Source organism: Amphiura filiformis, chromosome 14, assembly GCF_039555335.1.
Source record: "Amphiura filiformis chromosome 14, Afil_fr2py, whole genome shotgun sequence".
In the NCBI taxonomy this organism is placed as follows: domain Eukaryota; kingdom Metazoa; phylum Echinodermata; class Ophiuroidea; order Amphilepidida; family Amphiuridae; genus Amphiura; species Amphiura filiformis.
The window spans coordinates 29,393,267-29,506,220 of NC_092641.1; the positions used below are offsets into that span (position 1 = coordinate 29,393,267).

The following is a 112,954-nucleotide window of genomic DNA, read 5'->3' on the forward strand; positions in this document are numbered from 1 at the left end:
ACATTTAGATACAAGGTTATTTTGATAATCCATCCACATATAAAAACTTTTAAATACGCGAACGAACGCAATTGCATAATATATGGACGTAGTACATAAGTATGCGTTACAATGATCGCGCAATTTGACGTTGCGCGCTAGTGTGATTGGTCGCTCGAGGTATTTCCTTGATCGGCTGGTCGATTTTTACATGGAAAATAAAAGATAAAGTTAAATTTGTATTTTGTTCTCGAATTTAAAGCAAGAAAATGTGACCCGGTGATTTTGCATGACCTCGGAATATCCTTCGGGGTTTCAGAATATGTCTTGGTTCAAAGGCAATGCTTAGATTTTTCACAATACCCTCAAAACAACTGATGCACAGTCAATAAAGCCATATTCGATTCGAAGTCAGCAAATTGCCCACCCTGTTCAACTTTGTGATTATATTGTAAACGTTTCCGTTGATAAATATTTTTTCCGTCGGCAAATACAAATTCGGAATCCCCCTCCCCCCAAGTGGTCAATGACATGAGGATTTGGTCACGCTTGCTGGTCTTGGTATGTCGTCCCCATGGGTCAAGTGTGTATTGATAAATATAGTCGAAGCATATTCACACTCTATGCATTCTCAAGTCAGGTTAAAAACCATACCAATGTAATTCCTGGTATAAGAAAAAGTATATTGACCTATCTGACCTATTTAAAGTTCTTGGTTATAGGCAAACCCAATTCCTTCGGGAATAAAACTCAACAACAAATCAGATTAAAAAAATAATTGGGTAAGGGTAAACTTGTTAAGGTTTACCGAAAAGCTTACCGATAAAAACATTAATTTCGTAAATCGCAGTTTAAAAAATAACGGTTACAATGTGTCATGATCCTGGAGTGCACTTCAAAATTACATAAAGCGCTTCTACGCCTAAATAGTTAAGTCAAAAACTTCAATTTGGTGACCACTCTCTGGCTTGTAAGGTTTGACGATTGATTCGACTTCTATGGACCATTTAGAAAAAAAAATAGCCCCCATGTCCCTCGCGAAAATCCCGGCATTTTTCGCCTTAACCCCAGATAAGAGACGTAAACTCGGATATGGCGACCATCTTGGATTTCTGGGTGAAAATGATGCCGTAATGTCAAACTAATGTCAGAATCGGAATCCTTGAACTCGACATATCCGAAAAAGTGTCCTTGTGCATGATTATAGGTGCTCTGGTTCAAAACTTAAATTTTCAAAATGGTGGCGGCGACCATTTTGGATTTTGGCCTCTAGCGAAAAATGCCGGGATTTTCGCGAGGGACATGGGGGCTATTTTTTTTCTTGAATGGTCCATGATAGAAGTCGAATCAATCGTCAAACCTTACTAGCCAGAGAGTGGTCACCAAATTGAAGTTTTTGACTTAACTAAAACATAGATCTAAAAATGGCTATAATTCGCCATTTGCACAGATCCAACATCTTGTTACCAAAACAAGCTCCTGCAAACGCATGCACAAACAGCGCATGTTTGTTTCTTGCGCTTTTCTAGCAACGCGCAAGAAAGCTTTTGCAAAGCATGCATTCGAGAGCCGTACTTATACACGCACTTTCGGATATAACCTCGTTTTGAGATGAACGTGCGATTGAGGAATAGGCCATCAAGAACTTGCAGTATTTCTTTTATTTTCAGCGTACAACAATAACAGCAAAGCCAAACTGAAGAGCATTAAGGGAGACATCTGTGAACTTGGACAATTGAGCGAAGCATGCCGGGATGCGACCGCCATCATACACAGTGCGGCCTTCATTGATGTGTCGTCATTGCAAGATGAAAAGAAGTTGCATATGGTGAATGTAATAGGTATCCATGAATTACATCGTGTTTCTTCCTTCAAGTCTTTCCTTCCCTTCTTTCCTTTTTTCCCTTTCTTTCTTCATTTCTTCATTTTTTTTTCTTTTTATTTAATTGATTAGGTGACTGATTGATAGTTTTTCCCTTCTAAGGCCCCGTATCCATAGGCTGTTCCCTTGTGGCACGTGCCCTTCTTCCGTGTTCACTTGTTCCCATGTGACCTGCCACACAGAAGTGGCCGTATAGCGGCCACTAAGCAAAACAAAGGTTCGTTGTCTGTGTGTCAGGTCACATGGGAACAAGTGAACACGGAACAAGGCACACGCCACAAGGAACAGTCAATGGATACTGGGGCCTATATTCAGGTATTGTTATTTTGTTATTTACAGGAACAGACAACGTCATTCTAAGCTGCTTTGATAACAACATTGAGCGTCTCGTCTTCACCAGTACTGTTGATGCATATTTACCACCGACACCATTCCCCACTGCTAATGTTACAGAACTCGAAGCACAAACACCTTCCAACTTCCTAATGGGATCTTACGGAGCAACTAAAAACAAAGCTGAATGGTTGGTGATGCAACATAATAGATCACCGCTGCAAAACGGCAACCTTCTTCGCACATGCGCACTGCGTATAGGGTGCATGTACGGCGAAGGTGATGAAATAACCCGAAACCTAATGGAGCTTCCTGCTAAGAGTAAGAAGAACTACCCAATAGGTCATGATGATCATGTAATACAGAAGATATACGCTGGTAATGCTGCATGGGCTCATGTTTTGGCGGTGCATAAGTTGAAGGATTCTTCTGTTTTCTCGCCGGCTGGTAAAAGCATGTTCATAGAGGATGACACTCCATTGAAATCACTATCCGCACATTTTCAGCCTTATGTAGATGGACTTGGTGCAGTCAATAGTTTCCGTATTTCCTTTCGCTTGATCTACGCAGTGGCGGCTATGATGGACTTTCTCTCCTGGCTACTGCAACCGATCTACAGCATCAGATCTAACATCACCAGGTCGTCTATCCTGTTCTGCAAGAACAACTATACCATGAGATCGATACTAGCCCGTCGATGTCTAGGTTACAAACCACTGTATACATATGATGAGGGCATTGCGAGGAGCATAGTTTATCTCAAGGCTGCTTTGAATGTCCAATAAATCTGAGAATAAAAAAAACGTAAAGTCCAAAATGCCACTGTTTTGGATTACCAGTTATTTTGAAAGAAAGATAATAATACTAAATAATTAAAATAGCAAAGTAACGATTGTTTCTTTAAAGGATGTCTCCGGTAATCACAACATTATGCCCTTTATGTCAGAATATTGCATTATTATCAAGCACGAATCATGTGGTTTTATTTTAAACAAACTCATATTGACCATAAAAGGGAATTAAAACAGCCGTCTCTCAACACGTGATATTCAAAATTCCCGGGCGCCGAAATTGTCTAGTGCAATGACGTCCCAGTAATGCAATGAAGGCTGACGACAATTGAGCACAATAACCATTACGTCATTACACTTAGACAATTTCGGCGAAGGAATTCTGAATATCGCGTGTTGAGAGCCGCCTGTTTTATTCATTTATAGCCTCCTTTATAGACTTCAGACCCACACAAGCACACATTTGGGATACGTGAGTACAATGGTACCACTTTACACATGACTGCCCTTACACATGACTGTAGTGTGGTCACTTATTGATACTCGCCTGTTGTGTAGAGCGTTAATATGATGCCGGATCAGTGACCAATTCAATAGCGGAACCCCTTTGTTCGAAACAATGGTACCACTTTTATGAATAGCCTGTCGCAACTTCTAATCGGCATCAAACGAACAAAACATATAATCTATTGCGACTCTTTTTCTATTAAAAGCTCTTTGGGTAAAACAAGCTAAAACAATTTTTTGCACTGGTACGTTCACGCGGTACCTCTGCATTGAACCATATCAAGCTGATCACTCGCACCTGTAAGATTAGTATATTTGAAAGGAGCGGTATTGTATTCAATCTATGATTGCAGACATGCACAGGTGATGAGTACAACCTACTTGTAGTGCAGCGCGATACATTCAAAAATTGTTTTACCCCATTGCTATGGTAGTCAAGTCAAGGCAGTCAAGCTAGCTCAATCGTTAAGGCGCTCGACTATGATGCGAGAGGTTGCGGGTTCGAACCCTGGCGGTGGCTAGTATGCTCTGGTGAAAAATTGAGTTAGCTTGAAATTCCCCTAGACAAGGAACTTACTGATAATTGTCGGGTATAACTTATAACCCTTACGAATTATTAATATGGTAAATATAAATATGACGTGTTTAATATGTAGACCTGTGCGCTCCAAAGAATATATGCGATCGATCAAAGTACACTGGTGTGGCAGTTTAAGGCCCATTCAGTGATTCACTCATCCGGACGATCGTAAAAAATATCAACATTCAGATTTTGGTACCTTTGTCATTGTCAGATGTACTGCCATAGCCGACTAGTATTTTAAGACAAAATAAGGCATTTGGACATGAATCTGCAATTTATATACTGACAGTATATAAGGAGCTGTACAATAATTATGAGCCCTGATGGAAGGGTAAAATGGGGGAAGATTTGGCAAGCGGGGGGGGCAATATTTGGCACACATTCATGGGGCGCTTTGTAAATAAAAGGCTTAGGAAAACAGTATAGAAACGCTATGCACATTTTTCTCCCCATTGCGCTCGCAACAAGTATCTAGACCATTTAAGGTTTGCAAATTGGGACCCGAAAAATTTGCCATGTGCAAGGGGAGGGGGCAAAGTTGTTTTGGCAGTCGGAGAGGGGTTGGAGCAAGTGATTTTTGGCGGCCCGAGGGTTGGGTTTAGAAATTTTACCACCGGCTCATAATTATTGCACAGCCCCTAAATTAGCTACATGTATTTTAATGGGGCTTCAACTTCATCAAGACTGCTGCTTTCTTCATTGCCACATTTTTCATTTCAAAAATATCAAAATGACAATTTGAATGATTTATCCTTCACTTTTAAGCAATTTATAAACAATTATTTTTTATACTTGCACTGGGATCACTGAATGGGCCTTTAATGTTGCATTTCTCACTAAAAGGTCACAGAGAGTTCCCTCAAGTTTCGTTCCAGAAAATAAACCTACTGGAGTAAACATTTACACATCACACAACAAACGAGCATAGTGAAAAACTACTGGAGAAAACATCACACATTTTTTAAATACTTTTTTTAAATCTGGAGGTTGAAAGGGAATCATAAATATTCTTGACTATGAAGAAATATGATTTTTTTTTGTGCGTCGGAGAGACCCACTATAAATTTCCATTAAATTTTGCAGCAAAAAAAGGTTTGTTTTTTCCATTTGAAGATATGGATTATAAAAATAAAAAAATATCATATTATTCATTTAGCTATTCATCATAGGCGGAGGCACCATAGTTAACGTTAGCTTCGGGAGGGCGAGTTGGCGCAGCGGTAGTTCCCTCGCTTTGCACCACTGATGTCCCGGGTTCAAGCCCCGGCGCGGCCCAAGGACTCATGTGCACTTGGTTTATCCCGATTCCATGCTCGCTCTCGCAGGTTTTCTCCGGGATCTCCGGTTTCCTCCTGTATCGCAAAAATCGGTGATTAGTTGTTTGGTTATTAAAAACTTCCTTCACCCAATGGAATTTGGGGAGCTGCACAGATAATTGGTGGATGTTACAATCTAAATGCGGATAGGTGTGCGCCGTTCGGCAGCAACCTAGTTGATGCGATCTGATTGTGATGATATACTGTTGCAGCAAAATTACAGCGCTTTGAGTCCTTTAAGATCTGGAGAAAGGCGCTTTATAAATCCAAAAATTTATTTATTTATTCGGATTTTAATTATTTTCTTTATTTTAAACCCAACTTACCCAGGTGAAAAATAAATAAAATAATTAAATATCCAAAGCTAACGCTAAATAGGGCGCCTTTGCTTAATGAGCATCTTATTTTTTATTTTCTTTAATACTTGTTTAATACAGTTGGATCGTTACATATATTTATAAATGGTATTAATATATATGACGTAATGCAACAGCAGCTGGCCTTTGATGAATGCGTGTCATACATTGATTTTTATCACGAATAACATTTTTTCGCTAGTATTTCTGTCGTATAACTATACGCAGTAAATAATGATATTGTTTTTGCCCTTTTAGCTTATTAGCGATTATACTAAGGTTTTTTTTAAAAGAAAGTTGGGGATATATAGATAATGTTTTTTTTGACGAGCAAATGCCAAATTGTAAAAAAATATAAAACGGTGCGTGCATAGATTTTTTTCATTTGAATTGCAACAACATTAATTTTTTTGGCTAAATAGTCATGAACCGTCATTTATTACCGGGTATAGTTTAATATTTCTATTTATTGATTTCAATGTTGACTATGATGAATTTACTAATTTTCCCACTCGCTCTAAAGGGGTACTCAAGAAGTCATAACCATGATAAGAGACACATAATCATATAGTCATGGTAGCTAGTATAGTCTAAGCAATTTAACAATTTTTGTTAATGTGTAATGTGGTTTGGTAATAAGCTTCTCAGTTAGAGCAGTGAATTATTGCAAAACCTTCCTCTTCACTGTCTTTCAACTAAACTATATAGTAATCGAATCCTTAATATTTAAACATATAGAAATAAACAAAAAATCCTTTAAAAAAGGAATATGGCGCCCAATTGGAGCTTTGATGTCATGTGCTGAAATCTGGGGGGCACTCCTACTTTGGAGGTGACGCGTATGTAGGGCTGTTAAGACCCCCATTTTCACCATCGCTGTCACCCAAATACCCCATATTTTTCCTTTAGATCTGTCACCCAGAGACCTAGACCCATATATTTTAATCTGAACAGCAACGAGCCTCGTCTATCACTGATTTTGATAATTCTTTTGAATTCTCGCTATTCGCAATAAAGGGCGCCGCCAGCAGATTTTGCGATGATATCATGGGAAAAATCGTGATGTATCATGGGAAAAGGTTGACATAAAGGTGTCCGCGCGAATCGAATATTACCATGCTAATGTACATTTGAAATGGAACAATTAACTATCGATTTTGTAATACCGTTATATTGACAAACTAAAAGGTATTGTCACGTGTTCGAATCGTAATAGCATGGTAATATTCGTATTGCGCGGACTTATATGTCGATTTCCCATGATACATCACGATTTTCCCATGATACATCACGATTACATCGCAAACCGTTGGCGGCGCCCTTATTGCGAATAGCGAGAATTAACAAAGCCAATTGATGCCATGAACTAGAAATTCAATTTTCGAGGCTACTTTAGGCTCTCACACAAGACCCATTAAAAAAACTCAGATTCTCACTCAATGCACCTCCTTATTTAGTTCCGAACGGTCGCTCTCTCACCCAATGACTCTATATTGATACACAATGCTTCGAATGTCGTTCAAAATTAACAACACAGCAGTGTTTTAACCCTAAAACTACTGAGCCATTTAAAGAGGGGGGGTTGCATTTGCTACCGATGTATAGCAATGGGACTTCTCTCACCAGTGATACCAAAATAAATACAAACATTCCCCACATAAATTCATTTTGTGAGGGCGCCAATGCAAATTTGGGAAATTCCGGCTACTATACGAAAGTATAGGCAAAATTGATTTTCAGCTAAAAATTCTACAAAAAATGGTGGGCCGCACCCGTCGTTTTTGACGGTCGGTCTTACGCCGGGTAAGTGCTGGGATAAAAAAAATTATCATTAAAATAAAAGGATGGATCTACTATTAGCTTAGGTCGTTTGGGCGTAAATGCGTGCGGTTTTTTGGAATAAAAAATATTAGGAGGGTGGTAACCCCCCCGCCTTCGTAGTTATAGGATTAAAGAAAACAACCCGAATTCTAGCTATTCACAATAAGGCTAGCTTCAGACTCCGTATTGTACGTACAATATTGTATGCAACATATCTACGTTGTTTAATCTATTGCCATTCTATTTCCAGTAATGTTAAAGTTCTAACGAATGTTTGATGACGTAAAATCGATAATATATTTCTACTAGATATTACATGTAACATATTATCGATTTTTCGTCATCAAACATTCGTTAGAACTTAAACATTACTGAAAATAGAATGGCAATAGATTAAATAACGTAGATATGTTGCATACAATATTGTATGTACAATACTCGGAGTCTGTGGAGCGCTTAAGGGCGCCGTGTAAAGGTGTTACACGCGAATCGATTTGCAATAATACTAAATAATGTGATTTGAAATGTGCACAATTCATTTTTACTCTATCGATTTGCGTGTAATACCGTTATATTGAAAAACTAAAAATATTGTCACGTGTTCCTATGTAATAGCATGGTAATATTCGTATTGCGCGGACTTGGATGTCGACCTTTTTCCATGATACGTCACAATTACATCGCAAACCGCTGGCGGCGCCCTTATTGTGAATAGCGAGAATTAAAACTTGCGTAATTGCTGTAAACTGCAACTTTAAAATCTTGTATTTTTCTTTAAAAACACCTTTGTTGTTAATATTGAACGACATTTGATAAAGGGGTCTAAAAATGCGTGTAAATAAGCTATCCTTTTCTTCGGTACGATTAATAGTTCTGAAGCTATAGGCGTATAATTTATAACAGCTGCGTAATTTTTTGCGAAGACTTTATTTTTGGCCGTTCTGACGAGTCAGTCATACTCTTTCGTCCCAACCAATAGGCTACATGGTAACGCAATACCTTTATCTCGCCTTGCACCACTGAGCTCCCGGGTTCAAGCCCCGGCCGGGCCCAAGGACTGTATGTGCATTTGGTTTATCCCGATCAGGGATCGATATAATGGGATAGGCATCGTAGTATTACGTAACACACCGAAAGATGTAGTTTAACTCTAGACAATAGGCGTCATATTGCAGGAGGGTTAGAGTTCATAGAGGAAACGTTAAAGGTTAGTAGATTTAGGTCACCCAGGCACATCACTAATGTGTTTCACGAGTTGTAATACCGACAGGTAAAAACATTGATTTTGTAAAATTCTCCCGATTTTTTAAAATTACTAAATAAGGTTAGTACTTCAAACCATTCTTTGATGAATCTATGTAATATGACGGTAATTTTTGAAACATCTAAGAATCAATCTTAAACATCTTCATGATATTCATTTTTTTGCGCATGGTCAAAGCATGCTCTTGCGCTATCCACATACTATCCGGTGGAAACTTCAAAGCAACGATCATGCGTTAATATTTACAAAATGGCGAATGATGTAGTTTAAGTCGAACAATAGCGTGACCGGCGTGACGTAGTTTTTGGCATTGTTCCTATATGCACTTTCACCCTCCTGTGCCGATTCCATGCTCGCTCTCGCAGGTTTTCCCCGGGATCTCCGGTTTCCTCCTGCTTTCAAAAAATCGGTGATTAGTTGTTTGGTTATCAAAAACTTCCTTCACCCAATGGAATTTGGGGAGCTGCACAGATGATTGGTGGATGTTACAATCTACATGATCTAAGTGCGGATAGGTCTGCGCCAGGTTCGGCTGCAATTGGCCTAGATGATGCGATCTGATTGTGATGATTCACCATGGCAGCTAAATTAGAGCGCTTTGAATCCTTCAAGATCTACCTGGAAAAAGGCGCTATATAAATCCGAAATTTATTTTATTTATTATTATTTATTATTTATCTGTAATTTCTTGCATATTTAAAAATTTGATTATATTTAGCGAGAGAAAGGAAAACAACAACAACGGGAACATTATCCTTGAGGTTAGTAAGCGATCTATTTATTGATTAAATATCAAATTAAACAATGGTTTTACAAAATGTATAGGCCTATTCCCATACTAAAAAAAGTTAATAGAAGCGTCATTAATGATATTCTTTACTGTACTTACTCAGGCTACATAAAAAAGTAATCATAAATGCCGATGATTTAATGGGAAAGCATGTTCTCAAATGGTTTCTCATCAACAATTAATGAAAACTCCGATTCAAAAACATCACTTATCATTTGCACTCATGACCAGGTTTTCTAAAAAATATCATTTGTATCATTTTAATAAAATACTTTGCATTTTAAGTAGTCAAGTGACTTTGGTGTCCTTTAAAAACTTAATATTTGAATCCATGGGATTTTAAGGTGGTTATTCTTTCTATATATAATTACAAATGCCGGGATGGGTTTATATCCATTTTAACAAAATATTATAACGTTAAAACACCTTTTAATATGATTTTTCGACCCTATTGGGATTTAATATCGTGCAACGAAAATACATAATAACGCGGTTCTCAATTAGACTAACACCATCAACCGTCTACAGTGCGCACGAGCATGCTGTCAATCCAGATGGTTGACGAATGAGGGCAGCAGACTAGTTCTCAATTCGGTTGATCATGCCAGTTGGGGCCGGTGTTAAATTCCAAAGTATATAAATCGTTTACATTATTATGCCAAAAATCTGGTTTCAGAGAAAATCTATATAATATATATAAACACATCAGGAATGGCTTTTAGTTTTCTTTGAAATTAAAATAAATCTCGAAGTGTCCGTTTCTATTATATTGAAAATGTTAAAAGTTTCTGTAACTATAATTATTAACTCTATCATACTATAGTTTTATTTAAATATCTGATTTATTAGTTCTTATTAGTTTTCGTTAAAGGCCAGTGGAAGTTGGTTATAATGGTTAAAAATGTCGAATTGATTAGACACTTTTCATTATTCATCTGAGTCGTGTATAAAACGTGTATATCATATTAGCAACCTCCATGCCCCGACGCGAGTATTTTTTTTCGTACATCATATTTGTTAATTTCGATTTTTTCCGTTTTTCATAATTAAACACGGAATAAAGCGAAACTCACTGAAAAAAAAAATCTGAAAAATCAACTGATTTTCATGCGTTACAAATATGAAGTACAGAAAAAAATACGTCGGGACGCGAGTATTTTTTTCGCACATCATATTTGTTCATTTCGATTTTTTCTTTGTTTCATAATTAAACACGGAATAAAGCGAAACTCACTGAAAAAAAAAATCTGAAAAATCAACTGATTTTCATGCGTTACAAATATGAAGTACAGAAAAAAATACCGCGGTCCGGTCCGACATGCAGTATTGTGGCTAACCGCGATTATACGCAAACAAAAATTATATTGTTAGGTCTAATTATATATCTTTCCCCATTGATCTGAAACTATGTCAAAATCATCAGAACGATATGAGTGGTATCGTGAACTGATTTTTGCTTCAAGATTTTGAGAAAGATATAATTTAAACGCGTGCTGATGGGAATGTATAAATTATTCCCATTGACCTAATATGAAACACATTGCCCGTATTAGTTATAATAATAATAATAATATTTCTAAATAATAAATCATCTATACCATTCATATTTGGGGGGAGTCTTCCAATACTGTATTTTAGAACTAGCCGATAATTTCCGTTTTCCTGTATAGAGGCGTACCGGGTTCGAGAAAGGGTCACGTGTGGATTTTAGTTAAATATCCTAAGTTAATGTTACCAAAGAAAATTTCCTTTTCATGACATAATCTATGTATCATCTACTAGTACCCATGTGAATGTCAAATTATAAAATTGTTGGTCGAAGCAGCCAAAAACTTTCATTATCTGAATCAATATATTATTAAAAATAACACTTTGATGTTTTGCAAAAGTTCATTCTGCAAATCATATACTTTGAAAACTTGCTTAATTTATTGTTGTTAATGAGTTATGTACATTTTACAAAAGTGTTGTTACTCAAGAACCACAGAACCTACAAAAGTATATCTGTGGTATTTGAATTTTTCTACACGCTCGCTATGAATTGAGCAATCAATTTTTGCTAAAGCTCACTACCATTCGCAAGATGCTGTGAACTATTTTTTTTCTGCTCCTTCGACCAACAATACATCGTATTACGTATACCCTTAATTAACAATATACACGAGGCTAATTGCATTACCACTGTGCATTTGGCGGAGCATTTGAGTAGGCCCAGTCACAGCATGTCAAGTATTTTATTCCTCTGAATAAATGATAAGTAGTTCAGTTTTATTTTCGAGAGTTTTAAACTGAGCAATATTTAGTTTTGCTTTTGTGTAACAAGTTCAAACATTAAAAACAATCAGAGAAAAATAATAAATAGCCCAATCAAGAAATATAATGTAAAAACACCAAGTGTGCATGTGGTTCCAATTAAGTTGTGTGATATTCTGATGGTTAGTCACTCTTGAAACCCCCGTCGAATAACGCGCAAACACTTTTAAGAATATGAAGTTGAAACTTAACAGAAATTTACAAGAATGATGAATAAATGATATTTGAACAAATTGCATTGTTTTGCTGTACCATCGCAAAATGTGGTTCATTTTCTACATTCAACCGCTTTTGGGGACACTAGGTATGATTTAAAAATGGTAACATATATGTAATTATTTTTCTCTTCCCAGTAAGGCCCGACGCTGGCCGCCTACGTCACTGCCTGACAGATGTACTGATTCCATGCAGATGTATTAGTACTATTACCCCATCACCACCGGTTTTGGTATGGTCCATTTCACTATATTTCCATCTCAGGCATAGCGGGCGCCATTTCAGCATCAACTGTAAGGGCAACTATTTCGGCACTAATAACGAAGTTTTCATTCGCACGATAATGCTTCCAGGTTGTCCCGATCATGGTCAAACGAAGAACGCCGCCAGCTTCACGAACAGCTTCCCTTGGTGCTGGTTTGATCATATACAAGGTATCCTTCCCGCCTTTAGGTCTACGAAGGTCTCCAGCAACACGTCTCAAGACTTCAGCCTCGCATCCCTTTAGCTAGAGAGATGATAGATGGGTAGAAAGGGAGAGAGAAATTAAAAAAAAAATACTTATATTGTGGACACAAATGAAGCAATTGATTGTGGCACAGGTGGAAATGTACGGCTGGGACTCCGAAAACATTAAACCAATATGGGATGAAAAGGTAGCATATCCAGGCTCTGCGTTGTGTGATCAGTGATTTTTGCCAAATAACATCCAACTATAATGATAGACAAAGATAAAAAGACTAGTTTGCGTCTGACGTCATATGTCAATCAAACTCCGAGCACTGTTTGTTTATAAGTGTCGTGATGATATGAATTGCTGAACATGGCGGTAAAACCGGGCGCCTTATTGTTAATTTTGCACCTTTTAACATACAAACCATCTCAAAAGTTAGGTCTTAATAGTAGGAAACTTTTTTTGGCGAAGGCACCATGTCCATAATGCCTAGAAAAGTTGCTTTTTGCCTTGTAAGAGTACGTATTTTACGCCATTCACTGCTATTCCTTTTTTCCGATTCGGCACCAGCCAGATGAATCGACCTTCCTTATACGCGCTATTAGCCAATCAAGGATCGCAGAGAATTTGATTGACAGTGACGTCAGACGCAAACTAGTCTTCTTATCTTTGTCTTTCATTATATAATAATCCATCCACGTCCACATCCAATTGAATTAATTGTGTATATCTAAACAGTGGTTGACGTTACCATTCTGTTTTAATTTGAAAAACAATTTTGCCTTGATTGCTATAATCGAGCTCGCAAAATAGTCTAAAGCACTTCATGTAGTAACACTGTATATATACTAAAGCCCAAAAGTTTCTGTTTTACAAAATGTCAAATTCCACTTTTCTCCGCTTTGTAAAATTGTGATAATAAAATTTTCACAAAAAAATCCTTACGCCTACAATATGCTTACCTTACTGCTAGTGCTTACGGTAGTCATCCTTCTTAGTCTATGCAATGTCACCATTGAATTTCAACATTAATAATTGTTTAGTAAGAGATCTCTTCTTAATTTCACCTTTTAAAGCATTTTTCAGTTCATTTTTTTCTCTTTTTTTAAGAAAACTGCTTTTTCACGTTTCTTACCGAATTCCGCGGAGGACTTCTGGCTTTAGTATATACTTTCAGTCATCATGGAAAAAGTTCAAATTATGTTAAAATCAATATGTCAACCAGAAACATCTAATCAAAGTAAGTTTTTTTTCTTTTTTCTGGTTGAAATGATACAATTTAACATAATTTAATTTCACTTACACTCTAAATAAAAAATAGCAAAGGTTTCTTAATGTTGAGTAAAAAGGGAACAAAGCAAAAAAAAGGGTATTATTTAATCAATATTGAGTGTTATTCGCGTATTTTGTTGATCTGTTCCCTTCCTTTTTACTTAACATTGAGTAATTTTGATTTAGAATGTAGGCATGGTTTATGCATTAAGCAAATGTGGCCGTACACTACGAATGAGCCGTAAAGTTGGCACATTGTATTCTGAGTTACAGTGTAAAATGTGCATGAAGGTCGTATTCTTGGGTACCTCAATTTGGTGCGACATGATTATCATTAGATACATGAGATAGTGCGAGTCAAACACCGTTTAAAGCAATCAATAATCCTATCGCTGAAGAGGATAATTTAGTCTTCTACCTATTTCTATAGAATCCATAAATAGCTCTAGTCTTTGTTTGCTTTGGCTAAATCTTGTTCAAGTGGTGGGTTACATAGCATTGTATTTTGACTAGGTATGTATAACCAACAATTAACAATTAGAGGGCATTCCTGAACCTCGTTAACTTGGGGATGATTTGAAATGACCGCCAATTATTATGACGGCTTGATATTTATTACAAGCAATGTGGAAAAAGAGACAGATGAAGGAGCAGAGTTCAACAAACCCATAACCCCGCTTCTGGATATCATTATTTTAAAGCTTATGATATATATTTTTCTAAACACTAAATAAAACAAAATTGACCGGGGCGACTTTACGGCTGATTCGTAGTGTACGGCCACAAATTCCCAACAATAAGTTTGAATAGAGTGTAATACTGTGTGCTTACTTCAAAACTGTGGACCTGTCTACGGAAGAGAAGATTGATCCTCCATGTTAGAGTAGTCTCGTTGATGGGTACCTCCAGATCAGCAATGAATCCACCATACCAGCTTTTACGGATTACCATCTGAATAGGTACACCATCACCTGGTGCTGGGGGACGATCTGGTCCTATATTAAAACATGGTATGAAGAGACTCGGTTTAGAACTTCAGGAACAAAACGGTTTGCCTCAGGACCCCGCACGCACAGCTTTTTAAAAATGAGATTAAGCGCGTAGCTTAATCCCAAGACAAACTACTCAGATTTTGATAAGTTGGGTCCTTTTTGACAAGAAAAACTACTCAAAATTGATAAATTGGGTCACTTTTGACAAGAATCTAGTTTAGTCATTTAAATTATAGTTAAATGACAAGACAATCCTATCAGATTTGATGAGTTTCTTGTCATTTTGATTCATTTTGGAAAAAACAAATCTGTTATAACCCCATCTAAATAGTTTTCCTTGTCAAATATGTGAGGTTGCTATTTAGAAATAAGAGAACGTGTCCCAGTGAATTTTGTACTGGATTGCAGACTGTAATATTTTGTAGCATTCAGGTCTCTTAGTGTTAAAATAATAAATCGTATTGGTTTACATTTAGTTGGGATTATAGTCAGCATGCAGATAGCGCATCATATAAATCACCAAATGAAATTTTAATTGTGTATAGATGCCAACCTATTTCAAACTCCTTCAAATTCGTTGATGTTTAATGAAAATAAAAGAGATGTAAAGTTTATTAAGGTTATACAAAGAAACGTATAGAAAACGTATAAAAGACGTATAAAGTTGTTATCTAAAACAGAGTTTTCTCAGTAATCAAATATCGCAGCAAGTGAAATGTTGATACATTGGATGTAGCTTAACATTTTTCTTGTGTTTATACAAATTTTTAGAATAAATTTGAACATCTTACGTTTAAAGCCGTTTTACGCACCATGTTCACAAGATCACAAACGCGTTCCATGACGTTTTTTCAAATGTGCGCCCCGTATAAAACCACGCCGAGTGATTGTTTTCTTCTTTTTTGTATTGTACTACAAATCGATTAAAGAAATAATGTTGCCATGGGGAAGAACCAAATACAGTACCGATTAAATTTAAAAAGCCCGTTTTTGGGGAACATTTTCGAGAATCTTGTCTGAGAAAAAACTGTGTTGTGAAATTATCGATATCTTGATTACGGGGTTAGTATTGCAAAAAACGAGGTTTTTCCTCCATCAGTTCGTTCAAAAATTCAGCGCCGACATGCGTGTTTATTCTAAGAGCCATTGTGCGGACGCGATTGTAATCAAGTAATTGCATCAAATAGTTATATATCCGCTTCGAGAACAAGCAATTGCGTATACTGATGTATGGCCTAGTGGATAGAGCGTTGGACTGGGAATCTGTTATGAACCATTTTTGTGGGTTCGAGTCCCCGTGTGGCTGAATTTTCTTTTCTTTTTTCTCTCTTTTCTCATTTTTACTTCCTTTCTTTCCATCTTTCCATCTTTCCATCTTTCCATCTTTCCATCTTTCCATCTGTCCATCTGTCCATCTGTCCATCTGTCCATCTGTCCATCTGTCCATCTGTCCATCTGTCCATCTGTCCATCTGTCCATCTGTCCATCTGTCTCTCTCTCTCTCTCTCTCTCTCTCTCTCTCTCTCTCTCTCTCTCTCTCTCTCTCTCTCTCTCTCTCTCTCTCTCTCTCTCTCTCTTTCTCTCTTTCTCTCTTTCTCTCTTTCTCTCTTTCTCTCTTTCTCTCTTTCTCTCTTTCTCTCTCGTTCTCTCGTTCTCTCTTTCTCTCTTTCTCTCTTTCTCTCTCTCTCTTTCTCTCTTTTTCTTTTTCTTTCTCTCTTTCTTTCTTCTTTCTTTCTTTCTTTCTTTCTTTCTTTCTTTCTTTCTTTCTTTCTTTCTTTCTTTCTTTCTTTCTTTCTTTCTTTCTTTCTTTCTTTCTTTCTTTCTTTCTTTCTTTTTTCGTTCTTTTTCTTTCTCTCTCTTTCTTTCTCTTTTTCACTATTTCTTTATTCTTTCTTGCTCCTTTCTTTTTAGTTTATATTTGATTCGCTGACTGCAGTGAATCGTGATTGATTGTTTTTCACTTTATATAATTCAGAAATTTGTAGGCCTGCTAAGTCTGTCTTGTTGAATATTCTTCCCAAATTCGATTTGCAAATAATTGCTTTTTGATATTGTTGTTGATGTTATTGTTGTACCCTAGTTACATTGTAATCAGGAGAATAGCAGCATTGGTTTATTTCATGAAAGATATCAAGGCTATAGATTCAAAATCAACACATTTTCCAGGGCGTAGCTTGATGAAGTGCCCCCAATCAATTTTAAAATTTATAAAATCCTTATGAAAATTGCCGAAAACGGGTTGTGCCCCCCCCCCCCCCCCGGCATCCGACGACTCACGAGCTCCGGGCACGAGCTAAGCCAAGTTTCATGTCTTGACCGTGGATCGATATTCTATTGTAAGTAGGCCTACGTCCCAGTACGCTTGTTCATTTTCTGCATGGCTGTTTCTGTTATGAACTTACGCCCCTCTGAAATCAAGCGCATGAAAAACTCTCGGCTAACCTTAAGCCGTGTATATAGGCTAGTCGAGGATGGAGACCATTGACGACCCAGTATAAGCGTGAAGTTGCGTACTACCGCATTTTTTCTTTTACAACCAGGAGTGTGTAGATTCCAAAAAAAACAAAAGTATTGTAACATTTTATCCCCTTGTGTGACCTTTGACCTCAATAACTCAATTTGCTCAAGGGTGCCATTTTTGGCTTCCAGCTGATTCTGAATCTACACACCCCTGGTTATTACTTAAAAGAAAAAAAGCAGTAGTACGCAACTTCACGCTTATATACGGCAAATTGCCTAGACTAATGCAAAACATGCCAATATTCTTTACCTTCTCATAACTGAAAAAAAAATCAAAATCGAGCAACGCGTTATGCAGATATGGTCATTATTTTTTATGATCATTATGTCATCTTTTTGATGTACTCAGACAATCAAGTGCAAAATTCCATGGGACACTTGATCGTATTTCGCGCGCATGGTTATGAATAAACCATCCACGTGAATTTCACCAGCACATTATGCTATTTTCATTGTATATATTCCAACCTATTCCGACCTTCCCCATAACCCACACCAAGCATTGCTGGAGCAAACATATTACGCATTTCAAATTAAGGCGTTTGGTATAAAACATTGAATATTGAGAGCGGTAGGGTCATCTGTGCAAGTGTCTTAGCAATTTGGGGCAGTGGATAAAAAATAGGGGATCACTTCACCTATATAATGCAAACCTAAATATTTACTGCCCCGAGGTGGTGATACCGGGATAGGACGCCGCAGTAGAATCAGCCTGCACGTAAAAAATACTAATTCCTGGCGCCATTTATCTTTTTGTTCCTCCAATCGACAGATATCAACTTTGTGGCGTGAAACTTTTAACTAATTTGTCATCATACAGGTGTCGGCGCCATGGGTGAGCATGGGGGAAAATGCCTCCCAGTCAGAACTCTTTCCCCGGAATTTGTTGTGGCAATTTTGAGCAAAAGTTGTTGCTTTCGCCCTGAAATTCACTTTACCCCATGCCTCCCCCCCCCGAAAAATGTTCCTAGCGTCACTACTGCATCAGACACTCACCTTGGAAGGGCACACCGACTGACTCTCCTTCATACGGCCTTTGACCATCAAGCGGAAAATCTCTTCCTGTCACAAACACGTGATCAATGGATAGTGCGCCTCCAACTTTGAAAGTAGCACTAGTTGTATTGCGCCACGGCAGTATTATAATACGAGAGGTATCATCAGAGCTCTGAAGACTCACTTGGTATTCATCAGATCCACACCATGGAAACACAGCAGCGTCCCACACCACTTGGTATTCACCAGGCTCCCCAATGCCTGGCTCCGATATCACTGATACATTAACTCCAGATACACAAGGTTCGGCTGACGGAGAAAAGAGGGTGCAGAAATAACAAACGATTAAAGTATCCATAACTTTTAACATTATAATTTAAACCAGGCTTCTGAGCGAAATATATAAAATGTGGTACAGGTGCACAAAATATTTTGTGAGAAGTACCGGGTATTAACACACGATGACCCGTTGCACCGCACCATCACACGCTGCGTACAACAGACTATAAAATGAAATCAAGATTGGAACAGTGCAGAGAGCCAGGTGCAGTGAGCTGTATTTTCAGTCAGCTAAGCTGTAAAAATGCAGGGCAAAATTGTAATGAATCACGGTACAATTTTAAGCGAATATACAGCTTATATAGCTAATGTCAATTAAAAAGGTGTCATGAGGTGGAATATTTTCTTAACATGTTAAACTAACATCTCCGCTACTTGGAACGTCACAATATGACAGTAAGGCGACGAACAAAGAAACATTGTACCATACCTCTGTGGTTTTACTGCCTAATACCACTCACTAGTGGAAGTTTCGGATGAGAAAACGGACATTTTGATGACAATCGGCCAAAATGGTGAGAATTTAATTTTCTCATTCTTTTGGATGAGAAACTTCCTGGTGTGTGTGTCAATCATTATTGTCTTATTAAAACTGGTGAGAATTGCTAATCCCCGATTATTATTTTCTCATCCAAAAGAATGAGAAAATTAAATTCTCACCATTTTGGCCGATTCTCATCAAAATGTCCGTTTTCTCATCCAAAACTTCCACTAGTGACTAGCACCTAGGTTTCATTATCATTGAGGCATAGGACTATTTATTTTTTGTGGAGAAGAGCAGGTAGGGCAACTACTTGATTACAGTTCATACTACATACTCTGAAAATTTTAGAAAATCTGCACGTGTCCGTTTTTTTAAATCACATTTTTGTTCCTAAAATGGGGGTTATAGCGCCCTCAACGGGCACTCTCTCCATAGGGCTACATGTAAAGACCAGTTATAGACAAATGGCCCTAAAATAAAACGGACTCGTTCATTTGTCCTCAAATTTTGCATATGATGTAGATTTTAAAACATCTGGAATGTAATGCAAGTGGTGTGGTTGCGGCTCTTCTAAATTCATTTATAAAATGTCCGCCCCAGACCAATTGCACTCTCTAGAGTGGAGTCAAAACCCATGTACCACTCCCATGTTCCACTCCAGACATAACAAGTCACATGGGAGATCACTTGTCCCACCCTCTAGTATAAACTTTAAAAATAAACAGACTCACACAAAGAGTGGTCCTACTCTCCAGACATAACATGTGACATGGGAGAATACTTGTACCATCCTCATAACAGGTGTGCCCAGAGAGTGGTCTTTTTTTTTCAATTAAAATTTCCCAGTAAACCTCAAGGGTTCAAAAGACAACATTATGTAACCTCACAACAAGGGTTCCATGTGAGTGTATACTTTTAGGACATAAACCATGACCTCAGTATGTTTGTAAACATAGATTACTTGGCTAGAGTTGTGTCCTTGTAGAGTGCTCCTTTTTGCCATGTCTCACTCTGCCCTGGTATAAGTAACTTATTCCACTCGTGGCCTGAAGGCCACGAGTGGAATAACTATTACCTGTTCTACGGGCGGACGGACTTTTCAAGTAGGGTCGGTCGGTCGGTTTTTTTTTTTTTTTAAATTACCCAAAAAATTGCAAAAATCTGTCAATAATTTCCAATTTGAGAAAATGCAACATACAAATTTTGTTTCTGAAATTTCCGAAATTTGGGTCGGCATTCATTTGTACATTTGTACATTACTGGTCGAATATGATAAGATTTCAGTCATAGGCACGTTAACAATAGGGCTGGGGTCTAAAGAGGTAGGCGAATTCGGCAGGCGATCATGAAACATGCACTGTCATTGATTGGTTAGGGTTAGGTTAGGGTTAGGATTAGGGTTAGAGTTAGTGTTATGATTAGGGTTATCAATAGGGTTAGGGTTGGGATTAGTAGCAGGCCTCGAAATAAGAAAAAAATCAAAGGTCCTGCGGACCCTTGCCGTTGAAATTTGAAGGGTCCTCATCAATGTTCAAGGATCCGACCCCGGACCCATTGACGTAGATGCGGACATTATGCGGTACATATACATATATTGTTGTGAAAATAAAATGAGAGAGAATAAGCTACGGCGATCACGGTATGTAGATTGTAGAAAATTAAAAACCCGGGTTGCAAACTTGGGAAAGTAAAATGAAAGTTTACTCAGGGAGCTGGACGTATTATGTGAACCAGATTTTCCATTGGAACAACAAAACTAGGATTTTCTGCTCTTAGCTTGGTTCAATTTTTACGCGTCACGCGGACCCGTACCGTAGGAAATTTGCGGGTCCGCGCCTACTTTCACGGGTATTTGACGCAAGGACGCGCCTTATTTTGAACGCTGATTAGTAGTAGGCCTATGAGAAAGTTTTAACTTACTTAGGATTAGCTTACACAAAATAATTACATGAAGCTTGATGAGTCGCAAACTAGCAAGAGAGGGCTCAAACAAGATCAAAACGCTCATCAGAAAAGTTTCCAAGTATTAAGAACCGAAACCTTATCGTGATCGACCAGTAATGGATGACCAGGAATTTTGCATCAAGAGTGCGTTGCTGTTCTGATTGCGGCACGTCTACATCTCAATGGTGACTGGTGTACTGGAAACATATTTGGGGGAGGGGGTGCAAACCATCCCGATGGTTTATTAATGGCATCATAACTGAGACAAATTAGTATGTCATATTACCTGGTCAAACTTGTCGGGTGATACAATTAAAATTAATTTGATGGCAGGTAAGTGACTAGCTGTTCACTATTTATGACCTGGGGGATAAGGGAAATTTCGCGTTCACCCATGTGTGCGCTCAACATGTTTGGATCCCCCAGTATTCCCATTTTCTCCTTTTAAAACTTAACATTACCCCCTCCCCCCAATCATAGTTAATATTAAGCTTCCCCTCTCAAGACCTCCAACAGTTTTCGGGTCCCCTCAAAACTCCATTCTCTCGGTGTAAATATTGAACGGTTGCTAACGTCCTCGTGAAAATCTTGTTTACAACACGATTTATTCTCGTTTAATACACTCCAGCACACATACCCCACCCCCACCCACCCCCATAATACACAACACTTACTGTAAAATAACTCGATACTAGGTCTCATGGTATCAAGATAATCAAGTTCCAAGTTTGCGTCAACTACTCCATATCCTCCTGGCGCTGCACTGCCGTCTGTTGGGACTCGGTTAAGAAGTGTGGCGGACGGATAAGGATTATAAATGTTAGTGACGAAGTACACGTATCCGTAATACACTCGTAAATCATCCATACTAGTATATAATGCTGGAAAATTGATAACATCAGCGAGTACCTTAGGATCAGTGCCATCCAAATTAAAGCTACCTACACGAGTACCAGAGTATCCTTCGCTGACGAAGATTTTACCACCTGTTTATAAGAGACAATGTATTTATTATTTGAAAATAATTGTTATTTGTGATATTTAATTCATCTCCCATTGTGTTTTGTTTTTTATTTATCTACTTTTTGGAACGCAGGTAAGGGGCTGTACAATAATTATGAGCCCTAGGGTATGGTAAAATGGGGGGGGCAACAAAATGTTGGCGAGCCGAAAGGGGGGGGGGCAAGCAATTTTTGGCAAGCCGAGAGCACCTTTGTTTCCAATGGACATTTTATCATTGTGAAATGTCATTGTACAAGGTATACATAAAATAAATTCCACATAGCCCCCGGATGAAAAGTATTTAGTTATCTTTGTAATCACTCAAAAAGCATTTGGTGTGAATTTTACATCCGAACTAGAGGCTATTAAATTTTTACGAGCCTTTTTATCTTACATGTAAAGCCTATGGGGGTGACGATTAGAAATGGACGGCAATATTGAAAAACCATCATAAAAAAAAAAAAAACCTCTAGTTCGGATGTAAAATTCACACACAATGCTACCTGAGTGAGTACAAACTCAGGGGCTATATCAAAAACAAAAAATGTCCTATACCCTAATGGTTATGGAACAAAGGTGAGAGGGGGAGGGCATGCGATTTTTGGCACACATTCTTGGGGCGCCTTTTAAATAAAACGCTCTAAAAGGCTTAGGAAAACCGTACGGAAACACTTAATATGCAAATGTTCCTGCTAGCTGCGCTCGTAACATGCCAGCAAACACAAAAACGTTTCAAAAACGTTTTTAATAAGTTATATTTTGGCTTTTGGTTTACATAAAAACGTTTTAATAACATTCAAATGTCGGGTTATATAAAGGTCATGAAAACATTTTAAAACGTTTTGTATGAAAACACACTACAACAATATTTTTAAAATGTCTTCAAAAATGTTATTGTTAACTATTTTTGCAAACATTTTTTGCCAAATATTTTGTCAACACTTCAATAACATTATGTTAAAATATTTGCACCCAGCAAACACAGAAATGTTCTTCAAATATTTTTTTTTTCAAAACGTTCTAATAACATTTAAATGTCGGGTTATATAAAGGTCATGAAAACGTTTTCAAAACGTTATTGCAAATATTTTGGGCAAACATTTTTTCGCAAAATATTTTTTCAACCCCAAAATAACATTCTGTTTAGAATGTTTTGTATCAAGTTTTCAAAAATGTTTTTGGAATGTTATTAAAACTTTTTTATACCCTTTATATAACCCGACATTTAAACGTTTTCTGTAAAACATTTTTTGTTTGCTAAGCAGTAGATTATCAAAAAAATGATTTTTATTGTTATGAAAACGTTTTATAAGCTTAAGGTTAGCCGAGAGTTTTTCATGCGCTTGATTTCAGAGGGGCGTAAGTTCATAACAGAAACAGCCATGCAGAAAATGCACAAGCGTACCGGGACGTACGTAGGCCTACTTATAATAGAATATCGATCCACGGTCAAGACATGAAAAGGCTATGAAACTTGGCTTAGCTCGTGCCGATGCCCGGAGCTCGTGAGTCGGGGGGGTGTCATGAGGGGCGGCATGCCGGGTCGGATGCCGGGGTCGGATGCCGGGGGGCACAAGCCGTTTTCGGCAATTTTCATAAGGATTTTATAAATTTTAAAATTGATTTGGGGCACTTCGTCAAGCTAGTTGCTACGCCCTGGAAAATTGGTTGATTTTGAATTTATAGCCTTGATAAATCAATGCTGCTATTCCCCTGATTACAATGTAATAGGGTACAACAATAACATCAACAACAATATCAAAAAGCAATTATTTGCAAATCGAATTTGGGAATTCAACAAGACAGACTTAGCAGGCCTACAAATTTCTGAATTATATAAAGTGAAAAACAATCAATCACGATTCACTGCAGTCAGCGAATCAATCATATAAAACTAAAAAGAAAGGAGCAAGAAAGAATAAAGAAATAGAGAAAAAGAGAAAAAAAGAGAGAGAAAGAAAGAGAGAGAGAGAGAGAGAAAGAAAAGAAAGAAAGAAAGAAATGAAAAAAAGAAATGAAAAAAGAAACGGAGAAAGAAAAGAGGAAAGAAAGGAAGTAAAAATGAGAAAAGAGAAAAAAAAAGAAAATTCAGCCACACGGGGACTCGAACCAACAAAAATGTTTCATAACAGATCCCCAGTCCAACGCGCTATCCACTCGGCCATACATCATCTTACGCAATTGCTTGTTCCCGAAGCGGATATATAACTATAATTGGATGCAATTGCGTGATTACAATCGCGTCCGCACAATGGCTCTTAGAATAAACACGCATGTCGGCGCTGAAATTTTGAACGAACTGATGGAGGAAAAACCTCGTTTTTTGCAATACTAGCTTCAATTTGGAGTGAAAATCAAATGGTATAGCAATTGGCAGAATGTTGAGAAATAATGTAGGTATTCAGATGTCTGAATTAACGTCCCGTAATCCAGATATCGATAATGTAACAAAAAGAAAATTGTTCCCAAAAACGGGCTAATAAAATTTAATCGGTACTGTATTTTGTTCTTCCCCATGGCAACATTATTTCTTTGGTCGATTTGTAGTACAATACAAAAAAAGAGAAAATAATTACTCGGCGTGGTTTTATACGGAGCGAACATTTGAAAAAAACTGCATGTAACGCGTTTTTGATCTTTTGAACATGGTGCGTAAAAATGATTTAAACGAAGGATTTTCAAACGGATTCTAAAAATTTGTATAAACACACAAAAACAATGTAAAGATACATCCATGGACCAACATTTGACTCACTGCGATATTTGATTGCTGAGAAAACGCGGTTTTAGAGAACAACTTTATACGTCTTTTATACGTTTTTTATACGTTTCTTCGTGTAACCTTAATATACCCTTTATATAACCCGACATTTAAACGTTTTCTGACAACCTTTTGCGAATGATGTCGAAAACGTTTTGTGTTTGCTGGGATGTATACAGACCATTTAAGGTTTTCAAATTGGGATCCCAAAAATTTGGCATGTGCAAGCCGGAGGGGGCAAAGATTTTTTGGCGGGCCGAGTGGGGGGGGGGGGATTTTGGCGGGCCGAGAGGGGGGGGGGAAGCGATTTTTGGCGAGCCATTTTGACATTTTACCCCCCGGGGGCTCATAATTATTGCACAGCCCCTAATGGTATACAACCAATCAATCAATCAGTTACATCTAGACTCGGGGAGCTAGAGGCACGTCCTGTGCATCCCCCAGGACTAAACCAAACCAACTTTTTTAGGTTTCTGAGATGACCCCAAAACATAATCAGGATGTTTCCAAAATATAAACTGGCCCCAAGTGGGTTTTTTCCAAGATGGCGTCCAAAATGGCCCCCAAATGCAGGTAATCACTATAAATGACCATATATGAATACTATTTCTGAATCAAACTAACCTTTGTGGCTTAATTAAAAAGCCCAGCATAAACTCAAGTTGATATAAAGGATAAAACGTCCCAAAAGGCAGTGTATTTTCAAAATGGCGCCCAAAATGATCGCCAAATGCAGGTAATCACTATAAATGACCATATATGAATACTATTTCTGAATCAAACTAACCTTTTTAGCTCAATTAAAGAGCCCAGCATAAACTCAAGTTGATATAAAGAAAAAGAATTCCCAACAGTCAGTATATTTTCAAAATGTTTAAGTTTTTCGAATCTTGAAAACAATGTCCACAATTTCATTAATTCCATCCGAGAATACTTATTTTGACATTTTAAATAAAATACTTATTATTTTAAATTATCTTTGGTCATTTTAGAGCAAATAAATTAAAATCAGTATTACAGACTGGTTGGATGAAAAGTTCGTTTTGATCAAGTTCCCGATAAATGAATCTGTTTTGGGGTAAGATCAGTCCTCTTTTGATCAATTAAATTGCTATTTTTGCACAAAATAGCTGCAAACTACTAAAAAATGAGATTTCAATCTCAAGGTGGCACGCAAGATCTCTCAAAGTGGGAAATGTTAGACATTGTTTTGTATTGTATCTTTAAAAGTAATGATGATAAGTACATAAAATATACATTTTCAGAAAGGAAATGATGCAAGGAATCCAACTAGCACGAAAATGAGCACTTTTTGAGAAAAGCGCCAAAATTGATTTTCCATGCCATTTTTTTTTTCGGTCCGCCATAACAACTTCCCCTAAATATCAAATTTGACAAAAATGGCATAACTGTGGTCAAAATTGAAAAAAAGTCAAATTTTGATCTTTTTTTGTCCCATATTTTTAAAACGAAGAAAAATTCAAAAATCTAAGAAAAACTTTCTAGATGCGTGTCTTTAGAACACAAATATTCCATTTTTATCCATTTTGATATTTTGGGTAAGTTGTTATGGCGGAACGAAAAAACTGGCATGGAAACAAACTGCTCATTCTTGCAGAAATCTGCCGTGCTAGTTGGATTCCGTGTGTCAGTTCCTTTCTGAAAATGTATAGTTTTATGTACTTATCATCATTACTTTTAAAGATACAATACAAAATAATGTTTAAAATTTCCGACTTTGAGTGATCCTGCGTGGCCCCTTAATTTAAAGCCAATTTATAATGATTTTTTTGCATTGAGGCTTCTCCTACATGTATTAAAATGCTTTTAGTAGTCCACCTTTCAGTCTTTAAGTGCATCTAGTACACAAACTCAAGGTAAGTTCGGCACAGTATAACATTTGCTCCTATCTGAGCGGCACTTTTGGCACTACTGGCAAATTCAAATATTACTGGGCGAAAGAATGTGGTCTTTACTCCTATTTTGCACTAATATGGTGAAATAACTTTTTTTGAACAATTCACTACGGTTCTCTTTACCCCCACAAAAGTGGTATTATTTGAGTGGTGTGCTGGTGTGGAGGCATCATATTAACTACTGTATTGCAGTGTTATTGGTTGGGTATAAACCAATCAGTGGCATACCAAAGACCACCACCTCAACATTGGGGGGAGGCATACCACCAAAATCGACGATGTCACCCCCCTCCACCCCAAGAGCATTTTGCCCACCCTGAGGGCTGATTGACCAACCTGGTTCATTAACTGTTAAGTAAAAAGAACGTAAACCCAGTTGTGCAAGAGTATCGTTAACGATTGTTGTGCAGGTCATTTCGTCGATGTCGCATCTGCCAAGAGAGAAAGTCCAATCAGGGGTGACACCGGTGTAGTAAAGCGCTCTGTTTGAAAGACAAAGAAAGGGTATTATCAATTATTTTCTATGTAACATAACAGTCACTGTCGTTAAGAGTGTACCATGTGGTGATATTGGGGCTGTGCAATAATCATGAGCCCTGGGGAGTGTAAAATTGGGGGGGTGTTAAAATTGGGGGGGAGGGCAAGAATTTTTGGCGAGCCAAAAGAGGGGGGGCAAGCAATTTTGGGCCAGCCAAGAGGTGGGGGGCAAACAGTTTTTGGCACACATTCATGGGGCGAGTTTTAAATAAAACGCTCTAAAAAGGCTTCGGAAAACAGTACGGAAACGCTTTAATATGCAAATTCTCCTGCTCGCTGCGCTCGCAACATATATCTAGACCATAAGGTTTGAGGGCCAGGGTTGCATTTGACATGTGCATAATGTTTGTTCACTGCTGCGCTTTAAGGGTCTATGACTTTGTAAAAAACAAAGGTCACCATATATCGGGTTAGGATTTCATGGCAGCTAGTAAACGTAAACAAATGTCACCATATAACGGGCTTTAAGAAGTGGGCGGTAAACTGGTTTAAGCAACCCATTAATTTTGTATTTCAGACAAAAGATAACGGCCCTAACGCACAGAACTTTAAGGATTTTGCTTCTTCTTAAGGTCAATGCATAACGGTTACGACGAATGTCAAATGCATATCTCCAAATATTAGACTGTTGCAATTATGGATTTATGAATTTGGACCAATTCTAGAAACGTCATAAATGGCAAAGCAAAATGGCGTCTTGCGTGATCCAACCACATGGTGACCTAAAAGGATTTTCCATTAATTTCGTATTTCAAGCGTTAATTTCTGCTGGATATAGCTACTTAACTGGCGTCCAGTGCATATTAGTAAACTGTAAGAGAATCAAACCAAGTTAGTTGTGTCATTTATTCAAGTATGTAGGGGGCCTACTTTTATTCACAATATATGCAAAGTTAAGGCCCTTTACAATTAATTCTTAGTTTCCTGTTTCCCGCGCGCGTCCAAATTGCAAACTATTTAATTATTTTATTTTTATTTTGGATTTTCTCTTTTAAAATAACTTTTAATGACTTCCATTTGCTACTTTCTGACTTTGCTTGTATCATCTATAATGATGAATAAACAAAGAACACAACTGTACCATTAGGCCTACTTATGTATAAAATCAAACATAGTTGTAAAATAATTAAATCCATGTTCCGATCAAAACAGATTGATGTAGGATGCGACCACTTGTTTTAAAATAGGCCTAATAGATAATTAATAATTAAAAGTCGCCTCATCCCTTGTTTTCAACCATGAAACAGGAAACTAAGACTCAATTGTGAAGGGCCTAATATATCAAGACCCAAAATGAGCAATTTGCAATTCCAAGAAAATAACGGGGTCCCCACCGTAGCAGGCGTCCCCAAAACATGTTGATGGCATGTTGCCTCAAGATACTATAGCCAAATATTTTGCGTGCTGACAATTTCGGTTTGTGAGATAAAAATTCTTGAAAATTTAGACCAAAAAAACCGGGGGGTACTCAGATTTGGTTCGGACGGGGGTGTGTAGCTGAAGCATTGAAACCCTTACCCATTTTTAAGGGTCATTTTGGCAGAAAAGGGTACCCATTATTAAAGATTTTCTTCCAAAAAGAGACCAAGGTTTTGTTGTATTCTCTTTGCACGATTGATTTACAATTTGGATTGTGCGTACAAGTTAAAAGAATTTTTGGGTCACTAATTTTGGTGTAAAAATTATAACACCCCTATTTTTGGTCTCAAAATTCTATGAACCCCCAGTATATTCATGACCCACCACCTTCCAAATAAAATGACAGCCCCCTTATGTGTTACTATAAATAGTTAAGGCCCGGCAAAAAACGCGACCTCGCTTTCACGCCGCGATTCTCGCTATTTTAAAACCAACTATCTCGCTTTTAAGAAAGCTCCCATAAAAGTTGTCCGAATTCCATAAAATCCCGTTAGTCCCGGCATAAAATGCAGTTCAACTTCGGCAAAGTGCAGAATTTAAAGTCTAGCATTGCAAGTCACATTAAATTTCATTGCAAATGAGTTCAAGTTTAGGCCAAATATCATGATATTTATTGAATTACTTGAGTATTTTTACTATAAAACATAATTCAAGGGCAAATTTTGTCACTTTTTTTTCTTCTACGGCCTCGTATTTCACCGATGGCATATCTCTACACACCGCCCTTGGAAGTATTCCTTACCGATCCCTATAATTAGAAATTACCAACTCACGTACGTGTCGTCATCCAGTACTGCAATAACTCATCAGTGATTCTAGACAATATCGCAATCTGTGTAATTACGCTGGCGGTGTGTATATTATTTTTTATTTTTAAATGATGTTACAATGCTACGGCGACTTCACTTCAACATTTATGTTATTGCATTTTATGTTACTTAATTTCTGGACGGATCGTAAAATTAATAATTTTATTGGAGATCGAAGCTTTTATTTTTCTTTCACATGTTTTCATCCCGCCAGGATCAAAAAGGTGAGGCATGTTTAAGGATTTTCCAGCTCAAAACCATACCCCATGTTTAATGATTTCTTGTAAAAAAGCGACCCATTAGAGCGGCACATCCCCGTTTGCCTTAATATGTGAGTACCCCCCCCCCCCAGAAAAAAACATCATGACACGATTAACACAATCACAGTGAATGGAAAATTGTGCTCCAACATTATCCCAATGAAAGTAAAACAGATTACAAAATCGGACAAACAATTGGGATCTTGTTGGCGCATCATGTTATTGCGGCTTAGATCTTTGGATACGGGTAATCAAAATGCGCGTACATACACCATCCATTAATCTATGTCAAAACATTGTGAATACAATTAATAGCGCTGAAGCTATTGGCGTATACGGCTGTGTAAAGCGCTCCAGTCTCCGAGTATTTGCGCTCCACAGACTCCGAGTATTAGACGTACAATATTGTATGTAACATATCTACGTTATTTAATCTATTGCCATTCTATTTCCAGTAATGTTTAAGTTCTAACGAATGTTTGATGACGAAAAATCGATAATATGTTACATATAATATCTAGCAGAAATATATTATCGATTTTACGTCATCAAATATTCGTTAGAACTTAAACATTACTGGAAATAGAATGGCAATAGATTAAACAACGTAGATATGTTACATACAATATTGTACGTACAATAAGAAGTTTGAATACTGCTTTACTCAGAAGAGAGATGGGATTAGACTATAGCATAGGCCTACTAATACTTGTTGGGCGATTGTCTTACAGTATTCTCTATGGAGCCTTCAAATAACAAAACCAATGCCAAACGGCACGTTCGCAATAGTGACTCTGAACAACAAGTCAAAGGTTGGGTTACCATCCCATATCTGGCCGGTGTTTCGGAAAGTCTGAGGCGTGTATTGAGATCCCATGGCATTGTAAACCATGTTAAGCCCCAGAACACTATACGTTCCCTTCTTGTAGCTCCCAAAGACAAGACCGACAAGCTGGACAAATCGGGGGCCGTCTATGGCCTCAAATGTTTAGACTGTTCTTCATCATATGTAGGGGAAAGTGCCAGACCATTAAGAACACGGATTAGCGAACATGAACGCCCCACTTCCCCAGTTGGTGAGCACATCACTAAGGATCAACATAGCATCGACTGGGATGGCGTACGCATTCTCGACCGTGAAGAAGACTGGTTCAGGAGAGGGGTCAGAGAAGCGATCCAAATAAGGAGAACTGGCAGCGACCTCAACAGAGACCGGGGGCGCCATGATCTTCCAGTTGTTTACAACAAGATTTTGTCACTTGACCAAACCAATCTGGTAGTCAAGAGGCAAGTCAAGTGGAATAATCTCTTCAGTGGCTAAAGAAGACCTGTAGATGCAGGTCGCAAGCTACCACAGCTCTGCAAATAGTAAGTCTTGTGACTGTTGTTTTAAATCAACTACTGTACTTTCAAATATCTACATTTTTGGTCTTCATATCAAGGGGGATTAAAATTCCAGGTGAAAAATAACATGTAATGATTTTGGAGCACCCTTCCTCATACGTACCTTTCATTTATTGCAAAAGTCACATCAAGTATCGTGATACCGGTTTCATTCACGGAAAATAAAACGTTGAGATCAGAGCCGTCTAAATTACAGTGGTAAATATCGTAGGCCATGTTTCTATTTGCAGCAAAGTATAGTCTACGATGCATCCAATCAACGGCGATGCCACCTTGTACTTAGAGGGTGAAGAAGAAGAAGGAAAAGGAGAACAGAAGCAGATAAACGGCGAGAAGGAGGAAAATGGGAGAAAAAAGAAAAATATGTAATTAAAGGGCAGGTCTATCGCAAAAACAAGTTTATCTCTATTCGAGGAGAATAATTATTACATTACAAGTACAAGTTGACACTCGTTGCAATTTTTTATGGGTATTTCTCCTGATAAAAGAGAAATTGTGTGCGTAAAGTTCTGGCTTGTACGTGTTCTTCCCCCGTTTGAAGCGAAATTAATTTTCAACGAAGCGGACACTATATTATGCTCTCATTTACTTACGTGACACAATCACATCCACTTTTTCAAGTTTCGCATTAGCAACAATGAGTTGTACTATTATTTACCATAACAATGCTGCATAACAATAATAGACTATTTGTTTTGATTTCGGGAAAAAAGCCTTACACAGTATTGTTACTAAGCGTTTGCTTTGTAATATTTCATCCAACTGAAACTATAATAACTATAGCATTGCAATATCGCACAGGGAAATCAGACGCATGGGTTTGTGGACTTAACACGGTTTATATGCTAGTGTCAGATTGATCACGCTGAAATTCTAAGCTCAAATATTTTTTTTAGCCCAAATATTTCTCATGATATACATATGAATTGTAATATCACAGTTTACTAATATATAAAAAAAAGAAGCGGCTGATTTTATTCATTAAAAACCATTAAATTTGTAATAATTTAGAGTTTTTTCTGTGAACAACAACAGTATACGTTCTGTGCATTGAGAATGTTTATAGTCCTTTCTCGCAAAGCAGACACAGTCATTTCATGACGTCAACTTTTTTCTAGGTCAAATCTGTCTCGTTCGAGGGAACTCATCGCTTAAAGGTCAGGTATATTGCTCGGACAACATCATATCATTGGCAAGACAATGAAAATGACCCATTTTCTTGAGAAAATAAGACGTTTAAAATTGATATTCCGCAAAAACCAACTTAAATTACGTCGGTAATAGTATCGGATATAAGTGGCAGTGTGACCGAGCGTCGGATATAACTCTATCGGGAATAATGTGCCTTAAATCCGACGATTTAAAGCCGAAGATGAGCAGGGTTAAGGGAGGTGTAATGAGCGAACCGTGGTTGGGATTCCAGAGGGAGGGTGTCTGTAAGAGGCACAGCCATCAGGAAATGAATAACTGAGATCGCGCGCCAAATAAACTTACTGCAGTAATTTTCCAACTCTTAAAAAAATTAGGCATAGATGGGAATCGAACCCGGCACATTTCGTTTCTGAAGCAATGGATGGTACCACTAAACCAACTTCCTATCTGCACTAAAACCTATGATATTAATTCTTAATAATGCTTAACGGAAAAAACGATGTCATTCAAATAGAATTCCTTCAACTAAAATAGCAATCGATAAATCTGCTCACTCAATCATCAAATAATCAATCGAAATATAAATAAATAAATAAATAAATAAATAAATAAATAAATAAATAAATAAATAAATAAATAAATAAATAAATAAATAAATAAATAAATAATTCAAAAGGAAATTTTAAATTACCATTTCTAGGCCCTACGCTGGAAAAATAAAGCAGCATAAGAAAAATAGTGAACGCACGGTTTCGAGCAAGCGACGCTCAGAACAGCAACGAATTAAGAAATCACAACGCTAGACCGCTCGGCCACACTACCACACAGCCTACTCGATGTCAACAAAATATATTAACCTCTAACGTTACGCAATATTGGCACATGCCACGGGCACATGTCTGCAGGTACAGGTTCGCATAATAGAAAGGCGCACAATATCAATGACAGTCATGTAACCAATTGAATACATGAATACAAAACCCACCCAAGTCCATAGGACGTGATTTTGAGAGAAAAACCTGTGTATCATTTTAATTCCTTCAGTTAGATTTACCTGGTCAATATGGTAAGTTTTACGTGCAAATGAGTGGATTAACCTGTATTAGGTATGACGATTAGCATTTCAGGGACTTCGTGAGGTTCATTTTAAATTCTGGACTTGGGTGGTTTTTTTGAATCATATACAAAGACAACAATGTTGGAATGAGATTACCACTAGTAGGATAATACAAAATAAAGCACACAGGTATGTATAATGTTGACAAGCATTCTGCTATGTAATATAAACCACACACTTTCCTTTAGTAAACCCATTTTATTTTTCAAAAGTCACTCTCCAGCAATGAATATGTTACAAGTGGACTTTTATACATACTGGATTTCAATCAATGTGTTACAAGACTCAAATCATGGAATTGTGTGGTTCTTTCATACATGCTATTTTTCACATACTCAATAGACACAGAGGATGAATTTGAGTTGTTCTTTCATACATATGACAGGCCTATGTATAGCAACAATTTCCCATGCTTAACTCAATTTGGCCAACGTATGGACTTGGGTGGGTTTTGTATTCATATATTCAATTCTTTGTATACCAGTGTATACCTTGATACAGTCAACATATACAAAGAAGTATATTATTAGGCGTAGACGCAATCATCAATGCGGGAAGTATAAAACCATAGTCGCCTCTCGTGCGCTTTTTGAGTCTACGGCTATTCCGAAAAAAGCATTGAACCCTGAATTCAGAGGTAAGTTTTGGGCTGTTACATGCAATTCAAAGTAATTATATCATGAAAAAAACCCACCGAGAGGACTACGATACTTATTCAGAGCCAATCTACATTCTGTTATTTACAAACGCCGACGATCAAAGTAAAATCATAAAAGCAGCAGAACCAGATATCAACGTTAAATCCCGTAAGCCTAAAATCGCATCGAAAACGCCAAAATGCAGTCACAAAATGTATAATATTACTAAATCACCGAAACGAACTGTAACGTAGGTATGCTGAAAAGAGTTGTATTAGCAATAACAAAGTATGTGCGAAAAGATTTGTCTGTGGCATGTCGCCTTCTTGAAATATCACCAAAATATCAAATTTCGGAAAAAACGCCCCAAATTTTAAAACAAACATGAACCTTACAAAATAAATGGACATTTGCACTTGGTGACCAGGTCATTACCTGGCGCTGTGATTCGGGATTCCTCTCCGCTTTCTATCTCTAGTTACCAGTACTTTTAGTTTGCCCTTACCCCAGCCCTGCGTGATATCATCATGGCTGCAGCTGCAAATGTTAATATAAATAAACGCAACAGAGGGGTCAATTGAAATGACAAGGAAACATCGGCTCTCCTCAAAATCTGGATAGACCCGGAAATTATTCCTGGGATAAATAAAAAAAAAAAACCTTTAAAAGGGTTAAGCAGCGCCAAGGATTTATCATTTAAATATTGGTCCAATGCAAAACCCACCCATATACCAAAATCGCTGAAAAGGTACCCTAAAATCGTGGCACATCCCCGTATACCTCCAACCAGGGAGACTCCCCCACGTATATTTTGTATCGTGTATGATCATGAGAATAATTGAATATTTACGGTAACCCGCTTGCTTTTTATTGTGTTCATAACACTTTTTTTAATCAAAGTTTTTTACTCCCGTCCTCTATCAAAGTACAATCATGACATGACATGAACTGGCGGCACGATAAAATAATATTTTCAACCTAGTTTTTGACCCCATCGTCTCCATATATCATGAGCACCCCTATACATCAACAAGATACATATTTGGTGCATACGCACCAATATGAACCTCGCGCCAATCGATTCGTGTTCTACGACTCTTTAGGATATTTGGTTTAAAAGATACAGGGTTAGGTTCACTAAGTACAAGAAGTGAATATATCTCATTAACCAATGATCCTACAGATATGCGGCGACTGACCTTTTTGTTCCTTACTACCGGAGGAAAAGTTCGACATATCGGACGACTCTCTAGGATATTTTGTTAAAAAGATACAAAGATACGTGCACTGACCTTTGACCTCACATGACCTTTGCGGTATTATACTCCCCAAGTGTCAGGGATCATTGTCCCAAGTTACAGCCTAATCGGAGCAACTTCAAATTTGGCCTGACCTTTGACCTCACATGACCTTTGCAGTTTCATACTCCCCAAGAGTCAAGGATCATTCCCCCCGAGTTACAGCCCAATCAGAGCAACTTCTAATTTGACCTGACCTTTGACCTCACATGACCTTTGTGGTTTGATACTCCCCAAGTGTCAGGGATCATTTTCCCAAAGTTACAGCCTGATCGCAGCAACTTTAAATTTGACCTGACCTTTGACCTTACATGACCTTTGCGGTTTTATACTCCCCAAGTGTCAGGGATCATTGTCCCCAAGCTATGCCTACAGCCTAATCGGAGCAACTTCAAATTTGACCTGACCTTTGACCTCACATGACCTTTGCGGTTTCATACTCCCCAGGAGTCAATGATCATTTTACCTGAGTTACAGCCCAATCAGAGCAACTTCCAATTTGACCTGACCTTTATACTCCCCAAGAGTCAGGGATCACTTCCCTCGAGTTACAGTCCAATCGGAGCAACTTCAAATTTGACCTGACCTTTGACCTGAGAACCAAAGATCCAAATTACAGCCTTATCGGAGCACCTTCAATTTGACCTGACCTTTGACCTCACATGACCTTTGCAGTTTCATACTCCCCAGGAGTCAATGATCATTTTACCTGAGTTACAGCCCAATCAGAGCAACTTCCAATTTGACCTGACCTTTGACCACACATGACCTTTGCGGTTTTATACTCCCCAAGTGTCAGGGATCATTTCCCTCGACTTACAGCCCAATCAGAGCAACTTCTAATTTGACCTGACCTTTGACCTCACATGACCTTAGTGGTTTGATACTCCCCAAGTGTCAGGGATCATTGTCCCCAAGTTACAACCTAATCGGAGCAACTTCAAATTTGACCTGACCTTTGACCTCACATGACCTTTGCGGTTTCATACTCCCCAAGAGTCATGGATCATTTTCCCCGAGTTACAGCCCAATCGGAGCAACTCCTAATTTGACCTGACTTTTGACCTCACATGACCTTCGTGGTTTGATACTCCCCAAGTGGCAGGGATCATTTTCCCAAAGTTACAGCCTGATCGCAGCAACTTTAAATTTGACCTGACCTTTGACCTCACATGACCTTTGCGGTTTTGTCAGGGATCATTGTCCCCAAGTTACAGCCTAATCGGAGCAACTTCAAATTTGACCTGACCTTTGACCTCACATGACCTTGGCGGTTTCATACTCCCCAAGAGTCAGGGATCATTTTCCCCGAGTTACTTTATATATTTATTGCTTTTAAGCTTTCCCTCCGGTCTTTCCTTTTAAAGGGAATTTTATCAAAGTGTCAGATCAGTGCCCCAAACGAACGAATTTCTCAACACGCATGCTCAATTCAATTAATAAATCAACCTCTATGCAGAAAACAAATTATCGTTGTTTCTAAAAACACTATTTTCTCTGAAAATAGTGAAATTTTATGTTTTTTTATATTACACACTAGGGTAAATACGCCTATTCTCGGTCACTTAAGAAACAACCCGCTCTATTTCTTGTGTAAATAATTATAAAAGTTAGCTATATGGGAACGTGTATGTGTATTCCCCACAACATCCGGTTTAACATACCCTGCATGACATCTTCCATTGAACTTGTATCGGAAGTACAAGGTCAAAAGGTCAAAGTTGACGCTGTTAGACATGGAATAATAACATTTTCGTACATTTTATGTCTATCTACCTGACAACTAACGGTTTAATTGCCTTTAAAATATTACTAGAAAGTTAGAACTATCAATTAGCTACATATTGTTACCAAAATGAATTAATTTTCATCAATAAAACTTGAGTTTTGGTGATTTGAATGTCCCCTATACCTTAATATTGTCATATTTTACGCTGCTACACATGAAAAATTTATATTGTTTAACATTTTATGTCTATCCAGCAAAGAATTAATGGTTATTTTGCTTCAAAAGATTACAACAACCAAATAGCTATATATTGATGCCAAAATGAATAAATTATAATGAATAAACGTCGAGTTATATTGGTTTGTACGTCCCCTACCCCTTAATATTGTCATATTTTACGCTGTTACACATTGGAAAATTAATATTTTCTCACATTTTATGTCTATCTGATGGTTTTTCTGTTAAAAATAATACTGGAAAGTTAGAACAATAAATTAGCTACATGTTGATACCAAAATGAATTCATTATTATGAGTAAAGGTTGAGTTATAGTGGTTTTTATTTCCCCTAACCCTTAATAATACCATATTTGACATGGTTATACATGGAAAATTGACCTTTTCTTACATATTATGTCTATCTACCTGACAATTAATGTTTGCTTGGCTTTAAAATAATACTAAACCGTTTGAACAATCAATTAGCTACATTTTAATTGCAAAATGAATTCATTATCATGAGTTGAAGTTGAGTTATGATGGTTTACATTTCCCCTACCCATTAATATTGTTACACACGCTGCTACATGTGGAAAAGTAACTATTTGTTACATTTTCAGACTATTTTCCTGACAAGCAGTGGTTGATCTCACCCCACACATATAAATATTCAATATACATGAATGGTAACTTACGAAACAAATTTTGTTAATAGAACTTCTACGTATAGTTCAGCCGAGTGACATATCAAGACACGTGAAACACCCCAACCCCGAACCCTATACACACCCCACACCTACCCACACCTACCCCCACACACCTACCCAAAACCCACACAACACAAACCAACATGCAAACAAACATGCACATATATAAATCTTTGAACCAGAACATCGATGTTTGCCTAGATATGCTTGATATAAAAAACAAAATTAAAAAATGGAAACTTAATATTGAAAATAGAAATTGGCACAATAGTAAAATTTGAAGCCTGTGTCACAAAAACACCCACCCTACACATTGTTGTGAAAAATCTGATTTTCTATTAGTGTATATGGACTGGCTACTTCATGATCTAATGAATCCTATGTTTGCTTTCAAATAATACTAGGAAGTTAGAACAATCAATTAGCTACATATTCATACCAAAATAAATTCATTATTAGGCCTATGAGTAAAAGTTGAGATATGGGAATTTATATCTCCCCTACCCCCTTAATTTTGTCCTATTTTCGTGATTTTATGTGATTATACGTCCATATATAAAATAACCTGTATACCACAATTTGAAACCACTACCTACCTAGCCTTAGGGGTGAACGAACTCCTTATTTAGGGCCCCTGTGTGATCTTGCTCCTGGACTAAACCATTTTAAGAATATCACAATAGCGCTAATATAATCCCTCTAGGAGAATTCAAAAATAGCATAATTGCGCTAATAACGCGCTATAGAGCCTAAACCATTTACAGAATATCACAATAGCGCTAATAGCACGCTGCCTAGACCATTTTAAGAATAGCACAATGTCGCTAGCCAATAACACACTATAAGGCCTAAACCATTTTAAGAATAGCACAATGCCGCTATCAGCATCCATCCAAGTGTACTAGAATTCAAAAATAACATAATTGCGATAATAACGCGCTATAGGTCTCCAAGACCCTCAAACCATTTCCAGAGCACAATAGCACTAATAGCACGCTATAAGGCCTAAACCATAGAACTAATACCACGCTATAAGGCCTAAACCATTTTAAGAATAGCACAACAGTGCTAATAGCATCATCCCTTAAAGTGTAGGCCTAATAGGAGAACTCAAAAATAGCATAGGCCTAATTGCGCTAATAACATTTAAAGCCATTTTTAATGTCCCTAATGGTTTTTTTCTAAGTCCTCAAAAAATAACACTGTCGAGGCACAAATAGCATACCCATGAAAATAGCGGTGCTATTTGTGCTAATAATATGTGTATAATGTAATTAACAAAATTGCGCTAATAACACGTGTAGGTCCAAGGAGAGTGTATGCTATCTGCGCAATTGTCAGTTATAGCGCATTTCTCGGTCCAGGGCAGGAGCCATTTCTGCAGACATTGTTGACCCAATTTTTCCGACCGAGAATACGACAGGATAGGAGGGGTAAGGATGGAGTGGGGGGGGGTGTCAAGGCGCGCCGGCGGTCACAAATAATTTCTCATCGCTCATTTGTATTCGACAAATGGCTATAATCAAGCCTTTTACAGAAAAATGCAACACTCTCATGTGCGCATGCATGATCATTAAATAGACGCATGGCAACAACGATCTCAACATAGGCCTAGCTCAAACTGTTGAACACTGACCGGGAATAGGAATGCCAACGGAATTCGTATGCCTATTCTCGGACACCCCTGTTTCTATGGGAATTTACATAAATACAACACCAATCATTTGCTATGGTGTTATTTACGATGCAGATGGGTCAACTTGTTAAAATTACAGCTTTAAAACATGGTAAAATGCATGTACAATTTCGCATCACTGATTATATTACAATATCACCATTTTAAACCTCTTAAGGGGGTACTACACCCATCACATTTTTTGTGGGTTTTTTGCATTTTGTGAAGAAATGAGAAAAAAAAATGGTCAAAGTGGTATGCATAATGAAGGGGCAAATCTTCTCGTTCTATTGGTGGTATTGATAATAATGTACAAGCCAAAGAGAGGTACATGATGACCCCATCACAATTTTGATCATATTTGCAATTTCATAACTGCTAACGTGAATCGACCTACACACACTTATTTATCATCAATGGCAGACCCTAATAGTACCAAAATATTTTTTATTTTGGAAATGCATTAATTATGCACAGCTTTGAAAACACAAATATGAATCAATTTCATGTTATCAATGAAATTAAACTTATTTTCCCCCTTCCAGTTGACAATGATAGGCCTATGCAAAATTTGTGTTCGCAAGGCAGCACATTTGTTTCAGGTTTGATAAGGTTGAAATTAAAGAACAGTCAAAACAGTCAATTTTCAGTATTAGGTGAATTTTTGCTCAGTTTTCTGAGAAAATAGAAAGCTTACGAAATACGATTTATAATGTGAATCGGTATGTTCACAATGGTAAAACCTCAAAATTAAACTGTTGGACACACCCTAAAACTTCATGTGTAGTAACGGTTTCGTCACTTACCTGTAGCGGGTGTGTATTCCTTCCATTTTGAGAAAATGATGTGTAAAAGCTTGTAAAATCCGTGAAGACAAGCGAAGCCGACGAAAATACGACGACGCCATATTTTTATAATTGGTTTTGACCTTTGACTAAGGTTGAGCGGTACTCGATACCGCGGATTCTCTGATACCGGTACGCGTACGATACCGTACTTTACAGACATGACAGAATAGGCCTAAAGAATTATTGAATGGAACGTATTGAAAAAAATATTAGAAAATTGAAAACAAATATAAACAAATATTCTAATCTCTCATTCTCTATTAGCGACTTCAGGTAGCGAATAAATTGTGTGGTAGGTCTAGACTAGTTTACGCTGAGGGATGATTTCATACAATTTTTAACAATAGGATTTTTCACACATCTGAGTTTTGGTGACCTTGAGCATTGTAAAGTGGCAATGTTCGATCCCAATCAAAGTGATTGCAACTCTTTTACAAAATATTTTCAGTACAAAAACACGGTTTAAAATATGTTAAGAAAGATTTGAAACTAGCCAATTGTAGGCCTATTGGTTTTGTTTACAATTATTTTCAACACACAAATTATTGTGTTAATAATGTTTTAAACTTAAATTGTCAACAGAAAGAGTCAGCTGATCATCAGGTTTTATGACTTTTTTTAACAAGAGTGGAAACAAAGGAACCCGAAGAATGTGCAAAGTTATTGACTTCGGCTAGCATCTTAAATTTAAACTCTGAAAAAAAAAATAAGCTTTGTTTCATTAATTAAAAAGAAAGTTGTAAAGTTGTTGTATCTTGTTGGTAAAGTGAAGTTTGCTACTGGTTTTATTATTACCTGTGTTGCGATTCGAAATCCCACAAAGAGTAAGTAAGTTCGTTATTAAATGTGGTAGGCCTCAGTACCCCCCTCCCATCCCCATTGACTCAATTAAGGCGCGGATTCAGGTGGCTGACGGGCCCACCCCCCAAAAATAAAGAGAAGAGAAGGGGAAGAAAGGAGAAAAAGAGAAGAGAAAATGGAGGAAAGGAGGAGAGAAACTAAATTGCACGTAATTGAGTAGGCCCATGTGTAAATAACCGCACAGTCGGGACGATTGGAAGTAGGTCCTATATAGGCCTGCGATTATTTTAGGCATTGCTTGAAGGCGGGTCCTCGTCCTAAAAGCATGTGAAAATTACTGCGGGTCCGCCGATATGCAGGGCCCCTCACATTTTGCCACCAATGTCAGTATTAAGACGGACTCCATACCGACTTCATCGATTTATGCATGCTTTAGTAATTGCCAATCTCAAGTTTTGCAAATTGAGTTCGGGCCCTTTTTTCTGTTAAAAAGCAATTGATTCAAATAGTAGTGTAAAAACAATGCACCGAATGGCTTCAATACGACCTTCATTTTGCAAATTTTTCAAACTTCTCAGGGGGGAACATCCCCCTCAGACCAGTTCAGACTCCCCCTTGCGTAGTGGATAAACATATGATCATTTTCGCTCTTCTTCCAACATTTGCAAATTTAAGCCCTATGTTAACACAATAAGGGTATAGGCCTACAGGGAAAACTTGTCCAAGGAAGGTTTCATGGACTATCATTTAACAAATTTGCGGCTTTTTCAAACTAAACTTTTACACACTTGTACCAAAATGGTCCACCAAAACACTTCAATTTTCTTCATTTTACACTCCCCTGCGTAATCGATATACAAGTGGCCATTTTCGCTTCTTCTTTCGCCGATTTATGTTTAAAACAATTTATAGGCCTACGACAATAGGGAAACTTGTCCAAGAAAGGCTTCATGAACCGCACATTTCACAAATTTTCGGCCGCCAAACCTAAAATTTTACACTAGTAATAGTGCCAAAATTGTCCACCAAATCGCTTCAATTAAATCTTCATTTTGCACAAGTTTCTTACTTCTGAGGGGGGGAACATCCTCCCTCAGACAACCTCCTGCGTCGGGCAAGCGCGCTCCGCGGCCATTTATTTTAAACTTAATTTTATTTTTTCTAAAAATTACGCCCCCACCCCCTGACTGCTCTAGATCGACAATTGGTATCGCCCATCCCTATGGAGATTGACATCACATACCAGGCGGTGATGGAAGCGATATCGCCAATTTTGAGGTCACCATTAGATTAACACATAATCATGAAATCGTCACAAACAATTCTAAATTTGTTATGTGGTGTCAAAGCAAAATTATCTTACTCTAAAACCGTCGGGGTACGACAAAGTACCCTACGTGACTGCAAGTATGATAATTTTCTATTTGTAATTGCTAACCGTGTATTTTGAATGGGGCTGTCAGTGTATCTTCGCCAGCCTCGTACGTCACGTGTTGCGCTTCCTACGCCGCCTGTCACAGACGTAAAAAGTGGATATAAGCGTCCTTACCAACCAGTCAACTTTAAGACAAATGGGTGAACAAGGACACTTTGACGAAGTTGTTTCATAATTATTTTTATTTCACATGATCCGTGCATATATCGCCTAGCTATAAATGAAAAAATATTTGTTTAGACCAATCAAACCAATATATGGGTGTAGTACGGCCTTAAGGGATCTAGAATGAGCGTTTATGGCGTTTCGACAGTATTTTTTGTGGGACACGAGAGCACCTCAGAGTATCGAATTGCATTCTGAATACGAAGCATGTCTTTCTGATATCAAATAATTTTCATTTTTTGAAATTCACGATATGATACAAATTTTATGACAAATTATTAAAATTTGATATTTTTCAAATTTTTGATATATAACAGTCCTCGAAATAAATTGTATAAATCTAATGATATATTCTTAAAGTGTATGTAGCTGGGAGGAAAAGCCGACGATCAATTGAAAATTTTGACCTTTTATATTGAAGATATGGATTTGTTTCCCCAAAAGACCTTTTTTTTTTTGGTGTTTTGGGGAAAAATCCATATCTTCAATACGAAAGGTCAAAATTTTCAATTGATCGTCGGCTTTTCATCCCACCTACATACACTTTAAGTATAAATCATCAGATTTATAAAGTTTACTTCAAGTACTGTAAAATATCAAAATATCAATTTTAATGATTTGCCATAAAATGTGTATTACATTGCGAATTTCAAAAATCAAAATTATTTGATATCAGAAGGACATTCTTCGTATTCAGAATTCAATTCGATATGTCTGATGTGTTCTAATGTCCCACAATAAATACTGTCCAAACGTTCATACCCCAGCCCTTAATTGACGTTATTATATTTTTTAATGCCGATATTTCAGGTCACCATACAATCTAAAAATCTATTATTTGAGGTGAACTGTGCTGCCGTGACCTTGAAAAGTCACCAAAACCTGCAGCACCGGTACGGCTAAATGGTTTATAGTCGCAAAGTTCGGAAGACACGGCTAAAATTAAAGCAACAATCGTCACCCGGGATCGTCAGCGGTAAAACTGACCGAGAATAGGCGTGTGACCGAGAATAGGCGTATCATCGCTTGAATATTTGTTTTAATAAAAGTATCATAAATATTTAAATGAAGGTAATTATAATTTACTATATTCAGGCTTTCCCCATGTCCCCACGTTCGATTCAGAAGTTAACACTAATACCTCGCGCCTCCCGGCGCGAGGAATCATCAAGATTGAAGAATGCTGTGCCAATCAATAACCAAGGAACACCAAGAAAGTTAAAGTCTCATGGTTTTTGTACCGGGGCCAGCAAATTGTACCGGGGCCAGCAAAGCTGGCCACGGTACTTATTAGGCGGATATAAAAAAATGTCGTTTCTAGGCTATGTATGAAACAGAAATTCATAAAGAAAGCACGTACCTGAATCAAGTTGCTTTGATGATGATTTATGCTTGTAATGTGTAAACATATAACTTGTGGTTGAACGGATTTTTTGTGTTGATACGATGAAGGATAAAGTACATGTTTTTGTCACTTTTTTAGGAATGAAATTAAACGTTGATGGAAGGTGATGGAATAATTACAAGTCAGTCGCTTTTTTGGTTACAGCGTTCACCTTAAGTGCTGTTTCATGTGTAGTTCAGCTGCATATAGGCTTACCTAGGTAAGAGACTGCCATAAAGTCAAAGGTCACTATACTTTTGCTTAACACAATGATGTGCCTTGATCACGATCCGTCTAAACTGCGCTATAAAATGTTGAGTAGTGTTAGGTCTAATTTGAGTAAACTCGACATGGATAACGTTTTCAGATGCGCGATAAGTTTGTCAGAACAAAGCAATGCTAATTGGGCTCATGATTAAATCCTCTAACTATGATCTCTTCGTTAATGATTGGCTTACTGAAGCAAAATCCAAGACATCTCTCACTGACTATATTTTATTTAAAGAAAGCCCAGGTCTAGAAAACTATCTCCTGGACAAAACAGACTTTTATGCCGCTTCTTTGAAATTTAAGCTTCGTTCAAACACGCTCCCATTAGAGCGTAGATTTAGAAAATGGAGTCCTGATAATGACGGGAAAATGGGATTGAGGATGTAACACATTTTCTTTTCATGTGTGGTGCTCTTAATGAAATTAGAATTGATGAGTATAAGAAACTTGAAAACTGTTTGGTAAATAATGCATGTTCTGATATTTGGGAATTATTTATCTCAGGTAGCTTAGATGTAAAACTTCATCTCACATTAGGTAGCACGTCATGTACTTTTAAAGACGTTACAGATTGTTACAATATTTATGAAATTTTCGATAAGTTTGCAAATCATATTCGAAACGTGCTTGGAAGGTTAGATCAGAAATGAAGTCTATCTAAGTATTATTGCTTTGTTATTCGTTATGTAAAATCGTTATACTTGATGTAGAAAAACGTTCCAACGGACCATCACTGCTGGCACATAATTTCATAGTACGGCACGGCCAGAGAATGGTGTGTGCGCCATCTTCCACCATTACCGGCCTTCTATGTGTGCATTTGGGCGTTATAGCGCCAGCAGTTTTGTTCCATTTATATAATATGTGTACCGTACTATGCATGCATGGTGTGCGGCGGGTGGGTGGGGGTGGGCGGGGGTGTTTGCAAGGGGGCGTATGTGGTGTGCGGGAGGGGTGTTTGCGCGGGTACATATTAAACGGGAGTATACGTGGTTCTTACTTAGGCGTGGATGATTTAAATGCATTACAGTCGTTAATATTGCCATGTTTAATTGGTGTGATATTTTTAATAGGGATATATTGGGTGATGTGTAGTTTTTTTTTCAAATTATTCTCCTTTAACATGTTTATGTTTGTAAATTTCACTTCATTTCATGTGTAGAACTATGTAATTGTGTTGCTTTATGTATGAACGCACCGCCGGGTAGGCGCGTGCCGCTGATTTAAAAGCGTATGTTCGAATAAATAAATAAAATAAATATAGTTGGGATACGCTAAGTACTGTGACGATCCCACTTTGTCAGGATAGCGACGAGATATAGTCCGGGGATATAGTCACACCACTGAAGCGAAATATCCGTCAAATTTCTCATGCAGAATTAGTTTATATGCCGAACTTATGGACTGGGAATCATTAGCTCATACTGATTCAGCAGATTGAGCAGAAGCGTTTGGCGGGAATTGTTGAAGTGACATTTGGGAGGAGATTTTGTGAGAATTGTTAATAACCTAAATAGTTCGATTTGCGGGTAGGCCTATACCGGCCGTGTATAATTCCAATTGCGTATGGTGCAAGATGATGGTAATAATAAATCTAGAAACAATGCCACATGGAACACCAAGATAGCGGTGTGTTGCTGAATCTTGCACAGCAACATCCCGGGGCAACATCTATCTTTCACTGGCTGATTTGTTGGTCATAAGGGACGCACCATTAGACTTCAAGATGGGGGTTTAGGAAGTTTAAAAAAACACCTTCCCCCACTCCATGAGCAAAAAACTTTCCCCACCAACACTAAAAAGGAAACAAAAACTGTCCCCACTTAATTGCGTATAGGCCTAAATGCATGAAATTAACAAAAAACTTGCCGCTGGAACTTTTCCCCGACTCCAATTCCCTAACCCCTCGTTTGAAGTCTATAAATGATGCGTCCCTAATATTTCTCATCTCTGACATCTTGAGATACTTTCCTTGCCACGCTTACGTAACATCCACAGCGACAGTTACTTGATTGGCTGATTTGGGTGTCCATACATTCACCCCGCCCGAAGGTATGGACATTACGTAATGGATTTTTACCAAAAAATGACCATGTTCAGTTATTCATGGTGTAAAATTAAGTAATTGAATTGTATTTAATTAACATGCTAAGACAGATTAGTATTTCAGCTAAATGGTGGTAGGTCCCTTTATTTCAATAGGCCTATATTTACTGATTTATGAGCGATCTTCAAAAATCCATAAAACAGGCCGTAATTTTGGGGCACCTGATGGTAGCCTCGGGAAGGCTTCACACACCATATATTAAAAATTCAAACAATTTGGATAAATGAAGCATATGAAGAAATTCATTTATCGACATGGATGTTTTCTAAAATTTGCCAACTTTGAAGCGCGCGCTTTTCAATTCACTGTTATGCTTGCATGCACAGTGTAGCAGAATTATTGTGCAGCCACTGTGACATACCTAGTATTAGCGTCAATTAGGAATAATCCTTTTCACCATGATTACCACCAATCAACCAGTACTTCCCACCATCCAAAATCTCCCTATTTTGCCAGCCAACAATCTCACATAATTATCAGAGATTACCCTATATGTTTCATTGCAAGCATCCAACCAAGGCCAAGCAATTAGATATACATCCTTAAATCACAATTGTCATTTTAAAACCATGTCTTGCCTGTCGAAAATTACACATTACAAGCATCTTTCAGAAGGATTTTATAATCTTCACATGAAATCATTCCTGTCCCGGTACATCCTTTTTAAAGGTTTTTTTTAATTAAAACAATAATAGACATTTTAAATGTTTGGGAGAAGAAGATGAAACCAGCAAAGTTTTCTTGCATGTGCATGTATGCAGACACATTGCTTATCTTGTTGTATAACAACCTTGACCATACACAGCAGGAGCCCAGTGTGATATTTTCTCAAACATACCGTCCGTGGCTGCAATGTATTCTGGGGTTACATTTAAACAGGGAAACAACCTCTCTGAACCAAGGCATTCGTTTCCTAAAGGCCTACTTGACAACATTTTATGCAGAACAAGTTTATTTGGCGCTCAATCGCTAACATGCATGATCAAATTATTGTCGACTCCAATTCGTTTATTACACTGAATACTGTGAACTACAACAGGCCTATACTCATACGCAATACGGGAGTTGTGAGAGATAAGACTGTTTATATCAACTGACGACCAACTGACATGAAAATGATGACGCAACATGCTTGACTCGTAATGCATTATGGGGGTTTCACTATCATGTAATCTCTTTCTCAGTCAGTTACTGACATGTAAAACAAACCCATGACAAATAGAGAGTGGACATGCGCCTACGCTGCATAAGGTACCAGATCGTGCTAAAGCTCGCCGCTGTGCATTGTTAATGGTGTATCAAAAACACTGAACAGTTTATCAAAAAGTTGTATCAAAAAGTTGTGGGATATAGCCAAAGTCCTATGTAAGCCATTTCGGTGAAATTAAATAGGGAAGCATCGCCCGGGGGCGCTGCTTCAAAAAAAAAAAAAAAAAAGAAGCTTTGGGAGGAGATAGCCACGCTGTTACATGTCAATGGATTCCCCGTACGGTCGGGGGAGCAGATACATGCTAAGATAATAGCACTTATTTGGATGACCTACACGAGTTTCTGGGGGTGGGGTGGGTGGGGGTTCAAATGTAAACCCCCAGAAGGTTGAGTGGGGGGCAGTATGGCCCTGGATGTAGATGGATATGGAATTTATTAAGCCATAAGCATGATTAACAGAGCGTACTTTCATTTTGGAATAATGTAAGTCCATTTTGTTTCATACTTATGCTAAGGCGCTATATAAATTCCGTTTATTGTTTATTGTTTATTGTATTAAAACTAGCAAGTAATTTCACATTGTGTGACAAATATGATTTTGAATGTCCAATCCATTATCCATTCAAAAGGAGCACCCCCTTCCAAGGCTATATGATTAGGGTTTGGACTAAGGTTAGGGATTGATTTAGGATTAGGGTTTACCTGTTAAGGGTATGTTAGGGTTAGGATTGGGATTAGGGTTAGGTTAGGGTTAGAGTTAGGATTAGAATTACGGTTAGTGTTATGGCCCAGGTTGAGGGTTTAGGGTTATAGGGTACCGTATAGGAGGACCGGAGTCTGCAATTACCTCGGATAAAATACAGTTGTTGTTTTTTTAACAAAAATTGTTGTGGTGTGTGGGGTGCGCGCTGGACTTGGAACATCTCTGTAGCTGCGGCGTGGGTTCGAGGCCCACCTCTGAAAAACTGAAATTCACTTTGTTTTAAATTTCATATTTTGGGAAATGGGACTGGGCGAATTTATGTATGGCGAATGCCGCTGTGGGTTGACACAGTTTTGTTCATCACATTGCTTCTCTATAAATAAGGAATTTTATTATATAAATACTACTTACGTTCAGGTAAATTTGTGACGTTCTCGTTGCTGGTCATGTTGATTAAGGTTTCAAATGTATAATTACTTCCGGGTGGTATGTCCGTTTTCACTCTTTTCACTTCTGTCATGTCACAACGATTGATGTAAAGATAGGAATCGACTGGGTCGAAACTCATTGCTTGTAAACACTCATTTGTCTCCGTCCCCTTTGTAGTGAAATTCAAGTCATTCATCGCTTTGATGGACAAACGTGATGATAATTCACTGGTATCATCAATTATCATAATCAGATCATCCGCTGCAATAAATGTATAACAATATATAAATAATGACGTTCTGAGACTTCTTGTGAATCGATCTATTCAATAAGCCAAATCGGTTTTGGAAGTTTGCAATACATTGTGGGACTGTTTTTGTATTTTTGGGACACTTTGCCCTCTGACCTATCGGGAAAATTCAGAAAAATGTTGGTTTTTGTGGGTACAAAATATATAAATTAAAACTGTTTTGCTAGAATAAACAAACCAAAAACATGGTTATTATATACATTAATTATTCAAATATTTTTAATGATAACATTATTACAATAATAAGTAAATTAAAAATAATTACAGCAATTTTCCCGATATGTCGGACGCAACCTCTCTGGATAGTATATAAAAAGCAACAGAGCCCGAAAGTAGTGCTAATATCAGTCCTGTACAATGATTTTATAAAGTCGGTAATATATTATCGACTTACATCACATGGGCGCAGCCATTTACAGTTGGCGCCAGGATGTCTGGCATGTGGCTTGAAGCTCTGTGGGTGGTCTTCCTGTAGTTTTCAATGGCAAGATAGGATCTGTGGCCATTTTTCTGCTTAGAAAATTGTATTTTGTGCTAATTTAAAACAGTAATACAGTAAATTCTCTCGATAACTTTTTAAATCTCTCGACAAAGATTTTACAAATATTGTTTTGTGCATTGTATGTGAAATTTAGAATCGCCCAATGCTCAGAATTTTTGCCGTAAGCGGTTTATCAAAAAGTCATGATTCATTTTCAAAATGTTCCTATTCATTTGTGTGTGCAGCTGAAAATCATCCAGCCATCTGACAATGGGTGGTCTGCTAATGGCTGCCTCCATGAGCTCTACTCGATAATATATTATCGACTATATAAAATCATTGTACAGGACTGAATATTAAGGAAAACTTTTGCCGCCTTTGGAATTATTGTGCTTGATTTCTGTACATAGCCTGATTTTTTTATGGCTGATAGGCTAGTCAAATTAAAAAAATCACCCACCACTAATTGCAACAGAATTGAATCCATTTCGCGTGCGCCCATCTCCCAAAATCTCACACAAAAACATATCAAAGCCCCCCCAAATCATGCTTATGTTCATTCAAAGGATTTATTCCTTGAGTAAAAATCAACGGTTTAAAAATTGAGTAAACGTTATACTCAATAACAAGTAAATTGTAATAGGGTTGTGTACAATTTATTCATTGGTGAGTAATAATGGTGCAGCCCGTCACTCAGAAGACCCGGTAATTTATAGACCTGCTGTTCAGAAATCTCATTATTCAGACGGCCTGCTAGTCAGAATTTTATGAGTAGCGGGCCTTCTGAATAACGGACTTTCTGAATAGTGGGCTTTTTGTTGAATTTTATGTAAAAGTCCCGCTACTTAGATTTTTTTTTGTCTGACTAGCGGGCTGTATCCAACGCTAACCCCTAACCCCTAACCCGTAATCCCTAACCTTAACACCTGACCCCTAACCTAACCCTTAAAATGCCGAGTAGCGGGCCTTCTGATTAACGGGTTTTTGATTAGCTGGTCTTCTGGTTAGCGGGTCATTTTAATGAAAACAAGCCCGCTATTCAGAATTTGACGGGTTTTCTGAATAGTGGGCCTTCTGTGCGGGTCTCCTGAGTAATAATTGATTCAATTTGTTGAGCTGTTTACCTTTTACTCATTCATAAGTGATGTTTTATTGAAAGTGTAAGTGTTAAATACCAGATAACACAGAATGCTTACGTTTGCCGTTATGCTGGGCAAGTGTTATTTGTAGTATCTGTACAAGTAGGACACAAACCAGCACGCATAATGGGGCGCCCGCACGGGCCATCTTTAGTGCGTTACCTGGAATAAAAAACAACAACATTGATTATCAGTCACCATAGTTCGAATAGGCCTACTCTTATAAAAGATTGTCTTAACCCTGACACTTTGCACTTGCATATGTACTGCTATATTGTTGGTCTAAAGTGTGTAATAGTATACGTGTTATAATTTAGAATTTAAACACAAAATCAAAGGTCTAATTTTGGCTCCACACGGTTGGCGAAAATGCAAATTGTTGAAAAAAAAATGTTCTGAAATGTTTGTCTTTCCATCAAAATCCAAAGATATGATGACTCGTTACCTTCGTAACATATCAAAATAGGACAATACCAAAGTGGGTCGCATAGTGTTCTATTGGGTCAATTTTGACCTTGACAACTATTGAGTGACCTGGATAAGAAAACACTCTAAATAGTTTGGAGCAATTTAATTTGCCCCAATTTGACCTATGACGTCACACAGTATACTTTCTGAGAGCAAATCAGACACACCAAACTGCCTTTTGAATTTCGCAAAAACAAATTTTATGGCAAATTAATTAAAAAATTATATATTTTTTTGATATTTAACAGTCGCCGAAGTGTACTTTACATATGTAGCTGGGAAGAAAAGCCGTCCATCATTTGAAATTGTTGACCTTTCGTATTACAGATAGGTCTATGTATGCATTTAATTTTAAAAAAAACACCTAAAAATGTCAGGTCTTTTTGGGAAACATATGGATACGTGGTCTATAATATTTATACATGTCGCAACTTTCTTTTCTGTTTTTAATGACCCCAAGAAAGTGACAGCATCCCTGAATAAGTTTGGTAGTAAAATGCACTTAAGGGCGTATCAAAATGATTGGTACCCATCAGCTTTGTTGTCTAATAAATTGACTGATATTCTATGACTACGTATACAAGTTACCTTTCATAACATTAATCTTCAAATAAGGTGGATATTTTACTGCATTGTGATGTGATAGTCTTGGCCCACTCACTTGATATTGATGGGTACCAATCATTTTGATACACCCTGCAGTACTCCACGTTTATTAAAAACCACAATAGCCGGTGTTGGTTCTTCTTCCTTACCTTTCTATTCCTGACATTTATTAATATTAATTATTTCAGCATATTGAGTAAAGAGAAACAAGTAAAATTTGATGGTAAATGCAAATCGTATATTATGGTTTTAAGAGATCTGATAGCAACGTTTGTATAGTATTTTTGTGGGACATGAGAGCACATCAAATACGCCATTTTGCATTCTGAATACGAAGAATGTCTTACTGATATCAAATTAAAGGGGTGGGTGTAATAAAGTCCTAAACCACCTAAAACACATGTTACTGGTTTCCCGATAAGTTGTTTTTTGACCAAGTACATGATAATTTCCGTAAGTAAAGTATACAAGCATAAAGTATAGGAGTTCTTCAACAGACTAACTGTTTTGTTGAAATCATTCGTACAATTTTTAAATTTGTGGGTTATGACATTTTGCCCCAAGAATTCCACACTAGTTTCTATAACTACTTAAGAGATGGATATTTCTTTGAAACAATATCGAATCTAGTCGTTGTTGATGTAAGAAACACGTTCTCAATGATTCCAGATCAAAATTGTTCATAGATAATCTAGGACCCCAGGTTTAAAGTTGGTGGCAATATAGTGCTAACCACATTCTTTTTAAAAAGAAAAACAGGGAACATAACACAGCTGTAATCATGCCAATAAGTTAATATTGGTGCAAAAATTACACATTATTTTAATAAGTACAATATAATGATTACTTTTTATAAAAACGGATTCAGTAGTTGTCCAATATGTTTTAACTGCAATTGATTCGAAACCAGTAACAAGTGCACCGAAAAAAGGATGAGGGTTAGGATTATATTATTACACACACCCCTTCAATTTGAAATAGATTTTTTGAAATTCACGATATAACACAAATTGTATGCCAAGTTATTAGAAACTTTATATTTTTCGACATGTGACAGTTCTTGAAGTAAACTTCTAATGACATGTAGGCCTACTTAAAGTTTTGTAGCTACATATGGAAAGCCGTCTATCATTTGAAAATTTTGACCATTCGTATCGAAGATATCATCCCCAAAGAGTTAAAGAATTTGGCACAGACTGGTTCCAGTACGACAGCAACTTAGCTCACTTCCGGTAATTTTTACCGGCGTGACCTCTGCTGTTACGTAACGCAATGTTGAAAATCAGGTGGCAAATACGGTTTTTCAGAAAACATCAAAAAAATGGAATACACGAGTCGTTTCTCCCTTCATTTCCATATTGAGCCCATAGATAAGATATGAAACACGAGTATAAGGCAAAGAATAACGTGTTAAAGTTGAATTATTGTGGAAAAAATGAATGCTTTTGGTGCGCGAAGTAGCCTAAAAAATGAGAGAAAATGCATGTCACGATCACTAAAATGGTTATATCTACAGCTTTGAGGAAACGCCGGTCTAACGCTTTTCTGTTATGATAAACATTTATTAACCAGAGCTTGTATTAAATTTTCAGCGAAAATGAGCGGTGGAACAACCTAGTCGTAGGTTGAAAAGTTGCGTTCTTTGAGTTCTCGTGTCGTTAGCGCACGTTGCAAGTGTCACGATGCTTCACGAAATGTACCCCAGCCGGCGCTGTCAGAGGATGATTTAAGGAAGCCCCATCATGCACTGTAAAAGTGTTATCACTAGAGTTTCAACTGCCACTTTACTTTTCAAATCCCATTGAACTCTGTGCAAAAGATGTTGTTTTAGAATTGCCCGTGTGTCATTATTAGTTGGTCGATTTCAGATCTAAAGTGATGTATGCATGAAGGATAATCCACACCTTCTGTAGATAACATAAAATGTGAAATCGACCAACCTTTAGAAGGTGTTTTTATTGTAAATATATCTGTCCAAATTCAAATTTAACCATGCACGTGTGTATGCAGTGGGCGGGCAGTGGTGTGTGTTAACTCACACAGCTGTGCTAACCGCAAGACTTGCTGGGAAGTGCTTAAATCATCCTCTGCGGCGCTGTCTATTATACATGTTATATTGATCAATATAGCAATTAAAAACGTCTATTGTTATATACTTTATAAATGCAAAATACTCTATTGTGTAACAAAATATTGTAGTCGTCAAAGAAGGTAGTATCATATCATTTAACTGAAGTACAAGCAGTTTTGAAAAGATTGTTGCTGAGTGAGATACTTGAACATTTCGAATGAGAAATAAGATAGCAAAATTATACCCTTTGCAAGAACAAGATGCAATGGCTTAGTGGACAGAGCGACGGTATGCAGTGCGAAAGGTTGAGAGTTCGATACCCGTGTTATTCTCTGAATTTTTCAGTTCGTTTTTCTTTCATTTTTTCTCTCCCTTTTGTCTTTAATAATATAAGCCTAATGAATGTCAGCTTGAAGGCCCACTTTTTTCATGATTTATTTCTTGTTGCTAAGTATTTCATATTTAGGCCTAATCCTACATTCGATCGATTTGATATCTTTTTTAAAAATTCCCTTTAAGTCCAGTAGCTTTCAATATGAATTCATTTCAAATAAGGAATGTCAAACTTAAGTAATTTTTAAAAGTTCAAGATTATATATAGGCCTATCAAATAAAGGAACGTCAACACAGATTTTCACGATTTTTAAATTGGACTAGACCCCTCCCATATCGGCAGCATATTTTATGAGCTTTTATACATACATATTAAATCACGAGATGCTCGAATTTCAAACCTAATATTTTGGCATATTTGTCATTTTTACACAATGTCCAACTTACCTCTCGGATTACACCTAAATTGGAATCAGCCAAGTTCGTTTTCTAGGTAGAGCAACTAACTTTGATGTCTTATCATCCCCCATAGAACACCACAGTTAAGCGGTCAAGATATTAGGTGTTTTCTTTCATAATATCTCGCTACCTCTGCTTAAAATGTAATGTGAAAACCTTCCTGACAGTTATTTATTAATATTATAAATATTGTTATAATTTTTGGAATAACAAAACTTCAAATTTGCCCGAAATCGTATATTATGGCTTTAATAAAAATATGAAAACTAGGATTTAAAAATAAAATCAACAATCAAAGAGAGGTGCTAGCGGGGTTCGAACCAAGACCGAACTTCCAAATATTAGGCCTAACCCCCTGTATTTACCACAAAGCCATACCAGTGATTTGATAGATACGGTAATAATAGCAATGTTATTCCCACTCATGACTCACTCGTGTATTATATTTCTGGAATGAATTAACACCGTCCAAATAATGTAACACAAACCTTTATGCTGACTTTAAAATTGTTTGAACGTTGGGAGTATTATTTTCAAGGTAAATAACCAACAATGGACAATTGACAATGAAAGTTTCTTTGCAGGAAAAACATCGGCCGTACAATATATCGCGTGACAGTAGTCACGCACAAAGATAAACATTTCAACATGTTCAACATACGACTAAGAATATACCCCAACCAAAATTCACGAAATTTTCAGGCAAGCTAACTTTAGTTATTCTATAACATGACACCCATTTTTGATTCCGGCGCTTTTTCTTGCTTGATGATATGAACATTTTTGTGTTCGTGACATGCAATTTTTCTCATTTTCCCAGCTACTTTGGACATGTTCAAGCTTCTTTATTTTCCATTTAATTCAACGTTTACAAGTTATTTGTTGCTTTACACAAATGTTTGATATCTTATCTGTGGTCAGGGTACATAAATGGAGCAATATACGACCCGTGTCTTCCATTTCTGGAGCTATTTTGATAAAACGTGTTTGCCGGCTAAAATTTCAACATTGTGTTACGTAACTCGTGTTCACCAACCCGTATACATTTTCTGTCGAACAAAAGAGGTCACGAAGTTGCCGTCGTACTGGTTCAGGTGGATGTCAGTTCATAAGAGCAATGTCGGGGATTATACGCTGGCGAAGTTACGTAATAAATCGGATTAACTACCATAGCAATAGGTGAAAACAATTTTGAACATATCGCGCTGCACTACAAGCAGGTTGAACTAATCACCTGTGTATGTCTGCAATCATAGATTGAATACAATACTGGTCTTTTCAAAGATACTAATCTTACAGGTGCAAGTGATCAGCATGATATGGTTCAATGCAGAGGTACCGAGTGAACGTGTCAGTGCAGCGCGGTATATTCAAAAATTGTTTTCACCTATTGCTATGGTAGTTAATCCGATTATTACGTAACTTCGCCAGCGTATAGATCACAATTTTTCAATCGATGGGGAGAGATGGGGTCCCATCAGGTCCGACCGAGTCTCCTACACAGGTTACGCTCCCTGTGGAGGGGCGGAACCAAACTGGCTGATGTGGAGACTAAGCCAGTTTGCGTCGGTCTGATACTCGTCTATCCTCGTCTTTGACCATGCGCAGATCTGGCTGGTCAGGAAGATATTTAATATCCCGAATTTATAATATGCCTACCAGTTCCACCGTATAACCGATTTGCTAGAGAATATTTGTTACCATGTTTAATAAATTCGTATTAATCGTATACTAAAATGTGGCCAAATGTATATTTGTGTACATAGTGTGTGGATCCACTCTTCTACGGACTTGGCTACTAAGCATGTCTCGGGAAGGATATGGCGGTATGCTGACCTGGGACAATATGTTCTGGGCAGATGAGGTCCGACCAATTGCTTACGACCTTGTGTGCGATCATGTGTGACAGGCAATTCCCGATAATAATAGAAGTTCCCTGTCAACATTCACTCATTCATACAATAAATACAATGATACGTATTTTACTAATTTACATATCAAATACTTCATCCATGAATGAACTTCTACAAGGACAAGTCCAGGAATATCACCACTAAATAAAGTCTGCACAAGAAGTAAACGCAGCTGTTATAAATACGCCTATATCTTCAGATCTAATAGGCCTACATGTAATTGTTTTCAACAAATAAACATATCAAAAAAAGTAACTAACTATTTAAGCACATTTTAATACCTTATTTGTCTTGCGCTTTTTAGACAAAAAAGGTCGAGCAAATTTTGAGAAGAAAGTCCACTTTTCACAAAATCGCCCCCTCCCCTTGGAAAAAAAGTCTACTTTTTTTCAAAATCAGCACCCCCCCCCTAAAATCTGCGTACGGGTCTGACTACTGTGTTGTTAACTTTGAACAACATTTTCACAATGGGGTATCAACTTGCGCGTAAATATATCATCCTTCTTTCTATGTTGAAATATTGTTAAACAATTATTAGTTCTGAAGCTATAGGCGTATTTTTAACAGTTGCGTCACTAGTTGTACAGACTTTGAGAGACCTTGGTAAAATGTTCGTGCAACGTTTTTGGACGAAGTTTCTATCTTCACATTTCGATCTTTTAACACCGGCTGCAACGGAAAAGTGAGTTGATCGGTTGAAATCTACTGTTTTTGAGATTAAAAAAAATTGTTTCACTAATGAAATACATTACAACTTTGAAAATAAACAATTCTGTGGAGAATACATAACCCATGTGTTTTCAATATCCGTTAGAAATCTAGATGTATTACATTAGCAGGCCTAAATTCATGTAAATCTTGGTTAAATTTTAAGTCATTGAAAATAAAAGGTATACCAATGGATTTGTATTTATTTATTTATTTATTTATTTATTTATTTATTTATTTATTTACGAGTAGAACTTGTGGAACGAAAGTTGTAACTCTGAGTTTCACGCTAATGCGATCATCAGACTGAACAAGTTCTACTCGTAACATTATAGCTCTGCTCTAATGCATCGAGCACTCTGCACGAAGATAGTCACCTTTCTCCAAGTGTTTATTTATTTATTTATTTATTTATTTATTTATTTATTTATTTATTTATTTATTTATTTATTTATTTATTTATTTATTTATTTATTTATTTATTTATTTATTTATTTATTTTTTATTTTTTTATTTTTTTATTTATTTATTTATTTATTCGATCATGCGTTACACAATAGTCAGTGTTATGTGCTTTGGCTTATTGATTGGAGAGCACCGTTTGTACAGTATTTTTGTGGGACCTGAGAGCACATCAGACATCGAATTGCATTCTGAATACGAGAAATATCCTTCTGATATCAAATAATTCTGATTTTTGAAATTGGCGATAAAATACAAATATGTTATTGATATTAGCAGTCCTCGAAATAAACTTTGTAAATCTAATGATATGTAGGCCTACTTACAGTGTATGTAGCTGATAGGAAAAGCAATCCATTTCAAAATGTTGACCTTTCGTATTGAAGATTTTTCCCAAGACACCTACAGGTCTTTTGGTCTTTTGGGGACAAAATGTAGATCTTCAATGCGAAAGGTTTATATTTTCAAATGTGACGTGTCATGTCAAAAGGAGACACTTTTGGGCAGGATCGTAAATGGAGAAATAGCCAAAAATCTGCCGGTGGGTGATTTTTTCACAATTTCGGTTTGTTGCGAATTTGTGATGTTATTAATGTTAAAAATATTGTCTGATAGTTTTAGACCGGAATATAACTGGCATCTTGTATTTTTTAAGACATTTTGCAAGTTAATTCCTACTCTCAACATTGTCAATAATATTTTTAAAGGCCGATATCTCAATTTCCAAATCTATTATACCATAACTTCCGAACTCAATATCTTCAATTAGGAATGTCCGATTTCATTGTGGAAAACGGCGTTGTGGAGCAAAATATCTCTATATTTAAGATATGTAAAAACCTCAACATTCATAACCTGCCCAAAAGTGTCTTCTTTTGACATGACACGTCACAAATGATGATGGCTCTTCGTCCCAGTTACATATATAGTAAGTGCATATCATTAGATTTAAATAAATCCAAGTGAGGTAAATCATCCCAGAGAAGATGTAATAAAGAGGAGGGTCAACAGAATTATATCCTTGAGATAATCCCGTAGGTAATCCTGTCGCATCTATTCATAGTCCTTTATTCTCAAGTAGTTAGACGTCCACTTGAAATATAGTATGATGTTATGTGTGTGACCGCCCATGGTTGACCAATTTTCACTTCAGAATTGAAAATATTTCCAATGTTTCTATAGATAATTTGTTAAAAAGTATGAAACGCGTGTGTTAAGGACCTGCTGCTTGGATGGGATACCACATGTGGATAATATAAGAAAGAATCGAGTGCTGTAAAATTTCCCCCCAAATCCACCGTTTTTTTGCAAATATATAAATTTTGAAAGAATAAAGATATTCTGATAATTGAAACATTCTTTATCATAAATAATAGAGGCTGAAACTGAAAGTGGCAACAAGCAGCAAAAATTATAATTTGCCATGGAACTTCAGTCATATTTTATCTGAAATCTGACAAGATGACAGGGTCTGCATGCATGGCATGATGACATGCACACACTGACCTATCCCTAAAAGCAGTTAGCTGCAACTTGTGTATCACACCCATCCCGGGTTCAAACCCCATTGTGGTATTCTATTATAAAGCAGCTAAATAGGGTGATTCATCATTTACTTTGAATGAGAGGTCTCACACATATTTTGTTTGAGGATAGCTTGAGCAACCTCCTCTTTATTACATCTTCTCTGATCATCCACAGTAAAGTGCTCAACCAAGAAGGTTTGAGTGTAGGTCGGCTTCGGCTGGTCTGCCTGCATGAAACAATATTGTAAATAATGATTTAATAAATCACCAAGTCTATTTTAAATGTATCATTAGATTTATGACGTTTATTTTGTTAATATCAAAAATATCAATTTTTAATCATTTAATTTGCCATAAAGTTTGTGTAATACAACTCTTATTTACACTCTATTTTGAGTGTCGTATGTGCTCTCAGGTTCCACAAAAAATACTGAGCAAACGTTGCTATCCGAGCCCTTAATACATGTAATATCGACGCGAAGCTCGATCAGCTTCGTTATATAGCTATGTATGTTGATTGGTATGTTTTGGAACTGTATCAGAAAAGAGATGATGAGTCGATGACATGGAACTGAGAACTAAATCTAGAGCTATACGGAGAAATTTATTTAACGATTATTAAAACCAAATAAAGACCGGACAGAAAGGATTCTAAAATAACTTACCCGATTCCTCGTCTACGCCCACCGTATGTTAAAACGATCGCAATCGATGATACAAGTACTCCGTCGTATGTGTATTTATGGGAAAAATCTCTTCTTCCATAAGTCATTGATGCATGATGCAACAAAGCGACTCCAGCTCATATATTTGCATGTTAAACAGAGACTTTTTGGTCTACTGAACTTCAATAGAATTGATAGGATGCTAATACGGGCCTTCACAGACTCGACATAGACTATTCGATGTAAAAACTTCAACGATTTAAACCTTCTTATTTAATATATTCCCATCCTATTTCTAGTCATGATCATGTTCTGATGTACAATGTTTGATCATTTTTTATCTCGATGGTTTGACAACGTAAAATCGTTACTAATGTTATGTAGAATGTCATCAAACATTCCGATAAATGTTAAACACGTGGCCTACTGGATATATTAAATAAGGAAGACAGGTTACATCGAATATTCTACATCCACTGAAAAAGTCTGTGGCGGCCTTATGCACATATCAAATGCAACCCCGGCCCCTGGGGACCCGGGGATGGCCGGGTCGTGGGCCGTGGATTTTGGGTTTAAAAGTTCAAGTCCCGGGTAAACACCTGGCCAGTCCCGGACCCACCCGGGCAAAACTCTCAGCCACTCCCCGGCCCCCGGGGCGAAAATCCGATGCAAACCGATGCTAACCCCGGGTATTCCTCGGCCCAAGTTCCCGGCCCTGAGCATCGGATATATAGGTCTGGATCTTAACATGGTTTTATTATCGCGACAATCTTGTCATGCGGGCTCAAAACTCGGCAGGTAGCCTATGTCTTTAATGGACTGCGGAGCTCTGGACATGCTGGGTGGATTAAAACGCTTCAAATATAGGCATATATGTGTGTTCCATTGCAAATACTCACCTTGTTGCGGAACATCAAAAAACGATAAACGAATTTAGGCTACCTAGATTCTCGTCACTAGCGCAGAGCAGCGTAATTCTTTTCTTTCCTTCCTATATGTATAGGTCTAGGCCTACTTGTTTTATTGTTTGAGTATCAACGCACGGGCCTCGACGTGCACAGTTTACATAGCATGGAATCAAACAATTTGATATACCTCTATTTTGCCACAGTTTTGGGGTACATTTCAGTGATTTTGGTGTATCATTGGGTGGGTTTTCAGTGGACACTAATGAACCCAACTGGATGCCCATTTAAGACTAAAATGTTGCTGAGTATGTAAGGAACTGAGAAAGACAAATAATATAGGCTGAGAGCATTAATAGTTTAGCAAAAACGCTGCTTAATCCGACGCAGCGTAAGTCCGATTATGAACACACGTAAAGTAAGTTAGAAGGAAACTAGATCCATGTTTCAGATTCGGACTTGAGTGTTTTTCATATTCGAACTATATTGAAGTGTGTCTCACATTCAAATGTCAGACTGCTATAGGCCTACTGTTTCCACTTTCGGAATAACGTCTATTATGTCTAGCGACCCTTTTTTTCGGACGAGCACACCGGTCGAAGGAATTTTACGTTGCATAGTCGGACCCCAGTCACCCGACGTTCCCACTTAGTTATTTTGTATATTTTTCATGCTTTACAGTGACACGGGGAACGGGACAAGAGGGGGTCATTTTGTATATTTTTCATGCTTTACAGTGACACGGGGAACGGGACAAGAGGGGATCCATGTGTGCCATCACTATAATATGCATGCTTGTTTTAAATATTACGAGGCACGAATGGCGGGTCGGAAAACCAGGAATATCATATTGATATAGGGCCTACATGTAGAGGTCTATATGATTAAAACATCAAAGATATGAAAGAAACAGATCACTGCATTTACATCTGTCAAGGATACGGGAGTGGCGAATATTCGATCTTTGCACAAACATTTTAAGCACATAATATTATTGGCCTTTTTGATGTCAATCCAAAATGCAACTTCAATGATAATGAGGCTATTCTGTAAAGGCTCATACCCCATCCAAATAGGCCTACAAACTTTTGGCGCAAGTTATTAATATTTTGTTTCACGATGTTGCCATTTGGGATATTATTTAAAACATCCTTTCAACGATTTTTGATTAATGATGTTGTTAAACGCGCCAACATGAAAATATATTAGTTTTGAAAATCTGTATATTAACACAAGACATTGAATTCAATTTTTATATCATACACCTTTAATTATTTTTATAAGAAAAAATACAGCTCGAGAATTTATAAAGTACATGTACATTACCTGTAGTATAGTCTTCTGTTAAGTATTATGGCCATGTAGCAGTCGATCGCAGATGTCACAAAAGTATCATGGATTCTTTTATTATCACGGTCAGTTTTGTTTTTGAGTGTAGGCCTAATAATTTAAAACTTTACCATCGACGGGTGGTTAAAACTTTAAAACAATAACATAAAAAAATAAAAACCAATACATAAATAAGCGTATAGCGCGGGCTCTCGTTTGCACGTGCATGTCAAGAAGCCAGTGTGGTCTGGTTAAACATGATAACTTTAGAGCCCCACTAAATAGCAGATACATGGCCTACTGCAAAATTTGGAAACAACAGCCAAGATTTTGTTTTTGGAATGGATTTACATGAACACTAACATTAATGTGGCGACTCAGTGGATTATTAATATACATCCACGGCTCAAGTCCGGCCAAGTGATAGGATTCCCCAGCCCATAAATGCGGGCATCCTTAATAGCAAACCTCGGCCATGTTCACAGCCCATTTTACTGGTTGGAAAACCCCGGGTAAGTTACGACATAATCCCGGCCCTCCCCAGGTAAAGTCCCAGCCCAATTTCCCGGGGTTTTGGCCGACGTCAAGTCTTATACCAGTCCCGGCCAACACCCGGCTCCCCCCGGGACACATTTTGAGTCAAATCCCGGGTCACATGGGGTCAAGTCCCGGACCATCCCCGGGTCCCCAGGGGCCGGGGCTGCATTTGATATGTGCATTACAATTTGTCTTTTGGACTGAAACGATTTGGAGGTCAAATCACGGTGCTGAAAAGTTGACCAATAGATTTATGCACTAATTTCTACTAGTTCTCAGCAGATCCGTCGGATGATGCTTTTCAATGGGAAATTAACTTTGCTGCTTGGACGATGTCACGATTTATTTATTTATTTATTTATTTATTTATTTATTTATTTATTTATTTATTTATTTATTTATTTATTTATTTATTTATTTATTTATTTATTTATTTATTTATGTATTTATTTATTTATTTATTTATTTATTTATTAGCAACTTTAAACTGTTGCGATTGGGTAGTTCACAGCATCTTGCGAATGGTATTAAGCTTTGGCCAAAAATTGCATTGCTCAATTCATAGCGAGCTTGTAGAAGAATCTAAATATCACAGATATTCTTTTGTAGGCCATGTGATTCTTGAGTTATGTTATAAAAAGGGCTGAAACAACAACACATTTGTAAAACATACATAACTCATTAGCAGCAATAAATTAAGCAAGTTTTCAAAGTATATGATTTGTAGAATGAACTTTTGCAAAAGAAGAAAGTGTTATTTTTCAATAATATATTGATTTAGATAATGAAAAGCGATTCGGTTGCTTCGACCAAGAATGTACTCGTCTACCCTTAATTTTAAGGGTGCATCCCTTTGGTGGCGGGGATCAGTGAAGTCATTTATTCCTTTGTTGCATATTTTTAAAGTGTATCGACACTTTCAAAGTTGCATTCGATTCTGAGTATAAACCTCTCCATTTTCCCCCAATAAACACGATTTAAGGTTTAATTTGGTTGTACTGTCGTTGCTATCATTGGGCAGACAGAGGACAAGGATATAATTCATGGTAAGGTATTTATATAATATTGAATGGCTTTGAGTGTGATACAAGAACGAGATATAAAAAATATTGCACGAGTCGAAGACCATTCACGTCTGTAATTAGTAGATGTAACAACACGAATGCACTGTATAAATTAATGTTCAGGGTGCGAAAAAACAGTGCCATCGGTACCTACTGGGGCACCGATAGCGCTATAGGACCAAAAAAGATGTTGTGCTTTATAGAACCCAGTGTTTGGGGAAAATGGTTCTTTCTAAATATTATGGGAGAGGGTTCCTGATATACAAAAAGTTACTCGAACTAAGCCGCAGCTAGAATGTTGAACTTGCACGAGTTGAGCAAATGTGGGTCAAAAGAAAGGAACCAATTAATACAGACACGTCATTTTAAAGAAAATAATGAACTAATTTCTGCTCATAACACGAATAGGAAACAAAGAGCCATAATGAAGTCCGTTGATTAAATGCAAACAGCCACATTTTCCCGTACGATGGTTCAATAGATCTGTTTAAGGTTATTAATTTTTTTAACTGTTGTGATTTGGTAGTTCACAGCATCTTACGAATGGTAGTGAGCTTTGGCAAAAACTGCATTGCTCAATTCATAGCGAGCGTGTCGAAGAATTAAAATATCACAGATATACTTTTATAGGTGCTGCGGTTCTTGAGTTACGTTGTAAAGAGGGCTGCAACAACAACACTTTTGTAAAACGTACATAACTCATTAACAACAATAAATTAAGCAAGTTTGCAAAGTATACGATTTGTAGAATGAACTTTTGCAAAACATCAAGGTGTTATTTTCAATAATATATTGATCTAGATAATGAAAATCGATTTTTGGGTTGCTTCGACCAACAATACCTCGTCTACCCTTAAAAGGACGTTATTAACAGTGTCATTTTGTAATAAAAACATTTTATTAACAATATCAGTCATACTAACCAAAGTATACTGTCAGTGGAAATTTTTTTATTGTCAATTTCATTGTCATTTGTGAAACAAACATGTTGTTGACACTATCAAATTCATACTAACTTAACTACCCAAGTATATTATGTACAACTTCTATTGTGAATGTCATGCTCTAAACGAGGACGTTTATTATTATTTTTATTATGTTTCATTAGTGCTTGGCAACACTTGCTTGGTTTGTTTTCGGGGGTTTGATGAGGAGATCTGGTAAGAAGTACCAAAATGTTGCCCCATCAGTAAGCAAGTATTCAAGAGAAAGTAGCTTTTGACCAACCTAGCTACCATTTAAAGTCCAATATTGTGAAATTGTGTCAGTCTCAATTTCTATATAAAATAACAGGATTGGAATAATAATCACAGTGCCAATTTCTTATCATTGATAATAATTATTATTATCATTAGTAATTGTGTTGGAAGACAACTGAAGGTGCTGATCGTTGGGATTCATAGTATATGAGCCGGTAGTCACTTGTAGCGGTTCCCCGCCACCACCTGCCGCATATCTTTGGTTCCGTGCAACGGAGAGGCATCGTCATACGGTTTTATTAACTTAAAGTAGAGCCATCTTCTTCAAGGAAAATGATTTGATTCTTGAATATTTGGATATCTATCCGTCATGAGGAAGCTGACAATCGCATTTATAGTTCTGTGGGGGATCATAGTAAAGGTTGCGGTAATTCAAGGTAAGTAAATTAGTCCGTCAAACTTTCCTTGATTCTGGTCGACTTGTATCACCCAAAGGCAAACACAAAATTATCTTGGGGTAGCTTATTCATTTATTAATTATTTATTATTTATTTATTTATTTATATATTTATTTATTTATTTATTTATTTATTTATTTATTTATTTATTTATTTATTTATTTATTTATTTATTTATTTATTTATTTATTTATTTATTTATTTATTTTATTTTTTATTTTTTGTATTTTTTTTTTATTTTTTATTTTTGGAATAATGAGATCCCGGGGGTCATTTGGTACGAAACTTTGAAAACAGGGGGCCATTGGGGTAATAAACTATACAATGGGGATCATTTGGGTACAGGATTACGAACTGAGTGTCATTGAGTACACATAAATAAGTGCCAAACTGTGTTTTGAATCATTAACAATCGGAATCAACTGATGATTGAATTCAGCGGGGAAAAAAAAAAAAATCCCATTATTTCTCGAGGGAACACAAATAGGCCTACCACCTTACTTTGGGAATTAAAAGGGCCGGTCATTGGGTAGCAGGAAAAAAGAAAAAAGGAGGTCATCACGTAATGTTTTTTTTAAAGGGGGTCATTGGGTAATAGGTAGGGCAATAACACATCCTATTCGGAACTGAATATTGTGCCGTGTAGGTTTGACGATGCATAAAAAAGAAAGGAAAACATTTAAAGCAATACAGTGTGATTTGCATAAAGAATGGATTCATATTTAAATGTTTGTTTTCACTGATCACATTATCCCTTTTACCCAAACCAATAAGGTATAATGAATAAAATTGAGTTCATTCCAGCGCCTACAATGCGTGCACTTCGCTCGCCGATCGTATTACATGTAATACTGCACGGAGCATCGTGTTCAACGTGTGTACACATAAGCTGACATCCACGGGACATGTTTTCCTCGATCGGTGAACTCTGAATAAAAGTAAATTTAGTAAGGCTTAGTATTTTACGTGGTATTTTAGTACATCACTGAGTATTATAAAAATTATGCAAAAAGTAGAAATCCGAGTAAAATTGAGGGCGTCGCTGCGAAGCAAATCACACAATATGGCTTTAATTGTGCATGCCTTCGTACAAGTAGCGATCATGTGGCAATGGTCCCCAAACTTTTTTTCACCAGTTTCCCCTTTTTTTTACGCACACATGACAGGGAGACTCTACACGGGAAACGGGGTCCTGGGATGCATTTCAATGAGATATGTGCACGCGTCATGAGGGCTCTAAACGCACCACACGACACTATGATCGCGCCATACACATACACCAACTGTAAATTGCTGAAACGCGCTCAGCGTCCCGGATGCTGATCCGAGTGCCGTGTAGGTACATTCCGGGGCACATTGTATTATGCGCATTCCCGGAGATCGCATCGGTGCGGATCCCGTCCTTGTGTAGAGTAATAATATTATACACTCCCCCATACCACTAAACCCCTCCACACACCCCCTCCCACACACCCACACACCCTCCCCACGTCCATTACCCCACTACAGCGTAAGACGCTGTTTCATAATAAAGGTTGTTTCAATGGAAAGTGTGCCGATGATATGGCACATACATGTTTCATTATCAATTGGTGCACATCATGCATGATATTCTTGTTTATTGATTTTTTTTAATGAGTTACTGTAACAGTGTCTCACGAATTCAATTTGTAGTGGTGAACAAACGCAATTAAATTCATGCAGGCATTTTATTATTTTTAATAACATTGCTATACTTTGGTATCATAAAGCTCTTATACCAAAGATAGAGGGACATATTTTTTCAAATCCATAAAAAAAAAGGGGGGGTGGTGCTGTTTGGGCGCGCTACGTGCGCACTCTTTAAACTTTCCATCAACATTTTTGCACAATCTTTACTTTTAATCAAAATTCGTTACAGTTACAATCACAACTTTTGACATGGAGACGCGGAGAAATATCAAACAAATTAACTATAGACCAGCAAATCTATATAACATGACACTCCATGCTTATGATCAACCTTCGGAATTTTTTCTTCGGGCCTTTGACACTTTGCTTCATGCACTAGGCCAAAGGTCATTGATGGCAAATTTCTTAGCAAAGACTTTTAACGTATAATGCAATAGAACCCAATAGTTTGATTTTTCGATCGACCGTCGATGCTTGGCCGATCCTTATATTATTTATAAAATAAATTGATTGACTATTGTTAATTGATAACATGAATCTCTGCATTGTTACGAGTCTTTAATTGAAAGTAAGATATGATTGGTACAATATTATGACAACAAATGTACATACAAAATACTCAAATACAATTATTAATATTTAAACTAATTAGTACTTAGCCAGCATTCTTCTTCTTGATGGGACATAAAGTTCTTGCAATGTTCTGGACGGTTGATGTATATATCCTTATTCACTTGTCCTGCGAAAATCAGCGAAGTCCATTGTACACTTGCATTGATAAATATCCTTGCGAATAAAATTCTCACACAAAAAGTGGCGTTGCTTTCTCCAAACACTTAACTCCTTGCGCTGCTTTCTCCAAACACTTATCCCCTTGCGCTGCTTTCTCCAAAACTGGTGCTATTTCAACCTTTCACACAGTATCTTCAGGAAGCAGGACTGCGATGCGGGTTTCCCACTTATATTGACAGATGCGTAGTTTCATAAGCAAGACTTCAGCAAGTTGACAGAAGAATATGATGTCATCTTCACTTTACAATCTCATGTTGTTGTTTTTTGGTGTGTTTTTTCAAATATCCCATATTAGATATGATTCAATTTGTTTTGCTAAGTTTGAGAGGGGAATTCCCCAAAATGTCACCACTCATGTAATTTTGTAAACAAAGATAAATATCCAAATTAAATTACCCAGGGCACATTACAGCAAATATTGACATTGTCCAATATAGATTTAGCATTTATTCTGATTATGGTCCAACAAATTTGCTTCTGGTGCCTAAAATCATTTTAATTGATATTCCTGTGCCACACCGATCTGAACAACGATAATCAATATAAATCGTGATTTTATATCTCTCTCCATATATCTCAGGATCCGCCGCTTCAATTCGACTTGTCGGAGGGAACATTTCTAGTGAGGGACGAGTTGAATTTTTTTACAACAACACATGGGGTACAGTGTGCCATCACAGTTGGAGTAGGGATGACGCCTATGTGGTATGCCGGCAGCTTCAACTGCCATTAGAAGATGCTCAAGTAACTAGAGATGCGTTATTTGGAGAGGGCGCTGGACAAATATGGCTGAATAATGTAGATTGCTCAGGATCAGAAAACAGTTTGGATGAATGCATCCATGACGGTTGGGGAATATCAACAGGATGTACACATGAAATGGATGCGGGTGTCATATGCACTGATGGTAAATGAATTGTTGACAATGTTTTTCAACATTAAAAAATTAGGATTGTGTACTATAAATGTATGGTTACGAATGTGAAATAAGGTTCGCTATTTATATGTCGATGTTCCGCTATGTCGAGTAAGAAAATAAGGTTCGCTATGTCGATGTTCCGATGTGTAAAAGAAATGAGTTTCGCATTTATCCCTAACCATTACCCTAACCCTAACTCTAAACCATACCACAATCCTACTGCCTAACCATAAACCAAGCCCTAACCCTTCTTCATATAATATAATTTTGACACAGCGAAACTTATTTCATATTCGACATAGCAAACATTATTTATATATAGAAGTAACGAACCACCTGGTATAGTATAGGAATATACCAGTTCGACATAGCGCTAAGCGGACCTTCGACATGGCCGACATACACATAATATAGGGTAACCCACTCAGTTGTGCAAATGAATCATCTGGATCTAGATTGAGTGTCGTACATAGCGTTTAAATTTGAATTTCTCACACATAAATAGCCAGTAGCCCAAGAATTATTGCGATGTTCCACACTTCTTGCCGCTAACGCCCGTTCATAACGCATGATGATACTGTGCATCTATAGGTAAAGACATAATATCACACTAGGCGACCAACAGGACATTAACGGTCTCAAGTTATTCCCGGGTTTATGTCTACTTTAATTTAGCATGCTGTATTATTATAATTATTACCTGATATATAAACCGTGGCTAACAGGCTGCTTATGATCGTGACGAACTAGATGTGCATGTTTATATCGAAGAATCAAATCGCAACCTCTATTTTATACGGCCGATCTCACGCACATTTAAATGCACAATCTGAGCGAATGAACCGCGTGTATGAAAGGAGTCAAATTTCACACATCACTGTTGCTTTATTATAATGATTTCTTACAATAGACCTTTTCTTTTATCTGGGAGACAAATTTTTACTAGTCTCCCTCAAAGTACAGGGCACTATCTGGTAGCAAATAACACAATGCAGACAGCGTTTGTGCTTTAGAGGGTGGTGCGTTATAATCCAAGAATAATCTTTTGATTTTGCTCACTATATTTAGAATTCTCAACCGAAGTTCGACTTGTTGGTGGGAACAGCTCTAACTTGGGCCGAATTGAGGTACTTTTCCATAACGTCTGGCGTGGTGTTTGCCCTAATCGTGGGAAAAACAGAGAAGCAGTGGTAGTTTGTCGTCAACTAGGGTTGCCTTACAGTGCCGCCCAGAATGCTGCAATCTTTGGTCGAGGACCTGGACATACGTGGCTCAGTAATATAGGGTGTTCAGGATCGGAAAGCAGGTTGGAAGACTGTGGTCATTCAGGATGGGGATATTATACATCGTGTGGTCGTGGTGATTGGCAATTGGACGATGCAGGTGTCATTTGCACTGATGATCGTATGTAGAATATGATAATTACTTGCATAAAACCAGAGTCATATTTGAAATAACGGTGACAATCCCATAATGAAATGCTCTGATTTCGTCTTAGTTTAGCGGGAGTAGTTATGGTATTTATTTAGGGATTCCAACGGTGAAACATGACTACGATCTCTTTCAGCAACAAAAACAAGCTGAAGATGATCTAATTCACATGATTATTTCATGAGAAATGTCAGTTAGTTATTGCCACTCAACCTTACAAGAACACTGTGATTTCCTGTTGATATCAGCAATAAACATGATAAAACTACAAAATAAAACGGCATTTTCTTTTAAACGACTATAAACGTGTTTTAGTTTTGGTTAAAATTAGGTGTTCATGCCCGAGGGGCCGCTTCGTTCATAAATACCAGAACATTTTGTGATTCGTATTTCAAAATAATAACAACAAAAAAAACTACCTGTTACATTATTTAAAAAAAAAACAATTTTCCTTCATTTTCCTTACCCGGCGATCTCACATCTACATTCATAAATGCCGCCTTTGACATTCGTAATGGTGCTACTGGTACTTAAGTATCATTTTTTGTACATTATTTTATATATCGTCACTGGGCGGGGAAAACCTCATATGTACTTTTGGCCCTTGAACATTGATAAAGCCTTGTAGGTGTAGACTTTATATTGAAGAGGTTGCTTCATCCATGTTCAGGGGCCAAAAGTACATGCAGAAAACACCTCATATTTACTTTTGGACCTTGAACATGGATACAACCTTGTAGGTAAAGACTTTATATTGAATGGTTGCTTCATCCATGTTCAGGGCAAAAAGATAATAAAAAGATGATATTCTATTATCTTTTACCCAGTTATATATATTAATGTATCACGTGTTTTATACTTTGATTACACTTGTATGTTGGGTATATATCAATAAACATGACCTTTTTTAGGTCATTTGAGCTCTCGACCAATCACGCGCGCTGTTAGGCCCCAGAAACAAATATGTTCGATCTTTGGATCGACCGTCGATGCTGCTTCGATGCTTGTTATTAATGAACTATCAACTAATTAATCGGAATTAACGCTAAATTCATATTGGTCAATATCGCTACGGGCACAGATTACTATTTTATTACAATTAGCAATAGTAAATTAATTTATTTCATAAATAATAAGGATCGACCAAACATCGATGGTCGATAGAAAGATCGAACTAATTTGTTTCTATTGCCTTACATAGCGTGTATGTATGAACGTTATCATGAAAGCATTTTATATGAAAGAACTTACTATAACAACCTTTAAAATGTTCTGAAAATGTTATTGTGCAAACATTTTTGTAAAATATTTTGTCATTTTGTTAAACTAATATTTTTATTTAAAGTTTTCAAAAATGATTTCTGAATGTTATTAAACATTTTATACCTTCTTTATATAACCTGACATTTCAACATATTCTGTAAAACGTTTTGTGTTTGCTGGGTGTATACACACACAAGTTCTAGTCATGACGAATTTTACGCGTTCACGTGTAACTCGTATGCGCGCTTCCGTTAACTTGCCTTCGCGTATGCGCTACTAGAAAAGTGTGGATTCGTCACCGATTAACAGCGTTGGCTCCTATACAAAGGTATAGGAAAAGTTGTTGAATACCTAACTAACGGACTATGTCTTCATTTCTTACTCTCTTCAATTACAGATTTATTAGATTGGTAATTCATAAGTTTTCACAATAAGCTATACCACAACATATTTATACAAAGAGCAAACTTCAAGTTTAATAAAAGTTTACTCTTTTCCATTACAGCTTTAGTAGATTGGTAATTCATCAGCTTTCATAACAAGCCATACCACAACATATTTGCATTAAGAGCAAAATGTCACTTGAGGTTTACTCTCCAACAGAAATCATGAGAAATAAAAACAAAACTAAAAACCTATAAGAACAAATGCAATTCTACTTGATCTCTCGATGATTCAAAATGATATTGACTCAAACATTGTAAAATTATGTTGATTTTTCCTATCAGCCATTTCACTCCAAATTCGACTTATCGGTGGGAACTCTCACATGGGCCGAGTCGAGGTGCTTTTAGGAAACTCTTGGGGCACCATATGCCATGATCGCTGGGATCAAAATGATGCAACGGTAGTGTGCCGTCAACTTGGGCTGCCCTTTAGTAATGCGATCGCCACTAGAGGTGCGTCATTTGGAGAAGGATCTGAATTAATGTGGTTGGATGATGTACGCTGTACAGGATTCGAAAATAATTTGGGTGACTGCTTCCATGCAGGATTGGGATATCTTATGTGTCATGCCAGAGAGGCTGCTGGTGTTATTTGCACAAATGGTATGTATCAAACTTAATCCCGAGATCAACATGTAGTTACACATTCATAATTTGACGGACATTTCACAAAATGGTGGAAGCCGATGAATTTTGCTTGAATCCACATCATCAAGTTCTGTTTTCTATCTTAATTGAGAGCTACGGTTAAAAAATATGTTCCCTATTTTGAGTAGTGTTGCTCCGGTGGGTTTGATATGCTAAGCAAAATCGTGTATAACAATGCCTCATAGTCATGATAGGATAGTATATACAATTCCGGTGGGGTTACCACAAATCACAGGATTTTAAAATAAGCATATCTCGAGGGGCAAAATGCGATGTACTAATGCTTGATTCCAGGTTTGGCTGTGCAGTATATCTGTCGGGGGCAAAAAGAAGGCAGCGGGGCAAGCAACGTTTTGGTAGGGCAAAAAAAAAAAAAAGGGGGGGGCAAGGGGTTGAGAGATCATGTCCCTTTTAAATACAGCGCTCTAAAACGGCATGGAGGCGGTCCACTTTGCGAGCTTTTCGGTCAGGGCGCTATTCCGCTATGTGTTTGGGATTTTCTTTTGCTACATTACTGGAATCCGGATTTGCATACAAGTAATTCTAGTTCTACAACAACAGGTTTTATTATTTCTTTTAATATACGTTGCTGCCTAAAATAACTTTATAGCACTGATTAGATTTCAAAATGAAGTAATAATTTCATGAACAATATCGCCTCTGTAATTTCCCGAGTATACATGTAGACAGCACGAATATTTTCTGCAACGCTGTGACCAATATGTATGTCAAAACCCAGCGCAAGCCCTTTGCCATATCGTCATATTTTACTATATACAATGTTTAGTTCGGGAGTTGTAGGCTCGGATAGGTCAAATGTCAAAAATTTCATACACATAGGTCAAAATTTAAAAATGGTCCGACTTCATCGAAACTGGTGTCAAATTACTCCCCTTAACATACATAAGAAATCTCAAACATATTCTTAATTCACAATATTTTGGTGCAATTTGTATTGTTATGTCCCAAATGCAGCCAAAGGCCAATAGAAATATGTACGTTCATGTATAACATTTGACCCATGATTTCATCCGATTCCGAGGTTAAACATTTCTCAAACAAATTGTTTTCCTATTTCATTTGTCGATAGGAGTAATGTGAGACAATAATTGTATCGGTGGATTTTGAAAATTTGGCCTCTATGCATGAGATATTTAACATTTGACCTAATTTACTCTATAACGCCTGAAATAAGCACCCTAGTGTAAGATGACTTTTTACTTTTTTATTCCTAGCAATGTTCAAATTTAAAACATTAAGATATTAAAATAGCATAAATTTCAAAGAAAACTTGTGTACATCACATAAACAATAATTAAGATTACAAAATGGCAAAACTGCTCAGAGCGTTCATTCGATACACACAGATACACTCACACCCATTACCATACCACACACACCGTCATCATCCCTATATCTTCGTGTCAAAAATTGCCGTGATAGTACGGCGAATCCTCTCGTTTTTCAATAGCTACGCATGGCGATTTTGTTCGAGATAGGCTAAGCATAGTACGACTATCATATGATATACCGCCAAGTTCTATTCTACACATTATTACGATTTGCGCATGCTCTAGTATCCCATATGGTGTTGATATTAGAAGGAAATTCGATTTGTTTTGAGGTAAAACCAAGGTTGGTTTTGTTTTAAATACACTAACTTGAAATTAAATACACTAATTCGCGGCCATCACTGTTTGCTCTGGATACATTTTTACTGCATTTTTGGCGTAACGATTTTTAAATCGAAAGTTAAAAATGTGATATATTTAATTTTGAGAATTACAATTATATAAAGGAACACATTTATGATCCAGGTGCGTGTATAATAGAAAATTCGATCACACGTGTATATCACAATGCATATGTAAACTTTCTTTATCTGTGTCAACAATACAATATTGATCACCAACGGAGTATGCTTTATGGAAAAAAAATATAGCGTGTTGACACTGTGCCATCTACAAAGTAAGACGCTGTTTTCATAATAACTATCGTTTCTACCCAGCAAACACAAAAACGTTTTTAAAACGTTTTAAATAAGTTATAAAACATTTTTTCAACCCCAAAATAACATTCTGTTTAGAATGATTTGTACCAAGTTTTCCAAAATGTTTTTGGAATGTTATTAAAACGTTTTTATACCCTTTATATAACCAGACATTTAAATGTTTTCTGTAAAACATTTGTGTTTGCTGGGCAGTAAATTACCAACAAATGTTATTTAATGTTATGAAAACGTTTTATACCATTAATGTACCCTTTATATAACCCGACATTTAAACGTTTTCTGACAACCTTTTATAACCTTTTGCGAATGATGTCGAAAACGTTTTGTGTTTGCTGGGTATGGAAACTGTCTCAATATCTGTATGTATAGGGTCGCATCATTGTATTCTCATTTAATGAGATTTTTAATGAGTCACTGTAACAGTATCTCACGAATTTGTAGTGGTGAGTAAACGCAATTAAATTGAATTAAAAGCATTTCATTATTTTTCAATAATGATAATATTGGGGGGTCGTTCAGCTTATATACAAATAGAGAGTTCATATTTTTTTCAAAACCATAAAATAATAGGGGTTATCAAATGATTAATTGTCCATGCCAGAGAGATGCAGGCAATATGACAAAATCTGGGAACATGAAGGTTGGCCAAATCGGTTCATACTTTGTAAGATTGATGTACTGGATGACATATTTTCACATGCCAGACTAGACCCACCTGACCCCCCTGGGTAGGGAGATATGGGTACCCCTAATTTGGGGCTTTTGACACACGAAAATTGCTGTGACAACAGTTGAAAAATGGCAAAGTTTATGAAGTTATTTTTCTATCAGCAACTTCTCGATTGGATTTTATTTTGAAATATTTGTCAAGAGCATAGTTTATTTGTAATATAGAACTTGAAATTGCAATGATTGGGGTCTTGGGTTTTCAGGAGGGGTCATCAATTTTACCCCTCTTTAGCATGTTTAAAAATGTAAAAAAGGGCAATTTTTAAAGCCCTTTTATAAAAATATACATCTTAAATATTGATTTTTTTTATTGTCAACATTTTGAGGCTATATTGGTCTACTCCAAACAATAAATGGTAGATTTGGGCGGTGTAACAAATTTGCATAAAATTGGTGTTTCTAGACAGTATTTTCGCCTAATAAATTTCTTGAAAATGATATTGTGAGTATAAACATTGGAGGAAACTGAATGTGACAATTCTATTTTTAGTCTTAAAATGCCTAAAATGTTTTCATATGGTGACATTGTTTTAGAATTTTCTATACAGAATCAGGTCAAGTCTGCAGAAGTGTTTCTAAACACAAAATAATTCATATTTAGCTATCCGAGTAAAACGCAAAACAGAAATACTGAATACAAGACTACCTTGTAAAAGTGTGATAAACCATGATGAACAAAATATCAATATAAATGTAGGTCCATTATGTAGGCCTATTGTGTCTGCATTTTTTAAATTATATCATATATATTATTTTTATATATTAATAAAAATTATGCCTAAAAGCCCTCAATGTTATGAGTAAGAAATTGCACATTGAAAATGGAGGGGGGAGGTTGTTCAGTTCCCCCGAATGAATTAGGAGTGTAAGGTGCGGGCGAAATCAGTCATTTCGGGGGAAATTACTGATTTCCCCTCGAATGACCAACAAAAGTGGGAGACCGTGGCCCCTTGCCCCCCCCCCCCTTGCGCACGCCACTGGAACTAGGATATTAGTTGGCTACTAGCTAATAACTAACATAAATCACAAGGAGTTTTATAAAGGAGTAAGTTAATCAGTACAAATAAATTGGATCACAGTTGATCACAATGATTGGGGTCTTGGGTTTTCAGGAGGGGGTCATCAATGTTACCCCTCTTTAGCATGTTTAAAAAATGTAAAAAAAGGGCAATTTTTAAAGCCCTTTTATAAAAATATACATCTTAAATATTGATTTTTTTTAATGTCAACATTTTGAGGCTATATTGGTCTACTCCAAACAATAAATGGTAGATTTGGGCGGTGTAACAAATTTGCATAAAATTGGTGTTTCTAGACAGTATTTTCGCCTAATAAATTTCTTGAAAATGATATTGTGAGTATAAACATTGGAGGAAACTGAATGTGACAATTCTATTTTTAGTCTTAAAATGCCTAAAATGTTTTCATATGGTGACATTGTTTTAGAATTTTCTATACAGAATCAGGTCAAGTCTGCAGAAGTGTTTCTAAACACAAAATAATTCATATTTAGCTATCCGAGTAAAACGCAAAACAGAAATACTGAATACAAGACTACCTTGTAAAAGTGTGATAAACCATGATGAACAAAATATCAATATAAATGTAGGTCCATTATGTAGGCCTATTGTGTCTGCATTTTTAAAAAATTATATCATATATATTGTTTTTATATATTAATAAAATTATGCCTAAAAGCCCTCAATGTTATGAGTAAGAAATTGCACATTGAAAATGGAGGGGAAGGTTGTTCAGTTCCCCCGAATGAATTTAGAGTGTAAGGTGCGGGCGAAATCAGTCATTTCGGGGAAATTACTGGTTTCCCCCTGAATGACCAACAAAAGTGGGAGACCGTGGCCCCCTGCCCCCCCCCCCTTGCGCACGCCACTGGAACTAGGATATTAGTTGGCTACTAGCTAATAACTAACATAAATCACAAGGAGTTTTATAAAGGAGTAAGTTAATCAGTACAAATAAATTGGATCACAGTTTACATTCACAAATAATTATTCTAGAAACACTATGCTGCAAGTGCCCAAGAATCTTAGCCATAAGATGTGGCTCCAGTAGGCCTAGCTAAATTATGATCTTCAATTTCATGCTATACTGCATGCTTGAACTGCAACTGCCTTATAAATACTGAAGTATTCACTAAATCAAACCAGGATTTTTATTCAATTGTTGTTATTTTTAATTGATACCAATGAATGCGGACCCGGGAAGAAACATGGTACATCTCTTGTTAGTAAGCCCGTTATTCTCTGCATTTCTGCTAGCGCCTATCATACTATTGCCGGTACTTTACATAGTCGGGTTCATTAAGGCCAAGTAAAATAAAAAACATGTTTCACGTCCGAATTTTTGAAAAAGTGACAGATTTCCATTTGAGATACCCAAATATTGCGAGTATCCTGCTTTATCCTGCTATATTATCTATAGGCTGATTGTGATATTTTAAAACAAAGTAAATAAGTGCACATCCAATCTACGTTCAATTTGTAGATGGCTTAGAGGAATGTAACTTTACACTTTCAACTCCAAACAAGATCTTCAGATGTCAAGTCAACTTGAAAATAATGTTGACACTTGGTGCTGAAGCAAATGAACCTCACAATCTACATAAGAATATTTTTCTTATGATACTATTCTTGCATACATGCTCATTTGATTTTAGTATACGTGCAACATGGCATTATGCATGAAAGACACACGATATATTTCAGCTTTTTGATGGTTTAATCAAATGTTCTTTAATAGTCTTCAGTATTTGATTAAATTACGATAATTTTGTTTTACTCATTTTGGAGGGAATAAGATATAGAAATATCTCCATTTTAAAGTTTAGTATTTTTTCCATTTATTATCAGCTAGGTAAGTTTAGTCAACTTTATAATGAAGAAATGCCTTAAAAGACACATGCTTCTTTAACGGAGATTTTCAGTTTCGTGTATAGAAACACTGAATTAAACCAAGCAACACTGTCCAAAGATAATCTGATTTGTTTCCCACAGTCTAGGCTTACAGCGTAAGGTTGGTTCATTTGGAGGAAGATGAAAACAAAACAAAATTTGGATGCATATTCTATATGCTTGTGAATTTAGGGCTGGGGTATGAACGTTTGGACAGTATTTATTGTGGGACATTAGAGCACATCAGACATATCGAATTGCATTCTGAATACGAAGAATGTCATTCTGATATCAAATAATTTTGATTTTTGAAATTCGCAATTTAATACACATTTTATGGCAAATGATTAAAATTGATATTTTTGATATTTAACAGTACTTGAAGTAAACTTTATAAATCTGATGATTTATACTTAAAGTGTATGTAGGTGGGATGAAAAGCCGACGATCAATTGAAAATTTTGACCTTTCGTATTGAAGATATGGATTTTTTTTTCCCAAAACACCAAAAAAAATTAGGTCTTTTTTGAAAAAAACCCATATCTTCAATATGAAAGGTCAACATTTTCAATTGACCGTCGACTTTTCCTCCATGCTATATACACTTTCAGAATATGTCATTAGATTTATATAATTTACTTCGAGGACTGTTATATATCAAAAATTTGTAAAATATCAAATTTTTATAATTTGTCATAAATTTGTATTATATTGTGATTTTCAAAAAATGAAAATTATTTTATATCAGAAAGACATGCTTCGTATTCAGAATGCAATTCAATAGGTCTGAGGTGCTCTAATGTCCCATAAAAATACTGTCGAAACGCAATAAACGCTCATTTTACAATGTAGATCCCTTAATTTAATGAAAATTTTAAAGAAGTTATGAGGAGGACAAATGATAGGGGTTGCTTGAACTATTATTTGTTAACTATAATGTTCACTAGAATGAGGTATAATGGGGTAATACTTTTTGTATTACAATTATATTGTATATTACAATCGTTCAAAACAAAGCAAATAAGGGCATGGTATACGTTGTGACAATTTGAGAAGGCTCTGATCGTTATGAAAATTTCCAAAAGCAGTGTGAAAAAACATGGATCTTATTGTAGTGATTCCTCAAAGCAATGTAAACATTGCACTTTCAGTTCCATACAATTTCTTATGTGTAAGCTTGAATATCATTTTGACACTTGCCTGTCCTCAGCTGTAGTACAATTAGGCGTCGAAAAGAACGGTAAGATGCAAAGTGTTATCATGATTATGCACTAATAAACAACTGAATTGCTAGGTCTATAATAACTCATATTTATATGTTAATGCTAAATAATGTTGTATGATCATGATTTAAATCCCAAGGGAGTGCTGCTTACCAAATAATTGTTGATTTATTACTTTTGTTTGAATCTGTTCATAAACGGTTTGTTCAATCAAACTGTTCTTTAAAAACCTTAAAATTCCTGAGTGTTTGACCAAGTATTTTAGGTTTTTCTCATTTTAGGTCGAATAAAATCTAGAAACACTTAAATCTTAGTAACATTTTGCTTTTGTTATCTATGTTATTAAAGTTTAAAACCTTACTCAACTTAATAACCAGCTCTAAATAAAGTATGTAGTTGAAATAATCACGTATTGCATTAATATTACAATATTTTCAGCTTTGAAATATTGGTTAAATACCATATAGAAACACTGTATTTTCTGAAAAATGCAACACCGCCCCAAGATATTCTAATTTGTTTCCCACAGCCACATGTTGGGTCACTCTAATGATACAAAAAAAAATTCAAAATTTTGATGTATATTTTTTATATTTGCATTTGAATTCATCGACTAAAATTTCAATTTTTTAAGACATTTTGAGGGGGGTATGTTTAGACACCCCCAGAGCCAAATGATAGGGGTTGGTTGAATGTAAATTGTTCCCTGTAATGCCCGGGGTAGCTGTTTCCTACACATACTTAATTTACCTAAATATCTTCAACCACTTGTGAAAAATGAGAATACAAAATTGTCCTAAATTCAGGAAAAATTCATCCATTTTAAGGGATAGATTGTACCAAAACAAATAAGGGCTATAAACCCTTAACAAGAGGGGTCAGAATCCTGAAAAAGTTTCAGTGAGAATGTTTCATCAAACACCCCTACTACACCAAATATGGGCAATTTCGGTCAACCTTGATGTTCCTGCCACTGCCTGCTTTTCTCCGGCACGATCAATTAAGGGCTTACGACTGTGTTCGGGCAGGCAGCACGCGCATTTTTAACACTTTCCATCAACAATGTTGAATCTTTACCTACAATCAAAATTCGTTACACCATGGAATTTTGTTGACAATATCAAACATAATTTAAATATACCGTACACGCCTACGAATCTAATATGACACTCCATGCTTATGGTCAACCTTCGGCGTTTTTTCTTCGAGCCTTCGGTGCTTCCATCCACGCACTAGGCCAAAGGTCATTGAAGGCAAAGTTCTTGGCAGGCAAAGATTTGTAACGAATAAGTCATTTTAATTAATATTCCTATGCGACGTGGATCTCAACAACGATAACTCAATGTTGATCTTGATTTGTTTAATACATATATACACCCATATATCTCAGGTTCTGCCGCTTCAATTCGACTTGTCGGAAGTAACAGTTCTAGTGAGGGACGAGTTGAAATTTTCTACAACAACACGTGGGGGACAGTGTGCCACCAGAGTTGGGGTAACAATGACGCCCATGTTGTATGTCGGCAGCTTCAACTACCATTCCAGGATGCCCAAGGAACTAGAAATGCGGTATTTGGAAAGGGCGCTGGGCAGATATGGCTGAAAAGTGTAGATTGCTCAGGATCAGAAAACAGTTTGGACGAATGTAATCATGACGGTTGGGGAATATCAACGGGATGTACGCATGAAGACGATGCGGGTGTCATATGCACTGATGGTAAATATAACATGGAATTATTGAAGATTTTTTCAGCATGTTAAACACTGGATTGTGTAATACTAATACATAAATTATGATTACGGTCCTCTATGTCAAAGGGCTGCTATGACGAATGTGAAATAAGGTTCGCTATGTCGATGTTCCGGTATGTCTAAAAGAAATACGTTTTGCTATGTCGAATCTATCCCTAACCCTAACCGTAACCTTAAACCTAACCCTAAACCTTACCATAAACCTAATCCTTACCTAGGCCAGTATCTGCTAGCAAATAACACAATGCAGATACAGAGTTTTAACATGAGAGGGATGTTCGTTATAATCCAAGAATAATATTTTGATTCTGATCGCTTTTTTATATTAGAATTCTCAACCGACGTTCGACTTGTTGGTGGGAACAGCTCTAACTTGGGCCGAATTGAGGTCTTTTTCCATAATGTCTGGGGTAGAATTTGCCCAGATTTTTGGGATAACACAGAAACAGTAGTCGTGTGCCGTCAACTTGGGTTGCCTTACGGTGCTGCCAAGAACGCTGCATTCTTTGGTCGAGGATCTGGACATCCGTGGCTCAGAAATGTACAGTGTTCAGGATCAGAAAGCAGATTGGAAAATTGTGGTCATCGTGGATGGGGGTATAAATCGTGTGGTTGGAACTTGGGCGATGCTGGTGTCATTTGCACTGATGATCGTATGTAGAATATGATAATTCATATTCCATAAAACTAGGATAAAGTCTCCAGAATTCTATTTCAAATAACGGTGACAGCCCCATAATGAAATGTTCCGACTTCATCAGGAGCAAGTCTCATATTATGGTATCATTTTAAAGAACGTTCTTATCTTACTATCGGACAAGGCTTATTCGCTTCAATTACTGCTTTGTTAGATTGATAATTCATCAGTTGTCATAACAACGCATTGCACACGGTTGTTTGATAGCATGTAGAACATGTATTCATTAATTAAGCAAAGTTGAACACCAATGGCGCCATTTGTCTTAAACCTTGTTTGCATCTTTACAAGGGGTAGACATTTGTATAATAATATAAAAACATCAGCAAAAGGAGTAACAAATATCAAGGACATTTTCTAAAGCATTTTTTTATCAAGAAATGAAAGGAATAACTCACATTATTGGGCAAAATTTAACTTAAAATATTTCACACAAATATACAATTTATAGAATAAAAACTACCCTAAATTGGCAAAAAACGATGATAAAGGAAGGAAAATCTATGTTAAAAATAGCTAAAACTTGTGTATATTGGTATAATAGATGTTGGTCCAGGTCTATATTTGGAAATTATATGTCTTTATAAATGATCACATCAATCAAAGTAAAATGCCTCACGAGTTTTTTTATTTTCCAAAAGAAATCATGAGAATTGAGAAATAAAAACAAAACCTAAGATCTAGTTGATCGAATGCTAGTTGTTATAACGCTCTCGATGATTCAAAATGCTGAATCATTGTAAAATTATGTTTTTTTTTTCCTGTTAGCTATTTCACTCCAAATTCGACTTATCGGTGGGAACTCTCACACGGGCCGAGTCGAAGTGCTTTTAGGAAACTCTTGGGGCACCATATGCGATGATCAATGGGATCAATATGATGCAACGGTAGTGTGTCGTCAACTTTGGCTGCCCTTTAGTAATCCGACAGCCACTAGAGGTGCCTCATTTGGAGAAGGATCTGAATATATATGGCTGGATGATGTACGCTGTACAGGATTCGAAAATAATTTGGGTGACTGCATCCATTCCGGATTGGGATATCATGATTGTGACCATACCCAAGATGCTGGTGTTATTTGCGCTCATGGTATGTATCAAATTTAATTCCAAGATCAAAATGTAGTTACACATTGATTTTCATAACTTCCCAGAAATTTCCAAAATGTTGAAAACAATGTAAAAAAAAAATCCCCTAAAATAATCCACATCATTTAAAGAGGCGTGATTCTGATTTTTTTTATAAACATATACACCCATGTATCTCAGGATCTGCCGCTTCAATTCGACTTGTCGGAAGGAACAGTTCTAGTGAGGGACGAGTTGAAATGTTTTACAACAACACGTGGGGGACAGTGTGCCATCAGAGTTGGGGTAACAATGACGCCCATGTTGTATGTCGCCAGCTTCAACTACCATTCCAGGATGCCCAAGGAACTAGAAATGCGTTATTTGGAGAGGGCACTGGACAGATATGGCTGAAAAGTGTAGATTGCTCAGGATCAGAAAACAGTTTGGATGAATGTAGTCATGACGGTTGGGGAATATCACCAGGATGTATGCATGAACAAGATGCGGGTGTCATCTGCACTGATGGTAATATAACATAGAATTATTGAGGATTTTTTTCAGCATGTTTAACGAGGATTGTGGAATACTAATGTGTGATGTACCATGTCAAAAAACGGAAACTCTTGGGCAGGTTACCAATTTTGAGGTTTTCACGTATCTTAATAATACAGATATTGTGCTCCACAAAACGCCGTTTTCCCTAATGAAATCAGACATTTCTAAGCTACGATATTCAGTTCGTAAGTTACGGTATTAAAACATTGAGGAAATTGAGATATCGGCCTTTAAAAATATTATTAACAATGTTGAGAGTAGGAATTACCTTGTAAATGTTACAAAAAATACAAGTGGCCAGTTATATTCCGGTCTGAAACTATTAGACAATATTTTAAACATCACAAATTCGCAACAACCTAAATTGTGAAAATATCACCCACGGGCAGATTTTGGCTATCTCCATTTACGATCCTGCCCGAAAGTGTCTGCTTTCTATATATACCACGTCACAAATATGTTTACAGTCCGCTATATCAAAGGGCCGCTATGACGAATGTGAAATATAAATGTCGACTATATCACTAACCCTAACCGTAACATTAAATCTAATGTTAAATCATTAGGTTTAACTGTGGTCATCTTGGATGGGAATATAAATCGTGTGGTTGGAAATTATTGGATGATGCTGGTGTCATCTACACTGATGATCGCACGTAGAATATGATAATTATTTCCATAAAACCAAGATAAAGTCCCCAGAGTCCTATTTGAATTAACGTTGAAAACCTTAAACCTTATACATTGCTCTTATTCTTTCCTTAAACCTAACCATAAACATTACCATAACCCTAATTCTTACCTAGGCCAGTATCTGCTAGCAAATAACACGATGTTGATACAGCGTTTTAACATGAAAGGGATGTGCGTCATAATCCAAGAATAATCTTTTGATTCTGATCGCTTTATAATAGAATTCTCAACCGAAATTCGACTTGTTGGTGGGAACAGCTCTAACTTGGGCCGAATTGAGGTCCTTTTCCATGGCGTCTGGGGCGGGGTTTGCCCAGATTATTGGGATAACCAAGAAGCAGCAGTCGTTTGCCGTCAGCTAGGATTGCCTTACGGTGTCGCCAAGAAGGCTTTTTTCTTTGGTCGAGGATCTGGACACCCGTGGCTCAGAAATGTACAGTGTTCAGGATCAGAAAGCAGATTGGAAAACTGTGGTCATCTTGGATGGGGATATAAATCTTGTGGTTGGAAATTATTGGATGATGCTGGTGTCATTTGCACTGATGATCGTATGTAGAATATGATAATTATTTCTATAAAACCAGGATAAAGTCCCCAGAGTCCTATCTGAATTAATGTTGACTTTGTCGTAGTTTAGCGGGAGCTTTCTTCTTTTCAATTACGGCTTATTATTCAGTTGTCATAACAACCCGTTGCACACAGTTGTTTTATAGCATGTATAACTGTATTCATTTTAAAGCAAAGTTGAACACTGATGGCGCTATTTATCTTAAACCTTGTTTGCATCTTTACAAGGGGTAGACATTTGTATAATGATATTTAACTATCGGCATAATGAGTAACAAATAGAAAGGACATTTTCTAAAACATTTGTATCATAAAATTAAAGGAATGACTCACATTATTGGGCTAAATTAAACTTAAAATATTGCACACAAATATACAATTTATCGAATAAGAACTACCCTAAACTAGCAACAACAACAAAAAAGATGAAAAATTTGATAAAGGAAGGAAAATCTATGTTTAAAATAGCTAAAATTTATATGTATATATTATTATTTTGATAGATGTTGGTATTGCCCAGGTCTACAATTGAAACTTATATGTTTTGTTCGATAAATGATCACATCAATCAAAGCAAAATGCCTCGAGAGGTTTTTCTCCAAAATAAATCATGAGAATTGAGAAATAAAAACAAAACTAAGACATGTTTAGTTTATCGATTGCTAGTTGTTAACGCTCTCGATGATTCTAAATGACTCGATCATTGTTAAATTATGTTGATTTTTCCTGTTAGATATTTCACTCCAAATTCGGCTTATCGGTGAGAACTCTCACATGGGCCGAGTCGAAGTGCTTTTAGGAAACTCTTGGGGTACAATATGCGATAACCAATGGGATCAATATGATGCAACGGTGGTGTGTCGTCAACTTGGGCTGCCCTTTAGTAATCCGACAGCCACTAGAGGTGCGTCATTTGGAGAAGGATCTGAATATATCTGGCTGGATGATGTAGGCTGTACAGGATTGGAAAACAATTTAGGTGACTGCATCCATTCCGGATTGGGATATCATAGTTATAGTTGTGACCATGCCCAAGATGCTGGTGTTATTTGCGCTAATGGTAGGTATCAAAGTTAATCACAAGATCAAAATATAGTTACACATTCAAAACTTGCCAAAAATTCCCTAAAATCGAGGGTTGAGAGCCAGAACGTTTCAACTCACTATCACCTGTTTCAACAAAATGCGCATAAAGTCACCAGGGCACTATAAAAGATGGTCCACTAACCATGACATAATTCAATAAAAAACAAAAGACATTGTGGAGGAAATATTGATTTTTGAAGACCAAAGCAAGAAGCTATCATTTTGTGAGAGCTGGTCAAAGTGAGTTACGGCTTTCTGTATAATATATGAACCCTCGAAATGTTGGAAGCCGATGTTCAGATTTTGCTTGATTTAATCCTCATCATTTTAAGAGGCGTGGTACGTACTGATCAAATTTTATCGATTTTCAACAACAGTAGATCGAATTATTCCATTTTACTGTCATTGTTTACAGCCGTTTCCTCTTTTTCATTTCCGATTAGCTTAAAAGCCCCACTTCACTTAAAGAGGAAGCCCCACCAGAGCAGTTCTTCTGGGGTGAACCAAATCTGCCTGGTTGTCAAATTTATCAGTGACATGGTTATCTCTGAATTTAACAGGAGCTAGTTGATGCAATAACATTAAAACATTAATTAGCACCTGTCAAATTCGGAGATAAGCTTTTCACTGGTTAATTTGATAACCAGGCAGATTTGGTTTACCCCAGAAGAACAGCTTTGTCAGGACTTCCTCTTTAAATGTACTTGTATCCGTCTGATATGCTTCATTTAGAAACTTCTGCACAACTGGTTACGGTATCTATAGCGCAAATAAACCCATATCAATCTGATCAAGACAAATCGTACGACGAACAAATACAAGAGCTTGAAGAGTTCGGGAAAGTAAGTACATATGAAGACCAGAGCGCAAGAAGACCGTAAGTCCACTTGGCCCCTCAACAAATACAGACTAAAGTTACGTATAGTTTAGTAGGGTTTATAACGTTTAATACATGTTCCAGGATGAAAACATTATGAAAGGTTATGAAAGATTTATTCTGGTCCTAAACAGGTATAAAACATTACCACACAATACGAAACTATACGCAACTTGAATGTATACATGTTGAGGGGCCAAGTGGACTTACGGTCTTATTGCGCTCAGGTCTTAATAATCATTGGAAATCATTTTGGGAAAAAAGACACGCACACAAAAATAATCTAGCCCTGCAAATAATTCTATTAGGTAATGATTGTGTTTGTCGGCGAAATAATGATATTCTCTGGTCATGGTAGTACTGATTATTAATTTTATCTTCCGTCTCTAAATCAAGCCATTTTATTTAAAGACTTTAATGTTGTAAATGATGTGGTACTACAGAGGTTTCTAATTTCCTCATGTGGCAATAAAACATAATTACCAAAGTTAACTGCACTCTAATGGCGTACTTTATTTTTTAAATAGAATCCTTACTCATTTTGATCCCGTAACTATATAGTTTCCCTTGTTAAATTTATTCAAAATGAGCAGATTGTTTTAATAGTGTGTTACTCTTTAATACAGGACATTCTTAAAGGCATAGCAGAGCCCTTTCTACAAGAAACTAAAAATGACAACGATACCATTATGTTGGAGGTAGGTAACTAAGTCCGTGAATAAGCAGCTCTTTTAAAATTAACTGTTTATGGGGTTTTATTATGTAATTTATAACATTCGACCGAATCCATGCAAAATTCAGTAGTGGCTCAAGGGCCACTAAATGCAAACTGACCCCAAAAGATGATGATCTGCAATACGATCAAAAGCAGAGTTGTTCAGGTTCCGGATATTAGAACTGGGATGAAATATTAGTTTTCGCTATTGGTTTTTGTTTCCAAATGTCGTGGTTTACCGACCTTCGCCGGATCTATCTTCTTTAGTCACGAAACTTAAAGATGAGTTTAAAATTTGGGCTATAATTGAAGAGTTAAGGGTAAGGTTTAGGATTAGAAATAATATCTAAAGTTAGGATAATGGTTAGAGTTAGGGGGAAACATTTGCTGCTGCTTATATGAAGGTAAGATCGGTTTCCCTCTCATCAACATCAAATCATCAACAAATATATTCGCATATCTTTGGCACTCTCCTAAATCCTGAAGAAAGTGAAATTTTTTTTTATTTTTTTATTCGATTCTCTAGCGTCATGTTGAAATGATGATAATCTGTTTAAATGAAACTTTTTTTTGATATATGTATATATATATTGGCTGAACCCTCCGTACTTGTAAAAAGTCGCGTAGATATAAAGGTGAGTAATCGTCATCGGTGTACAAAACGTTAGAGGAAAGGAGCTACAAGAAGTAGCTGCCTATTGCAAACTTTTTAAATGGACTTTTATGTACATATTAACCAATCATTTGTTTTACAATTTCAGCAGATAGAAAACAAAATTGACATCGTTGAAAGTGTTGCTGTTGTAATGGATGACTTGGCAAAACAGCTGCCCGTAGGAAAGCAAATGAGTTTGACAGTTGCAGGAATAGGTTAGTTTCCTTCACTATGTTTTTTTTTTGTCTGTTTGGTCTGTTTGGCATTTTTTCTTTCTTCTTTTATTTTAACCAGATTGCGTTAACACTGGCGCCATATGCAAAAAAAAAATAGAAAAAAAAAGACACAATGAACAAAACCTTGACCAAGTTACTCTAAAAACGAAACAAATTAAACAGCATGACTGTATTTTCCCTCCTTTCGCAGTTGCTACTTCAATGAGTATCTCGGATACGACAAATCAAAAAATTAACTTGAAGATTGCTGGTGCAGCTTCCAGTGAATATGACGACAACACCAGATTCAGATCAAAACCAGAGATATCTATTCCTGCTAGTGGCCTATCTGACTTTCAAAATGGTAACATTCTTTTGCACCTATTTTGAAACATGATAATGACATGGGTATTTTTGAGAAAATATACTATCTTTAAGGTGTTTTTCCTTAATCATAAGTAGCTGAATGCAATTGAAGTACAGTAAAAAAAAAAATTAAGGTACCAGTTATGTTCACCTCCTGTATATCCTAAACAAAGACATGTATGTCATAATTGGAACCAGCAGCCAATAGCGGCATTTTTTAGCTCGAATTTAAGACATCATTCGTTGAAATTGTTCAAGAAATAAAGACACGGCGATCCCAAAACCCAAGGAAGATACCAATTTAAAAGTTGCAGTTAATTTGCTGCATTAAATGCCCTATTGATGTGTACACACAAAGTGTTCGTGAACAAGAGAAGTAGCGCTGCGCTTCCATTGATTAGCACGTTAAAACTAACGTTGTGCTTTCATTGATCAGATCACAAAAGTGAAACTTTTGATTTCGCTTTTTCCTTAGATTTTAGTTCACCGTTTCTTTATTTCTCAACCAATTTCAACAAATAAGGTCTTAAATCAGAGCTAAGATTACAGGTATTGGCTGCTTGTTTTAACATGGACATATTGGTGTTTGTTTAGGATATACAGGGATGAACAAAACTGGTACCTTAATTTTTTGGCTTACTGTAATTGTAATTGCATTTTTTACTTCCCATTTTAGGAACACGGATATTAACAGTCACATATTTTGGAGATCTGACAGGAGGAAGTGCAATATCGTCTAATAATAATAATGAGTAGGTGACGATAGTTGTTGTTGGTGCAGTTTTTGTTATGTGGTGGTGTTGGTGGTGGTGTTGTTGTTGTTGTTGTTAGTGAGGGTGGTGGTGGTATTAGTGGTTGTGGTTGTGGTGATCGTGGAGGTGGTGATAAACATGCAACAGTGCTGAGATAACTCATTTAATTAAAATACTTCTTTTTCTTTTTACGCAACAGTTCGGAGGAACTAATAAGCATTGCCAGGGATGACGTTAGTGGTGGTGATGGTGGTGGTGATGATGGTGGTGGTGTTTTTGTTTGGTTGTGGTTGTGGTGGTGGTGGTGATGTTGTTGATGTTGTTGTTGTTGGTGGTGGTGTTTTTTGTTTGTTTGTTTGTTTTGTTGGTGGAGGTGGTGTAGGTGGTTGAGGTGATCGTGGAGGTGATGGTAATGAACAGCACTGAAATAACTCATTTAATATACAATACTTCATTTTCTTATTGCGCAACAGTTCTGAGGAACTAATAAGCGGAGTTTTAGACATTCGTCTGAGTATCAATGCAAATCTCCATTCGATTTCCGTAGATATGAAAGTTCCAGTAAAGGTACATCCGCCAAAGAAACGTTGACAATGCAAAGAAAGCAGCAAGTTTAAAAAAGCCCATATCTCTGCTCACTTTTTGAAACGTGGTCCCATTTGTAAACGATAATGATTAGGCCTATATTTTATGGCATGTCATAGTCAATAGTCATGTGCAGATGCGATTTTATTTTGTATGCTAGAACCACTATTAATCGTATTTGATTGTCTTGCATATGTTTTGTAATATTAATTGCTTGCTTAATAATTGAAAACGACAGGTCTGTAATGTCAGTGATGCTATTGTTAAAAAGTTGTCTCTTACTGATAACATAATATTTTGTAGAAAATAAAATAATAAACGCTTATTTGCTGTTAGTGATATTCAAACTGGTTTTAAGTTTCAAAATGTGAGCAGACGTGGTTTTATATTTAACTTGCTGATTTCTTGACGTGGTCAGCGTTTATTGTTTGGTTTTTGTTTCCTTTTTTGTTCTGTAATTATACTAGTCTCACGGAGCATCTTCTCAGTCTTCTTTGTCAGCTTACTGTTCGCAGCTACCACGTGACTATGAAATGTTTACAATAACTTTATAAAGAGTAATAAGTTTTAAACTATGGCTTTAATCCTTGAACTACATAGCTTTTATATCTGTCATAAAAATATAAATATTTCAAGTTATTTCAAGAGATTTTTACTTGTATTTAGTTTAAAATAGTCATTTCATTTTATATTTTGAAGAAACTTAAGTAAAAATCGCATGTCCGTAGAATTTATAGCCAAAAATAAATTTTGTCTATGCTTGTCTACATAGCCAGCCTAATTCCCAATTTTGCAAGGCAGCACTCATTTTATGACGTCGTCGCGACACATTATGTGGGCAATGTTTGTAATTACTATTTTTCACTGGATTAAGGAGACCCATAGTAAAACATCAGAATGGATTTGATTTGTTTCGATATTGATTTTATTTAATTATACACTCTTTATCAGGACCCACGTATTTCTGTTGACATAATGAAGAACGGTGCATGTGTGAAAATGGAAACTATTTGCGTGTTCTGGGACGAAAATGAAAGGCAAGTTATATCGATTGTCTTTATGGCTTTTGTCAAAACTGTTTTAGTCTTGGTTAACAAAGTTCTTTGTATCTGATACAGAATGTTCACTTAAGTCGTAGACTCCGAGTATTACACGTACAATATTGTATGTAACATATGTACGTTATTTAATCTGTTGCCATTCTATTCCCAGTAATGTTTAAGTTCTAACGAATGTTTGATGACGAAAAATCGATAATATGTTACATATAATATCTAGCAGAAATATATTATCGATTTTACGTCATCAAACATTCATTAGAACTTAAACATTACTGGAAATAGAATGGCAATAGATTAAATAACGTACATATTGTACATACAATATTTTACGTACAATAAAAAAGTATGTATACTGCTTTACTTGTGTACGTTTCAACAACACCTGTTGTCTTTATCAACACTTGATGGGTAGTGACTACTATTGGCAACCGACGGTAGAAGGAGTAATATAATACATGCCACATGTCTATTCAATATCGTTATCCAAAAAGGGTTTATCCAAAAAGTGTAAAGTGTATCATGCAATCTTGATACCATATATGGGCTCTATGCCGTATTCGGTGATTTTGTCAAATTAAAAAAAAAAGTAAGCCTTTGAATTTCTGCTGATTATACACCAACGATGCATGAACTATGACCTTTATGACCTATTGCCGATGAAACAGACAACGATGATAGTGATAATGACTGTAAACTTTTCATTTTGAACAGCTTATTTTCAACAAGCGGAGTGTCCAAAACCAACGAGGATGATGATTCAGTCTCATGTTACACGAATCACACGACAAGTTTTGCAATCTTACTGCAAGTTACCGAATGCCTAGCAGTGGTAAGGTTTTAATTTTATTTTTTCAAGTTAAATACAATTTTGTCTTTAACATTAAATGTAAATTGAATTAGTTGTCCGAGTATACAGGTTCTTATGAGACCTCTCATCTAATACGTACTTTTCCTTTGTCCGGAGGTCCGAATGAATGAATTATATCTTTTTTTCTTCTTCTTCTATAATGTTATCAACCGGATCAAGAAAGTATGCGATACTTTAAAATTGCACCTATTATAAAGCGTAAATCATAAACCATATTATATGCACAGTATTAATATACAAAACTATAAATCATAATGATGGTTCAAAATATATTCTTAATCGGTAATAACTTACTCTAATTTCGCCATTTTGTACTTGAAAAGCGTACTATTCATCATAAAATCCTGGATATATTGACCAAGCTATTGAGTTCAGTTTCAATTGTGGCTTTATTCGTTACCCTGATGGTGCTTCTCTCATTTGAGTAAGTGAAAATGATAGGTGATAATAATGAACGTAAATATGGTGAGAAAAATCCGCTCTACTCTCCTGCTCTTTAGACAAATCTGTAGCCCTACCGTCGAATGATGCAGGGACAGCAGAACGGAATGTCTTATAATATTGAGTAGAAAAGCCCGTTCTTTCTTAAATTTAGAAAAATTTACCCCTAAAAGCATAACACCTCATTTTAATCCAAAAATCATAAAGAATATGCATTAAACTGTAATACCCAGTACTTTACAGGCATGAGAATTTTCAGGCTTTTGCCTGAGTTCATACTGTTATGTTGGCCAAATTTACGCATTTTTTACAGTCTGTGTTGGGCCTTTGTCGCTTTTTTCAGGCAGTTTTCAACAAACAAACAAAAAAGAGAAAATAACAAACATCCTTATGCATGCAGCTAAACTACAAACGTGAAATGTTTAAATGTATATGCTATTATTGAAGTTGTCTTATTATACATTACATAAATTATTCAATCGTGTTTGGTTCAGGAATTAAAAATGCTGAAAAAAAGTTGTTGTGAAAGTTGATGAAGATTTGTGTTTGTTTTCTGATAGATCTCTGCGGACATCAGATCGTAACATCATCCACATCAACTTAGCTGCATCCCTGCTCCTTGCACACCTGTTGTTTCTGGTTGGTGTTGATAGAACGGAAAATAAGGTATAACTTTATCATTTCCTTCTGGAATATGTGTAAAGACGTAGTAATTTTTTTTTAGTTCCCAGCAGATGTAAAACATTTTGCAAACGAGTTTGAGCTTTGATAAAATCGTTTTAATAACATTATTATCGGGTTGTATAAAAGTCATGAAAAGGTTTTAAAACATTTTGTATAAAAACACACTACATTGTGTAAAATACAATTTTAAAATGTTGTCAAAGTGCTATTATAAAATAATTTTGCGAAGATCTTTAGCCAAATATTATATCAGCACCTGAACATGCTGAATGAAATTATGATATAATATTTGAGTATAAGCTTTCAAAAATGTCTCTAAATGTTATAGAAAAACGTTTAATACCACTTATATACCCTTTGTATGACCCGACATGTAAACGTTTTCTAGTAGACTTTTCTAACTTCTTGTGAATAATGTCAAAAAAAGTTTTGTGTTTGATGGGTTGTTAACAGATGCTACCTTTTACTTTGGTAGCAGACTGATCCACAATAGGTTATTCAATTTAAAATTCACACTCCCCTGTGGAAGATTCTGGAAATGCTCATCCATGTTAATGTGTTAGTCAAATCATTCAAAAAAGAAGGACAAAAAGTAAACTTTCTTCGTATAGGAAACTTTTTTGACGATACTTTCTGTGGCGAGATGTCGCGGCTCTTGTTTTCTTGGGTACTTCGTTGAGACATGTCAGCTAATTCATCATCATGGCACTTTTCCAGCAGTCACAATATCAGAAACACCTGTTGGTTTGACTTGCTCCGAGGGCGGACACTCCCGGTCTCCCCTAATGTTTTAATGCATATAAATTTAGTTTTAAGTGGTGGAATAGCAATTTCAATGATTAACCATGATAATTGTATTTGGTATATAGATTGCGTGCAACATAATCGCTGGATTGCTACACTACCTGTTTCTCTCTGTGTTTGGATGGATGATGGTTGAAGGACTCAATCTCTATTACAAGATTGTGAAAGTTTACGGAGCTGAAAAGAACAGACTGCCTTTATACTTTGGTATCGGATGGGGACTTCCAGCACCAATTGTTATTGCTACCGCTGGAATCAAGTACAACTCATATGTTTCCCTCACAAGGTATTTTCAACCTTTCTTTTTGTGATTGGTCATCATGAAATTGATTTTTTTACAATTTCTTTGTTTGTTTTATAAGGCGACTGCTAATTTTGTTGATATATGACTATCAAGAAAGATATAATTTGTTTCCGACTTTGAAAAAGAAAATCTCTCGTCAGAACGATATCCCCAATGCATTTTTACAAATTACCATAAATTTAATAAAGTTGTTGGCCACTTCGACGAATATTGTGTTGTTTTCCAGTGGTTCTCCGAGTTTTAAGGAACGTTAAGCTTTTAAATTCCAGGGTTCCACTTCTAGGAGCCATATTGGAAACGTTTTTCGTAGGAAACAGAAAACAAACCTGATATAAACAATAAGGTAATCAAAGATTACAGATTTAACCATCCTTGCTTGTCACTTATCGAAAAGTAAATTAGTATGCATTTGATATGCGCATGGCAAATAATTCGTAGGTGCACTATTTTGCACTCCATGAGTGCCAGACAGAGATTGAGGAGCCGGTACTCTTTGATGTACCTCATTGTTCAGACCAGGTCTAATGCATTAGACCTAATCTAACTTGGTTTTTTTTCTTTATATTTCTCATCCCAGCTGCTGGCTATCTACAGAGGATGGAGTGATCTGGGCCTTTGCTTGTCCTGCTGCGTTCGTTGTTATGGTAATTAAGCCACCACGTAGACGAAAAATTATGCAGGGCATTCAGAAACAGTCAAAGTCCAGCATCATCTGGTAATGAGGACCAACCGTTTCATGAAGTATGCTCACGAAAACGCTATATCCAATCTGCCCCTGTTACCGCATATTTTACAAATAGATCTGATAGTAATTTATATTGTAGCTCCATGATAGTGTATGCGAGGAATGGTAGACACGGCGTCCGAAAGACAGTCCTCATGAATATGCGAGATATCTCAGCATACAGAGCACTGGGACTTTGTCTTTTGGTGATAGGTCTGCATATTTTGGTGTATAATATGCGCTCCGAAATATGCAGTGTGCTTGTTTTAACAAGCAGAAAAATTGGGGTGGGGTGGTAGGTAGCGTTGAAATGAAAAGGACAGAATCTTTTTTTTTGTCAAGCGAATGATTCTGACTTTTTAAGTGGAAAAGATGGGGCTGTGGATCACGAAAAATCCTGTTGTTTTTCTGTAAAGTACAATTTAGTCTTATACTAATTTTGCTCTATAAATTTGTGACTATCTTCATATTTCTTCTTTTAGGTGAACTCCATACTGCTTTGTGTGATTGGAAAAATATTGTATCATTCTGTGCATATCGACAATAATACACATAAAATGACAGGTATCAGGTATGTAGATTATTGTCATGAGACAGGTTTTGGTCCACGAACTCTTGTCTATATCCAGTTAAGAACTCCAAAATATTTATAAAAAGCAATGCATATTATTATTTTTATATCTTATATTTTAAGATGTCATGCTTTTTACTGATGTGCTTATTTTTTAGTACAATTAAAGACGCGCAAGTGGTTAGATTATGTTACGTGTGCCATGGCGTTTGTCAGAATAACCGTTTTTGTTGTTTTTTTTTTGTTTTTGTTTTTTTGCTTTTGTTTTTCAAAACTCGAGGAAGTCAAGATTATTGCATCAAAAAGGAATAAAAAAAACTTTCAAGATTGTTACGCAATCCTTACCTAAGTGTTTCATACATGAATGCTTTTATTATTTAAAACAATTTAGAACCTCAATAAAAGGGACACTGCTTTTAACCCCTCTTTTGGGAGCTACCTGGATATTTGGTTTCTTGGCCATTGGGGGCGCTGCAGAAGTATTCCAGTATCTGTTCGTCATTTGTAACTCTCTTCAGGGGCTGTTCATCTGTGTTATATATTGCCTTCTGAACCACGAGGTGAGATGAGTAAACAAGAATAGTCTTTAAAAGACAATCGTCGCTTAGGAGGGTGTTATGCTAAGTAAAAGTCACATCATAAACGGGGAGTTTTTCCTGAAAGAGGATGACGGTAGCAGTCACGATATACAGGAAATTAGTGCATACATACCGGTACCAAAGAATACTCTAACCACCATGTGGAGCACAAATTGTCAGTGGTTAGAACGCTTATGGTGGACATAGTGGACAAACTGGTCACCACTGAGGGCAGACAATCTCTCATATAACACGGGCGACATTCCAAACATAATGATGTCTCGTGTTATATGGGACAATAGATGCACAACAGCGTATAAAAATACCTTTATTGTCGTTCGTAAACACTTCAATTCAAATAAGTATATATATTTTAATCAAATTCAATTTTACATTCTACAAGGAATGACATAGGACTTAGATCGATCTGTCCCGTTGTATGCACCTCAGATTGGTTCAAATAGTACCGCGTTGCCACGTAAGCGCTGAAGTGTGTGACATCGTGTCATATCACACAACTAAGAAACAATAAGATTGCAGGAACTTTCTTAAGTGTTTAAGAATAGTTTATTACATGTTTTGTTAGAAAATTCATTAAATGACAACGACAAACAACCGCGCCGGTAATTGAACAAAATTTTACAGATTAGTTTCAGATTTAAGGGGGTACTTCACCCCTCGATAAATTTGTGTCTATTTTTGCATTTTTCTTAAAAAACTAATAACACAGTGGTAACAAAAGTTATGTATATTATAGGGGCAAGGAATCCAATTACTACACTGGAATTTCAGTGACCCAAGACAAGCGGTTCGTTATTTATGGTAAGAAATAAGGTACCGCTAGGATGTACCTTATTTTCTATCATAATTATTATACTGAACCACTTGTCTTGAGTCACTGAAATTTCAGTGTAGTAATTGGATTCCATGCCCCAATAATATACACAACTTTTGTTACCAGTGTGTTATTATTTTTTGAGAAAAATGCCAAAATAGTCACAAATTTACCACAGGGGTGTAGTACCCCCTTAAGACGCACCATATATGCTAGCCAGACGTTTCGTCCCTTTAAAAGTTTCCAGGTGTAAAAGTAATTTTCTTAGTAAATTGGTGTTAAAATATACGAACACTTAAAACTTTCTTTTTAATAACCTACTATTTCAAGGTACGATCTGTAATGCGGAGAGCTTGGAAGCAGCATGGATTCGGAACAGGAAATGCAGTGGAACCAGTTGACAACAGAACAAAGGTAAGAACATTTCTTTCTTTCTTTCTTTTTGTCTTCTTATATTTCTCACAAATATTTTACATTATCACGTGATTGAACTCATTGGTGTGTGATACTCATGTGCGTATTTTCATATGTCTTTTTAGAATACAGAAGGAACCAATTTGGCGTCACTGAATAACACCATCGAAGACATGAAGTCCGAATGAAACTTAAATGCACTATATAAGCTATAATTAAAGTGATTTGCAACCAGTTAATCGAAATAAGGTTCTTAGTTCGTACTTCACATTTAGCCGGAGGATGATTTAAGCACTTCACACCACGCCACTGTGTTGACTTGCGGTTAGCACAGCTGTGTGAGTGAACATGATACCACTGCTCGCACATTGCATTGACGGGCATGGTTAAATTTGAATTTGGACTGATATATTTACAATAAAAACGCATTCAAAATGCTAGTCGATTTCACATTTTATGTTACCTACAGAAGGTGTGAATTATCCTTTATGTATACATCACTTTTGTTCTGAAATCGACCCAGTAATAATGACACACGCACAATTCTTAAACAACATCGTTTGCACAGAATTCAATGGGATTTGAAAAGTAAAGTGGCGGTTGAAAGTCTAGTGATAACACGTTTGCAGTGCATGATGGGGCTTCCTTAAAATCATCCTCTGACATTTAACTAGCATAAATCGGCACTTGTAAAGATTTACAATGTGAATAAATGCACAGTTCCTTCCGCTCCAGAATCAGTTATCATGACACAAAGCATCGGTTGCTATAAGTTGAATAGTTAACTTATAATCACCAAATGAAATATGTATCCAGGTACCAGGTGTCCAAGCTAACAGACACAATGAAATTACAAATGTCATCAATTGTAAGTTTGTGGATGTTTCGGCAAATTTAGAGCCCCTTGATAATTCTAAGCTCCCATCATACTTACCTGCAAGGAGCTCACCACGATGTTTGTACCCATAGAATGTGTATTCAGTTCCCGATTCAGTTTAAAAAAAGATCAATGCATCAAAAGCTACAGGTCCTGATGGGATACCGACTCGTCTTGTCAAAGAATTTGCAGCTCAGTGGTCCTTTCACCGACATCTTGAACTCTCGTATACTGAGGGTACGGTTCCACATCAGTGGAAAGAACCGATCGTGATTCATATCTCTATCCTGCGAATATTGACAAGTTGAGACCAGTGTCCCTGGCGGACTGTTATGCTAAAATCAGTGGAGGTTTTGTTGTGGACTGGATTCTTGATGATATTCAATACAAAACAGATCACAACCAATATGGTAATGTTAAAGGAGTCTCAACCTCACATTATCTGGTTAGTCTAATACATTTTCTACACACTGGGGCTAATTTATCAAAAAATTTGGGCACTGTTGTCGTGACGGATTTTTTTAAAGTTTTTGACCTCAAAGACCACAATTAACTCATCTCCAAGTTTGTTCATATAGGAGTGAGAGAATCTCTCATTCCATGGATTTGTAGTTTCATTTCTGGTAAACGACAGTGTACCAAATATAAACAAACTTTATATGACTACAAACATTTAAATGGGGGATGTCACAAGGCACAACAATGGGCCCTTTTGGTTTCCAAATCATAAGTGATGCAGCATCAGATGCCGATGCTAGTGTGTGGAAGTATGTAGATGGTCTATCTTTGGCATCAGGTATCATATCCTACTAAATGTATACACTGTAAAAAGATTTGGACAGTTTTGTTGATTGGTCGAAATAATTTGGCACTAAATCCATCCAAGCTTCAGGTTTGTTTCATGAATGATCCACTTGCATCCAATGTGTCTATTTATGATGTGCCTCTTCAGTGTGTTAAATTTGCTACAATTATGGGCATTTGTATCCAGGATTATTTGAAGTGGGGCAAAGAAATGAATGAAATGCTAAAAAAGAACAATAGCCGCGTGCATATGCTCCGTACTCTTAAAAGATTTGGTTTTACCTCTGATGAATTTGAAGTTATTTACAAAGGCTATGTACGGCCATTGTTAGAATATGGTGCTGTTGTGTGGGATTCGTCTTTGACATGTAAACAGGTTAATTCTCTTGAAGAAGTGCAAAAAAAGGCTTGCAAAATAATACTTGATGCAATTGAAGAAAGTTGAATTCAGACTATTTCTGACCCTAGGGAAAATCACAGTAGGAAATTTGCTGTCTCTGCCAAAATGTGTTCAAACGAGCAATCTCATCCCCCCTGCAAGGCATTCTATGCATGGCAGAAAATTGCGCAATTCAAATTCCATCACTCGTTTACCTTATAGAGCGTCAGAAAGAGTCCAATTCCACTCTTCATTGACTTACTAAATGTTTAAAATGATGTTTTTGTTGCACCCAATGATGCAGTTTAATTTGATGCAATTTAATTATTTTGATGTGATAATATTTATGGTGAATATGTGTGAATATGAGTGATTTGGTGTGTGTGCGTATTATTTGGGGTGACTGTGATTAAGAGGTGCGCTTAAGAGTGAGTGAGGGGGTGTGTGGGGGTGAGTGTGGAGGTAAGATTAGTTAAGGGGTTTGATTTCATAATTATGTGCAATATAATATTTTATGCTTTTCTTGTGCTTATTTGATGCTTATTTGATTTAGGCGTGTATTTGGGGTCACTGCGTTGGGGATTACGAGTTCGAATCCCACATGTGTCAACATGTCCTGTCCTTGGGCAAGGCACTTTGTCCTCATTGACTACGGGGTGGGATGGGGTTGGATGTTTGTATAGTTGTAAATTGTTTGTTTAGATATTGCAATATTGGCGCTAATTATGCTGCTGCTTGGCATTTGCATTGTTTCTGGTTAGGTGTGTTTAAAGTACAATCTAGAATTTGACCTGCGGGTCATCGTTAGAGTTTGAAATAAACCTTACTTTTACTTTACATCCATCCGCCAGTTGTTCCTGTAGATTAATTCGGGCTCGAAGCATCGTATTTTTCTACTGTATACGACAATGTGGTTGCGTCTGGGGTGGCATGCATGATGCATGTACATGCTTTCGAACGCAGCGCATGAATCGGTGCCAAACAAATGGGCATGCATATACACCATGCACAAAAAGAAACTCGTCAGTCATAGTCATCTTCGCCGTTCAATAACCTGATAATTTTGGAATATTCTGGAATATACAATTTGTTAATCTAACTTTGCTGTCATATTTGGCACTCTGTTGATGAAAATCGAACAAAATCAAACGTTGCAATTTCAACGATTTGCATGTTTTGATGTGTACATTTTCTTAAACCAAAATTGTAACATTTGCATCAATGTTTTTTGAAATGTCCGACTTTTACACGAATGTAATGTGTTTGAATAAACCAAGACATCGGCAAAGATCAAAGCTATAGGTGATGCTAACAATATGTAACATTTTGAATAAAACTACATGGTGTATCGTTTAATTCATAGGATTGCAATATTCTCGAACGCATACGCGATGTTTGAACATTACGTACAATGCGTACGCGATATTCATAACCGCCTTTTTTGTTCGGCTCAAAATTAAACGATTGAAAATTAAATTGATTGTACAACTAACATTTTTCTTGGAAATGCAAAGGCGTGAGGTGGTAAACAATACGAGACTACTTTTTGTTTAACTTTCTGATTATATTGTGAACGTTTCCGTCATTAAATATTATTTTGCAGTCTACAGATACTTTCAAAATGTTGTTTTTGATAACATGAATTCGGAATCCCCCGTGTGTTATGTCATGCCCATGGGTCGCCTGCATATTAATAAATACGTATTTATTAATATAGTCGAAGCATACTGCTCAGGTTTAGTTTTTACCAGGTCCTTAAAATTTATATAGCTCAAATTATATCGATGTTGCGGCCGCAATGTGTGAGTATACGTAATGGTATCGGCCATAATGGTGCGTGCGAAACTATAGCACACATGTACACCCCTACACTCAGCCCCGGACCAAGATCGCGGCCCAACCAGGCAAGGAACAAGGGGTGCTAAGAATCCCTGGGTTCATATAGGCCATCAAAGTTGTTACATACAACATTAGATCACTAGGTCACACTGAAGTTTAATTAGAAATATAGCATCAAGATAGAAGTGTATTCTCCTACAACAACCCATGAAGATGAAGAGGTGGGTAAATTGTATGAAGAGATAGCCGAACTTCTGAAAACATCAAAGACACATTACAACATGGTAATAGGAGACTTCAACGCCAAAATAGGATTAGGACAAGAGGGAGAAGAAGACGTAATGGGGAAAATTTGGGTTAGGAACAAGAAACGATAGAGGCGACAAGCTTATCGAACTCGCAATCAGCAATAAACTCAAAATCATGATCACATTCTGCAAGAAAAGTGCATCTAGAAGATGGACATGGATGAGTCCAAATGGTAAAACCAAAAATGAGATAGACTTCATCCTAACAAACAAACCTAACAGGATACAGGGTGTCCCAGAAAAAAAATTACCGAGCTAACTCAATTGAACATAAGTCGAGAAATAGACATCGAAATCAAGAAATTAAAAATGTAGTGCATAGCTTAGTTTGTTGTGCATCACATATTAAAATTTTATTTGATTCGTATTGTTCGATTACATAATGTGTGCATGAATGCAGTTCATTCCAAGTTTGATCCGCAGGCGCTTTTTTCATACTCGCTCACTGCTTCCTAAAGTTTGCGTATCTCATTAAATTTAGCCCACATTATCTATTTTATAATCCGACGGTGTTATGTCTTTCATGCTTTCACTGAAGATGAATAACAATTTGTCCTAGAAAGTTTGATTTCTGCAATTGGAAGCTTTCCAACTTCAAATCATGTTGTGCAAATATGTTATACATTTAACTTTCCAAACAAGAATGACAATGGTCAAGTGCTGCTTAACGTGCGATTTTTGATACCATGCAACATTAATGTTGAAGTTTTAAAATATTTAAACTTTGCATTACAATTTCTTGGAAATATTGAGAAATGTTTTAAGCCATCTGGAATTCTTTATGCAATAATTCTTTATACAACATTTATATCAACATTAACGAAAAAATATATTTACAAATACCGAGCATCATCTTACTTGCAAGCTTTCATTTTCGGTATCGTGCAGGTTTTCAAATTTGAACAAAACGTAATTAAATGTTATGCAAGAAACAGATTGTTTAAAAAGAACAAACATGATTTCAACAAAGTATAAAGACCATTGACAGTTTAAAACCACTAGTGTGCATTGTGTCGAATGATCTTTCTTTCAAACTTGGAATGAGGTGAATTGACGCGTACGTTATGTAATCGTTCATTTCATCGCGATCAGTCAACCGATTCCATTATAATCGGCGTATAAGATGCAGAATAAGATGGGCTATGCCCTGATGTTTAGATTTTTGGATTCTCGACTTACATCCAAATTCATTCGCCCGGTAATTTTTTTCTGGGACACCCTGTAAAAAGAGGATGCTAGAATCACAACATACTCCTTTAGGTTATATATATTAGTTATTTACTTGGTAATGGTATGAATTTGACAACACGACGATAATTTACAATTGTCTCACAATATTCTATGAAAATTTTCTCATTCAAAGCAATGTGACAGGTTGTTTAAGTACGACAATTAGTTACATGCCCTGATCAGTCGCACAGGGTTTAAATCATTATGTTCTTATCGATTTGAGTGAGAAATATTTTTCATATATATATATGAGAGTATTGTTAATTCTCACCTTTGTGTCTAATTCTCATAGTTTTTGAAAGAATTCTCAATAACATATAAAATATTAACTAGTGCATGAAATCATGCATTGCGCTCAGTTTCCAAGGCAACAAGAGAACATAAATAATGTGATTAAATATTTTCATATTTATATTACACAGACTTATCACTATGTTAAGGAGGTACTACACCCCCTGATAAATTTTGTGACTAATTTTGCATTTTCTCAAAAATAACTACACACTGGTAACAAAAGTTATGTATATTATAGGGGCAAGGAATCCAATTACTTCACTGAAATTTCAGTAAATCAAGACAAGTGGTTCATTTTGTATGTTAAGGTATGAGGTTCATGCTAGCTGTACCTCTTTTCTTATAATGTACCACTTGTCTCGAATCACTGAAATTCCAGTGTAGTAACTAGATTCCTTGCCCCTATAATACAGTTACATAACGTTGGTTACCAGCTCAGTGTGTTAATATTTTTTGAGAAAAATACAAAAACAGTCACTAATTTATCAAGGGGTGTAGTACCACCTTCAGCATGTTAAGTGCATTGCGCTAGGTTCCAAGGTAATTAAGAAATTAAGGCAATTAAGAAACATGTCTTAAGCAAAGTACACCAAAGTGCATTTTAATTACTTCTTGTGTTCATTAGTCATTCTACTCGCCTGATAATTATCTGATTATGTTGGACTTAATTTGCGCATAATTATTCTATGTGCAAAAATACATCTAATAAGATAATGGAGAGACAGCGCAGCAGAGAAGACTCGACCAGGATACCATCGACATGCTTCCTCTACTAGTATTTATTTATGGTAAGTACACTATTGTTGTTATTTACCAGTGGCGTAGCCAGTGTGGGGAGGGGGGTCAGGGGCCGGTGTTGGTGAAAAAAAACATTTTTCACCCAGGGCGACCGAGAAAAGGGGAGAACTATAGAAAAATTTTGAATGAAATTTTACATAAAAAATTTGTGTTTTTATGTTGGTATATCGCCTACAATCCTTTTTATTTATTTATTTGTATTTTTTTTTTGCTCTTCACTGTTTCAAACCATGCAAAAACACTTCCGTCGGCAAAAAAATATTTCCATCGGTACATTTACAAGTTGTGCCCCTCGGTTCAAAAATCCTGGCTACGCCACTGTTATTTACAACGCTATTGTTAATGATGATATAGGTGTGTGTTTATATTAAACAGCTCATGAAGCATCACTACCCTTGGAGCCGTCATGATTAACAACCAAAATAACATATATATGAATATTTAAACTCATTCAACGACAGTAGCAGTCAGTGCCAGGTTGTTATTTACAACGCTATTGTTAATGATGATATAGGTGTATGTTTATATATCTGTATATTAAACAGCTCATAAAACATCACTACCCTCGGAGACGTCATGATTAATAACCAAAATAACATACGTATTATTTTAACTCATTCTGCTTCTGGTGGTTATTGCATAAACTCCGCAATATGGGATGTACAATGCACTGTCGTTCAATGACAGTGGCAATGTCAGTGTAATCCACTGAAGTCCCCGATCCCGATAATGGTTATATCTAAATATCTAAATATCTTTCTATAGCGAATTATATTAGTTTGAAACGCTAAACATGAATTCCGAAATAAAAATCAAAAATATCACACTAATAGACACTATTTCATGCCTAATTTAAACACCGGGATTTAAAAAAAAATGTATATCGAAGCGTTATGTTTTTAACTGACTTTACTGAATGAAAAAAATATTGCTTTATATAGGGTCCACAACTTATAAGTTTCCCCCTAAATACTTTTTAAAATAAATCGAAAAATATTTGACAAAATGCAAACGTGTAAAATGGCATGGGTAGCCTTTATTGTTTTACACATGGTCCAAATTATAGCGTCACACACACACGTCATTGCGTTTGGTCACAATGGTTCATTATGTACACAAAATAGACCGTTTTTAACAGTTGCATCTGAGTCCATAGAAGGCAACTCTAAAACAAGACAGTAGGCCATGAATATTCATGTGTTAATTTGTTAAAGAAAACTTCATCTTTGTTTTTCATCTTATTCAAAAGCAAAGCAGGTGTTTAATTCTTTTCTCCTTAATGATAAATGGCTGAATTGGGCGGGATACGAGAATAGACCATACATCGCCAGTGGACTAATGTGCAACTTTTCAAACTGCCTCTTTTTATACATAATGAACCATTGTGACCGAACGCAATGCTGTGTGCCACTACAAATTCGTCCATACTTGTAAAGCAAATAAGGCTACTCATAACCTTTTACAATTTTACATTTCGTTAAATAGGTTTCGATTTCTTTCAAAAGGTATTACGGGGAACTTATAAGTTGTGTACCCTATATTTGGCCGAGAAAATAATTTCACAGCATAAAGGTGTATCTTTAAATTTCAACATGTATCGATCGACTTTTAGCGCGACTATGCATAACAAAAGAAGCTGGTGACCACCGTTCTGATTGTTACTTTCAAGTGTCTGAAACAAAAAGTTCCATTACCTCTCATCTATTTTCACTTTTACACATGGTAGAATGGTTGTGGTCAACTGTTAATAATGGCTTAATTAAGTTTCAGTGAAATAATGTCGCTTGTTAAAAATACAAAAAATAGCACAACATTGAAAATAGAAGCATTTAAACCAATGCGTGTTTGATAGGTGTGGAACACCAAGTTCATTAACTCATAAAAGAAATCAGGAACCACTTATTCCCATTTTACATATCAACATTATTTCTCTGATTTGTTAGCAACACATATAGAAAATTTTAACGAAATCCGTTGATAGTAAACTTTCAAAAATGAAGCGAATTTAAAAACATCAGTGATGTACCACCTTTTGGCTTCTACGTTTAAAAGCATGTAAGTTACATTGGCAACGATGCCACCAATAGAACGAGAAGATTTGCCCCTTCATGTTGCATACCACTTTGTCCAATTGTTTTCTCATTTCTCCACAAAATGCAAAAAAAAAAAAAAAAAAACATAAAAAAAAATGCAAAGGGTGTAGTACCCTTAATCATTGTCTAATTATATTTATAATATTGTCTAATCTGGACCTCTTGGGAGATCAGTACTTATGCATTAAAAGAGCTTACCAGAATTAAGATAGATTGCATGAATGAATGAAAGAGAACTGCAATAGTATTATATTATATTATATTATATTTGTATAAATATTTATATTGTATATTAATATACGAGTAACGATTTTACGTAGTAATATTCTGTTGTTGTTTTTTTGTTTGTTTTTTTGTAGTATTTTTAAGCAGTAGTTTTCATCAGTGTGATGGCAAATTGTGTCTTCTACTACCCAAACTTGATCCTTATGCCGAAAGCGGCCATATCTGGGTGCTACCATACCCGAACGAAACACGTTGTAAATGTACTAGATTCACCTACCAAAACATCCAATGCAATATGCCGAGTCAATGTATTTCAGAATTCCAGGATGTATTCTATATTGATAACCTACAAACTTTGATTGACGAAAATGATTTGAACAGTTTGAAAATGATGATGGGATGCGAAAATGTGAACGGTAAGTATCCCAGCAAACACAAAAACGTTTTAATAACATTAAAATGTCGGGTTATATAAAGGTCATGAAATCGTTTTATAACGTTTTCTATGAAAACACACTACAACAATATTTTTAGAATGTTTTCGAAATGTCATTGTAAACTATTTTTTCCAAAATTTTTGGCCAAATATTTTGTCAACACTTATATTATGTTGAAATATTTGCACCCAGCAATACACAGAAATGTTCTTAAAATGTTTTTGTACAAAACGTTTTAATAACATTTAAATGTCGGGTTATGTAAAGGTCGTGAAAACATTTTAAAAACGTTATTGTAAATATTTTGGGCAAACATTTTTTGTAAAATATTTTTTCAACCCCAAAATAATACTCTGTTTAGAATGATTTTACCAAGTTTTCAAAAATGTTTTGGAATGTTATTAAAACGTTTTTATACTTAAATGTTTTCTGCAAAACATTTGTGTTTGCTGTACAGTAAATTACCAACAAACGTTTTTTAATGTTATGAAAACGTTTTATACCATCATAGGCGTAGATCCGGGGGATGGGGGATGTATCCCCCAATTTTTTGTCAGGGGGATGGTCCATACAATCATCCCCCCCAATGTTGACGCCTAATAATGGGTTTCTGACCAAATTAACCTCATATTTGCCCATTTTAGCTCCCAAAGTGCAAATGTTCGCGTTTATTCCACTTTTACACCATATTTCATCAGTTTAGCTTCAAAATAGCAAAATTTTTCGCACTTGTACAATAAGCTTATTATGTCGCCAAAAGATGCTACATCTTAATACTAATTACGGCGTGTCCGTCCGTCCGTCCGTCCATAGACATACCACCTAGACCTATTACTGCCCATCCCTTACCACAGCGGGAGGTGAAGCCACGTATCCAAGGTGATTTTGGTCGGGTGGTCGGGCGCGGAGAAATAAGCGTTCATGTCTGGAGAGAAAACGTGCTCGTTTGCCCAGACAAACGAGAACCTAGACCAATGACTTTGACTCGCGTAGTGAAGCCGACACTGCTTAGCAACGAATATGACAAGGACGCATACCCGGACGCAAACAAGCAGACATGTTCGCGTCAATGGAACATGTTGCATTTGACGCGGCGATAACGGAGCAGTAACCACGCAAACGAGCGCGTCAGACATGTATGCGATATTTCTCCGCGCCTAGTAACCCCGTCAATCCGTCAATATCACCTTGGATACGGGGCTTCACCTCCCGCTGTGGTAAATGATGGGCAGTAATAGGTCTAGGTGGTATGTCTATGCTCGTTTGCGTGATTGTTGCGCCATTATCGCTCGCGTCAAATGCAATAATGTTCCGTAGACGCGAACATGTCTGTTTGCTTGCGTCCGGGTATGCGTCCTTGTCAAAGTCGTTGCTAAGCAGTGTCGGCTTCACTACGCGAACCAAAGTCATAGGTCTAGGTACTTGTTTGTCTGGGCGTCCGTCCGTCCGTCCCTCTGTCCGCGCGCTATCGCGTTCGCGCGTTTCGCATTCACGCGGTGCACTATCGCGTGCTCGCGGTGCGCACTCGCGGAGTATCAACGGGAGTGTGCGCGGAGTACAGTGCTCGCATCGGAAAAGCATTACATGTGACTAACAGGTGCATCTCATCGGACCAATAATTATAGGCCTTATTTTCAACACATATTTCAATACCGAACACGTGCACACACCAAACACGTGCATATAGGCCTATTTCAGCCGAACATGACTATTTCCGGAATCCTCCAGAATGGTTAACATAAAAATTATATCCGTTGTGGCAAGGCCTATAACCGTTTTTGCGTTCACGTTTCTCGCGATTGATTTCATTACTTTAGTAACGGCCTATATCCACGTCCATATACTAATTTCGGTTTCTCTAAAGGTGGTAACAGGGCAGGGCTTGGAAGAGGCGAATGATGGGTTTCCAGATTATGGGTAGGCCTACCGAACTACCGCATCATGCAGTTATTGTTAACTAAATGTATGCACACAACACAGGAAGTATGCACATCCTCCAGAATGGTTAACATAAAAAGTATCTGTTGTGGTAAGGCCTATAACCGTTTTTGCGTTCACGTTTCTCGCGATTGATTTCATTACTTTAGTAACGGCCTATTTCCACGTCCAGATACTAATTTCGGTTTCTCTAAAGGTGGTAACAGGGCAGGGCTTGGAAGAGGCGAATGATGATGGGTTTTCAGATTATGGGTAGGCCTACCGAACTACCGCACACCTATAAAACAAACAGAGTTGATTAAGTTGTGTCAAGTTGGGTCTTGATCATTGAGAGACGCATTTCATAGTAGTTTAAAAAGTCAGGGCAGGTATATGGGTAACGGGTTTGGGTAATTAGAAATAGGCCTATCACGAGAAGCGCCCAACCCGAGAACCGCGAAATCTAGTTTACAATACTTTCAGAATTTTTTCCAACTCCATCATCCCCAATGTCAAAAAGAAATCTACGCCACTGTATACCATTAATGTACCCTTTATATAACCCGACATTTAAACGTTTTCTGACAATCTTTTGTAACCTTTTGCGAGTGATGTCGAAAACGTTTTGTGTTTGCTGGGATAGTGTTCATTATTACTGTCCACGATAAGTGTAGTATCCCAGAGTTGCATGAACTATTCACCAACTCCATCAGGCTTTTCATACTGTTGAGCTCTCGTCCTGCATATTGGCTGCTTATTGTTTCATGCATGTATGTGGTCATGTCATGCTCTTAATATTGATTGTCTCTTCTCTCTTCCCTCCTTATTCTGTCCTAGGTTGCAATTCTCTGAGATGAGTCTGGGAGCCACAAATGCAAAGTCTTTGCATACAGAATTTTGATTAAGTTAATCTTACATTGTTTATTTTAATACTTGGACATAAAACATGTATGGATATTTGTTGTCTTGTTTAATTGTAAAACTCAAGGTTGGTAAATTGTACTCTTTTTTTCTTTAATTATTAGTTATTGTTTTAATCCAACAGATACTTCAATTAATTTAACTGGAGCCACTGCTATGCAAAGCAGTACACAGAATCAGAACAATGCTATTAAAGCTATTGATGGCAATACTGATGGGGTTTGGCATTCAACTTTTAGTTGTACACATACAAGTGAGTTCACTGAATTGATTTGTATCTTTGATTGATTTTTGAGAGAAGTGTGTGTGTGTGTGTGGGGGGTGGGGGGTGGGGGGGTGGGGTGGGGGGGGGGGGGGGGGTGTTTAGGTCTTTATGAAAATTCATGTATAATTATATTCAATACGAAAACTACCTATCAATAGATTTATAAAGTTTACTGTAAAATGTCAAAAATTACAAAAAAATAATAATAATTGGCCATAAAATGTGTATCATAATTGAACATTGATCATTGTGCAAAAGGCATGATACCCGTTCATCAAGTGAACGTGGTATCGTCCCGCGCATCAATTGAACGCCATAAATGACTAAACTTAGGTTGGCTCTCAAATCCATACGGACGTATCCAGGCTATTTTCTGATGTTTAGTTCAGATTGGTCAACATGGTGGCGAATATATTGTCATCATGTCTTGTACGTGCAATATATTCAATTATACTAATTGTGCAGCAATGTGACTCTGGATTTATTAATACAAACATATGTTATTTTGATCAGTTTGTCTAACGATGTAAATTCATAATAAATTCTTAAACTTATTATGTTTCATTTGGTTCATTTCTTGTTAGATTTGTGTTCCTTCCTTCATTTATTCCGTTATTTTTTTAAATGTAACATGAGTCGGTTGCTCCAAAATATTAAAACCCACCGTCAGCAAAAAAAAAAAAAAAAGATGCTCATCAAGAACACATCTTATCAGGTCACAGCCCATCATGTTTATCACATGAGCTATGTTTGCCGGATTAATCAGTTAATTTAATTATTTCGAATAGTGCTGAATGGTGCTTCTTTGTAATCTATCACACAATTTTTCCGCAGTCGAGTCCAATCTTTTAAAACTCAAACATATTGGGCGTAAAGCATCCAATTAATAATTTTTGGGATCCAATATGGTCACACACTGGGATTCATCAAAACATAATAATGATAAAAATGATGTAAATGATTGTGTTTTTTTTTACACAAACTTACCAATATTGTTTTGCTGCTATCAAATAAAACAAGAATACAAACGGGCTACTTAATTATTTTCAATATGACACAGCATGAGCCTGGTAATTTAACCTGATAGCTTGTTGAATCATTATTATTGTTTCGTTTAAATCGCAAACATTTCAGACTCGTGTTTTCCCAAAAAAAGGCGGAATTCATTGGTAAGCAATTACTCGATAATGCGAAAAGGAAGCATCTCTGAATATTATGATCCCTGAAAATTGTCCTAAATATGAGTAGCATTGACGTTCCCCATTCTTTATTCTTTTTTACCGCTCACCTTCTGTTAACATACCCATGGTAGTTACATTACAATTGAGAATAAACTTTTTGTGTGCTCGTTTTTCATTGCATTTCAGACATCGAACCTTATCCATGGTGGGAGCTTACTTTACCTTCAATCACATGTATATCTTCTGTGACTATCTTCAACCGTATAGACGCCTGCTGCAGTAAGTGATATTATCCTATTCGATTAGTTTTGAACTTGTATTAGTTATTACATATTCCCATAAAACAAAATAGGATTGTCTGTGTATTCCTGGGTCCTTGAACAAAGTATACATTTGTAACTCGCGTCCTAATGTGCGGGATGACTGTTGATCAACGTATTCTAGCCGTGAGATCTTTCCAGAACAAACTGATCATATGTGATTTCTTCAGTGGCGTAACTCCTATGGGCTCTGGGGGGGCCGCGCCCCCGGGCACCCGGGCTAAGGGGGCACCCATTAGCAGACCGGATACCCTTTCGACACGATAATACTTTGCTATAGGAAAGAAGTGAAAACCTTTACCCACCATGCATAGAAATATACTCTACACTTGGGTGCCCCCTTCAACACAAAATTTTCGCGCGCTTCCCGCGCATTTGCACATGAATCGTCATATGAAAGACCAAAATTCAACTTGATTAGGCTATACCAAATTTGTATGCACATTTTTGCGCGCCCGCACCACTGATATTGTGTACTCTTTCCTCTGGGCACCACAATCCCTATCTACGTCACTACAGCTAGTGACGAATCTTCAAAAGTAAAGACATTGGAGAATATGAAAACATTTTTATTATTAACATGAAGTTATTCGGTAGGTCTATGGCTTTCAATACCAAAATTGATTGGCTCTGCACCATGCCCACATAGTCCGACGAGTAGGACCTGCCGTTTTCTTAGTCATGTTAGTTAGCAACTCAAGATTCTGATCGCTCAAGAAAGTCAACTGCGAAAGTCCACTAACTGGCCCACCGCGGTACGGTCACTGGATTCGTCTTTCTTGCGCCATGTGAGAGAGTGATCATAGTCTGAGCTGAGCATATTCATGCAAGTTATGTTAACTTAGAAAATAGGTCCTACACCAGTGGCGTAGCGACGGGGGGAGACGGCACTGGACTGGACGCCACTCTTAAGTGGGGCGCCGAATTAATCAATTTAGCGTCGAGTCTGCGCCCCCTAGCGATGAAAGTCAAAATTTTTGCGCGCATTTCAACCAACACAAAATCATTTGAAAGATCAATTTAAGTTCGATATTCAACTTCATTATGACCAAAATTAATGCGTGATTGGTCCTATTTGTGCAACTTTTTCGCGCGCTCCTCTCCAAGAATTGGGGAGGGGTGCCATTATGTATCCTTAGCCCTGGGTGCCACAACCCCTAGCTGCGCCACTGCCCGGGGGGGCACTCCAACTTTGGAGGTGACGCGTATGTAGGGCTGTTAAGACCCCTTTTTCAGCATCGCTGTCACCCAAAGACCCCATATTTTTTTACGAACACATGCTCGCTCCGCGCTCTGTCACCCGAAGACCCCCTATTTTTCCATTTGATTTGTCACCCAAAGACCCTTACAAGTTCAATTTGAACAGCAACTTTCATT

General features: G+C 36.7%; 3 protein-coding genes across 3 annotated transcripts in view; 2 read left to right on the top strand and 1 right to left on the bottom strand.

The window, feature by feature from the left end:
- The window catches only part of LOC140169339 (3 beta-hydroxysteroid dehydrogenase/Delta 5-->4-isomerase type 4-like), a 14,545-nt gene extending 10,171 nt beyond the window's left edge, over nt 1-4,374 (top strand). The window contains exons 2-3 of the mRNA XM_072192594.1: nt 1,650-1,820; nt 2,201-4,374. Of these exons, the coding sequence (XP_072048695.1) occupies nt 1,650-1,820; nt 2,201-2,979 (950 nt within the window). The 3' untranslated portion in view covers nt 2,980-4,374. The remainder of the gene's footprint in view (nt 1-1,649; nt 1,821-2,200) is intronic.
- Nucleotides 4,375-11,598: 7,224 nt separating this feature from the next.
- On the bottom strand, nt 11,599-60,486 carry LOC140169915 (uncharacterized). Its single transcript, XM_072193231.1, has 9 exons — nt 60,287-60,486; nt 51,133-51,237; nt 49,128-49,406; nt 31,364-31,538; nt 27,168-27,313; nt 21,827-22,138; nt 18,386-18,694; nt 14,709-14,872; nt 11,599-12,659 (listed from the first exon to the last, which is right to left on the bottom strand). Exons 2-9 carry the CDS (start codon nt 51,221-51,223, stop codon nt 12,399-12,401), a joined length of 1,737 nt encoding a protein of 578 aa, XP_072049332.1. The 5' UTR covers nt 51,224-51,237; nt 60,287-60,486; the 3' UTR covers nt 11,599-12,398.
- A 5,204-nt stretch (nt 60,487-65,690) lies between these two features.
- On the top strand, nt 65,691-88,707 carry LOC140169340 (scavenger receptor cysteine-rich domain-containing protein DMBT1-like). Its single transcript, XM_072192595.1, has 12 exons — nt 65,691-65,757; nt 68,822-69,148; nt 70,229-70,564; nt 81,211-81,537; nt 81,902-82,225; nt 83,038-83,358; nt 83,538-83,864; nt 84,809-85,135; nt 85,888-86,214; nt 86,973-87,082; nt 87,744-87,815; nt 88,594-88,707. Exons 1-12 carry the CDS (start codon nt 65,691-65,693, stop codon nt 88,705-88,707), a joined length of 2,979 nt encoding a protein of 992 aa, XP_072048696.1.
- Nucleotides 88,708-112,954: the final 24,247 nt, after the last annotated feature.

Bases quoted from the DNA above. Each gene is read 5' to 3' on its own strand.
- LOC140169915 (XM_072193231.1), bottom strand. From the start codon at position 51,223: ATGGCCCGTGCGGGCGCCCCATTATGCGTGCTGGTTTGTGTCCTACTT. The intron at 22,139-27,167 runs GTTGGTCAATCA...TCTTATAAACAG, and splicing joins CTTAACAGTTAATGAACCAG to GTGGTAAAATCTTCGTCAGC. The intron at 14,873-18,385 runs GTGAGTGTCTGA...GTTTTAATATAG, and splicing joins AGTCGGTGTGCCCTTCCAAG to GACCAGATCGTCCCCCAGCA.
- LOC140169340 (XM_072192595.1), top strand. From the start codon at position 65,691: ATGAGGAAGCTGACAATCGCATTTATAGTTCTGTGGGGGATCATAGTA. The intron at 81,538-81,901 runs GTAAATATAACA...TTTTTATATTAG, and splicing joins GGGTGTCATATGCACTGATG to AATTCTCAACCGACGTTCGA. The intron at 87,083-87,743 runs GTAAGTACATAT...TCTTTAATACAG, and splicing joins AGCTTGAAGAGTTCGGGAAA to GACATTCTTAAAGGCATAGC.